Here is a 144,179-nt window from a genome sequence, read left to right as displayed (position 1 = left end):
GAGACTCTCCAGGGAACAGTCATTTCAGGAGATGACCACTCAGTTTTCTTCCAAGGTAAGATGCCTGTGGCATTCCTGGTTAACACTGACTAGCCTGTACTTTAAAATCTTGAAGAAAAAGATCCCATATGCTTTTGAGGCAATCTGAGCAATTTTGCTCTTCTTACTGTCAGAAAGTGTTTCTTATTTATCTCCTGCCAAGTGAGCCTTAGCTCATTGAGCTCATTAGCTCAAAAACCTTAGCTCATTCCTTCTGCTCACATCCTGAATGTTTTTGGAGAACAGATTATTCCCTTTCTCCTTCTGCACGTGAAGGTCATTCCCTTCATAGTCACCTCTCTAGAGCTGTGATAGTGCTGGCTAGTGCCTTCAGCTAGAAAATATTTGGGAGATGGATGAAAGTTTTGACATCATCAGTCCTTTTTTTTCTAGTAGGTTTACTGTCCTTTCCTCAGGTAATGACAAGAGCATGAGCTGATCAAGCCTACAGTGGCATCAGTAGGTATGCTTAAGTGCATGTTTCACCTTACCTCACTGCCTACACCTCATTTCAGTGCTGTGTGTAAGCTACAAACACTGTCAAAGTGGGGGGAGCAGTGTCTTGCATCCCCCTTTGCAACAGTCTCATTCCTCTTTGTGTAACTGCAGCACATACAGACCTTGATAGCTTGGCACATTGCTGCTGAAGAAATAGGTTTGAGATTTGTGATGTAGTGGCACTTTATATGAAGACTTTAAGAACTTTACATAGATCAGCACTATGATATGACCTTGAGAAAAAGGAGGTCTACAAATACTATTTAAAATACCTTCTGTGGGGCCGCATCCAGAGACCCTCCAGAGTGGACTTCTGTTGTGCTAGGGCAGGGTGTGAACAGCAGCTTACAAACAAAAAAGATCCAATGTCCTCCTTCAAAATTTTGCTACTGAAACCAACCTTTGAGGAAATTCACAGTCAAAGTGAGCAGCAGGTAATATTTTTGCAGTTGTGCCAGAGAAACCATTTTCTTGTCTGTTATCCTTTGCTGGAATCTGCAAACTTGGCTTTAAAAGATAGATGTGGCTGTAAATTCAAGCTGACAAGTGCTACAGCATGAAATACATTTCAGAGGGGAAAAATGACAATATCAAAAAGTATGTTTAGGAAATGATATGGCTTCGAAAATGGCTTTAGCCTGTTGAAAATGTTGCTTTACATATTGTGACATCAAGAACGTTTATGTCAAAGTAAAATCCAATAACATTACTGTGTTTTAAAAGCAAACGATGCTTTTATGGTCACCCATTTCTTATGAACAAAGGAATAACAATTTTAAACAGAAACATCAGAATAAATTCCCAAAGAGCTTTAAGATTTTTTTTACTGTGATGAAATATGTGTGATGGTGTTCAGCAAATAGCTGCTAGCACCTGGAAAAAGCATGTACTCAGGTAACACTACTCAAAGTTCTGAATTAGCATGGGCTTATCTTTTAATTGTCTCTCTATAAAATTGGGCCCTTGTGATTTTAGGAAACTAAAGCTTGACACTACGTTTTGTTAAGAAACGTACCTGTTGACTCCAGTGATTGTACGTGTTTCTACTTATCTCATTTTTCCCAATGATCTTGACGTGTCCCAGAAACTAATACTTCTCCAGTACAAAACACTTGAGAGGATTTTTCTATTAACTAGAATGATAAAGGTTGCAGCTCTGCAGTGTCTTGAAGTGTCTCTTGAAGTTAAGAGCCTTTTAGGTAATTCTAGCTTTACTAACGCACTTTTGAGGTTTTAGCAAAAAACCCCTGCCTCTCATGATGTGGCTGCATTTAAGTGAAGAGGCATCCAGAATGTAAACAGGACAAAAACATGCTGGATTTATTTATCACACATTTGTCGTATCAGTCACAGCTAAGGCTGCATGATCTGCCAGCTGGTCTGTTCACAGATGGTAGAAACTGTCCTTTCTGAACTCATAAGGAAAATGAATAGGGAAAGGAGAGAGAAATGGAATAGGAGAAAAAGAGAGACGAAGGTTTGCATAAGCTGATGGAATGCTATTGTCACGGTTCCCATGACCTGGTGGGCTAAAATTGTGTTGGGTGACCCCAACTTGCCTCTCCACCAGTGCTGTGCTGCCAGGTTGAGTTCACAGGTATTTGCTGTAGGCTCCCAAATTAGCCCTGTCCAACCTTTTCCTCCTTCCTGCTCATACTGCTGTGAGATTTTTTTGTTTATTAGTACTTCAGGGCACTGGTGAGTTCACCTGCCTGCTTGATTAGGTCTCCTGTGCTAGGCAGAGAGTGGTTTTCTTGCACCTGTTTCCATTTTCCCTCAGATCAATTCAGCTTTTATAAAGCACCTCAGACCAGCATACTAAAATCACTGGAGCTCTCTCGTCTCTTGCATGTTGGACTCCTGGCATAGCTACTGGGAGTTATGAGATGGACACACTCCTTTTTCATTTTAATAGAAGTGTACATTTTCTTTTTCTTCCTGAAGATTTCCATTAACAGACAACAACACTTGTATAAATTATTTCCCACAGGGTTGTGTCTCTTGGCAGGACTGAATTATTTAATATATTCCTGCTTCAGGCAGCTGCAGGATGCACACAGAAACAAGAAGGTCTTCTCTGCTGAGCCTGCCCCAGGGAACCTAATGAGTGCATGACTCCAGCCAAAGCCTAGACCTGTATATGAAAAACTACTGATGAGCACATGTTAAGTGCTCAGTTTTAGGCCTCAAGATTTTCAGAGCTTCAGAGAAACATGCAGTAAGCATGTGAAACAACACTCTGTGTAGAAGTGACTCGATAGTGAAGGGAGGGTAGAAATGGAGAGGTGGGTGCCCATCCTTGCCCAGGCCAGTGGTATTGGAGCTGCCTCAACTTCCTGATGCCCCTGGGAGCTGCTTGTGGAGCAGGGACAGTGAGTGTGTGATGCAGCACCTTTGGCATAGTGGTACTTGCCCCCAAAAGCACCAGAGCTGCTCTCCTGGTGGGTAAGGTGCTGGAGGAGGAGGAAGAGACATGTGCCTGCCATGAGTGGGACAGCAGCTTGGTCTCCCTAAGACTCTGCCGTCCAGCACATCAATCCAGTCCCAGCAAAACCCAGCCTGTGACTCCTCCCTCTTCCACAAGTCGTCTAAACTCAGGATTTGTTTATTGCTCATTTACTGCCTGGGTTTCATATAATAAACACACAGGGTTTTTACCCACCTAATCCATACAGCAATTTGCACAACTCTATGCTGGTGTTGTTTTCCTTTTCCTTCCAGTATTTTAGTTTTTATTGTGTTTTCTGAGGGAGAGAGCCGCGGCGAGTGAGGCCACCGGGTGGTGCTCTTGGCACAGAAATGGGGGGCGCGGGCGCTGCAGGATGGTGCTCTCCTGTCCTCGAGCATTCGCTCCGCAGAAGGGTTTTGGTTCGGCTGCTGCACTCGTTTGCAGATGAACTCTGACACGAGCAGCTGTTTCTCTCCAGCATGTGCAAAAGTCCCCCGACTTCGAAAGGAGTCCTGAAAAAGCGAGTTAAATGTAGATGTCTTCTCCCAGTGACTCCAGAGGGAAGAAAAACACCAGTTTTAAAACGGGAATCCTCTTGATACCCCCTTGACAGGGAGTGGAGTCCAGAGGATGACTCTAATTATGCCCCTATTTCTGCGTGGGAGAAGACTGGGTGATGCAGACCCCTAGTGTAGTTTTTGGGACACGTACCACAGCTGCTCTGGGCAGTGGGTGTCGAAATGTGGTATTTTTACTCAGAATATCTCCCCAGGGAAAAGCGATGAGTATACACCTTCCCTCTGATTGCCCCCCTAGGAAGACTCTCTGGTTGCAAAGGTAGTCTTGTCTCCCTCTCCCACCATCATCCTTCAAGGTTTCCACATTGGGTAATGCTGCACCCTGTTTTTTCCTGGCATGGTTTCAGTGGTGCAAACTGGTGCCTTGTTTTTTTTACAATTTGGCCACAGGTTTGCCCACATCTCTTGCCTGATTTTGGAGACAAACACTAAGATTTGTGTCCAGTGCAGACATGAGCAGTTGTCAGCAAGCTGTCTTCTGGCACCATCAGGTACCAAGGAAGATCCAGACAGAGTTGAACAGTGCTGGTCTTGAAAGTCATGTCTCTGAGTGATAAATAGATTGAAGGTGGATGGATATGCTGAAGATAAAATATGTTATTTTGTTCTGTATCTTACTAAGCTCTGCTTTCTTTCCTCTGAGTCAGAGCTGAGGGGCTTTATCCCTACACTGTGCTAAGGATGGCCTGTGCCACTGGAGCTTGGACACTGTGGTGCTGGACCAGCCTTTTCTGAGCAGATGAAGCTGCTGGGGTAGACAGGAGGCAGCTGAAAGAGAGATTTTATACCCAGGCAGGGTGTCAGAGGAGGACCTGGGATCTCAACAACCCTAGCCAGACAGGGTGTCCCACTTCCCCCAGCCCACAGCTCGTTTTTCTTTCTGATGTCTTCCTTCCACTAGGAGCAAATGCACTGTTTTAATTGCACTCTGCCTCTCTAAGTTTGTGTGCTCAGCTTGCCCACACAGCCTCCAGCACTGGCACAAGGAGATGAGGCACCAGGCAGAGAAAAGGCCTTTAAGGTTCTGGTGAGCAATTCTCTCCTCTCTGCGGGAGATGGCAGCCCAGTATGGGGCCACTATCTTCAGTTTCTGGCACAGTGCAGGTGCTGTGGTGGTGCTGACCTTTCCATTATGTTACTGCCTGGAAACAGCTGCCCCTTTTTAGAAAACATTGACCACTGGTGCTGCTGTCATAGTGGGTTGCACTAAAAATGAACAAAGCACTAAAAATGAACAAAACACTAAAGTGTCTGTGTGCAGTGATCCTTTAAAGGGTCATCACTGTTCTTAACTGATGTACATCCAGTGTCTCACAGCAGATTTTATTTCTTCCTTTATTTTCAGGCTGTACTCGGGAAGCATCAGGTATTTATATTTCCCTTGCAAAGGCCAGTAAAACAATTGCAGCCACATCTGGTTCCTGCTTCTTTGGGCCATGCCAAGTGTTCTGCTGGGTTTTTTTTTAGCCCAAGTTTTGAAGCCTGATCTCTCAAGTCATGGGTTGAAGCCACCCCACTGCTGTTGCCGTCCATGGCTGTGGCGAGGCAGTGCTGGGGCAGTGCTTGCAGGTCCCTGTCCCACCCTGACCGTGGGGGTGGGTGCTTGAATCTGGGCTTTGAACCTGTAGAAGAAGTGCCCTTGCTGAGCTCAGCAGAGCACATTTTTTCTGTGAGGCTTATTGAATTGCACTGCATAAAAAGCTTCCTGATGGGGAAGGTTGTGGTGACAATGAAGCTGCTCTTAGAGCTGTGGCAGGGTACATGAGCTCTTTGAGCAGTAATATAGACAACTCATCTGATGTTATCATAGCATCCTGTTTACTAAGGGTGCCTGTGTAGAAATCCCTCATGAGAGCCAGATTTACAGCTATATTTACATTCTGTGTCAACCACTTTTACTGTTAGTGTGTAATACGTTAGGTTCTGCAGTCAACCAAATGGAGCCACAGCTCCATAAGATGCAGAAAGACTTTTTGTTTTAGAGAAAATTAGTTTCCATGCATTGTCCTTGGCTTTTTTTTGGTGTCTATTGCTCGTTGCAGTAGTCTTGTTTACCTCTACTGGCTCTGCCTTTCTTATATTCTTACATTCTTCATTCTTTAAGAGCCAAAAAAATATAAAGGATAAATTTTCAGGTGAAAGTGTATATGGATCTAATTTTGAGTCTGTTGAAGTAATTGGAAATTTTTATGGTGGGTGAAAATTTATTACCCTCTTTGGTTTAGACTGACCTTTCTTTAGGGGTTCCTACTGAGCAGGCAGGACAGGGAGGAGGAGGTCCTTTGATGGCATTTCTCTTTGTTATTTGAGAACAAAACATTGGCCAGAGTCTAAACCCTTCTGGGTGTCTGGAAGATGCGAAGGTCCTGCTTCCCCCACCAGAGGTGGGCATGGAGCTGGCAGGAGCATTTGCTCTTGGCTAGCACCACTTTTTCTTCCCCAGTGTGAATCTTGCAGCATCTTCCCTGTCTTCTTGGCACTGTTGGCTGCTTCTTGGTAAAAGAAGCAAGATTTAAGTCTTGGGATTCGTGAACAAGGATTTGGCTGAGAAATCCTTTGGTGGGCATGAAAAGCTGCCTCTGGAGATAGGGTCTACATGTGCACAGGTGAGAGATACATCAGTGTAATACTGGCGTAAGTAAAAGGACATTCAGGTACTGATAAGAATCATAATTGCACTGATTCAGTGGCCTGGAAACTAAATGAGCTGGACTGAGTCATAGGTAAGTAGTTTGCTGTAAAAGAAATTTCCTGTCTATAACATACTTTAAAAAAGAAATTATGTTCTGCTGATGCTCTTGAAAGCTTTACAGGAGCTGGTCACATGCTTAGCTTAAGGAAAAAAAGCTACTTATGAAATATGATTTACTTTGTACACCTTGAGGCGAAAAGTGCTCAGAACTCTACAAAACCATGAAGAAAATATCTGTGATTATGCTGTGGGCATTTGCTACCTGATTTGGTTCAGCTCAAGAGAAGGGAGAGCTTCCTAGACTTTGTGTGAAGATTTTATTTAAAAGCCAGTCACTGCAGCACCCAAAAGTTCATTAGTAGCTGCCAAGTGTGAAACACATCCCTGTGGCAGGTTGAGGTAGCCACCACAAAGGGCAGGGCCTTGACTTTGTATGAAAAATGGGAATGTGTTGAGCATCTGTGTGCACGTATCATCAGTGAGCAGGTAATGTGGTCTATTTCTTTGGTTGACCACTGAAAGGTGGATTTGATAGCCAGCTTTATAGACCACACACAGCACTGAATTGCTTACAAAGAATACGTTTTGGAAGGAAGCCTTTTTGAGAGACACTTTTCTTTATGCAAGTGCATCCAAGACTGAGGCATTTTAGGCATTATACAGTTTTCTTTAGCCTGAGAAAGAACCTTGGGAATAAACAAATTTTGCTGTGGTTACAGCAGCATGGTTACACCCTTGGAAAACAAGCTTTCTAAGACGAGCCAGGGGGCTTAAAGGAAAGTTGGAAAGCGACATTTTGCAAGGGCATGTAGTGATAGAATGAGGGGTAATGGTTTTAAGATGAAAGAAGGTAGGTTTAGATTAGATATTAGGAAGAAATTGTTTTCTGTGAGGGTGGTGAGGAACTTGCACAGGTTGCTTAGAGAAGTTGTGGATGTCCTCTTCTTGGAAGTTTTCAAGGTCCTTTCCAACCCAAACCAATCTACGATTCTAGGATTCTCAGAAGAAAACAGAGACAGCCTCTCTCACTGTCCCTGTGCTACAGGCACTGCTTTGAGCCAGGCTGCTCCTGCAGTTTGTTTCCTACATAGAAAAAAACCCAGATCTTCCTGACTTCCATCATATTTTAAATCTTGCTTGATACAGAGCTGATACACTCGACTATGAGTAGAAATTTCTCTCTTCCTGGGCATTTTTCTTTTTAATGTTAGCTTTATAAAATCCCTGGAAAAAAAACCTAAAACAAACAACACAAAACCAAAACCAACAACAGTAGGTATAAAAAATGTAATAGAAGAAAAAAATCTCAACACATAATTATGAGGGTTGAGATCACTCACAGTTGCAAGTTCAGAAGAATAAAATCTTCAGGATTGGGTCCTTGAATCTGTATATATAAAGCTGTTGTGGGGGAAAATAAAGGTTGTCAAGTGTAACTGTTAGATAATCAGCCAATTGCAAAAGTTCAGAAAAGTCCTGGCTTTTAGCAATCTTTATTATCCAGGCATATCTGGGTTTGGGGCTGCATCTGTCTTGCCTTGAATGAAGCATAAATGGCAATATGGTTTGGCTTGAAGCTACAGAAACCCCTAAGTTTATATAGGCTTTAAATGTTGAGCTCTGAGTTTATCTGTTCCCATTTGAAAAGACACCTGAGTTTAAATATCTCATCTGACTTCTTTCAACTCTTAAAAAAATAATAAACCGAAATGGCTTTGAAAGAGAATCAAATGTAACCTTTAAAACAAATCTTACGGGTGGTTTCTGGTTTTGCTCTGTCTGACTTGCTGGATAAGCACTTCAGCTCTACTGGGGCTGATTAATAAGATAAAGATGTAATGCGTTATCCTGTATATATCTCTGATTATCCTTTATGAGATGGAATGTCACACCTGCCAAAGTGTTGAACATTAGATATTTTTATATGGCATCTTTTATCTCAAAGCACTCCGTGAAGCGTTGAAATGGTGCTATAAACTTTCAGATGATGGGAACCATTACTGCTGGGTGAGTCACGTTTTCAGAGATGAGCAAAGGATTTGGGATTTTGTCCCATAAGCCTGATCCTCCTTTTCTGTTCTCTTCTGCAGTCAGGAAGATTTCTTGTTTGTCACAGGGAAAGACTGACTCATATGGTTTAAATCAATTCAGGATCGAAGAGATTTGTTGATTCATTATGGGCTTCTAATGAACTAACAATCAACTATATATTCAGCATCAGTATTAACAATAGAACAGATAAACCATGGAACAAGATACTTTTAAGATGTTAATTAACACTCATAAATGCCTAGACTCCCTCTTACAACTAACCCTCCTAACTTTCTGGCAGTGCTGGACTGGGATTTACCTGCTGCTGTTACCACTTTTCTACCCATTGCTGCAAATTTTTCATGCGTCTTTCCCACCTGCTTCCAAGTTAATGGCTTTCCTCAAGCCTCTTGGTAATTCCCCAGTCATCTCTGTTTAATCAACCTGATTGTTGTCTTAGGCAAACTTTGTAATTGTAAATTTCCTTCTGGCAGTTTTGGGACAGGCACTCCTTCATGCAGATGTCTCAGGTCTTGGCAAGTGCTGTTGAATCCTTCATCCCTTTCACATCATCTCTTGTTATCCAGGTACAGGTACTCACATGTTGCTGTAAATTCCTTTTCTTCCTAAAATTGGAAGTAAAAAATAGTAAAAAAATCTGTTGATGAAGGATTTTAAAGTATTTTAAAGTACCTGAATGACTTAGATAGGCAAAAGGGCATCATTTTGTGAAACTGGGACTCAAGTTCCCAAGGTTTTATTGAACAAGATGCTCACTGTGATGTTTCTAAAGTCCTTTGCAGCAAAGAGCATATCAAGTGAAAAATGCTGAGAGTTCTTCGACACACACCCAGAGTGTGCAGTTTCAGTTTTTATAGTCTCAGCTGGAGGACAACCCCTCTGTCTTTCCTACACATGGCATCCTACAGCATCCCACAGCAGGGTGTAAAGAGATCTGTTTCCCTCTGAAGACAAGCAGCTGAGCCTGGTCAGAGTGCAGGCACTGCTCTTGCTGCTGCTGTTGCTGAGATCCCGTGTCCAACCCCCCCGACCTGTCCTTTCTAGTTAGTAATTTCCTCCCACTGCCTGAACTTAGGGTGCTTTTGCAGCAGGTTGCCCCTGCAAGTTTGGGCTTAGTGGAGTGTTGTGGGGTCCGTGCGTGTTGTGCGCTGTGGTTGGAGCAGGGAGAGGAGCTGCCTCACTGCAAGCAATGGCTCGTGGAAACCACTCACGTTTTGGGTGGCAGAACAACTGCTTGTGGACACAGGGAGCCTTGGCTCACATCCCAGCAGGGATCAATTCCTCGTGCTGGTGCCCATTTAAGGTTAACTGTTCTTGTATTGACTCTGGTGCAGCTGAGGACGTGTGTGTCAGATGGCATCCTTACAAAATGGCTTGCTCAGGCACTCGGGTGTTACTGAACCCTGAGGAACCATCAGGTGCCCAGGCAGCAATGCTGTTCTCCTTACAGTTTCTTCTTGTGTATTTTCAAGAGAGAAGCCAGTGTTTATGGTTTGTCTGTTCAAGTGTGTGTGTATGCATTTTCATTTTTAAACAGAGTGTAGGAGACTATTTCTGCTCTGGGGTGGAGAAGTCCTGCCAGAGAAAGCACTGAGCTTTTCAACTTTTTGAGAATATGGAAGCAAATTAAATTAGGAGCATAAATCACAGATTTTCTTTCAAATTTGGATAGCAGGGAATGAGTACATCTGATCTGTGTAAGCTTGCCATAGAAGATTGTTTTCTGAGAGTATCCATGGGTCCTCGCAAGAAAGTCTAATATTTCTGCTCTAGAGAACTCATAAGAGATACCCGTTAAATAGATCCAATATTGATAAAGGTCCTTAGATTTCAGTTCAATAAAAAATCAGGTTGTTCTTAAGGGGGTATAGCTTCCATGAATATATATGCCTCAAACTCTAATTCCCGTGGTGCAGGTCCATCCTTTTAAGTTATCTATTTTGCTTGGAGCTGCTTAGATTTTTGTACATGCTTGAGTGAATCTTTCATTGAATTCAATGCCCAAGATGATTATAAGCTTCCTTAATAATCTTTGCAAAGAAACCTAACTAAAATAATCCAGCTACTGTGGTCCAGAGAGCTGTACACCAAGGATATATTTATCCTGCAATGAACTGTTCTGGCAGTACTTGTGGGGTTATGTAGGTGTTATAAGGCCCTCCTAATGATCATTTCTCATAATGTCTATTTATAGCTTGGAGAGAAGCTACAAGCTGAGAAACCTCCCTGGTCTTAACATTTTGTCATCCTGCCTTGGACCTGTGGCCTCTTCTGTGACAGGAACTCCTTGTGCTTTGTCCTCCACCATCTTTTTCCCTTGCAGAGGGAAATGTGCAGCTTCGCTATTTTCTTAGGTAAAATGGCAGCTGAGATTCTAGTGAGTGGAAAAGGGGCTGCTTTCCTCCCCCCATGCCTTGCTCTCCTTCCACTGAAGTGTTTGTGTTGTTCCATCAGTTTGCAAGCCTTCTGAGGTGCATTTTAATCACACTGCTGCAGGCAGGGCTGTCACACGCTGTTAACAATGCTTCTTGGGAAATACACAGAACTTTCTGGCTAATTCTTTTCTAGCAAAATCCCATGAAAAGTGTACATGCATGTGAAGGGAGAATACTGAAACATGTGAGATACAAAATAAAACAAAAAAATAAACCCTAAACCTGAGCTGAGCCCAAACACAGTGCTTGGCAGAGTGGCTGAGCAGTTCAGGTATTTGCTGGGAGAAAACAAAGCCTTTTTGCTGCTGCTAAGTTGCTTTGCAACCCCCAGCCTAAGTTAATAGTAATTAAAGACCTAATCTAAAAGCTGATAGAAATCAATGAACAATTTCTGTGACTAACAGAGATTCCTTCCAGAAGACTGTATTTTTTCAAGTGTCAGTGACCCAGATTATATAGAGGGTGTGTTTGAGCTGCTGTGGGATGGATGCCTGATCTCTGAGGTGCTTGGAAACTTCCGTGAGCACAAGATCCATCTCTGCCCATCTTTCTGCTTTCAGGACTGAAACAAACTTGCCTTGTGACTTTACCCCTTTAATACAAGCTGGGGCATTTTGCAGAGTGGTGATGAGGCACTTTGCCTGCGGCTGAAGTCAGAATGTGCTGTCAGCCCTGGCTCAGTATATCTTTCTGGGGCTCTGAGAGGATTTTAAGCTGACCTGCCTAGAAAGGAAAAACTTTCATTATGTCTCTGCTATAAGATGAAAAAGGAAGTCTGAGAGCAGGCTGAAGTAGATCATTTACTGGCTGTAGTTCCTATTCAAATCATACACTCTGAGTAGAAAGAGTCAGACAGGGGGTTAGGCTACTCCTGTAACTGGTGAGGCTTAGTAACTTCTTTGACTAATTCTTCCTCTCATCAGGACTACTTTTGCAGATGAGTAAAGGCAGTATGATCCCCTTTTCTCACCAGGACATGTGAGCAGAGCTGGGAGTCTTCAGCAAAGGGAGTGGCAGAGATAAAATCCATCAGTTGGACCTGCAGGACCAGATAAGCATCCCTGGTGTGTGAAGCCCCTGTAAATCTATCCATCTCTGTCCCCTAGGAAACTAATCCAACTCTAACACATTGTGAACACTTCTGTCTGCAGGATGAGCAGTTTGCTGTCCATTGACAGAGCAATTTAACTATTAGGGAAATCTGTATTTGATGGGTAGCCTATTTGATCTGTTAAAACGAGTGTTTGCAGCACACACAATGGTTGAATTTTTGACCTTGCTATAAACTGCAGTTTATTACAATGTGCGTTGTGCTTGGGAGCAAATCTGAGCTGGGAATGCTCCTTCACGTTCTCTTCTCCTGGGATACAGGGCTTTTCCACCTGTTCCTTTTGTGGCAGTTGATACTCTATTAAGGGGATGACAAACCTTAGTGACTGTAATTTACCACGGAGTCTGAAGTGAGGTAACCAATTTGCTTACCTAATGATATAATCAATAGGCACAGAAATGACACAGGGGTAGGCCTGTGTTTTTCTGCTTGCTGCTGGCAAGGAAAGCAGTAATGTAGCTGAATGAATTAAGTGAACAGCCTGTTGTGTGACTTGAGAGTCATTAAATGTTGAAAAAAAAACCCCAAACACATCTCTTTTGGGAAAGCCGTCAAAGTGTTTTGGAGGACAGAGCGATGTCTTTAATCAGTTATCATTGGCGAAATACTGTGTTGTATTTCTTATGATATTTTTATAAGATGCATGTGTATCTATCTGTCTGTCTGTCTGTCTGTCTATCTATCTATCTATCTATCTATCTATCTATCTATCTATCTATCTATCTATTTTTCCCTAGCAGTTTTGTTGTCAGTGAGAGATCTGCAGGAAACTCTTCTACCTGAGTTTCTAAATAGCAATAACTTTCCCTATAGTTAGCTAAGCCAACAGTCAGGGCTTTTAGTGCATTTTGGGGTTGTTCCTGTTCATTTGAGTGTGTTTGCAACATTATTCACAAGTAACTACAGAAAAGATTTTAAAAAGCCTTTTAATCTCTTTCTTTTCTAACTTGGCAGGACTAAATGATGCTCCTCCCTGTCCAAACCAAGCTAGTAATACCCATCGTAACTGGGGAGGACCTTGCTCTCCTAATCTGTGAGTGTTAGTATTGCTACTGACAATCCCATAAGCTCATCACCCATTTTATCAAAGTGGTCTTGCCAATTCATTAATGTCAATGCTCCTCTTCAGTGCCACACCTATGCCCAGGGGAGTGGGTAACAGAGTAACTGCAGTTCCTACCACATCACACCGTGATAGCTGCCGTCCTTCTGACCCACACAGAGTAAAAGCCAGCCTTCTTGCCCAAATTAAGCCAATGCTGAGGCAGATGAGCTTTGGAAGGTTCCAGCAAAAGCCCAAGCCTTTGACACAAAGTTACCCTGTCCTCCTATAAAGGAAAACAGTGCCTGGGAGCACAAGGCACTGGTAGCACTTTTGGTATTTCTTTCTTTGTTGCATGCCTGGGAAGGAGGTGAAGTGCTAGTACCTTGCATGGAGGAACTAGGTAATGACCATGTATCAAAGGCACAGCTTATCTTTTATTGTTACATGTCACTGCCATTCCCAGCCCCTCCCACTAGTGAAGAGCACCAGAGCACTGTCAGAGAATAGTTTGGGTTGGAAAAGACCTTAGAAATCATCTGTTTCCAACCACTGCATTGGTAGGGACACCTTCCACAAGACGAGGTTGCTCAAAGCCCCCTCTAACCTGGCCTTGAACACTTCCAAGGATGAGGCATCCACAGCTTCCCTGGGCAACCTGTGCCAGTGTTCTCACCACCCTCACACTAAAGAATTTCTTCCTAAAGTCTAACCTAAATCTACCATTTTCCTGTTTAAAGCCACTACCCCTTGTCCTATCTTCACGTGCCCTTGTAAAAAGGACATTTTCCATTAATCACAGAGATGTCTGGCCTATTGTGCTTCTTCCTTCTTGTGTCCACAGGCAGGACCTGCAGTTTTCTCTGCAGGCTGAGCAGGAAAGCAACCACTCCTCTGCAGAAAGGCTGTGCCTTTCCAACCAGCTGGGGCCTCCTCTGAGGATGGAGGTGTTCTGCAAAACTTGTATTTATGCATTCATTCAGAAGAGCACCCAAATCTGTTCTGAAACTGATGAGGTTTATGCACAGTCTAAATTCAGTGGTGTGTTTATGGCACTTTGTATAACAAGCGTGCATTCCTGAATGGTGATATTTTTCTACTCTTCTGTTAATGAGCTATGGGCCTCTTTCTTGCACAGGGATGCAAGTATGTGAGTAAAGTCATTCAGGTGTTGGCCTTCACTGGAATGTGTGAACTACTTCTTAAAAATGTGAAGGTACAAATTAAAGATCACTATGTCTCAGGATAGTTGAAGGCAAAAGATAGCTCCACAATGTAAGTGCAGAGAGGTGACAGATGCTGACCTGAGTTTTCCCATCCCTGTGGCTGCAGGGAGGTGAAGGCACGTTGGCTGTCTGGTGTGTCTGTGCACAAGAGGTGGTTAGTGTCTAGTTTTAGAGCACTTGGTGGTGGCTTCTGAAGCAGCAGAGTAAGGCTGGCAGGTTGTACCACTCGATGTGTTGAATCCACCTTCTACATGCAAGAATGGTTCTGATGTGCTGGTGCAAAGCCAGGCTGGGCTGCAAAGACCGACACTGAGCGCCTGCACTGTTTTGAAACATCTGCTGAGCAAACTTGAGTTAAACTGAGGCAGCTGTTTATCCTGGGAGTTCTAACAGTGCGATTAACCTGATCTGAGCTGGATTTGGACACTTCGGTGCAGGCACTCAGTGGCAGGTCATGCTTGGGTTTCTCTGTCTTTTGTCTCAGCTCAAAGTGGAAACACATCAGTGAAATGCTGCTCTTGCCTGTCCTTTTAGGGTTGTCACTAGACCTCAGTTAACTTCTTGGAGTCACGGGTTACGATTGCCTTCATCTGACCAGAGATGAAGGTTGACTGTAGCATCAACCATGCTGATACTCCTGACTTTCTAAAGCAAACAGGTATCCAATCAGAAAATCTTCCTGAGGTAACAATCACTGAGTTAGATTTCTCTTGTTGAAAACCAATAGCAGGGAAAGAATAATGTAAAAATGTGTGAGTATTAGTGAGAAGAAGTAGTATTTATTTAGTATTAGATCTTCACAAAAGATGTGGCGAAAGTACTTTGAAAGATTCCTTGTTCTGTTCCTTCCAGACTACCTTGGGGGATTGACAATGAATGGAGTAAAATACTCATCTGGGGTGCAAGTAAGTCACCTGCAGTCTCCTTGGCATCTATTTCTAATCTCCTTTGTGATTCCTTGTTAGCTATTGTGCTAGTGTCACTCCTGCCTGGCTGGTTGAGCCTGCAGCTATTTTTATAACACTCCCTTGAGGTATCCAGTCAGAAGCTGCCTGTTTGCCTTGTGTTAGTGGAAGTCAGACCCAATTATATGCATGTGGGGGATAAGTTGTTTCCTCTTACTCTTAATGAATCCTGACCTTTCCCAGGATCTGGCTTGTCTGTTTATTCAATAACATGCTACCCATCACTCTAAGGGGAGAAATGGAAAAATCCCCAAACCTGCCCAATGGCAGCCATCTGTCTTCTATTTAAGCAACTAAGAATGATAAAACACGTATTAAGAGAGCAGATATGTCTGTCCAAGTGGGTGGGTTTGACCCTTTAGTGGTAAAAGCACTTCAGCCTGAGTATTTGATCAGAGACTGTGAAAGAGAGCTCCCACAATCAGCCTGGAGAAGCAGCTCTGGGCATGGGATGTAAAAGAGCTTTTGTACTGGGCACAGTGGTTTACCTCGCTGGTGATCAGGCTCTGAGGAGAGCCTTGGGGGGGCCATATTGAGGTGCAGGGGCTCATAGAGATAGCTGGTACAGGATGTTTGTGAGTAGGGATGTGCCTTTGTGTGGTGCTGTGGTGCTGGCAGAGGAACTGGATTTCTGCAGAATAGTTTTGCAAGATGAAAACTGTCATAGGAATTCAAAACTTGTGCTTTTGAATAGGATGCGGGTGCATAAATCACACAGGGTCTTTTGAAACTTTTACCCTATAGCCTTTGGCCATGGTAGCTTTAAACCCAATTTTTCTCTTGTTGTTTTAATCCCTCTGTGTGTGTGTGTGCGTGAAGATGAGGCAGCTGCCAGCTGCTAAATTACTGGAACAAAGGCGAGTTTTCTGAAGCGTTTTATGTAACAATTGCTCCCTTTCATTTGATGAATGATTCATTAATGTCTCTGTTTGAGATAATTATAATGAAGCCTGTAACCTTTTTCATTATTTGAAGGAACACAAAACATTACAAAGAAAAACTTTGGAAGGACCTAATTTACGACCAGGAAGAGAGGCGCTGTTCTCAGCAAGTTGCCTACGCACGTGTTAAGCAGCAAAATCATATTTACCTCATGGGATATAGAGCAACAAACTCTCCAAGAATGTTTGTTTAAGAAGCCAATGAATTTCTATCGATCTTCAGAAAAAAATCTCCAGTTACTTTTTCCTTGCTGGTGTTTGTCCAGCCCTGGGTTTTCCTTGGCTGCTCCTGGCTCTGCCAGGCACAAGTCTGAACAAACCAGCACAATTAAACCACTGGGGCAGGTCTGAAGGCTGGTCCAACCTCTGACTGTCAGATCTGTGTTTAGTTTCTGTAATTTCTCCCTACCTTACTCTCCAGTAGTAGAAGTTTGCCCTGTGGAAGGCAGTCATGGTATGTTCCACCCCAAAGCCATGAGTGGGAAGGGGCTAGCACAGCCCTGTGATCTGTGGAGAGGAGTGAAAATCATAGAATCATAGAATAGTTAAGATTGGAAGAGACCTTAAAGATAATTTATTTCCAACCCCCCTGCTATGAGCAGGGACCCCTAGCACTAGACCAGGTTGCACAAAACCTCACCCAACAGAGTCAGAGAATCTCAGAATTGCTGGAATTGGAAGGAACGTCTAGAGATCATCTAGTCCAGCTCTCTCACTGAAGAAGAATAACCTAGAGCTCTTTACACAGGACTATATCCAGGTGGGTTTTGAATATCTCCAGAGATGGAGACTCTGCAACCTCCCTGGGCAGCCTGTTCCAGTGCTCCGTCTCACTGTCAGGAAGTTTCTCCTCATATTTAAATGGAACTTCCTGTGTTCCAACTTGTACCCATTGCCCCTTATTCTGACACTGGGAACTACTGAGAAGAGCCTGTCTCCATCTTCCCTTCACCCACCCTTTAGATATTCTATATCTTCTATATCTTCTGTATATATCTTATATATATATAATTATATATATATTTATATTATATAATCTTATATATATAATCTATATATATATAATGTTATATGTATATATCTTATATATCTCTATGTTATAATAGAGCCTTCAGCCTTCTCATCTTCAGGCTAAAGACTCCCAGCTCTTTCAGCTTTTCCTCATAAGAAAGATGCTCCAATCCACCTATAATCTTCATTTCCCTCCTCTGGACTCTCTAGTAGCTCCCTGTCTCTCTTGAGCAATGGAGCCCAGAAATGGATGCAGTATTCCAGCTGTGGCCTCACCAGGGCAGAGTAGAGGGGGAGAACAACCTCCTTTGACCTACTGGCCACACTCTTCTTTATGGACTGATGATGCACAAAAGATGAGATAAGAGGGGAAAAGTGGGTTGAGCAAGAAGAGTACAGTAGCTCTTATAATTGAGTGTGCTGCAGTTCTCTTTCGCCACCCCAGCGTGGTGCATCCAAAGGTCTTGAGGTGCAAGATTTTTCAGTGGTGCTACACGTGGCCCAAACGGAGTGTGACCACCTGAAGGAGGATGGTTGTCTCTGCTGCTAATATCGACAGGAAAATAATCTCTGCTCTGATAAATTGGAGCTGGGCCTCTTTATTTTTAGTCTTTGTTTTGTCTAATGCCTTCACAGCAATCCGAGGCAGGGCACAGCCACTTGCTTCGAACACAGTGTTCCCTCCAGTGTCCTGAATATTTCCTAACTGTTCAGTTTTAATTTTACTGTGTGTTTTAATGGTTAGAAATGTTTTGAAACATTAGTGCCCTAACCAGTTGGAAAAATGTGAGCTGACGGCATCACTGTTCAAAACCTTAATTGAGAATAATGCTTTCTAATCTGCTGCACAATTTCATTCATTAGATATTTTTCCTCTTGCTTTCCAATGAGTTTCTTAGTTAGTATCAGTTCTGATTCACAGATTAGAAGGCCAGAAGGGCCATTAGATTGTCTTACATAAGCCAAATTCCAAGGAAATATTTATTGAAAATATTATTTTTGAATACTGAAGTCTCAGGGTGGCAGAAACAATTTCCTAAACCCAGAGTTTTTTAATCATAATTTCTAAAATTTTGTTGTTCATCTTGTGCAACCACATTTTCCAGAATTGTCCCATTTAAATCATGTGTCCAATAGGTAGCTGTCATCACTCCATAGAGGACCTTGTGTCAGTAAGTGATCATTTAATAAGGTTGTCAGTTGGTATGAAAGTTAGTAGCTTGATGGGCGGCTTGTAAAATTGCCTTGTGACTGTGCAGTATAACTGATGTTACTGGCATAACATCCCTTTAGAATATTTGCAGGTGATTTTAACAATCTGTGAATGGAAACTTGGAATTAAGTGTAATCTTACTGCATTCTGTATCATGAAAATAGTGGGAAGAGTGGCTGGAAAGCTGCCTCATGGAAAAGGACCTGGGGATATTGTTTGACAGCTGGCTGAATATGAGCCAACAGTGTGCCCAGGTAGCCAAGAAGGCCAACAACATTCTGGCTTATATCAGAAATAGTGCAGCTAGCAGGACTAGGGAAGTGATTGTCCCCCTGTACTCAGCACTGGTGAGGGTGCACCTTGAATGTTGAGTTCAATTTTTGGGCCCCTCACAACAAGAAAGGCATTGAGGTGCTGGAGCGAGTCCAAGAGAAGGGCAGTGAAGCTGGTGAAGTGTCTAGAGCACAAGTCTTATGAGAAGCATCTGAGGGAACTGGGGTTGTTCAGCCTGGAGAAAGGGAGGCTGAGCGGAGACCTTGTTGCTTTCTACAACTGCCTGAAAGGAGCCTGTAGTGAGGTGGAGGTTGGTCCCGTCTCACAACTAACAAGGGATAGGATGAGAGGAATTGGCCTCAAGTTGTGCCAGGGGAGCTTTAGATTGGATATTATGAAAAATTTATTTGCAGAAAGGGTCATCAGGCACTGGAGCAGGCTGTCCAGGGAAGTGGTGTGGTCACCATCTCTAGAGGCATTTAAAAGACATGTAGATGTGGTGTTGATCTTAGAGGTCTTTTCCAACCAAACCAATTCTATAATTCTAAAACTCTGGGGAATAGTATTGTCTCATTTTAGTGGGTGTGCTCATCACTTGGAATGAGCAGCATTACCACAGGAAGCTGGGAGCTTGGTGTTAGGTCTCCTGGGTTTCCATGCCAGTTTTACCATGGATATGTCATATAAATCCTGACAAAGTAATTGCATTGATGTATCAGTGATGATTAAGTTTCACAGCATGTCGTTCACTCTCAAATCACGGTGAATGGTACTCTTGAAGTAAACACATCAGATGCTGTGGGTGGAGGCAGTGGGCTGTGTGGAAGGCAGAGTGGGATGGTGGTACCTGTCCAGCTGCAGTGCAAGGGCACCATCACCCACTGACAGACTCCTTCGGAAAATCTTCACAGGCACGATTAGACTTCCTGGGAATTAACTGTGGGAAGACAGGGTCTTTGCTCAGGCATGGCAGTAGCTCTGAAGGGATCAGGCTCAGGAAAATGTCTTCCTCTTTTACCTTCTTAAGTGTGATATGTGCTACCAGCAGTGGTAGTTTCCTGATGTGACAGGGTACAATGGGGAGGAGGAAGGGTATAATCCACTTTGTGAAAGGGGTCTACAAGGCAGCCCCTTCCTTCCTTCCTTCCTTCCTTCCTTCCTTCCTTCCTTCCTTCCTTCCTTCCTTCCTTCCTTCCTTCCTTCCTTCCTTCCTTCCTTCCTTCCTTCCTTCCTTCCTTCCTTCCTTCCTTCCTTCCTTCCTTCCTTCCTTCCTTCCTTCCTTCCTTCCTTCCTTCCTTCCTTCCTTCCTTCCTTCCTTCCTTCCTTCCTTCCTTCCTTCCTTCCTTCCTTCCTTCCTTCCTTCCTTCCTTCCTTCCTTCCTTCCTTCCTTCCTTCCTTCCTTCCTTCCTTCCTTCCTTCCTTCCTTCCTTCCTTCCTTCCTTCCTTCCTTCCTTCCTTCCTTCCTTCCTTCCTTCCTTCCTTCCTTCCTTCCTTCCTTCCTTCCTTCCTTCCTTCCTTCCTTCCTTCCTTCCTTCCTTCCCTCCTTCCCTCCCTCCCTCCCTCCCTCCCTCCCTCCCTCCCCTTCCTCCCCTTCCTCCCCTTCCTTCCCCTCCTTCCTTCCTCTCCTTCTCTCTCTCTTTCTCTCATAGAAGAGCAGTTGTTGAAAGTACATTATTAAAATTATTGATTTGTGCACATATTTCTTTCTGCTGGACTAAAATGTTCCATGTATATCATGCAGTACCTTTTATTTACTCAGAAAATGGAGCAACTGAAAGTTAAAAATCATGCACATGCACTTTTTTGTTTCCAAACTGAAATGCTTCAGCCTAAACACAAAGTGTTTCTGGAACACCACTCTTCTGCTCCAAACTCCTCTCCAGCACCACAGTTCCCTATTTCCCAAAGCTGCAGTGTCATTACCATGATCCCAAGTCCCTCTGGACCAGCAAGATATACTTAGTGAACCATGGGAGCTGTAGCTTGATCCAGACAGCACAGGCTCTGGGAGAAAATAAGGATGCTAGGCATCAAAAGTACAGCTTCTCCTTGGCATTGTGTAGCATTTCACTTGGTGTTTTTAAAAACCAAAACCAAACCCCACAAACTCCCCACAAGTCTTGACAGTAATCATATAATCAAATCAGAGAATGATTTAGGTTTGAAGGGACCTTCAAGATCATCTAGTTCCAACACACCTGCATGGGCAGGGACACTTCCGACGAGACCAAGTTACTCAAAGTCCCATCCAACCCAGCTCTGAACACTTCCAGAGATAGGGCACACCACAACTTTCCTGGGCAACCTGTTCCAATGTCTCACCACTCCCACACTAAAGAATTTCTTCCTAATGTCTAACCTAAATCTACCCTCTTCCAGTTTAAAGCCGTTAGCCCTTGTCCTATCACTAAATGCCCTTGTAAAAAGTGCTTTTTCACATATTTTTTTTTAGTGGAAACTTGCCCCTTCCACAAAACCCAACACTTTCCAAATCTCTGGTTTGGGATTCCCTGTGTGGGAAGCAGATAAAACTCGCAATTGTGTTGATAACCAAGGATGCTTCAATGCCAAGTTTGAGGAGATCAGCTTGCAGCTGGTGATGTGAAGGGTTAAATTCCAGCCTCTCCTATGACTGGCACTAGTATGGAGGGGAACAGGGCCACCCTCCAGAGTAGTGAGGATTTCTGAGGATGTGCAGCAACTACAGCTGGTGCATGAAAAGGTTACAGGAAATTGAGGCTCCACACTCAATAACCAGGCACGGTGGTTGATCATCTCTGACATTTCACCCAGCATGGGTTTAGGAATTGACACATGTATGGTTTACATACACACCTTGCTTGCAGTCAAGCCTCCTTGGGACTGTGAGGATACAGGAGGTTGTTGCACATTGGACATTTTATTTCCTAGGAGGAAATGCAAATCTTGGAGCTGTGGCAGTCACTTAGCTGTCCCAGGTAGCTTCTGCCCTGGGCTCCCCCATTCTGGCAGCCCTCATGGAGGTTATTTGTCTTCCAGCTGTGTTTTTGTCAACATCACCAGTCAGAACAATGTGTCTTGAAGGTTTTAGTTTGGCTGCTCACTTTACTTTCTTTCCTTTTCGTGGGTTTGCCAGTGGAAGGTACCAAAGGGAGAGAACAAGCTCAGAGATGAGGTGGGGGTGAAATGTATTCAATTAGAGGAACATTTAAAGGATTTGTCTCAGAGGACAATTCCTCTGTGGTTTATCTATAAAAAAAAAACCTCTCAAGGTACTTACTGATGTGAGTTTTTTTGAAGGGCATATATCCTTCGAGCATTTGTCCTATTTAATTAGGCAAAGTTGTACTGCTGACTATTAAATTCAACAATAGAGAGAGACAATTAGTGATGGGTCCCAGCAGGGTGGGAAATGAAATCACACATAAAAGCATAAAGGTTGTAAGTAGGATAACTGAATCTCTAATAGAAATGATAGTTTCCTTAGTATTCTGCAATAATGCCAGAGTTGTGTGAGCTTTGAGATAGACAAAGTATAATTTCTAAGAGCTGTCCACAAAGGGAGGCAGATAATACAACATATTTGCTGTTGACATTTTAATGGGCTTTTTTTTTTTTTTTTTTTTTTTTTTCTCCCCATTTCTTGGTTGATTAGTTTGTTTTGTGCATTTTGGGATTTTGGTTGTTGTTTTGATTTGGTTTTTGTGTAGCTGGTGCGTTTGTTATTTTAACCCAGCACTAAGAATGGGGTTTTGTGTGGAGTTGCTACTGGAGAAACTACCTTGACTGAGTCATAAAAATATACGTGTAGAACTCTGTGTTTGCCAAAGGATGACAAAGATATCAGGATAAAAATGGGCTATGAGTATCTCCCAGCCTGATTCAATATAATTTGCTTCTGGTGAAGGCTCCAGAAAGCTCTACAGAAGGAAGAAGTTCCCCACCCACTTGCCAAAAGGGAAGATTTGGGTGCATCTTAGTGTTTTTGCAGTCTGTACTTTTTTGCATCTGACAGAATTGGATTTTTAATTGGAAAAATAATTAGTCAATCTGTTTTGGAGCAGGTAAACAAAGAAACGTAAGGTTTTTATCTGAAGAACCAGGCATAAAAATGGTATTTTCACATTCAAATATATAATGGAAGGAGAATACATATAAGATATAAACTGCCAGCTGTTTTTTTTTTATTTCTGCTTTCCATGGATAGAAAACTAGCAAATTCTGCCATTGCTAATCCACAAGGTAGGATTAGAAATGGATGAACCACCCATGCCCATACTGAGAACCAATGTGAGTTGAGAATTACGAACTGCATTTTAAAGCTTTCAATTCTTCATTTTAAAAAGAGGAGGTTTAAAAATTTTGACAGTTTTTATTCCCTTCCCTCTCCTTTCTGCATGTATATGTAATATGGGCATGGATAGAAGAAAAATTAGGCAAATATAACAAATATCTTGGACTGAGAGAGTTTCTTCACTGTTTTCAGAGCATGGTTGAGCCTGATGAACTGGAACTATTTCCTTGAGGCTAGACAAAGTAATTTCTATCCTTCCTTCATCTTTTCATGTGAGATGGATAGGAAGGAACAAAGGAATCTTGCAACCTATGCCTTACATGCAGGGAAGGATTAATTTTGATCTGGTGTAATACAGAGTGCTTATATAGAGTTGTTAACCCTTTATTGTTCTCTGGTTAAAAAATATTTCCATGTGGCCCAAGGTAGTGACTGAGAATTGGAATAGTCCAAGTTTGTTCTTAGCTCTTTCAGAAGTGGAAATCAGGCAAGCTCATTCAGTGTTTTCATGCATCTGCAAAATGAGGAAAGCTACATTACTGAGGATGAAAAAAGTGAATTTATTAGATATTGATCAAAAAAAACAGTTTCAGCTCTCTAGACACAAAGTATTGTAGGAAATGTAAGAAATGTAGAAAAGAGGAACTACTATACTTCAGACAAATTTTTATTTCGCCCCATCAATCAAGTTAGTTTGCCCTGAAATGCCAATGAATTATACAGCACTGTAATACTTTTAAGTCTGAGTCAAATTTTTAATTGGGCTAAGTCACTCTTACAACTAGTCTGTGCTCTTAGGAATAAAAAGCAGTCAGTGAGAGATAGTGATATATGGTGTGGACTAATGTGTGCTTGGTGGCCCTGGGGAAAGGAAAGGGTTTTTTAGAATATATTAGAAGTTTTCTGGCTCATTATTTTTTAGTTGGAAAAAGTGGAAGTGACACATTAGTGACAGGACTAATACAGAGCATCCCTGCATGCTGTCAACCAAAAGCACTTCAGCATCCTAGCATTAGTCCTGGTTATTTTTCACAGACTTTGCTAAATACTGGCAGTTCCTGAGATGTGAGGGAAAGCAATAAAAGCCCCATTTCTCATGCTTGCTTGCCACAAATGCTGAATGCAACTCTGTGCCTTGCAGAAGAATGACAGATACAACTCTCTGTAATGGCTCTGTTGGTTCTGGACTGACAAGTGTAATGAGTGTGCATTGATGCTCTCTGCCAACAGCTCAGTAAATCTTCCATGGGACCATCATCAGGGGGTCTGTGAACTGGGTCACTGCTGCTGCAGGAAGCAAGCTGAAGCAGCACGTAGATGGTGCCCTGATTTACAAATGGTTCCTCTGTCTAGGCCAAGGACACCTCTACCTCTATGAGAAGCTGGTTTCTCTTCTGTATAGCATCTCTTGCCAGTCCTTAGCAGTGCTCATTGTTCCTTGCCTGGTGTTCGTTGCTGCCCCTGATACAGGAAACTCTGTGCCTTTTTTCTATATATTCACATCCTGAGCAAAGACAGGGTGCACTGTCACCTTCAGCTCAAGTTACTTCTATATCTGCACATGCTCGCAGTAGTTTCTGCTACTCCTCAGACAGAACTGTCCCAAAGCTAACAGGAGTCAATGTGAAGGTTTCCTTCAATGAAGGGAAACAGTGTTCCTATTTTCTCAGTCTTGTCTTACATAGAAATATATGAGCTAGAGGACCAAACCTGCAAAGTTATGATTTTAAAGGCATAGCCCTACTAGGAGTGGCAGGTCCAATGAAGTCCCAAGATTTACAAAAAATGGTCATTCTTGATGGCATAAACCTGCCTCTCCCCTGTTGCTTATGGCCTACATGAAATACAATTATTTTCCTAATTGGAAGCTGAGATTAATTTTGAATTATTTGTGAGTTCATCTGAGACACAACAAACAGCTTCACCTTTGAGTCTACATTTGCCCCAAACCAAAGTCCACTGCAGGACAGCTGCAATTTGTAATGCTTTCTGTTAGGACTAGTTTCCCATTTTCACACTGCTGCTTATGCTGAATGCAAGGAGGTGATGATACTGCCCTGTAGTCTGGTATATGGGTAGTATTTTTAACCTCAGCTTTGTGCCAGGACATGGAGATAGATACAATCCTATTCCATAAGCAAGGATCTTTAGAAATACGTGTAAACCATTTAACCCTACCTGAAAGTGTAGCTGCATTGAGGATGTGGTGGAGGCTGCTTGTAGAGACAATCAATTATCCTTTTGATGAATTAGACACACAGAAAATCTGCACATGCTTTGATTAAAACTTCACTGGTTTAATTCTGGTGACACAAAAGCTATCTGGAGAAGTAAAATTGTACTGATGATTAAATGATACTGGCTAGACAAATCAGGAAATATAAAATATGTCCTTTTTCTTTTTATATGTTTTCCTGACTATCTCCTGGGGGCACTGTTAGATTCAGGGTGTTATGTTAGCTAGACTTTTGGTCTGACCCAGTATCTTTGTTCTTTTGCTTTTAATAGCTTCAGCATAGTTGTTTGCACCTTTTGTTTGGAGAAGACTTCTAGAGTGTGAGCAATCTCAGGCAAACAAAATGTGTCTGTTGCTCAAGCCACAGTTGTGTTTTTATGTTAAATCAGCTCAAACATGGTTCATGAATTTTTTTCCTCCTTGAAGGTAAAAGGGGGACATCTTTGAAGAGCACTCTGGGATAAATACCTAAAACAGGTAACATGAACTGCTACATAGAGACAACATTCTGTCAGCTATGGAGGGCAACCAGACAACTGCCTTAGCATAACTACCTACATTTTAGATCATAAAAGTTAGAAGAGGTGATACTTTTTTGGTAGTGTCATTTGTTAGCTGCTCTCTTTTAATGGCAGGGGGAAGTGGTTCAAGGTCTAAGCTGTATCAATGCTTACAATAAGTAAACAGTAGGTCACACAAATCCTGGTTATCCTGAGTGTATCTGGGAAGTTTTTATGGTCAGTTCTTGCATTGTGTCAAGTATTGCTTTTGCCCCAAGATCGATATTTTCTGAACCAAAATACTATGTCCTTGGGTACATCTCATCTGTAATGCTATCCAAAGAACACCGGTGAAATGTCAATGTTTATTACACTTTGGAAATTGCTTGGGTTAATTTATGTGGGGAGCTTTGCTAGGTGGGCAAGCACTGCCATCCCATTAGTCTCGGTGTGGAGGGGCAGGATTAAAACACAGTTTCAGCTCCCATGACAAAACTTTTCTCTGACATCTGGGCCATTAAAGTAAATGACAGGTTTTACTGCAGTGTCCATCTCTTGAAGGGACATTGACAATTTGCTGCTTAAAACCCAAGTCACAGCTGAGCACTTATCTGACAACTGAGACCTTGGCATCAGCAGCCAATATTGATAATATACAGCACAAACACCACATGAAGGGTGGAAAACATCACTCAGACATGCCTGGTTGGAGTAGGTCAACAAATAACGCTTTCATCTCTGTTATGCTCCAGGGAGACAACCTTATTGCTCAGTGCACAGTAAAGACAGGAGCTACCAACTTTGATTCTGTTTTTATTTATTCCTGACAAACATGATTTATGAATTAGGACACTTGTTTCATTACAGAAAGGATCTATCTGCTCAGTGCCTTGACACAATGATTTCCTTCTAAGCTTTTCTGCCCGTGCATTTCCTAGCCCCATTTGTAAAATGTCTTGTCAGTTCTATAAATCATTACAGATAAGTAACTCCTCCTCTTAACCTTTTGGGGTGATACTGTTGCTAGTATTTTTCTCAACATATTACTCCTAGCCTTTCTGGTACAGAAAGCACATTGTTTTTGTGTGCAGCACAGTAAAGACAAAAGCATTGGTCTTCCCCATTTTGGTGAAATTGGTAGATTTTTTAACTCTTTGCATTGTTTGTACATGAAGTCTTTTAAATGAGAAGTGCTCCATCAAAGCATTGAAATTACTTTTGAAGTGCACATGTGCATCAACATATTTGAGTATTTTATCACTGAATACAGATATTTAACATTGCACAAAGCTTCTTAGAAATTTCATGAATTGTGAAGAAAAAACCTCCTCTGCATTTTTATAGCCTTTGAACTTCTCTCTCTACTAGAAAAGTAATTTGGTATACAGTGGCATGGGATTCAAATTACTTTAGCTTTATCATAGTTCTTTTGCCATAGTCAAGAAGAGCTTCAGGTCTGCAATATCATTCAGCTAATTTGACTTGGAATAAGAAAGTAAAGACTGGAGGTCAATGGAGATTCTTATGGAAGACATACGGATGCCAAAATGGACTAGAGAAATTGCAGTAGAGATTAAAAACTTTTATATGGAAAAAAAAAATCCAGTCAGAAATGTCATGTTATCTAACTTTTTAACATATCTCCAGTTAAAGTTATTTTTGGGGGCTTCAAAGGATTTTTTTTTTTTCTTATGAAGTGCTAGAATGCACAAATAGCACCATGTTAGAAGGGAACTGATTCCTTAGCTCACTGAAAAGTAGGAACAACTTTCCTCCTCTGTCCAGAAAAGAGAGGACATGTTTTAATTTTGTGACCATTTAGCAAATACGCAAGAGAAGTATCTCTTGCTCACCTTTTACAGTGATGTCTTGCCACCCCTCAGATCCTTCAAAGTCTCATGTCTCCTTTGCTGTCTGTGAGTAGCCAGCTAACAAGCTCTCTGAGACATGGATTTATTAATGGAGACAAAACCAAGTCAGGAATACAAATGTTCCTTTAAGAATTTACTAATTGCATTAGTAAAAAAACAGTCATGAGTGCATCCCTGACAGTAACATGAAGTATGGCCATAGGAATGAGGGTTAGCTCTTCTCTTTTGTCAGGGTTTTTTTGTGGTATCTTTCTAGGATCAGATAGGTCATGTATAGTGTTTTCCATTACAGCAGTAAGATCTTTCCAGTGGAAATTTTTGGGGGCAGGTTGGCTGCACAGCTAAGTAGGGGCCAGATTCTGCTGTGCTTTGAAGGGGCAAGAATTTATGCTGAGTGATTTAATTCATTTCTCCACCTTGCTCCAGTAAAAAGGTACCACTCATTGTGAGCAGAGGTCACCCATAATGAGAGCAGTTCCTATAATTAGTTGTCATCATTCTGAGATGACAAGCACTAAAAAAAGCTCTCCAGGTTGTGGTTTTTTGTGGGGTTTTTTAATTCCTTTTTTTTTGGCTTCACCCTTCAGAATGAATAGGTCCTACCTGAAATCTGTCAAAAGGACTGCTGAGTTATGTTTCACAAGGTAATGCAGCAGTTTTCTGATTGTACTGGACTACGCTACCTTTTCTAGCAGTGAATCTTTCAGCCCAGTGCATTTATTAAGACTGTGACACATCGTCTTCTCTTTTCTCTTTCAATGTACCCTATCCATATTTAAAGTCCCCTGGAGCTTCATCTTTATCTAATTTCCTCTGCATGTCTCAGTCTAAAAAGTTGTCACGTAGTCACCATTCACAGAAGTTTTATTCTATTTCCTGGATTTTCCAATGTTGAGTGTGGTGATTCTTCCATCTAGGAGAAAAAAATTACCCAGCAGTCTGCATAGAGTTTACAGAAATATTGGTTAATATATCCCCATCTAGATTAATTTAATTGGCTAGGGGTGAGTGATGAAGGTAAAATATAAAAAAAATAAAGTGCAGTGGATGTCTGATGTCCCTTTGCATAGGTGTCACTCTGGGGCACGAGGACTGGTAACACGTGGGAGCTGCTCAGGCTGTGATGTTGCTATTGTATCCTGGTCTGTCTACAGGGAAGAAATAAACATTGGTGTTCCAGGCATGCGAAAATTGCTAGCCTCAGATTTGATGCTATGGCTCCTGATTGTCAGATGATGACTAGCTAGAGCAAGGGAGATGTTTGACTATATGACCTGGATCTTCAAGCAGTAAGTATGCATTTAATTTTTCTGGTGGCTGATGAGATGACCATCCATTGAAAATAAAGGCATTTTCTAATCTTAATGAAATTCAGGCTTCTGTTTGGTGCAATTTCAGTGTAAAAAAGTACTCTTTACAAGGAACAGCAATCCATTCTACCCTTAGCCATAGTTGCTGCTTATATTTTTCTTTTTGAAAAGGGAAGATAAAATGAATAACAACAGGATCTGATTTTATAAGCTCTAACTCATGAAGGTGTCTGTGTTGTGTTTGAGCCAAGTTCTTGTGTTGCATTTTACTAAACAAAAAAATCCAAACCTGATAAGGCAGAAGTTAATCTTGAGAAGCATTAAACCAATGTCTTTCTACGATGGTTATTCTTTGCTACCTCTATTGCCCAGGACAAAGAAGAAATGCAGAACTGTTCACTATCTAGGAATGTCAGAAATGCATAAGTTTGCAGTTATGCCATTTGCAGTCCTGGAGATCACTTAGTGATGTAGCAGAGGCATCTGGCAGATGCCAGTAGAGCTGAAGGAAAGAGTAAAGCTCCTCTGTGGAGATAGGTACCAGGAGGTTAGGCAGTAAGTCTTGGATTTTTCTACACAGCTGAAAGGAAAAAGGATGAAAGGATGATCTGGCAAAGCAGACTTTCTGGTGTACAGCATACATGCCTGACACCTGGATGTCTGGGAATGCAGACTATTTAACTGGCTTCTAACCCCTGACCCCATCCCTCCTCTGGATGCAAGGAGGTTAAGATCTGGTTCACACTGTCAAAGACCTGAGTGGGAGAGTGATCTTGACTGGAGAATCTGATACTGGTACCAAGAAAAAGAAAGTTAAAAATAACTGCCGTTTAACTTACAAAGATGTTTTTAGTTGGTATACTGTTTTGATGATGGTATTCTAGCTGTCTATCAAAAAGTAGGATAAATTGCTCTCTAGAAGTAACAAACTCTGAACTACCACGTTTTCTGAATTACATCACTAGTAGCACTCTTGTTACTTACTAACATTACAGTACCTGTTGTATAGCAGCTCATAGGTGCACTGTAATAACTATTATAACTTCTACCACCACAACTCTTGGCACACTGTGCTAGTATCTGAGCTTCTTAATAAGACTAAAGAGTATTCAAGTCATTTGGAGCAGACATTTTGTTCTAGCTGCAGAGGAATTTCTAATGAACTGTTTGCTGATGCGACTTGGAGGCTTCTGACAAACAGAACACGACATTCACACTCTCTGACATAATTTTAAAACACTCCATTTCCCTTTATAAGAATATGTCTTCTGTCATTTAGGCAGTGGAGAGCACTGCTGTGGTAATGCTTGTTTTCTTTACTCCTCTTTTAAGTGAATCTTCTGGTACTTGTCTCCTCTTATTGCAGCTCTTCACTTTTTTTTTTATATATAAATGAAGCAGTCCAGGATAGCCCCAGACAAGGTTCTTTGTTCAAGCACATGGTCTGGCAGTTTTGGTGCCTTTAGCAGTAATATGAACCACCTAGGCTCTCCCACCAACCCATCCTAATTCACTGTTTGACCTACTTAAATCCTTACTTTCCACCCTCTGTTAAGGTTGTCAGTGGGACTCTTCTTTAATATTGTTTATTTTATTCTTATGCTCTGGCAAGAGATTTCTTTCTGTTTTGTAGTGATAGCAAAACCAGCTCAAATGTCTAGGCTGTAGAACCAGAAGAGTACTTGACAACATGCAACAGAGCAGGCAAGACTGGTTTTTGCTGTAACAATGTCTTGGCCTCCTTTTCAGCCTTCCAGCCTGTCTGCATGGTCTTGCATAGCACTTCTGTTTCACTTATTCCTACCAGACACCCAAATTCAGATGTATTTTTCTCTTGCAAAGCACCAAAAACCCTTGAGAGACCAACTTGGAGGACAAATTTGGACACTGAACAAGGAACTTCTTCGAGCCGTTCAGAGGATCCATTAAGTAAATGTGTCCACGACATTCCATAGAGACCAATATCCAGCAAAGGTGGTGAAGAAGGAAGGACTAAAGATTAGTGTCTCATTATTTCTTTTACTGGACCTAACTCAATGTGTTTCTACTTTCTGTTATCCAATTCTGGGTTAAGATACAAGAAGCAGCAGTAATATGTGTGCAGAACAAACTCCATATTTTCTTCTGTTGCAGTGATTGAGTACACAGGCCTGTTTAAGATGAGGTTTTTTCTACATAGCACTTATCATATGCTCCAAAAATGGAGCAAAAGCTGTTGCATTACTGTGTCCTTTGCCTGGATTAAATAGTCCCATCAAGATTAGCTCAGGATCATACCAGTTTAATTTAGAGCTGTAGCACCTTCAGTCTGTAATCTCTCTTCCCTCCCCTGCTGGACTAAAGCTTGGCCCTGATTTAAGCAAGGCAAGGTGATGTCACGAATACAGCTGCCTCTTGATGCTGGTGACATGAGTAGTTTGTTCAGTAGATGGTATTCAGAGTGGCACTGAGCTCTGGTCTGTTTTCAGCATCCCATCCATCAGCTGAGCACTGCATAAGCAATGCTCCAACACTTACCAAATTTAGGGTTGTTGGGATTTTTTTTAGGCAATTTCATTTCTTTTGGTGGCTCACATAAAATGTACTTTTCTTCCTGCCAAGAAAACAACCACTCCATTTTGTTTACTTGCATCTCTTTGGGAGGGGGAAAAGGCAGCACGGGATTCCATTCTTAAGCAGAAATACATAGTTAATATAAGAGAGAGAGAAACCTGCTTGGTGGACCCTATAGTTGTTTGCCAGTCTTAAGGACATAGAGCTGCAGGGGAGACACTTGTAGAAGATGTGAATACTGTGCTGATTTGACTTAAAGATGATAGGGAAGTTTCTAAAAACTGCAGGATGGAAATACTTGGAGCGAGGATTTAGATCTGTAGCTTGCTAAGCAAGACAGGACAGGATCAGAATATGAGACCCTTTCCTGTGACCTGGGAAGGAGTTGAACTGGGTCCTCTGCCTTAGGATCAGGACACCCAAGTTACTCAGTGACTGCTTTGCACTATAGGGGTGCCCATTTTGTGTCAATTATAAGGTGATTTACAAATTGTGGGTAAGCAGCTCTTCGACCTTTCAAGTCATCAGAGATCACTACCAGCAGTTTTGGAATACATAGATGAACCAGGGTGTGTATGAGACTCCTGACAACTGGTACTGCAGAGCAGTCGTGCACTAAATGAGAGATTAATATGGGTTCCCATAATCTGGATCAACACACAAGAATGTAATGCTGGCTTTCTCTTTGAGTGCTTTGTGCATTATGAGCTGTCATTAGTTTCTCCATCTGGCTGAACTACCCTCATGGGATCTGCAGCTCCCCAGCCCTCCTCCCTGCTGTTCCCCTGCTCTCTGTCCAAGCATTGGTTCTCAGGCTGTGCTGTGCAGGATCATGACTACTATGAATTACAAGCACTCAGGCCCAGCATCAGGGTATGAAGGTGAGGAAAGAGGAAGAGAGCAGGGGAAGGAAGTTGTGTTTCTCTCCTGGCACCAGTGGCAGATGCCCTGTTCCTCTGATCCCACGTTTTCTCCCTTGCCTCTCTGGGGAGATGTGATACAGTGAGTGCTCCATGTGCTGGGTCTCTGGGAAGGATGATGGGCCTCAAAGGGTATCCAGCTGGGGCCCAGGACCCAGGAGGAAAGTGAGAGCAGTGGGGAAATTAATGACTCCAGCACTGCTCTGTAGCAGCTCGGAAGCAGAAGGTTCTCCTTGTCACGCAGCTGCAGACACAATGTATCCCTTTCCTTTTGCTAATAGTAAAAAGATCAGAAAAACAAGCATCAGAGATTTTCCTGTTTCCTAGTTCAGCAAAATCCCATTTTCCAGTGGAAGAATATGTAATGCCTAAAATTTTTAGCCAGCTGTGTTGCTGCCTGCTATTTCCACTTTCGTTCCCATGATGTGGTATGCTGCAGTGGTGCACCCTGAAGATGTGCTTTTGTCATCTCCTTAATGTAGTTGAGTACAGCTCACTATAAATTACCCTGGCTTTTTGCAATTTGTCTTTTGGAAAAGATCTGTAGTCTTTTTTTACATGTGGCCCACAGCTGCAAAACCCTCTTAAATCTTTGTCAAATAGGTAATAATGAAGAGGATACATTTCTATGCAGCATGGACATTCTGACCGCAGCACACAGGAATCTCTTACCCTCCAACATTCTCACAGTACATTGAATTGTCAATCATTAAATGACCTGAAGAGAAAAGAGGAGACGAAGAAACTGAAGAAAATTCTGGTACTTGAGTGAAAATAGCTGCATTTAGCCGAAAGAGATTACTGCAAAATGTGCTTAATGGCAAAATAAATTAACAGTATAAGGTTAATTTGGACCTGATAAAACTGGCGTTTATTCAGAAGATAGAACCCTGCATTGAAAAATTCCTATGAAACAGAATTTCCCTTCCAAGCTCTTTATACAGGTGCACCCATGCACCAATACTCTTGTCCATCATACAACCTTAGTGTCCCCTTAACCGTTACAGCTGTTGTGATACTCTAGGACACACATGCTGTGCACATTTGTACAGCAGTCTGGTCACCAAAGCCATGGACTTGCTCTGCCCTTACCTGAAGAAGTTGCAGGTGGAAGAGGCATCAAAGGGAGTGAGTAGAAGAGTAACAGCAATGGGAATATCCATTGGTGTTGACTAGCTGGTGGGTGTTGAGGACTGCAGCCGCCAAAATCAGCTGAGGTCTGCTATGTGTTGGAGGATGTTGGGTCTTTGGCAAAGACATGAAGCAGCCAGAAGATTACAGTGAAATGATGAGAGCCAGAATGGATGTGACTCTTTGTGACAGAGATACTGCAACTGGACTGCATTTCCAAACACTAATTCTACAGATGGCTGTCAAATTTTAACACTGGGCTGTAATTAAATCAATGACAGATGCTCTTTATTAATGCCTCTCCCTTCCCAGAAAGGGAAAGGTATAAGGGATAAAGAATAAGGGAGAGAGACTTATAGGTTGGAAACTAAACTACACAGCTTCAATGAAAACAATAATGATGAAAATAAAAATAAAGAAATTTGAAAAAATATGTACAAAACCACTAGGGTGCTCCCCCCCCCAGTAATGCTCATGTCACCAGGGAGGCTGCAGGGCATCTCTGGGAAAGTCACAGACTGGGCTTCTGGAGTCAGGGGCAGATGGGAACTGGATTCAGGAACACACAGATACAGGAATGCACAGATCAGGATCAAAGGCAGATGAACAGATGCAGTCATCCCAGGACACTGGCCATGGAAGCGAGCTTGACCCTCGTGATCTCTCAGACTTATACCAAGTATGGTGCCTATGGGATGTAATACTTTGGCCAGGTTTGGTCACCTGTTTAGTCCCCTTCTCCTCACAGGAGTGTCGCAGGTGTGACCCCTTTTCCACCCTTATATTTCCAGAGCACAAGAGGTTTAGCAGAACCAAGCAGTGACCTTGTTTCTGCATACCATTCTCCAGAAATAACTATAAGCATTGAGCCTTATCAGTCCTAGGAGCACACACTGACTGAAAAATGTGCTGTTAATTTCAGACAGTGCAGTTACATAGAAGAGACTGAATTGAAAAGTACTATTGCTAGAAAGAAAATTGGTTCTGTCCTGGCTCGAACCAGAACAATGACCTAAGGATAGTCTTCATCTCTGAGCTGTGCCAGAAGGGCTTCTGCAGCACTGGTTTTAACCAAAGAGTGAGGCAAATGTGGAGTATTGAAATATTACAGGATAGATGGCTGGACAGTAGAGGTGTCCTACTGCTAATATGAAGGATCATTCCACGCCTTTTACGTCCTGTTGGGAACTACATTGATGCAGCTGCATTGGTGTGAATCTGAGATGACCACAGATCATTCCAGAACCTGTCTTGTGATGTATGCAGCACTTCCTGAGACTCTGCAGGGGCCAAAGAACCTCTACGTCCCAGGCACAAGTCCTGTATTAGAAGAAATTACCCTCTGTCATCTAAATCATCCTGATGCCCTCTTGGCGGGCTCTGGGTAGAACTTTAAAGTCATGTTGCAGATCTGGCCAACAAAAAGAAAGATTGGTAGCTTCAGTCTCCACATCTGTCAGGAAGGTACGCCAGTGAGACTTCATTTTTCTTTTCTCAAAGTGTAATATAAAATGTTTACTTGCATGTGATATTTCCAGATACATACAAACTCACTGTTTGTACATATGTCAGTAACCCTTTAGATTCCCAAAACTGGAATACATCTTGTTTTGCTGAAAATGTGTGCAATTGTCAGTAACCATATTTTTGTATTGCAGGACACCTCTGAAGGCTTAGGACAGTGGAAAATCTGATTTCTGTGTTAAAATAAGAAACCATTGAAGTAAGTCATGTGAAAGCACACACATTATTACATGGGCATGGAATCAGGGAAGGAAAATATTAGCTCATATTTTGAGTCTTGTAGAGCAGTCTGTCTTTGGTTTCCTTCTCTTTTCTCATGCACCTGACTCATCAGTAACTACAAAGTTAATTACTGTCTTTATATGGACAAGCTTCAGATCAATCTTTTTGTTCCAGACCCATCTGCTTGTGTCCAAATGAAATCTCAGACTGTCTGTCTGGCATTTCCTCTTGATGTGTCATCCCCAGCTTCAGTTCAAGAAAGCTAAAACTCATCTGTTCATCCTTTATCACAACTCTTAGCTGTTAATCAACAATCTTTCCCCCTTTTGGAGCAGCTCTTCTGTTCGGTAGGTTGTCCATTTCTTATATTTTTCCAAATGCTTTTAAGCTGCTACTAGTCCTTTGCTTCTTCACATTCAGGAGATGCTACTTAAGCATTAAAAAAAATAGAAGTGATCCTACATCTTTTGTTGAATGCCTCCAAAAAAAATAGCAAGCACCTCATGAATACCTAAAACATCAAGTGTTTTTACTTGTATTTTTTTCCTGAGCTGAGGCTTAGATTATTCCCTATTTTTTTCTGAAATGTGCTTGTATCACTATTTGAGTGAGAAACTGGCACTTGTAAAAGGAGTGTGATTTGTAATGGAGAACAGTCCCTTGATTTTCACTGTAAATTCATCTACTGTTAGAATAACAATAGATTTAATTCTCCCCACAAAAGGGCTCTCCTTGCAAAGATGTAACGGCAAAAAAGCACAAAAAATTAGTGGAGGGAACACCAGGCTCCCAAATGAAATCAGTCCTTCAGATCTCTGCATATGGCTGGGATTTGACACCTTTCTCTGGCTAGGCAAAGGAGCTGTGCAGTTGTATCAGATCTGTGTCACGTGCCTCTCAATGTGGATGTTTTTTTTCCTTGTATGGGGCTTTGTGGCTACAGCTACAATTTGCAAAGATCAGTGTTTTCTAATTCATTAATTTGCTTGTTGCTGTTGCCATGGTGCTTTTATTTGGCAGGAAGGGAAGACCTAACAAATGTGCTGAAGTCAAGCTGGAATTAATTTCTGCTTTCTCTCTGTTTCTTTTTCTTGCCCTTCCAGTGGGGAGGTGTGGAAGGAGCCAGCCAGGAGTATTTCTTCCAGTGTGGAGGGAAGTTATTGAAGCAGCAAAAGGACCACATGCCTGAATACCTGCTGTCATCAAGCATCCCTTCCCCTGTCCCACAGCCAGCATTTCCTGGGACAAGGAGGAGGATGAGCCTCCTCGCAGCAACCTGATCCTGAGGACCTGAGGGAAGGCAAAGCAGAAGTGGCAAGAACCATGCCTGTGAGGCATGGCAGAAAAGTGTGAGGCTGATGTGTAAAGAGGAGAGGTGCCCCAGTGAGTGCTGACCCGGGGTGGGAGAAAGACTCAAGTCCCTATCACTACCATGTGCCTGTGTGGCTTTTCACAAAATCACAGAATTGTCAGAGTTGGAAGGGACCTCTTAGAGATCATCTAGTCCAACTCCCCCACTAAAAGAGGATCACCTAGAGCAATTACTCAGGACTGCATCCAGGCAGGTTTTGAATATCTCCAGAGAAGGGGACTTCACCACCTCCCTGGGCAGCCTGTTCCAGTGCTTTGTCACCCTCACGGTAAATAAGTTTTTTTTTTTCATAATTAAGTGGAACTTCTTATTTTCCAGCTTTTGGATCTGGGTTGGTTCCCTCTGAGTCTATGGAAAGGTAATTAGCCAACATGGCTAATGAACCTGTTTTCCTGCCACTGCCAACACCAAAGCATTTACCCTTTCCAAAGGTTGTTCTACTGAAGTGTATTCTAAAATCCTTTAATGTACATGTATCCTGTTTTTTCCAATTACAGAACTAAATATAATGCTGTCATTCTAGCTGAGCTGAAATACCCACTGGTAAGCGTACTGAAACAGGTCTAAATCCTGCACCAGATGTTTGTCAATTGTGTATGCTGTGCCCAGGAGCTGTGAATTTCAGATGTGACAGTTGTTTATTGGGTTTCAGTCTAATTACAGCTGCCACAGAGCACATGTGAGTGGGTGAGGTCTCTAGAGCCCATCTGCTTGTGTGTGTGTGAGTGAGCTGTGTGTGGGGTTTCAACACCTGGTCACAGTGTGTCTGTGGTTTCTCTGACTCCTGCGAGCAGGCAGGAATCAGAGTTGACTTCAACATGGCCACAACAGGTTCAAACTGTGCTGTGAACCCTGGGGCCTTGGTCCCCAGAAGCACAGAAGCATTGGGGTTGTGAGGGGGCAAACCCAACTGCTCTCTAAATACATGAAGCAGGCAATGGCACAAATTCAGCAGGATCAGAGAAACCTTCTTGGTAGAATCACCGCTGCAGAGGGTAGGTCTGCACAGTGGCACCCCTTCTCTATGGCCTAGGTGGAGGTACAGTCTAAACATGTAAGGAGTGGGACCTCTCTGCCCAGGGGAGACTCAGAAGTTTGGTTCAGTGGGGCTGAAGTTGGAGCAAGGACCTCTCCCTGCACACCTTGAGCTTCCTGCCTCCTTTGAGGGCCGGCTGCCAGCTGCTGTTTTCATTGGTCCAATGAGCCATTAAGCTCGCTGGATTGTCAGGCCCAAAAGTGGCCATTCCTACCTTTTGCCCTCTGTAATCCTGTGTGGTGAATGATTCATGTGCTTCATCCTGACCAATATGTGTAGTTCCTGTGAAGTAATATTTACTACCTTTCCTCATCAACCTTTCGCCCTTTCTAAATCAGCAGTTGCCATTCAGTTTTCTCAATCAGTCTTTTAAATTTACTTCTGTGGTACCTTGCCACGGTATCCAAGCTCCCAAAACCTCAGATCTGGGCAGAACCAGACCTTACACTTAATCTCTCAGCTTTGTGTTGCTGCTTGCTATCATCACTCTGAATTCATAGCTGGTTGATTAAATTTCTGTCCAGGTTAGTGCTCACAGCCAAAGCAATTTAAACTAACATTGTTAATAAGATTTTGCAACATTGTGTTAGATACTTTGCAAAATCTTTGTATATCATAGTTGCCATCTCTTGCCACCATCCATCCGATTTTTTATATTCCCTTATATCTAGTCTCCTCAGTGTCCCATTCATCTGTTCTCTTTCTTCCTTTCCTTCTTTCAGTTTTTCTGAGATCTGCCTTGTGGTTATTGTAACTGTGGGATTTTTCACCCCTCCCTTCTGCCTCCCTTGTAAGGCAGTGAAATAACAGTGATTATGCTACACCTCAAGATATTGACTTGGTTAATAGATATGTTAATAGAATTTATTAAATACACAGAACACATTGCTAAGTCAGCTCCACATCTTGTAGCACAACCCTTAATTATGTAAACAATCACCCCACAAACATTCCCATTAGGTTCAACAGTGGTACATGGACAAGGGAGGATTTCTTATTAAGCATTCAAAATTGGGCCCAATGCACAACATAATGAGTCAGTGTTACAGTAACGATGCCTACCAAGGTAAAAATAGGAAAGATAGATGGTCTAGGAAAGAAAAACACTGAGTATTTATGTCATTAACAGTTTGAACCAGTTTGAGTCTTAAAATGAGGACAGGCAGCAGCAGCCTTGTACATCCTTTTCCTTGGGGAATCAGCTTCAGGTTTCCTTGGCTGTTTTTTCAAATAGCAGCAGTTATCTCTGCTTCTATTATGGATAATGCTACATGAATACATGCTGTACGGACTCCTATTTTCTGTTTAGGTCCTAGGATCAGATCTCTAGTACAAATCCACATATTTATTGCTCAAAAAAATCACACCAAAAGAGCAGTGTATATAATTGAAGCCTCACATTAAGCAACTACCAGTATGGCACTTTCTCTTACAAATTCTGTAACACCCTTCCTGGGCAAAATTATTTTGGGGGGTGAATATGGACTAGAGAATGACAACTCTGGAAAGAGTTTCCACTTTAACATCTAGTGGAAATGGAGATTGTGAAGTACGTGATCCTCAGTTATTTTGCTAGGTTTGCCAGTGTTACTCTGTGAGCAATGTGGTCTGTCATCTAGCCAAGGTAATTAGTGCTATTTGTGCAGGGAACAAAGACGAAACTTTGAAATCCAAGCTCTAAGCGGAAAGCAGGATCAGTGTGAAAAGGAGCACTGGGGATATATTATTTCAGTGGACTGTATTACTTCAAACAGCATTCAACAAATTGACTGATTATGCAACTTAAAATGGGGCAGCCTCATGGTATCCAGAGCTCAGATGGGGCAGGGCAAGTGTGCCCTATTTTCTTTCATATCATCATGACCACTCACATGCTTGGCTCTTCTTCAGGTGAAATTCTGGTATCCCGTTTAAAGTGAGCCTTCTCCAACCCTGTGGTTGTTAAAATAATGCATTGCCTTATGCTGCAAAACAGGGAAGGTCTGCTCTCTCCTGCTTTCTGCCCACTATTCCTGAAGGTGAGTTCTTCCCTTCCAGCAGGCCAAATGACTGCACTGTGGCAGAAGATAACTCACAGCCCCAGGCAGAGGAACTTTCCTTGGACTTGCTTGGCTTCCACTATAGAGTTTGCTCAAAGTCCAGCAGGTGCAAGACATGCTAAACTGAGGATATACGATGCAGTGGTTTAAATCCAACAAGCCATGATGCTTGAGAAGAGCCAATGTGAAAGCTTTACCAGGATTTTATCTGAGCTGAAGAATGTGAAATTGAAAGAGAGGACAGTTAGTAAGTATTAGGAGTACTACAATAATAATTAGAATTATTAGAAGCCCCCTAGAAAAGAAATTAATTCACACTATATCAAAGACTGCTTTTAATCAAAATGGTTTTGAGTAATGATAAAAAAAAAAATCATAAAGCAGAAGTTGTGACTCTGATCATTGTGTAAGTACCTTATATACCTTTCAGTTATTGGAAGCTGCCAAGTTTCCTTAAGATTCAAGTGTTCACAGGTTATTTCAGGTAAATAAGGGTTTCCGAATTTTTTTTTTGTCCCTTGCTCTGAAAGCCAGATTTTCTTCTCATTTATGCAGATGCAGGTCAACTGCAGTCAGAAAGACTCCATTTCATTCAAAAGTATGTAATAAAACAGTTATATTAAATATACTTGATAATAAATGAAAGCTTCTACCATGCCCAGTCTGTTTGCATTAGCTTACAGTCCTCTCTATGGTGAAATAGTTTATTGAACGCATATACATAGGTTCTAAATATCTAATATGTTCTGCACTCATTTATGTTTTTAGTGATCTCGTGTCCCAGAAGCACTTTAGGGAAAGCAAGAATGCAATTTGACCTACAGTTTGATTGACTGAATGACTTAAAGTAATCAAAATCTAAATTACCAAATGTTTGTGCAAAGGCAGCAGCCAATCAGCTCTAAAATGGTCCTTCCTTGAGATCTTGCATTTCAAGATTAATCTTAGATCAAATATTCAAATATTTATTTGTCCCTTGTGGTTTTGAACAACATGTGCTTTCTCTGAAGGAGAAGTGGCCATTAATGTTGTGCTCCACAGCAAGGTATGAGGTTTGGCTCCCTGGAAGAGTCCAGGAAACTAGAGACTTGGAAACTTCAAGGTGAGTTGTTGGTCTTTAAATTTTTTTTCAGTGTCTCTGTCAGTTAGTACATCTCTTTGTCTCCCTTGCCTTTTTTAATTTCCTCTGGTCTCTCCCTCTTTCTCTTACATAAAAGCAAAGGAAAACGGTCACAAAGGGTCACAGCTCAGGTTTTCCATGAGGTGGGTTGAATTAACAGGAGAAATGAAAGAGCTCTGTGCCTTGTTCATCCTCTTTGTAAACAGCTGAAAATTAAATCACACATATTTTTGGTTTTCAATAGCCAAACCTGAAATTAAAGACTTCCATCATGCTTGGTTTGTTTACTGGTGTACAGACCACAATGAGTGGAGGTCATGTTGCAAACAGACCTTTCCTTCAAACAGATGCATATCACACACTTGTTACTTCTTTACAATGGAGAGATGGAAGACCAGCATGTGAATTGAAGAATGTCTTGTATTTCACATAACCCTACGCTACAGGGAAGGTTCTTTGTTGTATTTCAGCAGGCTGTGGGTCTGATTATTATTGCTGGAGGCTGCCAAGACAGTTGAGTGTTTGTGGACGTGTGCCTGCTTGTCAGAATGAAAGAAGAGGACCGTGTTTGGCTTCCAATATTTTAGCTCTGTGCTATGGCTCACAGTGATAGGGATGTGACTGTGATATTTGGAAGAATAAAGTCAAAAGTTGTTAGCAACAAGTCACTGGAGATGGAAGGTTGTGCTGCTGAGAGGTCTTATGAATAAATTCAAGAAAATATTAAGATTTGATGAGAGATGTAAAGGTCCCTGTATGACCAGAAGCGTGAACTGAGCACATAAAGAACAATCTTATAGTTAAGATCCTAAATTCAGTGTTTACCTACTACATGCCAGCATGCAAAATGTTTATTAGTTATTTGTGTGCAAACATATGAGAGAATACACTGGTGAAAGCCCATATGGTACGGTCCAATTGGTGTTAGTCCAAAGTGTTTCCGAGTCCTGTGAGTAAACAGGCTAACTTAGCTTTTGTTGTTGTTGCCCCATGAAATAACCTCTAATAGCTAGTGAGCTAATTTGTGCTGTATCCTATAATGGAAAATGAAGTGTATTTATGGGCAGAAAAACAATCATAGTCTGACTTCCCTTCTGTGGGGTCAGCAAGGCTTGTCATGGTTTGCAGTGTTCATTACTCCTTCCTTGCAGGACTGAAGAACAAAGTGCTGAACAGTGGTTCCTTGCTGCTTATGTCATAGTTGACGATGGTAATATCTGCAGACCAGCAAGGCAATATTTTTGCTCCATTTGAACAAATCAGACTACTAATGAAAGGCAAGTTAATTCTGTTTTTTGTTTTGTTTTGTTTTTTTTTTAATACATATTTAGAAACATCTCCATGAAGATACACATCAGCGCAGATATTGCACTGCTAAGCTAACATGATAAGGGAGATACAGGATATGATAAGCATGGTAACTCATAGTCATATATTTTCAGTCATGTTTCAAAGAGTTCTGTCACTATGAACCTGAAAGGAAACATCCATAATTTCAAAGGCTTTGGATAAAGGTCTGGTCATGATGTCAGAAATGTGTGGGTGTTTCAGGGAACCAACGTGACTCGAAGGACAGACATCAAAGCACATTTCTAACTATGTGGGACCTGCTTCCCCACTCCCATATGTTTAGTAGATCAATATTAGCTCCTCTACAGTCAATAGAGCTCACTGATGTAAAACTGCTGTGTGCATGTTCTTAATGATTCATAGTTTTGAAGCCTGGCCAGTTCTATAATTCAGCCCTCGCAAAGGCAAACAACCTCCTGCCAATCTGCCCTTTCTTCTCTCATCCTGTTATGTGTTAGGCGTCTGTAGCCCATTAGCTGGCTTACTATGGTATTAATATGTGGTATAATTATTCATAGCCAGATCTGCCGATAAGAAATCCAATGCTCTGGTAAACAACTGACTGCTTTTTTTCCATGACATCAACAACAAAGTCAAGTGGGGTACTGGAAAAAGGATAATTCCCAGGATCATTTAAAAAGATTACATAGTTACATAGAGGAGACGAAAAGCTGGTTTCAAAGTACTGATCAGGAGCGTTCTCTGTCATTTCCAGCAGATACATGCCAGCATGTCTTCTGCTCACACCAGGGACATACAAACTCATATGGCTTATCACTACATGCCAGGTCTGTCCACCTGTAAGAAATGGATCACAAGTTACACTGTAGTTCTTCAAAATTATTCTTTCCAGCCCTCCCCCTTCCAGACAGGCTGAGAGAGCTGGGATTGTTCAGCCTGGAGAAGAGAAGACTTTGCCAGGGAGACTTTATAGTGGCCTTCCAGTACATGAAGGAGACCTACAGGAAAGCTGGGGAGGGACTTTTTATAAGGGCTTTTAGAAATAGGACAAGGGGTAATGGCTTTAAACTGGAAGAGGGTGGATTTAAATTAGCTATTAGGAAGAAATTCTATAGTGTGAGGGTGGTGAGACACTTGCACAGATCGGTCAGAGAAGCTGTGGATGACACATCCCTAGAGAGTTCAAGGTCAGGTTGGATGGGGTTTTGAGCAACTCAATCTAGTGGGAAGTATCCCTGCCCCTGGCAGGGGGTTTGGAACTAGATGATTTTTAAGATCCCTTCCAACCCAAACCATTCTGTGGTTCTAGGATTCCTTTCCATGGTACTTTTTCAAGTGCTTGCTGCCACCTAGGAGAGTGGGTTTTGGGGAAGCTCTTTGAATTACAGGACTGGCTGAGCAGGTGTCTGTCTGCACACAGAGCAGCTTCTTAGTGATGTTTGCTCATGTGGCTGTCACAGTGACATGGGTGTAATCCCCAGAGTGAGAATATGTGTGTTTGACATTACTGTGATTCTTCAGGCTTTGTTAGGGTTGCTTGGCATTGACACCTCTGTGCCACCAAAACCTTCCTCTCCTCCCTTCCCTTTCCCACTTGCTTGCTGACTAAAACAGGCTTCAAGGTTGAGATTAACTCTGATTAGGTAATCGAAAATTCTGACTAATGTTGCAAACACTTGGGCAACACTTATTGAAAAAGCAAGAGCCATCCTTAAGGCTTAAAATAATTTCTACTCTGTATTCCTGGATAACACAATTGCTCCTTTTTATTTCTTTGAAGCACACTCAATAATTTAGTGCATGGATACGTATACTGAAAGGCCTCTCAATGACTTTCAGTGATTCATTACCATTTTATGTTTCAGGTTAAGAGCAATGATTTTCAACCGCGGTTCAAAGAAGTAAAGCTCATGCACAACCCTTACACTGTCTCCCATATTTCTTGGGTTATTCCTGGTCTTGCAGGATTACTGTTCTCTGGAGGGTAGTAGCTTCATTGCAGGCTGAAAATTATTTTCTAAGTCATCTCTTCCTCAGACTGAAACTCTGCAATTCTTCTGGTGTCCTGTCCAACTGGTCAGTCACCCTTGCTCTTCAAAACCTGGGCTTTATTTCTGATCTTAATGTTGTCTCATTCATTGTTGGGTCCTTGGTGCTTCTTTATGTCTTTCTTGGATGAAAGTATTTGTCATTGGCCTTGGTCTTGCAGTCTGGAAGTAATAAAATCTGGTGAGTGAATTACTCAGAAACCATCTTTTTGATAAACTTCTCAATACCTACCTGGCTGGAAGTAATTTTTTTATGTGCCTGGCACCATTTTTTATGTCTTTTCCAGCACCAAGTTTTTCAGCACTTAAATTGCTACTAGTTTTGTAGCTGGTGCTCACGTTATCTGTCTTGCCTTCAAAGGTAACACAACCTTCCTTACAGTAGGCCAGATATTTCTTTTTTAAATGTATCTTAGGATAATTTAAAGAAATCTCTACAGCATCCTGCTGAAACTTCTTTTGTGCTAGGTGGGAAACCTGTAGAGCTTATATCCTTTTCAGTAAGTTTCAGGATGTGACTGGTCTGATTTGAAGGTCTGTGTTTTTGCTGTCTTAGAGAAAAAGTGTGTTTATCTGTCTGGGAGAGATCTTGTGTTGGTGGGTGCCAGCACACAGCGTGTTTCAATGACTTGGCTTGCAAGCAACTCACTTCCTTGTGAGTACCTGTTGCCATGACTTCCCAAAAATATTGGAGTTGTATTTGTCTAGGGCTGAGCTGAAACTTCACCATCAACACTTGCAGTTCTTAATATAACTTCCCTTGTACCGAATATGCACTGGAAATTCCTCTCTCCCAGTCCTGACAGTCATAGATATTTCCCTGGTAACTTCAGCATATACTCCATGTTTCAATGTTAGAATGTAAAAAAGGAAAATTAAAGACACTAAGGGATAATCTAGACTAATTTTTTATGTGTTGTAATTACTTCCATATAAATTTATATTGGTTTATAATTTTCTTTCTAGTTTTTAGTATCAGCAATTACATCCTTTATCAGAGAACCAGAGAGGGAGTTTAACAAAGGACTGTTTCCACATCGTTCCTCCACAGAGAAAGACAGGGATTTGATGGAGTATTTGGGCTAGCATTCTTTTGTCCAGAATGTCTTGCTTCACATAGAAGTAACTTGGAAACTCATTCTCCTTTACTGACAGTCTGTACAGCATCACCCTCACCCCGGCTGTAACATCTCCTTCAGTGGATATATATGAACTTCACTGGATCCAGTATGTTTTTCTTTAAGGAATATATATGTAAACATCCAGCTTAAACCTTCTATTTATTACTGATAATATTTCATTCATGAATCTTCTGTTGTCTTAAAATTTTAGGGTTTCTCCCAAATGTATCAGCCTCTGGCCCCTCTCTCTATCTCTTCCATTACATTTTAAAAAAATTAAATAATTCTTAATCCATCTTGTTTAACCTATGTTTAATTTTTTCAACACTGAACCACAAGCACAGAGAGAGATCAGATAATATTCTCCATAGGAGTCCTTCAGCTGACTTCAATGGAAGCAGGATCAGGACCTGTTTAGCCTCACATCCATTCCACTTTGAGCTCTTGGCAGTTAAACCTTTTTGCCCACACAGAACCTCTCTGAGATGACTGGGGCTCAGCTCACTGGGAATGAAGCCCATCATTTAAAAGCAAGGATGGAGCGTAGATATTCAATTTACTCCTCCGAGATTCCATGGCTTTCTTCAGGAAAATACAGGCTAAGTACAACAAACAGTGCTTGAGTTGCATGGATTTAGTTTGCAATGTTGCGGCAATCTGACATGAAAGCTTATTGGCTCTTACAGTAACATCAGATTATTTGTTGCTGGAAGGATGCTTATGTTCTGGAAAAGCCATTATGAAATTATTGTCTTATTTTAATTTAATTTAAAACCATCCACCCTTTCATAATACCAGCCTGTGCATCTTACTACTGAAAGATAGTAATTTTGGAGGAAAAAAAAAGGCCTGATAATTAATTTACGTGTGTGTGTTTATCTACAGAGCCAGAACAGTAGGTTTTAGAGGACTGTTGCTTCTCTTTGCTCTCTGATATAATTCTGTCCCCTTGTTGTTTTCCTTCCAGTTGTCAAACTTGCCATCCTTCTCTGTTTCCAAAAGGAAGCAGCAGAAGTGTAAATTGTGACCTGCACCGCTCATGCACTGTGCTCTGCACTTGTATTTGTAGGTATGGAGGAGTATGAGATACTGGAAGGAATGGGTAGTCTTTTCCTTAAACCAAAGTGAAGTTTGCAAAGATATTTACTAGTTGTAAGCAGTGCTTGAAATCATGTGGTGCCATAAAATACCACTTGACAAATATGAAATTCATGGGAAGAATTGCAAGACAAATTTTCAAGTCAGATTCTTGTTAAAAAAAAAAAAAAAAGGAAATAGAAAATTGGTAGGAGTGCAGTAGGTAGTTAGACTTGTACCACTAATGTCTCTACAGAAGGGGCAAAACGAGACTATAGCTTTTCTCCCATGGGAAGGTGTGTGGCTGTGCTCGGATGCACCGCACCCAGGGCAGAGCTACAGAAATAGAGAGAGAGGTCTGAGAGGCTGGAATGGGACAGGGTGCTGAGTCCTGAGTGCCAGGGGAGCTGCTGCACGTGTCTGTCCTTGCAGGCTGTAGATGAGCAGAGCTGGCTGGTGGCCAGGTGCTGTTAATCAAAGGACTGAAAACAAGGGGATGCTGAAAAATACACAAGTCTCTGACCCTCAAGTCCCAGCAGAAATGGACTTGGGAGCTGAAGGCCTCACGCTTCACTGTTTTTAACTATCTTACCCTTCACTTAGGATGCTAGGGAGAGAAAGCATGTCCACAGCCCACTACCAGGGGCCAGGTGACAGGCCCAAACTTATTCTGAGCTATCTCATTTGTATGCTTCAGCCCTATCTGTCTACTGTATTATTTATTCCAGTGGCTTTTCCCCTTTAATCTCACTTTTCAGGATCTCAATTTTCTCCAGCTATCACTCCGTCTTGTGATGCATCATGAGTCATGCCCCATATACTGAGCAGTAATAGGGCGTGCAAAGAGAATTTTACCAGCCAGCACATCTGAAGAAAACAGAATTTTTGGAAAGCTGAATCTGCCCTGTTGCAGCAGAGCTAGTTTCAAGTTCCCAGTCTTAATGAAGTTGCTACCTGAATTTCTTTTTTTAATTTTTTTTAATTTTTTATTTATTTATTCTCAATTTTTTGAGATTTATTTTGAATACATGTTATTACAACAGCCTTGGTATCTTAAAAGACAGCAGAATAATTCTCTGAAGCCAGCAGGACTGTAATTATTATAATGCCCACTAAATGATAGCCCACTGTGTGAACTTTAATCACAGCTGCTCTGGGTGTTATTGGTCTTCCAGGACTTAGACTGAACCAAGTCCTACAGAAACGGTATTAATCTTGCATTGCAAATATGACTTAAAGCTTATTATGAACTTCTCCAATTTCCTCAAGATTGATGCTTTAGATCAACCTGGCTCTGCATGCTTCAGCTAGCAGCTGAGCAGGATATTTATGCAAAAAAACCATAATATTGCACCAAATATTGAACTTTGATTACAAGGCATAAAAGATTTATTAAAATTGGCCTTTTATTCAGCAGGAATCAAAAAGTCATAACTGGATGCTTCACACGTGGCACAGGGATCAGTTGTCAGCTCCAGAGGATGAATGCTTTTCTATTTTGCCAGCTATCAGTGTGAATGGTACCCCTTGAAAAGTGTGGGGTGGTTTGTTTTTTTTTGTTTTTTTTTTTTGTTTTAATGAAGGTGAAAGGGAGGATGATGACTGAGAGGCTGCTAATTTTTCCAGGACAAAAGTCTGCTCCAGAGTGTAACTTCCAAGAGGCCTTAACCTTTGGTGGTTGGATGTCATGATTCACTTGGAGACGGGCATTCTTGGCATACAGAAACTGAAAACAGTCCTAGTTGCCTTCATCCTGATTTAAAGACTATGAGTTGTTAAATAACAGCCACGAGAGAAATTTTGAGTTCTGAATTACTGTCTCTCAAATGCAATGTCTGTCCCATTTCTTCCTTTCTTCTAGAGAGTAACAATTCATAGCCAGCTGATGATACCAGTGAATTTAATTATTTTTTTCTCCTGGAAACCTTTCTCTTCCTCAGGTTTCTTCTGAGATAAAAGATTCATTTATTTTTTAACAGCTGCTTCAATGGCAAACTGGGATTCTGCCAGCTCTCTGCAGTGTTTGTACCATGTTGCATCCGACCTCAGCTGAAAACCTAAGTAGGCTCAACAGTGAAGCCTGGCAGACCCTGCCAACAGATACCACAACACTCTGTCACCTTGCTGCATCTTTACAGCATCTAAGTATATAAGAAGCAACACCTGTTACCATGTTACAATTTTTCTAATGCCTTTTTTCTTGTAGAAATGGTGATTTATAAGAACTGGAGCATTTGATTCAAAATTTGATTTATCTTGATGAAATTCCAACTCTGAATATGCCATCGGGGAATTTTTTCTTTAGTAGAGAATGGATTTAGCTTAAAAAAGAGGTAGAAGTAACCCGTGTGGCAGCTGATTGTAGTTAAAAGATGGTATGTTGGTCAAATAATATCTCCCAGAGACTTTTGTGACTGCAGGCTTTTTACTGCCCAAGATAGTAAAAAGCATTTCAACTCCAGTTGTTCTGGCATTAAGACTTTTCAAAGGAAAGGCCTTATGAATCTTTTAGGTATTTTTAGGTCCTGGGCAGGTTTTATGGTGTTGTGCTGGCTCTTTGAAGCAGACTATTTCCTCGGCTTTTGGCACCTCCTTTGGAAGGGAGATAGAAGCAGGAGGTGTTTCTGTGGTGTTGTCTGCCCCTGGAAAAAAAAACACAGCAAATCTGGGAGAGCTGAACAGTCAGCAACAGCTTCCTGAGGGGTCCTTCACACAGAGGAAGGCTTGTGTGAGGAGGAAGATGGTGGAATTGGGTGCAGCTGTGCCAAAAGCACTGGATGCATAAAACCAGCAAAAGATATAAAGATAGCTTATACAGTTGCAGATACAACATTCCAGGATATGTATCTCCCATGTCCCCAGAGTCTAAATGGGAGAGAAAACTTTGTCACAGCGATGCATAATGTAATCACTGCCTGGAACATCCTTCTTCTGGAGCCTCAAAGGTGGCTGATGTTTGGCTCCCACTGCTTTGTCTGTGTAGTACTGACATGGCTAACACAATTAGGAGGAAAGGCAGTCAGAGGTTTCCAGCTGAATAATTTAAAACAATAAATAAAGAGGGATTATTTCTATAAAGCTTTTTTTTCCATTCATTTACTGCTTTTTCTTTTTACCTTATAACTAGCTTTCTACTTTTCATCTTTGTCAGCTAGGATTCCACACTCACTTTTCTTAATACCAGTCCAAATCTGTTGCCTATCACCTGCTACTTACTTTAGAATAAAGAGTCTGTCCCCGTTTTACTCGTTTCAATGAAATACCTGCTTCTAAGATCTTGTCCAAGCCTCTCTAACCCTGAGGCAACTCTTATCTGCCGTCTTGGTAGGTGATCGATACACTTTCCATTCCTGGAGCCAATGTGAAAGAAAAAAGAGAAATAAGACAACCCAGAAAAGACTCTCTTCTAACCTTTCTTTCACCTCAATCGTTTCCGGAAGGAAGAAGAGAAGGGTAGTAAATGTTTCATTCTTCTTCAAGGAACTTCAGCTCAGTTGGTCCTCAGCTTTAATCACCTGAAAAATACTTAAATGAGTGAACACAACTGGGAAAGAGTAAGTCCTTTTCTCTTGTCAAGTTGGGCTTGTGACAAAAATAGGTTTCTTCTGTGGCTGCTGACACTCTGAACACCCTCTTCCTTAGCATAAGCTCTTACGTTGGTTCCTGCAATCCAGCCAAGCGTAAGAACAAGAGCAACGTATTTTGTGACTGTGATTTTAAAGCCATACATTTGTGTCCTTAGAGTTAATCTAATTCAGTCTACAGTGATTTACAGAGCACCAGTTGCTGCCAGATCTCTGTGTTGTGGTGACACTTTGGGCTCCAGTGCTACAAGATTATAATTCACTTACCTTGTCCCATGTTTAATCGATTTTTATCGCCTTTGTCCACTTGTTCTCAGCCCTCAGTAGCACAGATGACGATGGATCCAAGCATCACATGGAATACAGTTGTTATTATGCCATTGCACTCAGGCTGCAGAGGTTTAAATTGATCCACAAGGTCAGCCTATGTCCCTTCAACTCCCCTAGGGCAAAAACCAGGTTCCCAAACACATCCTGCCCGTTTGTGTGAGGATCTGTCATGTCAGACCTTATTGCAGGTGCTTGGCTTTGACTTTACACACAACTGTGGTTTTTACATACCCCAAAGCTCCCTGTGCCATTCCCATTCTGGTGGGAATTACCTCCATTCCTCAGCGACTATTTAATCTGATAGGGTGAGCATCAGCTGGACCTTCCCTTACAATAATCTCAAGCCCATGGTTAACTAGGTTGTTTCTCAGCCTGTAGAGTCACTGTTCCTCTGCATCTCTGTGCAAAGCTGATGATCCCATTTCGGGGAGAAGTGACTTGTGGTCATGTACAAGTTTGGAGACAGATTCTCAGGAGGCAGGAATGGCATATTTACTTTATTTTAGAGTAAGTTGTGGCCCCATTTTCAATTCCTGCTGGGACTCCCACTATTTAAGGGCAGCCTTGAGTATTATGGCTTTGATATCACCCGGAGTGTTTTGGTTTTACTCAACAGTTAATTTTACTTTAGGCTGCATCTGGTATGGCTAGGGGAGTATCATGTAAGCTGGTTAGTAAGTGTGGCTAATAAAGCAGTGAACCCTGAAATAAACATCTGTCTCATCCTACTCAGGCTCTCAGATGATAATTGCATCACCTGTTCTGTCTCTCATTAGCACTGACAGATCTTCCTTCCCTTGCTCCCAAGACAGTGTGGGGGGAAGGCATTTACCCCATCTGTGTTTGGATTTCCAGTAAGCAGGCTCTGAATCTTCATCTTCTGTGGAGAGACTCAGAGTCTATGACATTATGTCAGATGCTATAAGGTCTTTCTCTCACTGGTCTGAGATTAAAGCTACAGTGATGCTGCTTAAGAGAGGTCAAGAGGTATCCCCTGAGTTTTTAAGTTAAGGCATGCAAAGAGCACTACCTGATGCATCTCACAGAGATGATAATGCAGGCAAGAGGCTTCTTTGATGCCCCTGGCCTGCTGCAGATTGTTTCATTAACTTCTAGCATTAAATGTGATTAGGGTGCTAAATCTATGAGGGGGTTAACTGGGGTACTGAAGCAGGAAGACTTCTTAAAGAGCTTTTAAAGTTCAATAAATTATGGTGCTTCCTTCTCAGTTAGCAGTTCTTGTGTAACTGAAGTCTGAGGAGTAAGTACAGTGCTGCCAGATGAAGGAGATGTGCCTGCTCTAGTACCTGATCTCTCAGTCAATGTGTTATGGTGATTTGGGGTGTGGGAAGGAGGCACTATACAGCAAAGCAGACTGTATTTTTGCAACCCTTGTTAATGTCACACAAGCCAACATAATGGCCACTGGGATTTTGGAGAACCCAAGCTAGTGCATTAGGATCTGTGAAAACAATATGACCAACACTGGGCAGACACTGCCTTGACATTGGCTGGGATGTGAAGCTTTCTGCACAACAAACATTCTGCCCTTGCACCAGCAGAGCTGCAAAGCAGCTAAGACCTAGCCTACAACCAAGGCTTCATTCTGCCTGTATGGAGCACACTGTAGATACAGATGTGCCCAGCATGCCACCTTTCTGCCACCCTCCAAACACAAGTAAGTGCGCAGGATACTAAGATCGTTTCAGTTCATGTTGTATTCAGGCTTGAGTGTCCCATTTCACTCCTGGTATTCAGGTAGAAGGTGAACATAGCTTCTTTGTGATATCTCTGAGGTCTTTAAAGAGCAGAGCCTTGCAAGTAATGTGGAGGATAGTAATGGTCTTGGTGCTGTAGTCTTCAAGAAGAAATCTGTCTCTTCGAGTTTGAGCATGTGGGACCCTTTGCCTGTCTAAGGGAGACTATAGGAAATGTCTTTTACTTTCCAATGAAGACATATGTACAGGAATAGAACTGATTTTCTCTTCCTTCCATAAAGCACCTGTGAGTTAGTTTCAGGATGTCAGTAAAGCAGATCTGCCTGCCATTTGTACTAATAATTTGTGTTACAGTAGCTGCCAGAGGCCACAGGACTGTACGCATCTCTACAGAAAAAGTTCAGCAGATGGCTTAAAAGCTGCATGTGTAAGATGATGGCTAAGAGCAATCTAATAATTTTGTCTTGGGCTATTTTGGGTATTTACCATTTTATTTACATAGTAAAATACTTCAAAGTGTATAAATACAGGAAAAAATGTATCTGCTCCAGTGTGCTTTCCTAGACTGTCTCACCATGGTATTAACTGCCATTTTAGCTCCGGTACCATTAGATTAATTACCTTGTCTATGGTTAAGCAAGAAACTGAACCCATGGCATCTAGGTACTATTTTTTTCTGGGGTAACCTTCTCTTTACACTATAATGTCCTGGAGTTACTTCTTCCCTGTCCAGCTGATATGTCATTCCTGACAGGACTGAACTTCAAACAGCTTAGTCAATTCAGCCAATACTTAGTAACGTGGATAGCTGTGCTTAGGTAATACATACCACAGCTACTGTCAGCTTAGTCTCCCTAGTGCCTATTGGTGTAGGATGATGTACTTTAGTGCTACCTGAGAGCATGAAAGAGAGGCGAGTCTGCTGTGGGTGATTAGGAGTCTGATCACACTCAATCCCTCTAATAAAATAATTCACCTTTCCAATACCTATTTGGAATCTAATGCCTTCTGGTTAAGTGGTCTACTATGGTTTCGAAAAAACAAGCATGAAACTACAGCTCCTTGCAGCAGGAATGTCTTGCAAACCAGACTTCTGTGCTGGCCAACTTCAGACCTGACTGTTGCATTAAATCTACTCACTGGGGCTAGATGCTGCCCAGGCGAGATCAGGTGTTTTACATTCAAGTCACTTCAGGCCCCACCCAAAATGCAAAAATGCTAGTGAAGGTCATTACCTTCCCCCTCTTCTTGGGCATTGATGTCCACAGCATGATCAAGGGTGTCTACAGGGAACAGATATTTACCAGGGAGCACTATCAACATAGAAAAGCCTGGTCCTACCACCCTGCAGGGGGGAATTTCTCACTTTACCTTGATTAATACCCACAGGAAGCATTGCCTTTAGCAGGAGTAGAACAGCCAGGGAGTGGAGATCTTTGCAAGAGTGAGCACAAAGACACAGGCAGCAGCTGTTTAGAATGTGGAGTGAGTGAAAGAGAGAGCAGGAGAGAGTTGCCTTCACGTTTCTTGAGCCAAAATATTGAGAGACAGAGTAATAAATAATGTGAATGGGCTGAAAACAGAAATTGTTTCCCCATGTTTAGTGTGACTCGCACAATACTCCGGCTTTAGAGATCCAGACTTCTTCTAAAGGGTTAAAATCACGTACTGTCTTTTTTCCCCCTGTAATTCTTGATCTCATGGGAGTGGACTCTGTGAATGAGGGTCTCCAACCAGTTTGTAGAAGATGCCCATGTGGGAAGGCTGCTGAGCCAGGGCCAACGCCAGCCTTGCCCTTTTTGGGGTGCTTGCTTAACAGCAAGCATTTAACAGAGCAGATGCACTAGGCCCAAAAGGTTTTTTTCTGACAGGACACAGTGGGTGTAAAGTGAGGCTGGCTTGTGCATTGGTGAGAGAGTTGCTGCAGCCTGCCCAGGCTGAAAAGGACCATGAGGAGCAGAGGGGAGCAACACTGTGCAGGGAGGCACAAAGCGCAACCAGTTTCTGCAGCGTAGTTTGCAACACTACAGGGGTGTGCAGGAAGGCCAGACTGAGGTTTTGTGGACTGCTGCCGCACTGGATTGCTTTATTTGACTTCTGTTTGCTTGAGATAATTTTGGTTATTTTTCTCCTAACAGACACAAGGACAAGCCATGGCCAGCCAGCAACAGAAGTGGCATGATCCCTGGATGGAAGAGCAGCTATAAAGAGGAAGAGCCTGGAGGTGTGCTCTGTGATAGCACTGGTGCACCTGCTGCCCTGCCTTCTGGTGGGAGCTGCTGCCATGGCCACCTGGACCCGCCCTGCCAGGGAGAGAGGCTCCATGGAAAAGCCAAGAAGGGATTGCTCCAGTACCACTACTCAAGTACTTTGAAAAGTTGGGTTTTCCCCACAGCTACCCCTCATTTTTTCCTGTTTGGGATGCAAAGCTGCAACAGCTCTTACAGTCTTCCAGTTTTGTGCAGTCAGCTCCTGACCCTATCAGCTAGCAACCCTTTGGTAGCATAGTAATTACTCAAGATGTTGATTTACATCATTCTAATTACAGTAAATTTATGTGCCCTTGTGATGGTGAGTATGGAGGACTGGCTAGCACTTAAAAAAAAATTGTATTTTAAGCCCATAGGAATGCTCTCTGGCTTCCTCTCCTTCAGCCCTCCAAGGAGAAGTTATTCTTTATTTTCAATTATGGTGAGGCAGCCTGGTCAAAGAAGCATGGTTTACATTTTTTTCTGACAACATTTAAGGCTGCCAATTGATATGTGACATGCAATTCTGACTTTGCCTGATGAGTGACACACACTTCAAAGCATCAAGTGTCTTGACTGTGCTCAATGCATTGCATATTGGCAGTTTAACTGCCTGTAACTCTAGGTTTGTTTGTTATGTGCTTTGTCTAACATAGACAAGATTTGTCAAGGCTGGATTTCTCTCAGTATTTGTTGGGCACCACCCTAAGCAGGTGCTGAGCACAATCAGATAAGGAAAAAAGTCACTCAGGACAGACTTTTAAGGGCATGTGCTCTTGCCATTGGGTTGATTATAATGAATGTAAAATATATATCTATACATGTTTATATGCTGCTGGTATGTATCCAGATAAAATTTAATTTATTTGATTTCTTTGATTGAACAAATTACATTAAAAGTGTGTGTTATATAGAGTTTCTTGAGTGACTCGGGAAATGGACATACATGCTGACCTGAAGAAGCTGTTTTATAGGTTTTCTGGGCCTCTTTTGTGGAGACCTTGCCAAGTGATCATTCCCCAGGCACATAACAATTTTCTATATAAAGAACGGTTTTAAAAATAACTCTCATGTACCTCTTAGATTCAGATGTTCTTTTAAGCCATAGAGAACTCAATGTTGTGATGACATATATTCCCAGTGGGGAAAATATTTCTTCTCCTTGTTTTACAAAATGTGTTGTCCACGATCTGAATGATAATTTGGGACTACATTTTTTTGAAATATCTGACACATGAATTTAAACACTTGTGTTGGTCTGATGCTATTTGTAATAGAGCAAAATACAGAGGGAGTATGCATGGGAATAGCATTCACATTCCTTCCTCCTTATATTTTAAACAGAACCTGATATAGTTTGTACTTGTTCACTTTCTTTTGTGTTTATTTTCCTTACTATATAAGATATTAGAGAAGGGCATCACCAGTGAACAGAAAATACATATCTGCATTTTGCTTTTTGTTGTGTATAAATGAACACAGCAATGCCCACTCTGGCCTGATTGCCCAGGCCAATGCTTTTCACTCTGGCTGTTCATAGCATCTCAGAATGTTGCCCAGCAGAAACACTGTGAAGTGTTAATAGAAAAGGAACCACACACAAATCTACCTTCCTAGACGTGGTAAACGTGCTTTTGTTGCTCTTGGAACTTGTGGTCAGGCAGGAGTCTTGCAGGCCAGCATAGGGCCATGCTAATATTCTTCATGTTCAGTATTTTAAATTAAAATGTCCTTGATAGGATCGCTTCTGTAGGGTATTAAAGTTATGTTTGTATTTAAATGCAAAAAGTTCCATTTAGGAAGCCACCCTGATCCACCAGCCAGGAAAAGAAATTCTTCAAAATGAAAACGGGAAAAAAATGCACCTTTTTTCTCATTTCTAATAATAACTGTGACACAAATATTCAGAAGCATTGTAAAAAGTACCAAAGAGACAAATAGTAGTCAGATGTATGTGTCAAAGAGATATATATGTTACACCTACACATCCAGAAATTAGGGCTGGGAATTCTTTTGCCCTGATGTTACACCTGCAGAGGTCTAAGTTTGACCTGGCTATCCAATGTTCTCTTGACTGTAGACTGGTAGAAGCAGGCACTTGTAAGGCACAATCTAGGTCATGCAAAAGCAGATGTCTTCAGTCAGTCAGGTGAAGTGCACATTACTCTCTTATCTGGGGAAGGGGGAAAATAAATTGATTTACTAGCTTAGTTGTAGACATTTATGGTTAGATCAAACAAACTGCATCATGGAATTTTGGGATAGTTGTAACATTGTCTAGCCTTTTCCAAGAGAATAGCTAAACTCCAATCCCTATGGCATCCAAAGATTCTTTTTACTGTGGACTCAAATGAGACAAGATTGATATGGTTTGCTGCATTTATTCAGTGTCCTTTAGAGAAAAAACAATGTAATTTAAGTGCTCAATAAATCAGACTTGTCTGCACATATTTAAATTAATGAGTTGGGTTCATTTTCTGAAGACATATGTCTAGTGCCATTTGAGACAACCTACATGGTCTCCTGTGACTTCTTTAGATGGTCATGGCTCTTTCAAATCTCCAATGTCCCTGCCTGCTGGCCCTGTGCAGATTCCTCTGATGGCACTGGGTGCTATATTTGGTTGAATCAATGTCAACAAATAACGACCAAAAAAAACCGAACACACACAAAAAAACCCCTAGGCCTGTAAGCAGTGCTAAAGATACACAGTATTTGTAGGACTAAGTGTCTTTGTTCCCTTCAGGCAATGAGTTCACAGCCGAGTGTGCACTGCAGCAGCATCTGTCTCTGAAGAAAGTCACTGAGTCAAAATGGCCAAGTGTAGAGAAAGATGATAATAAACTGAGATACTATGTTACTTAGAGATGGAATCATGATTCAGGCAGCTTGTCCACAGCTCATGTTTAGCTGTTCCTAGCACTTATGAAAATACTCTGCTCTATGCTGTGATGAGACGTTGAATGACTTAAAATAGAATCATAGAATGTCTTGGGTTGGAAGGGACTTCTAAAGGTCATCTAGTCCCTCCCCCTTACAATAAGCAGGGACATCTCACACTGTCCAGGCTCAGAGCCCCATCAAGCCTGACCTTGAATGTCTCCAGGGATGGGGCTTCCACCACTTCTCTAAGCAACCTGTTCCAGTGATCCACTACCTTCATATTAAAGAACTTTTTCCTAATGTTCAACATAAATCTACCCTTCTCTAGCTTAAAAACATTACTCCTTGTCCTATCGTTACATGCCCTTGTGAACAGGTCTTCCCCAGCCTCCTCATAGGCTCCTTTCAGGTATTGGAAGGTCACTGTAAGGTCCCCCTGAAGTCTTTTCTTCAGGCTGAACAACCCCAACTTCCTCAGCCTGTCTTTATAAGAGAGGTGCTCCAACCCTCTGACCCTTTTCGTTGCCCTCCCCTGGACATGCTCCAACAGGTCCACATCCTTCTTGTAATAAATACACCCTGATCTGCCAGAAACAAATATTCAGACTAGCCCTATCACAAAACTTCACTCTGAGTCAACACATGCCACGTACATTGAAAAAGAAGTACTTCAGAAATGGTTTGCTAAACATGGCAAATGCAAATGCTGCAGATTTCAAATGAGAATGCTCAATAATACCCCTTGCTGATGAGTTTAGTGAAAGTTCTTGAAGGTGAATAACTGAAAATGATACAGTCTGATGCAAAGAAGCCAAGAAACATACACTTCTCTTCTTCTTGCAACCAACTCATAGTCTTTATTAAGTAGAATATTAAATTAAATGTGAACAGCATTTATCTTTTAAAATTATTAATTTTTTTAATCATATGTCAGATAAAGTCCATTCCATCTTCTGTCTGACTTCTGACTGCTTGCTAATGCAGTATATATTGTGAACTGCATATGGTAGGAAAAAAAATATGGGATACCCCTCTGGATTCAGAGTAAGGCATACAAAATAAAATTGAGGAAATTTACCTTAATTCAGCAAAGCACTTCAGGGTTAAGCATGCAAATAGCCAATGAATTACATGCTTAAAATAAGACTCATGTATGTGCTTCTTGCTCAGTTAGGCATAAATTACATCTCCATATCAAATGGCAGCAAAAGCCCAGTAAAAAGACAAAAAAAAACCCCAACAAACAACACAAAGAAAGGATAACCATGAAAGCTTTGGTTTAGAAGCAAAGTTTTCTCAGATGTAATACAGTCCACATAAGGTCTGTTTTGTTTTTACTCAGTCACTTTATTATTTATTGCTCAGTATCAAAAGGAATCAAACTGACATTGATTAAAGGCCATTGTGAGTTGTAAGTAATATTAATATAATTCTTTGAATAGTATGATGCACATTGTAGAGATAAATAGAAATCATAGAAGACTGAAATAGGAATCACAGTATGATGCAATCATGTAAACAACAGCACAAATGTATCGATTGAAACCAATTTCCTTTGCCAACTTGAAAAGTCTGATCAAAAGTAGCAAGTATTTTAATTCTAATGAACATATGAGTTTTTCCTTTGAATGGGTGAATATAAAAAAAAATAAAAATCTTACAGAGCAGAGTGGATTAATACATCTCAACTGCTTTTCTTCTTGATCTTTAAGGCTTATGAGAATCTTCTTCCTCCCACTGAGTTTACTGGTTACTTAGGAAAATGAGCTGAGCAAATGTCCATTGTTTGAACTGAAAAAACCCACCCCATTTATAAATTGCTGATATTCCCACAGAAGATATGAAATCGGATACTTTTGATCAGCAACGAGGACATTAGTAATTGGTATAGACCACTCTACATTATGAAGGACCACGTTTCAGCAGCTGACAACCCTACAACTTCCTCCCCTATAATTGAGTGATACTAAATACAAGATACACGAGCTGCAAAATGCCTCTCTGAGAGGTTGAAGATTGATCTGCTCTGTGAACTTCTGGTCATGTGTAGAGTGGCACTGGGTTTCATAAGGCTTTGTATAAGATCAGCTATTCAAATAGGGCAGCCCTGCAGCATGTGAATTTCTTTTTGCAGTATGAAGATTTAGGACATCAATTTGTGGTTAATTGCTTTAAAGACTAGCATTCAGTCTCAAGATGGTCCAATAAGGCATGAATTCAGCAGGGAGCTTTAGGATAGGACTTAATCTCTGCATTGTAATACATGCTAAGCTGTTTAAATGTATTTGGTGCAATTACATCCAATTAAATACTTGGAAATTAGGTTCCCTGTCTTTAAACAGGGCCTCATAAGGCCCTTGCTCTACAGCAGGATTGGCACTGGCTGACATGTACAACTTGGACAAGAACCACAGTTCCCACAGACTGCTCTCCAGGTACCAAAAGATTCACATGTCCAAGACATCTTTGAAGATGAAGGATTACATGGACAAACCAGGCCTGGTGTGCACAGTGTCACTGGGGTGGAGATGTTTTACAGGATACTCAGGTGGTTTATGCCAAGGAGGAATCAATGGCAGTGTATTTACTGCTGAATCTGCAAAACATCTATCTAGCAAATGAAGAAGACGCCTTTGGTGTGTGAACACAATGCTAAGACACTCAGTGCTTTTCTGTCACAAGTTCTGGATTTTGATAACTAGAGACTTCATTTCTGTGTGCAGTCTGTCCTTTCCTAGCACTTTCAGACTTCCAGGGGGTTAGTTAACTGTTTTATTTTTTTATAAATAGGATTAATATATAAAATATTGTAAGTGCAATAAACACAAAAAAAATATAAAACGTTTCAAGCCTGTGGCTCTCTCTCAGCACTTCACCCACTGCCTGTATCACCAGGCAAAGGTGCAGAAACACAGAAGGGTGCCTCCAAACAGGCTTGTGAATAGCTGGAGGACCAGCTGTTTTTGAGCAATGAGAGCAGCCATCACACCCGACACATGCTGAGAGCTTTTGTTCATGTACAGAGACAACAAAGGACACAAAAATTTTGCTACTCTTTCATATGGGAAGATTGCACAGAAAGAGAAAGCTGCCGACTTCCAGGGCACAGTGCGTTTCTTGGGCTGACGTTCACATGGTGTCTCCAAACTGCTTTCTTATGAGACTACACACCAGGATTACGTGCTCAAACTGAGCGGTTGATACCAGGGACAAAACTGTAGAACCACAGCCACACTTGACTACAAGCATTGGACTGTAGTACAGGGACAGTTTGAATGGTATTTTACCCCCTCCCCCCTAAATACACACTTCAAACAAGAAAGCAGTCCAACAGTTTTGTAAGACACAAGAACAGGACACGAGTTTAGTCCTTCAGAACAAGCTGTCTGTCTCCATCAGGGTTGTAACAGCCGTCTTGCACTAGAAATCAGCCCAGATTTTATTTTTTCTTTATCTTATTCCTGTGAGTATCCAAGGACCTCTCGTTTCCCTAGTGGTTTCTGACTATATTTTCTTTCAAACATTCCACTTTTCTAATTTCTTAATGTTGCTGTGGCAGTCTAAATGTCTTTTTCTTCTTGTAGTTGCAGTTTTCTCACTGTTTCCCTGAACATCTGCAAGACAGCCTGACTGGGTTGACACAGTGTGAGATGAGGCAGACAGGCATTGCCAACAAAGGGCTCCTACTGCAGCAAGCAGGCTGTTGAAATCAGATGTTTTCTAAGATGTCTATGGGGACAAAGCCTTTTTTCTTCCCGCTGTATACTTTGATAAAGCCGTCGTGTTCCTTTTCAGAAGTGACACAAATCTGAAAGCAAAGAAAGTAAGAAAATAATGAACTCTTTGCCATAATCAAGCATCAAATTATTCCAGGCTATGAATCAGGTGGGTTAGATATCCTGCTAGTTGCTTCTATAAGCAGAACAATGTCTTTTAGTCTTTCTCTGCTTTGATAAGAAATTCAAGCTCATATACTTGGTTACCTTTCCCCACTGCCTCTCTTAAGTGCCACATACACACGAGAGACATTAAAGGTGTCAAGAACTTTATGGCAGATAAAGGGCTTGGAAGCTTGAATTATTACTTCAGCCTACTGTCATGATTGTGATTTAGTTGTCTATGTATGAGAGGATTGGGTATTTCACACCGTGAACTAGCTGGTTCCCTCAACATTTGGTGGCAAAAGGTAATCATGGTGCCAAGCTGAGTTACTTGTAACAGCTGATCTGAATGCAAGCATATTCTCTTTTGCATGTTTAAGGAGCCCAAGTACTTCCTAGATGGGCAGTCGGTCATGTTATTTACTCAGCTATTGCACCTACAGGTGCCTGTGCCTGTTGTGGATAACACAGTATTTTATCTGAATCCAGCTCTTTGAGTATGTTTCTGTAACACCTACTTCAAATGGAGGCAATTATGGTGAAACCATGTGGTCTTTACAATAGTGCGAAACAAAGGTAAAGGTTTGCATTTCCTGAAGGATTTTGTGATCTCAGGTATTTCCATTTTAGGGGCCCATCCTGAGACACTTTTGGTAATGGCTGAGCCATTTTGGAATTCTAGTGACATAGCTACTTTTTACTTGGCAGCTGAGCTCAGAGCCACACAAAATAATTGTTTTCAAACACCAGTACCAAGGAACTATGTGTGTCCTAAAAAACAGCCATAAAATTGATGGTACTATTGAGACTGACTCACTAATTTCTCATGATGTCAGTGCCAGGTCTTTAAAGCTGTCTGGACTTACGCTCACAAAAGCTGTATCTGACAAGTGCTAACAGCATTTAATGACAATAATTCAGAGGGTATGAAATGAACAAAAATGGCTCAAAAATGTTACTGGTGAAATGCATTTCAGTATGACTGTTATGGATTGTATGGTGACACATCAATTCCACATCTGAATGCTGGGACAGCTTGTCCTCCTGTTATTAAATACATAACATTTACTAACAACACTGGTGCTGCCAGAGGGAAGTGAAAGGTCATAAGATGGAGGTGAAGCTGCTTCATATTTGCTACCTACAGTATTTGGAAATGGTCAGGTGCATCTCTGCACCTGCAAACAAAGGTTTGGAAAGCAAAAGGACTAATGAATTGTCTTCCTTAAGCTACACAGTCAATACTAACTGAAATGGATCCCTGGGGCAGGATGACTGAGAACAGCAACAGAGCTGATTAAAAAAAAGAATGTATTGTTTCTTGGGCCAAATCACACAGAAAGTATGGCAGAGGCATGGAATTAATGCTGATTAATTTAGGTACTGTTTCAAAAGAGACAAGCTCATCATGTCATGAATCCCTAGCACAGCAGCTGCTCCCTCTCCAGTCTCATCACCATTGGAAGCAGAGAAGTGTGAAGCACATGTCCACAGAAAGGAGTTTCTGACTGCTGCCAGATGTTGGAGTGTGTCTCTGAGGAAGATTATGAAAACTTTAACAATGGGAGAAAAAGCCTACAAAGAAGCACCATACTCAGGATGGCTGAGCGTGGTAAAGTATCCAAGAGTGGTTAAGAGCATCTTGGCTAAAAGATGCCCCTCCTCGGTTATCCCTGCTGCTGCATGGGAAAAAGAGCCCTTGCAGCTTTTCCATAATCAGATCTGGCTGATTAAAATGAGTGCTTGACTCCATCACTGTACTTTCCTCCTAACTAAAGATGTCTGCAAGACCTCCAGATTTTTGCATGGACCAAAAAAACCCACCCAAAGAAGTCAGACCTTCAGAAGCAACCTCCAGCAGCTCTGCACTGCTCAGTAGCCATGCTGCATTTCTTGCTTAACCTCTGGTGCTGTGAGGAACATATTGTGAAAACACAGTGCTTTTCCCTTATGCCTTCTACTGTCAGCAGAATGATTTGCAGACAAAAGAAATATACTGAACTTTCTGAACACTGATTTTCTTCACCTTTGGAGTGAAAAAGGATGGCAGATTTGGTCTTTTTTAGAGGTGTTTTTTTTTTTTTTTTTTTTTCCCTGTTGCTGGTTTGAGTGATCCTTCATATCAGTGGGACTGCTCTGCTATAGGGATAGCTTTAGATCTTCACTAGGCATGAGGAATAGAAGGCCGAGGAAGGGGATATGTTGGGGTAAGAGGCAGCTCAGCCACAGTATGCCATACTTTCCTGATCCTGTGTGACTCAGAAAGTCCCCTGGTTCTGTGGCAGCTGCTGGAGCTTTGAAAAGCCCTGGATCTGCTCCAAATTCTGCAGTTGCAGAAAAGAGGGAACACACCACCATCTTTGACCACTTTCATCCTCATCCTCTTTTGTGAGTGCTACCAAGGATTTCCCCCACAAATGGGATTTGCCTCTTGACATTCTTAGGTGGGTTTAGATCAGTAACCCCCAGATAAGTGTATGGTAGCGTCCAGAGTTTTGGTCTCCACCTGATGAATCAGCTATCACTGAGGACTAGTCCTTGTGACAGATAGCAAATGTGACAGTTTTGAAGGCACAAGATGCCACAGCTAACACCAGGCAATCACAGTTCTCTGGATCAAATTTTAAACAGCTTAAAACGGCAACTACTCAAGCTGGCATGTATTTGTGGGAAAGCTGCTGGCTTGACACGATAAGTGAGCCACTGAGCAGCCATCTCCAGCAACGCAAATGGATACAAACCATTGATGTTTTTTTTTTTTCCCCTGTACTCTGCCTCAAGAGGTTAGTAGTGGAGTAAGCCACCAGGTAAGAAAGCTGATCTCAGGCCATTTCTCAGTTATCAAGAGATCTTCAGAAATAGCTGAAAGTGACATCTAATATTATAAAGGCATTTTCCCATTATTTCATCTCATTTTCTTAAAAAAAAAACCCAAAACACTAAAAACAAAACAACTGTTCAGATCATCACTGTTGTCTGAACTTGTCAACATCTGCCCTGAGGATTTTTTACATGCCAGTCAGCAGACGGGAGAGATGAGCGATTAGGAAAGGATCCTTTAAGCTGCATAGTCAGTAATGCTCTTCTGTGCTTCTAAGTCCTGTGCTTTGAATTTGGGCAAATTCTCTTTGTCCAGGAGCAATTTCGAACTCGCTCTAATTTTCTGCAGCTGTCTTGCTTATCTTCTCTGTCCTGTATATTTAACCCATCTGTCAGCCACAGATTGGTTCTGATGAAATAGGAATTTAGTTATGAGGACAGTAGAACATCAAGAGCTGTCCAGGAGCCTGCAACAGTACCAGGTCAAGAGGTCTGAAAGCTGAAGTCTTCTGCTTCTCTGTAAGAATGACAGCACAGGGACACTGTGAGTTTCTATATCTTCTGTTGCCCGTGCACTAAAGTTTTTGCCTATGTGAGCTTTTTGAATGGAAATGATAAGTAATTCTGTATTCAAACTTACTCAGCCATAGTGCAAATTATGATGACAGGTTTTATATCAGCTAATTCATTAGCTTTTGGACCGAGGACACCACCTTGTTTTACCTACAGCATTATTTAGGGTTTTAAAGACAACCTGGACTAAACTGGATGCATACTGGGCTGTGCTCATGTTTTGGACTCTTGCAAATCTTGTGTCCCATTCCATACCTCTGAACGAATGGGGACACCCCTCTCTGTTCAGCAAGATTGACTTCAATGAGTATCAGAGATAGCTGGGAAAAGACCTTTTTCCCCTTAAGCCTAGCTGTGAAGTGCAGCATTTATTGCTGGAGAGGACACAAAAAAATGCAAAATCACTTTTAGCACTCAGTTTGTTTTAAGTGACTCAGTCTGAATGCATAAGGTACCATGATGCAATTGATTTTCACAGGCAGCTGACTCATGCTCTTGGAAGTTCAGCTCCTTTTAGAGTATCCCAGGATGAAAAGTGTGGTTACATAAAGTAATTCCTAGGCAGTCAGGTGAAAAACCTGAGATTGCAACAAAGCATCCAGATTAATCAGAAGACCCAAGACAGGTGCATCCCCTGGGGCTGGAGACCCGGTTTGCAATCCTGCCTTGTTGAGCATAACCTGGTGAATGTGTTTAAATCCAGTCCCAGGCTCTCTTGGAGTGCCTCAATCAGGCTTGCACATGGCTGCTAATGTACATGTAGTTAAAATCCACTCTTTTTGAAATCTGTGTGTCCGGGTGTTGCAGTAAGAGCAAAGTTTGCCCCTGAGATGTGGTGCCAAGGGGACAGCCAGGCTGACAGTTCTGGTTTGGAGGTTGTGGTCATCACAACAAACAATGGCCTATTGGCAGTCACTGCAGAAGCTGGCTGGGAGATGTGTTTTGTAACAGGGCTAGTTTACATCAGTGATATTTATAAAACACATTCATTGCAAAATGGATCTGTTGCACTGACCTTTACGTAAACTCACAGTCCACATTTGGATGAGGCAGACAGTTTCTGATTGCCATTCTTGTTACAAATGTTGTGGTTTGGGGTAATTTCTGTTGCACAAGATCACTGGTGCAATTTAAAATCAATTGTTTCATTTAATCACAAAAAGCCCAACTCTAAATTAGGCTGTATTAGTGTGACTGCACATATCAGAGAGGCTGCCAATGAAGGATGTGAGCAGGCTATTTCAAAAGAGGATATTTCCTTTATTTAAGTAGGACGTTATAAGGGGAGTAAAAACATACATCCAAACAATATATTATTATGACTTCTTTGAAAATCAGGACCAAAAATGTTAGAGGCAGTTGAAGAGATAATTTTCCAAACACTGATGATATATTACATATATCTTTTCAAAACAGTGTTTTTTTCTTTTGTAAAAAGAGGTCAAATCAAAGCCAGTAGTCATGTGAAGAAGTATTTGTAGAATGTGTGGTAATGAATTTGGGTAGGCTAGAGCAGAAGTTATGGGCTGTAGAAGACAGAACTGTACATATCCAAGTGAGGGTAAAATCAGAGTAGGAAATCATGCAGCAAGAACTGTGTGTGAGACAGCTTAAAAAAGTGGAAGGCTACAGAAATTGGTTGGGTTTGGTTTCCTTGTTAGTAACCTTGCTTTATTGATGTCAGGGGCTAAGTCTGCGCCTGTCCCAGACTCCTGACTGAGCCCTGTGGTGCCCAGTTAACTGGCTATTAGACACTATTACAATACAAAAATAAATCTTATAATAAAATTGCAGTGAACAGCACCTGTCTGTGTTCAACTTGCAGAACCTACTCTCCAGTCATTGGCCAGAATGTTTGATGCTCAAATCTGGTTGGGATCTGGCACAGGAACTGGGGAATTTACCTGGTTCTCTTTCAGAGTTATCTGTCCCTGTTCCTTGCAGCCAATGAATGTCCTGATACACCTGTAAATCTTCTCATCGTGTTGTACTCTTTGAACGAAGTTTGCAGGAAAAAATCCAGTTCTGTCATCAATTCTCCCCTGTGGAGAAAACATATTGATAGAAGAAGGTAATTAACATCAGTAGCTTTAACACAAATTCAGTATTGAAAAGAACATATTTTTCCTTTGGAAAGAAAACAGATAGATAAAATATAATTAGCGCATACCTTCCACCAGTCTTCATTGGAGTCTTCCAGAAGAGTGATCATATCTCCTGGCCTGTAATTAGAAGGGGAAAAGAAGATTAAGATTACTCTTAATTATTATGCTGCATCAGCTCCCACAGTTACCTTCTAATAAGAAGGTGGTCCTTCCTTGGTCATTTTGTTTGAGCATTCACCTCAGGTAGACTCAATCAGGCAGCAAGGATTTCTTAAATCATACAAGGTGATATAGAAAGAGAGTCTCCATATACTGGGACTAGATCTTTATTTTGAGACAACTATGAACTGGATTTTTTACTTCCTGTCTGATAACAAACTGGTTTAAATACTGTCCTTAATTGTTACAGGCATTATGTTGGTACTTCAAGACATTTCACATTGTTGGGACACACTACTTTATCATCTGTGTTTTCAAGCTGTGATTGCAGAAGGAAGGCAGCAGGAAAATAGTTCTATTTAACTGACAAAGGCAATTAGTCAGCAGGGATATAATTCTGCCCAGGAATGTCTTTTTTATTTGAATGGGACATATTTACCTTTATAATGTGTGGTGCAGTATTGTAATTGCTAAGTATCAGCATCCAGCTGACTAGTTCCAAAGCAGAGCTAGAAGAATAATTTGGCTGGAAATGCTAATAGCAATTTGTGCTGAGCTGATTTTATGCAGGTAGTTGAACAGTTATTTGACCTCCTTCCCCCCATTGGTGGCATTTAATCAACATTATTATACAATTACAATAGCACTGCACTTGTAGAACGTAGGCGGCAGCCCATTTCCAAATGGATTAAGCTCAGAAAGCTCTGTCTGCTTGATAAGAGGCATTTCCTTGATCTTAGTGAAAATAATGGTTGGCCCCTAATTATTGAGCTTTCCTTGTATATCATGTTAGGCTCACTGTATTGTCAAGGTATCAGCACAAGAGCTTGCAAACACATCTGGAGTATGATAATGGGTCAATTTAATGGGCTCTGTCAGAGCATCCCCTGAAGCTGTGGGCCTGCCTAGGATGCAGCTGGAGGTGGGAGTGATCCACTTGCCCAGTGTTTATAATTTTTGCTGAATACTGGAGAAACAGGCATTTAGTCTTATAACACTCCTTCATCTGAACTAGAGTTTTCCAGCTTTCACAGAAAGGCAGCTTCAATAAGGCAACAGGATAGGATTTTCCTCAAGTCTTCCTCAGGTAGCTGTTCCAGTGAGTTTGGATTACATGTCACTGAGGTGAGAAAGGAAGCTAGAGAAAAGGGACAACTTGGTATCCTAGTGGTGAAAGATTTCTCCCATGGGAAAGGACATCTGTGTCCCTTAGTCCAGTAAATACTTAATATAAAACACTTAGAGAGGTTTTGAGGGACCCCATCTTGTCACTTCAAAGTGATTAGCCTGTCATACCACTGGAGTTCTTACAATGCATGCAAGAACACTTTCAACAAGAAGGATGTAGAAAGTCCCATCCTCCAAATATTCTTCAGCTTGGTTGTTAGAAAAACAACTTAGAAAATACAAATCTATTTGGATGTCAGAGAAAGATGGCAACTGAACCTAAAATGTCTCTACTTCTGTAGTCTGAGCACTGAGATTTTTAGATGCAAGACCTGCAGATTTTACTTTCTGATGTCTCTGACCTCCAAAAAGCATTCAAAATAGAAGTCTCAGCTATTACTCTTGATTCCTAGACTTAGGCTGCTAATCCCTGAAAGGGGATTGTAGTTTACTTGCTTGTAGTTTACTGCTGGTTGGAATAACTCTCACATCTCATCTTTTTAATCTGTAAATCATAACCCTGGATACTCTTCATCACTGCTTTAGATTTCAGTAGGTGGCAAGACAGGTGTTTCATCAGCCCTGAAGAGAGCAGGCAAGCACAGATGATGGTTGAAGTCCCCTTCCAAATATTCTCTTCTCATTTCTCTCTTCTCCCTTCTCTCTTTATCTTCTCCCTTCTCCCTTCTCTCTCCTCTTCTTTGCAGTGTCTGAAACCTGGGGTTGCCTGTCTCCAGGACTCTCTACTTACTGTAAAATAAGGCAATACCTGAGACTAAGTGTATTACTGGAATGTCCCACTTTACTTATGACAGAGCTTTGGAAAACCTTACTGGCTGCTCCTGCTGTTGAGGAAGAAATCAAGGTTGTGGCAAGCACTACATGCTGCTGCAATCAGATCCCTCTCCACTGCAGTACTATGCCACCCATTGAATCTCCTCAGAGGTGAGCTAAGATCTCCAGGTATCTTTCTTAACTCTTCTACTTTGCTAAGCTCCTTCCCCTGCTACTTGCCTTCATTATATTAGGGCTGATAAGTGTCTGGCTGTTCCATGACTTGGGTTCCCTGGACAATGCTTGTCAGTCTTGATAGCATTGCTATGCTGAACCCACCTCCAGCAACTCATTAAATGAAATTCAACTGAGCTGAATCCTGCCTGGCACTGCAGTGAGCAAACAACATTAGTAGCTATTTGGCATCCCTTATGAAACAATGTTAACACATATACCACTGAATTTCTGGCGAACGCTGCTGTAGCTCAGTAACTGTAGTCTAAAAGCTGGCTGGTATCTCTGGAAAGAGCCTGTTAGTCATGACAGTCCATGTTGCAGACCACAGGTTGTTTTTTCCCTTAATATGAGGGACAGGAGAATTTTGGAGAAAGGTGTGTTTTCTGGATTGCTATGAGTTGGTGAGAATGGTAGTCCAGTGCAGACTCATCTGAGTGGTGCTCCTCTTCATGGAACAAACATGCAAGCTGGAATGTACTCCTGAGGTTATTTTGCAAAGATCAGAATGCATCTTTCTTAGGTGAAAACATTGCCATCCAGGAGCTGGACATTGTTCTCTTTTCTAAGATATAATCTGAATATGAGGGAAAATCAAATAAGACCTGTAAAACATTCAGCATTAGCATGAGAGCTGGTGAGGAATTCCTAGTTGAAAAATCCTGGTTGAAAAAACAAAGCAACTGAAGACTGAATAGTTTCTATCTGAAAGCTATCTTGGTCCTAAAGTAACATAAGTGGTTTTGAAACTTTAAATTTGTTGTGTCCTTGCTGAAAATGTTGCCCACCAGCATTTTTTTCCGTGAGAATATCTTTTTATCTACAAGTGGTTACATCTATAAAAAATGCTCAGTGCAAATGTCAGAATGAACTCTCCATTCCTTGAAGTCATATACAGTCATATGAGCATAAGTTTGCACAGGTCAAAGCAAATAATAAATATTTTGAAGCTTTACCTCATCTCCAAATCTTCATTTTCTTGTGGTACAAATTTGTACAAGGCAACATAGGTGTTCATTTGTAACGTGCTTTTATAAAATGGTCCCTTTAAATAAAAAAAAAAAAAAGAGAGAGAGAAAGAGAAAATGTAAATAATTGTTCTGTACAGATACTTGGTTCTCTTTATTAGAATCTGAAGAACCAGGGCTTGACCTTCCAAGAAATGAGACAGAATCATCTCATTGCTTTCAGACCTTGGAGAAGTATGGCTAACATACACTGTAAGCCACTAAGGCAGTAACTATCTTCATTTAGAAATAAGATTCTTTGAACCCCAAGATCAAAATCCAATCTTTGAAAGAACACAAGCAAAAAATCTGCAGAAATTGGTCTTTTGGGTGATATCCTAAAAATTATTGTGCCTTTCGATTGCTCTTAATGTATGACTCTTAAGAGCCCAGGAATATACTACTGGCATTATAGAAGATGTCTAGTCTTTGTTATGGATGAAGCTAGAGCTGTACAGTGCACAGGTTCAAAAAACAGAGTGGGAAAATAACTTCCTTAAGCAGACAGCTGCTTAGACTAGGCTTCCCACAAACAAGACTGGCTACTCACTCCCTTCCCTTTCTCCACTGGTAACCTGGAGAGAAAAAAAACCCCACACCTAAAAAAACCTCAAATAATTTTCCAAATTTGTAATGACATGGCCTCCCCACTGGATCTTTTGTGTTCATAATATCAATTTGTAATAAACAGAATGTAAAAGGGATACTAATGTGTAAACCAAGGAGCCATCCAGTCCTGTATATTGCTTCCAGATGTGTCCAGTGCCTCAGAAATGGTGTAAAAATGACAGTCAGATATTGATGCTTCTCCAGAATAGTGCCCCAGCAGACCTACTGAAGGTCCTCAACTATCCATAAAAGCAAGCCTTTTATATTACTTCCCATTCCCATTGCATTCTCACAAAATTTATGTCCATACCGGGGAATTTATACTTTTTGGTTCTTCTCCAAAGTGGTCTGTGCCATTTTCAGAGTATGTAAACACTGAAAAAAAGAAAACAGATGATATTTTAGGACTAATATTATTATTATTAATAGTAATAATAATAATAATGGATATTTAAGACTCTTGACTTCAACAAGATCACCTTTATTTTGTTAATCTCTTTCTTTCCCCCCTTACTTTATTTGATCCCTTGTGCTCATCTCTGACCCTTTCTCCACTCACAACAAATCTATGTTTAGGACTGGCACATGGTACAAACCAACCTCTGTCCTGAAGAATTTACAATCTAATAAATAACCATTTTGATTAGGTGAATATTACACAAGTAGAGCTCTGGGAATAGAACTTAGGTCTCCTAATTACATTACTATTTAAAGTCCAGCAGCCTTTTCCTCACACTGAATGCTGTGTTTAGGATGAGCAGTATTTCTGTTTAAAAGCACCTGCAAAACCTGATGACCGTATATGAGCCATGTTCCAAGAAGTTTGTGTGAAATCCCCCTCTTCCCCTTCTCTGACTCTCTCTCTGTAAATGTTTGCTGGCTTTCTTCAAGCTCTCTCTCCAGCAGTCCCTGCCTGGGGGATACTGGATTCACTGCTTCTCTCTCTGATTTTATATGAGATACCTGAACCGCTTTCCAATTGGGATGGATTATCTGAGGCACAGGCATATACGTGTAAAAATTTGCTTCTAAGTTACTACATCAGAAACTGACAGAATAAGACAGTGGTCACAGCACCTAACACACCTGATATCTAATCAGTTACCCTCTATTGTTATTGCTTCATGAGCTGTATGATTCCTGTCCTTGGTTTTCTCCTTACAAAAAAACGCAGTGGCTTTTTTATATTGACTGAATCTCCCCATTACTTTTTTATGAACTGCCCACTGCTTCTTGCTTCTGGATAAAGTCTGAACAGGATTTTAATAGCTGGACTCTTTAAGAAGCTAAAAACATCAGCATCTTCTCCCACCATTTACCTCTGCAGGTGTTTTGAGCAGAAGCTGCATTTTGTAGTCTCTAATAATTTGGAAATCTCCAACATTGTAATAAGTAGCTGGTTGATTGAGTGCATTTTCTTTTAGTTTCTCTGTGATACAGTAACATGTGTTCAGGGAAAAGAAAGTTCTAGGGCACCAAACTGCTGAATTTCTTTCCCTCTCTGCTCTTTCGCTTGCTCACCCTTTCTTCCATTAACACATATTTCTGTGGCTACTCTACATTCTAAATGACAATCAAACACTCTTTGTAGAAGATTTGTGTGTGAAGTAGTAAGGTTCCTTAATAGCAGAGAGTTGTACTTAGACCCTGAAAACATGTACTGTTCTTGTAACAGAGGAAAGATGGCTAGAACGGCAGTTAAAACATGCACAGGAAAGGTTCTGTACAAAGTGACATGCGTCCACAAGCACACACAAGCACACGTTCTCTGATGAAAGGCAAGACAATATTGTAGTCATAAAGTCCAATATATGTATCTGAAGACAGCATGTGAGCTCATGCCCACAGCATTTAATCTGAAAATGCCCCAAACTGTGTCCAGGTGTTCTGACTGCAGCTGACCTGTGGGCCTCACTGCGCTCCTCACCAAATCCTGTTGTAGAGGGTCTTTGACCCTGAAAACTGTCACAAGTACCAGAGGGAAAAAAATCTTAAAATAAAATCAATTTCCTGTATCTTCTGGTATAGAGGTAATGTATATCTGACATTTGTATAAAGGGAGGTAAAATGTTGCCCTTACAACCTGGCAGTGTTTAAATCCTACTCAAATTACTATGCTTTGGTTTTTGTGTTGAGAGGAAAAGGAATTAGGGAGGCAAATAGAAAAAGTTCTGGTGAATAATGAGTTGGGTAACCAGAAACATTCTGTACTTGCAGAGGGTCATTCAGCAGACAAAGTGGAAGCAGTTTAGCAGCAACTTTGGAGTAATTTCTGCTTGGTGACAGAAAATAAAGCTGACTTACTAAGATACAGCTCGTGAACTGTGGAGCTGACCCAAGAAGTGTCAGAGTGGGGAGGGGGTAAGATTGACTGGATGCTTATGCTTGCTGGGAAGTGCTCACCAGACCTGGCTTTGCAGGGAGGACATCACATATTTGACTTGAGGGGAAAGTGCTCACGTCCCTGTTGATAGCAGGCTCGTATGTGTCACTCAGTGCACATTTAGGCTTGTGGGGCTTCTAATACAGATGACAATTCACAGCAATGAAGGAGTATAATTGGCTTAGAGGAGGCTAAAAGGCTAGAAATTAGGTATGCTAGCTGTAAACTAGGAAATAGTATGTGTACCAGGGCATGAATGAAGGCATCTTCCCTTGAAGTTGTTGTCATAGGAGTCTACAGGAGCAATTACATTGCCACACGTGCTGAATTCTTTCTCCCTTCTGCAGGCTGTCTCTTTTCTGCCGTTTCCCTTTGAGCAAAGACTCTCAAATGTACATTTTCCTAAAATCTGTTTTGCAGAAGACAAGAGGCAGTGGACAACTGAGGAAAAAGGAGGGGTTAATCACACTGTAACAACATTTTGAATTTACTTTGTTGAATTTTGAAATTCTGTTTAGGTCTTGGTCTCTGGATATTTTTAGGAGGCACTTGAAGCTAAAGGCCATAGAAGTATGTAGTTCATGTCTTTGCACAACAGAAATTCTTCAATTTTTACATTTGTTTGCCCTAGCAGCAGCAGACACACACACACACACACAAGCAGGGATTTTTACAGTCTGAAAAGGATTTTACCATTTTCATAGCTTGTACAAACAGTGTGGAAACAGTGCGGGCAGTTTATTAAAAATCTACCAAGGGGAAATTTTTTGAGTGACTGATGCATAATTTATAGCCTGAGCCTCTGAAGGGTGGATTGTAAAAAAGCCAGTGCTGATCAAAGGAATCATTAATGTGCCACAGAAGTTCTTTGGAGGTTTGACACATACTGAGTTTTTAAACTAATCTCTTTGAGTAAGTTTCTTGAATGCCTCTTAGTGCATTCAGTGAATGCAGAACTCAGAAAAAAAAGTTTCTTTGGGTTTCAGAAATGATGGACAATGAAACAAAATTTTATCTAAAAACCAAAACAGGGCCAAATTTATCTCAGGTAGGCACAATTAAACAACGTGAAGCAGACTGAATTGTTTATCTTTCACCAGGTCAGATCAACTTGCACTTGCAAAGCAGGAAAACCTAAAAAGTTGTCGGGAGAAAGCAGTTAACACAGGTGGGATGCTCACAAAATGAGAGGAAGGAAATGACTGAGCACAGTGAGGAGAACTGATAAGACCATGAAAGGAGGAAAGGAAGAAGGAGGTAGCACAAAATGGGAATGGACAGCTGAAGCTGGCGTTTCACTTACTGGAATTGCTAGCAGCATGTAAGGAGCACTGGGGGACTAGCAGAAGAAAGCCATGCTCACTGCAAATTATTTTTGTAGTGCACATCTGTATTGGGTCTGTGTGGCAAGGTTTCTGTAGCAGGGGGGCTACAGTGCTGGCTTCTGCAAGAAGCTGCTGGAAGCTTCCTCTGTGTCTGACAAAGCTAACACCTGCCAGCTCCAAGATGGACCCACCGCTGGCCAAGCCCAAGCCCAAGGCCAAACCCAAGTCCACCAGCAATGAATATTGATGAACCGACTGCAACCCCCATTTCCCATCCCCCTTTACTGCTGGAAAGGAAGAGGTAGAGAATTCAGAAGTGAAGTAGCCCTGATTATCCTACTCTAATTTGATTGGTAATACACTAAATTAATATTTCCCAAGTCCAGTCTGTTGCACCTGACAGTAACTGGTGAGTGATCTCTCCCTGTCCTTATCTCAACCAATGAGTCTTTCATTGTATTTTCTCTCCCCTGTCCAGTTGAGGAGGGGAGTGACTGAACTGCTTTGGTGGGCAACTGGTACTCATCAGAAAATCAGAACATCAGAGAAAACTTCTTTACTGTGAGAGTGACAGAGCACTGGAACAGGCTGCCCAGAGAGGTTGTGGAGTCTCCTTCACTGGACACATTCAAAACCCTCTGGACATGTTCCTATGTGATGTGCTCTAGGTGATCCTGCTCTGGCAGGGGGGTTGGACTGGGTGATCTTTCGAGGTCCCTTCCAACCCCTAAGATTCTGTGATTCTAAGATCCAGCCAGGGTCAACATACCACAACATCTCCAGTGAGACTGAGGAAAGCAGCCTTCAGGTGCCGTTAGAGAAGTTGCTCAGGTGGTTTGGGCCTGAAGTTTTGCTTAGTGCTCCAAACTTTGCACTTTAGTGCTTCCCTCATTATGAATGATTTCAAGAACAGGGTCACAAACACCATTCCTCAGTGGCTGAGATTTCATTACTAAGCTCTCAGTTGGTCTCGAAATCCCATCACACTGATACTGTAAAAACATTACTCTTGCACCACAAAGCAGATAAAGGAATTGAGCTCTTAATATTACTGGGCACATTCTGTAGTTCTACTGAGAAGCTGCAATTATAACCAGGATTGATCATGTTGGGTATTCTACAGACACATGGATATTGTATGATTCATTTCCTGTCCTGAAGAGGATGGCTATATAGAGACATAGACAAGTTAAACATATGGAAGAGTAGTATTATTTTTGCTCCACTTTCCCAATGTGGATCTGAAGTATGTTAAGGGATTAGTCTACAGCCATGTTCATAAAGCATAGGACATAGGGAATGGACCTGAACTTTGTACAGTCTGGACACAACAAATTAAAAAACTGGTGGCTTGGATTTCATCTGAATGGCAAAAAGCACTCCCCAGATTCTTGTATCAACATGTGCCCCACTTACCTCCCACTCTGAAAATCAGAATAATGTTAAAACATGGACATGTCATAAAAAAACCCCAAAAAACATCTGAAACAGGTTGTACACAGGCACATACATCTGAAGATGCTATCCTGGCCTAACACTCACCACTGTTGCTGCGTTTCCTGCTTGTGTCAAGGGTGCCTGCAGAGCTATCACCTTCCTCAGGAACTTCTGCCAGGTCCGCTGTCTGCAGAGACAGAAAGAACAAATGAGATGGGATAAGCCAGAAAAAGTGAGCAGTGAGGTAAAATAAGACCATACAAGAGCTTTTGAGGAATGTAGTACTTGTGTTCTACTAGAATAGAGCAAGTCAGCATAATGGGATTACAGAAAACATTGTATCTGGTGATGCACAACAAATACCTGCTTCACAAGGAGCAGTGGAAGCCCAGAGAGAACTCCAGACCAATTTTCCAGTCTGGACTACAAAAGATTTCTGCAGTATAAAGTAAAGTGAAGTGAAAGTTAAGGACCAAAGGATTACATTAATGTGGTTCTCTGTATAAAACAGAAAGGGGTTGGGGGAAATCGTACATCCTGCAGGTATACTAAATAGCTGTCTACCAAGGAGACTGGACATTAATTGAAACTATTGACTATTATTTATTAACCCTGAATACATTACTCAGTAAAATAACTGTAAAGTAAGGGTGATTTTAATTCTGTTAACACACTGTGAAAGAAGAAGCTGGAGTTTGATGGAGTTGGTGAAGTCAGTCTTTAAATATCTGCCCTCTCTTTTTAAACAGTCATCTGGCTGGCACAGTTCGGAAATACCGTTGTTAGAACCACTATAATTTCTTATTTGTAACATTTTAATGTCAATCATTATTAGGGACCCATTGTTTTAGGGTGTAGGAAAATGTGGGATGACATAATTCCAAGGCTCAGAAGTATACTGTGCATAAAGCACCAGATTCCTTGGTTGGATAGTTGACTTCCCATGTATAGCCTGACAGGAGCCAGGAGCTGCTCCAAACAACTCTGTCTGAATCTGAACTCCCCACATGTGACTTCTTTTGAGTAAAATGTCTTTGATAACCATAAAACCCACAAACATTGAACTTGTGTCAGGTGGTCTCTCTAATCTGAAAAGCTCTAAATCCTTATATGCTCCTAAGCTTTATTTATTTCTAGTTAACAGGATTTTAAGACACTTGAGAGGACTTCATTATTCCATGACAGCCTATAATTATAATGTGCACATAGCTCTGTCCATTGCTTTACAGACCTTTGTCTGCATTGCAGGAAGAATAGCCAAATGAGGAACGTTCACTGCTTTTGTTCAGGCATCACAAAATCTGAATTGCTTTTTAGATTTTTATACATTTTTTCCTGCTTTTACTAGTGCTGATAACAAAGCTTTTTTTATCTAATACTTTCCTAGCTACTCCTCCATCTAAAGATACTAATGAACAAAGAGGTTAAAAGTAGATTTATGCTACAGATATCTTGTGGTTATCTTGTTTCCCTTGTTGTTTGAAGAGCCTTCTACTTTACTGCTCTGTTATGCCTTGTTTTTAGACTCAGCCTTTTGCAGCAGGTCATGCTTGTCTGGCATCTTGCACAAGTGGGTCACCTCTGGGTGACAAGGCACTGCAATAACAATTCTAGCACGGGGGCGGTGTAGCGCGCGTCTAAGGATTTCTAGTTGCTGGATGGAGAAGGGGAAGACTGATTTTGCTGCAATGGTAACTCCCAGTTATTTTTCAGCTCATGGCTACAGCATGTTCTTCAGTCTTCATAGACCAGCTTCATACTTCATACGGGTGTGCAGTGTCTTTTTCTTCAGTATATACCTCATCCAAAACCTCCTGAAGTAACCTCAGTTACCTTTAATGATTTTTCAGTCAAGAGCTGTATGACAAATGGTCTAATAGAAATGACAGAGAGACAAAGCTGCTTTTGAGAAGATCTGATCCCTGAAAAACTAACAAAAACTGGAATCACATTTACTCACCTCAAGTGACTTTTTGTATAAATGTGGGTTGCAAAAGCACATTCTTGAAGAAAGCAGTAGGTAGTAAATCTGGAGCATATGGCCACTTTCTTTTATGGGAAATGCAGAATCCAAGATGAGAAATCACAGTGGGTGTGTCCACACTGCTCACTCATGTTAAAAATACTTTGGCTAGAGCAAGACAGTTACCTCTACTCTCCACAAACACATGAACCTCAGTCCTGAAAGCTTCATGGCTGTAGAGGCATGGCTTGTAGGCTAATCACCTTTTTAATAATAACTTCATCAGGAGCAGCTAAGCTACTCTGACCCAAGGCTAGTCCTTTGACAGCTTGGACACCACCTGCGAAGTGAAGCAGGATGCCAGGTGTTGCCATGACCCTGGTATGCCTGGTTTGGTGACTTGGCAGAACCTTGAAGCACTCCCCAGCTCCCAGGGCTGGGGCATAGACCAGCTGCAAAGCCCCAGTGACACTGTCAGCTTCACAGCTTGCATTGCTGCTTCTGCTTGGAGAGGAGCAGAGCAGCACAGAAGCGAGAACCACTGACGAAAGATATTTGTCCGTGTTTGTTATTACCTGCACATGTGCTGCCAGCTCAAATGCTCTGGTGCATTTTTACCTGGACTCTAAGGGCTCTGTGTCATATCCCTGCTCTGGTCAGTGCCTGCTTCTGAGTTACACATCAGGGTAGGCCTGGGTTAGATCAGGGTTGTTTGTGCTGCCCCTGGCTTTAATCCTTGTTTTGATCCACAGGCTTGCCTGGATAGAAATTATGGTTTTACATCTGTTTATCTAGTTCTCTAATGTCTTCTGTTTTCTGTATACTGACATGTGTTATATGCTCTCTCAGCCTCAATACCGTGGAGAAATTCCCATAATGAACTTGTGCTCCTCATTCTACACCCACTCCCTACTTAGTTATGATCAGCTCCCTAGAGCAAGCTGACACAGCATTTGTGATTTCTATGCTTGAGTTGTCATTTATAATTCAGCATAATGCCTTATTGATTTAGAATGCAATAATTACATTTGTAGAACTTCTGTTTCAAAGTAAATTAAATAATTGAAAGAAAGAATTGTAATTACAGTGACAGGTGGTAGAGTCACTTTGGATTTAAAAAAATAATGGAAATTACCAAATTCCTCTTAAGGCATGAACAAGGGTGGATAGAGGACATGTCCTTTAATAACTTCCTTGCAAGTTTCACTTAGTTCTTTTTTAAATTTGTCTGGCTTCTTTCCCATCTGACACAAATACACATCTGTTTAGAGGCCACCTATACCACCTGAGGTTACAGTTCAGCCATATGAGTGAGCATACATTTAAGTGCCAGGGAAATGCTGTACCAAACACAATCAGATTTTAGCACAACTTTAAATTAAACATTTAAGTGCCTGTTTTAAGGCCTGGGGAGCAAATCTCATCACGCCTCTATGCCTGGTTATTTTTATTCTGAGGTGAGTGCAGGAGAGAATGTCAGATAATGTGAGTCTGATTTTTAGACACAACAATAAGCTTTAGCCTCCAGTGCATTTACTGGAGTGTGTACAGGTTGTTTTTTGTTTTATTTGTTTGCTGTATTTTTGTTTGTTTGTTTGCTTGTTGTTTTTTGTTTGTTTGTGGTTGGGTTTTTTTAGTGGTTTTTTTTAGTGGTTTGTTTTTTTTTTGGCAAAGGGAGGGAAGTTGGGAAGATCTCTTGGGAAAAAAGAGAGCCCCAAGCACAGGGTTCAGTGCCTGTTTTTGAGAAGTGAGAGGGTATGAAATGTTCCCTCAAGACCCTGAATGAGCTCCTCACCTCACAGGTCCCAATACTGTTGAAATAATAATTTCTGTAAGGAAGATGTTGGTGTTATTGTTGAACTAGGTATGGATTTAGCAAAGGCAAGGCTAAAGGAACTATCGTTTCCCTTGTCCTTCTTCTCTAGCTCTTCTGCCTTAGTCCTGAAGAGGGTGACTTTTATTATAGGGGAGAGTGGGTACAACAAGCTGAGCACACCTGCCTGCATTTAGGTCTCGGAGAGAGGAGCCCAAATCTGTGATGCCTCTCTCCCTAGTCTTAGCTGGGCACAGGCGGAGATGACAGTCCACTGTCTAATTGCAGCAGAAGTGACTTAATTTTGGCTGAGCTTGTACTGTGGAGCTTGTACTTTTAAATCTAGCCTCTGAGGATTCCAACCCACTGCCATCACTTGTTTGAAGGGTAAAAGCTCACCACTACCAGCAGGCAGGACACGTCTCCTCCAGCATGACTGTTAAAAATCTCTGTTCCACTTTTACACAGATATGCAAAATCAAAATAATGTAATTTCCTTTTCCAATCTGATAAAAGATTATTTATTTAACTTGTATTTTTCTCTTTTTCTCAAGAGTTTCCTAAAAGATTCTTAAACCCCAAGTTTGCAAAAATAACGTAATTTCTTATTTTGGAAGCTGGAAGGGAGATTTTTTTTTACAGTTCGAAACATAATTTTGTGGACTCTGATACAAACTCCCGTGAATTAATATTTGCTGCTCTCCCTCAAAGAAAATGAAAGAAAAATGTGGGATACTTACAGAGTTCCTGTTGGGAGACTCAGACCCACTTCCAGAACTGCCTTTTTTGGTTTTCTGAGCTAGGGAAGTCCCAAAGCGGAGAGTTTCATACACAGGGTCGACCTTATTTCCACAGGCTGCAACAGAGGGAGCAAAAGCTTCATCAGTCCCTTGAAGATATTTCTGGTCATGTTCCTGGTCCACTTGGAGAAACACCTGCCTCTACCAACATTTTCAAGTGTCTGTTTAGAAATACAAGTTGAGAGACTTATTCTGATAAAAAGTCTTTTATTAACTTAGTGGAATTGGCTTTTGCTATCTTTCAGCTAATTTTCTGCTGCCTCTCTGCTCCCACAAAGACCATCTTCCCCTTATGCAGGCACTTCAGGTCCCTGCCATTACCTTGTCTATCTTCACCTGCTGTCCTCCTTCTCTACTCACCGCTGATGCTTCCTACACTGAGGTAAGGAAGACAAAGTAGCAGGAAGATTTAATCCATGTTTGCTGCCTGTTCCTACTACTGACCTTTTGGATTGCTCTCAAAAGTAGATGCTTGAAAGGAAAACCCCTGAGGATCTTTGTGGTATGGGTGGGCTATCACCTTTATCCATATACCCTCACAGTGCTACTACTTGGCTACTTTGGATAAACAGGATGGCCTGGATTTTCCTTGAAAGGTACTGACATCCCCCTCTGGGGCCATATGGGGTCAGGAGGCAAGTGTGAGTAGGTACCTCCTGTTGGGAATGTGTTCCATGTTGCTCAGCTCAGCCTAGGAGTAGCCAGAAGGCCACCACCCCATTGGCACATGTTGGTTCAATTCTCACTCCCTCTCTCTCTCATAGCTGGCCCCAAAGTCACCTCCCATGGTACAGAAACGGATGTCTCCAATTGGCATGAGCAAATCTGGTTCAAATCCTCTTCTACATGCCTCCTTATTATAACTCAGCCTTCCTTGACATACAAGGCACTAGACACATAGAATACAGTACATCTGTAGAAATTTGTGGAAGGAGAAAAATTATGGCCAAAGTACTGAGAAAATACATGGGATTTTGAATTTTGATGAGAGAAAAACACACCTCATTTTTTAGCCAGTTTGTTAAAAATGTTTCTATTACTTCTGACAAAAAACGACAGATGATTTTTAGAAAGAAACTTAGATTACAGTTATTTTTGTTCTTTTTTTAGCTGCTGAAAACAACAAAGTGAATGTACTCAGACCAGACATTTTAAACCGACTACCTAGTTTTGGCTTCTTCACTTTTTGTACTGCTGGGCTTGCCAGATCAGAATATTGGTGGGGAGAAATATTTTTCAGAATGAACTCTACTTCTCTACTTCAAAATGTTTCTTTTCAGGAGTTTGGTATTACAGAGAGCAAAATTTGGTCTTTTCAATACCTGGACAATATGTAGACATGGTCAATTAGGAAAAATATGTGGAAAGAAATGTGGTTGAAAAATGACAGGAACCTAGTCCCTTAAAATCCAGACCAGTGGTTTGAATGTCTCAAGCTTGTTTTGTCCTTTATCTCGTTCTTCCCAGCTCAGACATTCACTTCAGTATTCCAGTATTTCCTCTCTATTTAGTTCCTACCTTGAGCTCAGGTACTTATTACTATAAACAGGGTGATCACTGACAGTTGTATGTATGGGGTTTTGAGTGAAACGCACAATAAACACACCCTCTCCTCTTCCAGCTTTGTATCTTTGAAGTGGTCCTTTCCTGCGGTGGCAGAAGGACATCCAGTCACTGAAAGGAGCTGGAAGGCTGCTGAGGGCAAATACCAGGGCTGGAAGTCTGCCGCTGCTGTTGCAGAGCACTGCCAAAGGGAGACTGAACTGAAAAGCAATCAAAACCTACCAATAGGCATCACTTCTTTGATGCAGCCAAACTGTTCATGAATGAGTAGTGGTGAGCTGTAGTACCGTCGAAATCCCTTTGGCTGGAGGGAGAGAAAGCAAAAACAAATGAAGTGCATTTGCTGCCATGACTGGTGGAGTAGAAATAACCTCAGCTCTTCTGCTAGTTGTGCAACTGGGCAGTGAGGCTGGAAATTTGCCTCCTGTTCTTGAGTCACTGTGGGGTTTATAGATCAGGGCTTTGTTTTGACTTTTCTCCTGGAAAAAAACAATTTCCTGTATTTATGTGGAAGGAGGAGGGACTAATTTTCAGGCTCTCTTTTTCTTCTGTCTTACACAAAAGCAGTGATAATTAATTGCAGCAGAAGTGTTGAATCATTCAAGGTTCTGGGAAGTTTCCTTCTCCCTTTCTTCTTATGTAATGTGAAATTGCATTGTTTTGCATTTGCTAAACATGAATCTATTCTTCCCCACCATAACTCCAAATATCTCCATAACTCCAAATATCTCCATAACTCCAAATCCTCAGGTTCCCATGTATGCACTTGTGAAACTCAAGGAATTTAGAGCCTTTCTATAGGTTTTTCTAAGTTTTGCTGCTGACTGACTGCGGCTTCCACTGTTTTGTTTTTGGTTTTTTTTTTACCTTATAAGGTCAAAAAACTCCCTAAGTTGTCACCAGATGAGTACCAAAAATGAATGTGCTAACATCTAAGACTTTGGAAATGCCCTTCAAGGTATTGGAAAGTCACAAAAGGTCTCTCAGATTTCTAATTTTTGTGGGCTATGAGAACTTTCAGTCACAGTGAGAAGTGGAAAAGCCTCATGGGGATGTGCATATTTTCTGTGTCTTATGTTCAGTATATATAAAAAAAATGATAGACAACTTGTTCTTTTGCTCATGAGTTGCAGTATGGATTCAGAAGGAATGAGGGGACTGAAAAATTTGGTTTCTCAGAGGAACAAATTCCAGATTCCCCAGCCTCAGTTTGTCTCCAAACAAAACAGATTCAGACACGTGAGCTCGTAAGACTCCCATGACTTTGCTAGACAATTTCCTGCTTTAGGTTTGGGCTCAACTTTTCTGCTTTTGTATATTAGTAATCACAAGAGCTGAGGCTGGAATACAGAAATGCGTGAAACAATTCACATGATTTAATATTTGGCTTGTGCAAGGCTGGCAATGAGGTCATTCAGCTCTTAACAGACCAACTTCCTATACCAGAATGCCTCACTATGGGCTATGATTGTGGTTCAAATGCATAAAGATTTGTCACAGGTGTTTAAACAGCAGTAACGTTCACTGAATACTCTTGGAGGGAAAAGATCTTTCCACAGAGAGGTGGGTTCTCTAGCCCTTTTGAAGCCAATGCTTGATTTTTTTCATCATTTAACACTGGTTTTAGCTCATATTTGTCTCAAGTGACTTGAGACTGCAATAAATTTAGCTCATATTTGTCTCAAGTGACTTGAGACTGCAATAAATACAAGAACATATGAAACATGAAGATATGTATTCGGTTTTCATATTTCAAATGGTCATTTTTCCAAGTTCTTTTTCCACAAGTAACCATAATGAGAATTTGCTGCTCAGAATGTGACCTGGGCACTGAGGTTCTGTGTCCATACAGAAGCAGGTCTCCTCTCAGTCACTCCTATGAAGACATTGCTTCAAACTCTGTAGTGCCCCATTTATGAAATATGCTTTGGTTTTATTTTTTAAGATGAATTACGGGTTTGCATCAAGCCCTAACAATTAAAAAAAACCAATAAAACATAATTTGAAGGATTTTTCATTTGTTAAAATCCACCGCAGTATTTTGATTAATTTATAGAGTTCCTTGAGAGATTTGCACTACAGCAAGCATTGTTTAGATCAAGGGAATGAATTCTGATACTTAGTTCAATTTTGATTATATGACTCATTTCATACCCACAAAGCAGACCAGATTTGTGTTCCATTTTTGTTCAGGTTTTTGAGTAGCAGCAACTGCCCAAACTGGTATGAGGGCACCACCTGGCTTCACTTTTCTCACTTCAGTAAAGTGACCTGGTGTGAGGTCTGTCAGTGTACCAACTATGTGCCTGCCAGGGGATCAGGCACACAGAGCAAGTGGCTACAGCACAAGCATGTGCCTCCCACCACGCTTGCTGCCCTGAGCTGCTCACTTACCAGCTTGCCCATGCAGCGCTGCTGTCCAATACTGTCTGCACACTTGTGGTGGATGCTCATCTTACAAGCCTTGCAGCGTAGTCCGTGCTTAGCGTTGGTCCCTGTGAAACGCACAACAGTTATTTAATTAGACAAAATCAATAGTTTCCATGCATTTAACAAATGACCTGAAAGAACCGATGGGGAAGTCAGTTGCAGTGGAGTATTTATTGACATTGCTCTTTGCCCTGCCTACGTGGTTTTTTATATACATTTGTACATGCATTTTATGTAAAGAAAGCTACTCCATTTTGACATTTCTCCCCCAGGTTCTTCCTTAGGCTATTGCTGACTTTAAACATATATTGGATTATGCTCTGTTGTGCGATAGTCTTATGGGTGATCTTTCTGTCTCACGAACATCAAGCAAAAATCCCATTGCTATTTGGAAAGGCCTTGGCATGAGAGCTGTGCATGACTGAAGGAGCCACTGAAGGAGCACCTAGGCTCTGGAGCTACCCTGGGGAGCCAGACCAGGAGTGGAGGGCCAGGTTTTATGGGTGAGGGGTAGTTTCAGAGGTGTGTGAAAGTTCTAAGCCTGCTCTCTTACCATTGCCCAGCCATTTGCCCAGGGAGTGCTGCTCTCACCTCCATGGGCCAGTGCTCAGAGGGCACAGGAAGAACTCCTTGCCTGTCCCTGAATGGGGCAGTGAGGATGGGATGGGTCTGACCTTGGTCTCCTTCACTGGCAGTGGAAAAGTTCAGCACCTCAGGTAGGGGAGCTCCAGGAGGAATTCTGCCTTACAGAAGCAGACTTCTCTCACTTGAGCAGCAGTAGTTCTGCATCATCTTCAATGTGGACCTACTTCTTAATGACAGAGCTGAGTCTGTTTGCTTCCAGGCAGGAAAAGTCACTCTTATTCATACATCCCTAAGACTTCCTAAACTATGCAGAAGCAGTTAAGCTGCAGCAACTCTTTTACCCCCATGGGACTGTATAAACGGAAAGAGTAAACAACATGTCAGTTCATTATCATCTACTGTGAGATTGAGTAAGAAACAAGGTAGTAAAAAAACCCAAAAAACCTCTTGACATTTTAACCAGCCCTCATTAGTCAGACATGACAGGAATATTAGTCAGAGGATTCTGCATCTGAAAGTACTCATGTAGCTTGTGGTTATTTGATAAGTTAAAGCCATGTACACACTGCTGACTTCATTCAGTGAAATGCTATATCTGAAAGAAACACTTCAGGGAAGGTTTCATCAATCCATGACAAAACCTGAGCCTTGACAGGACTGCTTTCAGGGGAAGAGGTCCATGAAGTGGCCAATTTCAAGCCAGACAGAGGCAGACAGGAGGAGCTGGGAGCAATTGCAGTGAGCCAGGCTCAGACATTTCACTTGTGCGTTTCTTGTAGGACAGAGAACTGACGTCATCCCTGCCTTCCTACTGAGACTGTTGGAGAGATGGGCAGTGAATGAGGCTGAGTGGGGGTGCTGGGGACTCCCATGGAGTGGGGTCAGTGCCTGTTTCCTGCTTGTTGCCTGCCTGGCCCCCCTCTGCTGAGCCAATGTATTTTGATACCTCACTGCTTGGGCAAGTGCACGTCTAGCCTCATTCCTGGGGTCTTTTTTTCCCAGTAATCACAGGATTTACTAGAAAATCACATCACTGTAGGTTTTTTTTTAATTTGTTTGTTTCGTGTTTTTCTTTCCCTGCACAGCTGCACTTGGATTTCTGTGCTGGGAGGATTTTTTCACTTAAGGTTTATTTTCAATAAGACATGCTCAAAACAATATTGACTTCAGCGGTTTTGTATTTTTATTACTGAAGATGGAATGCTGAATCACCCTTCCTGATGGTCAACAACTGGCACAGTGAGAAAACAGGACTTCCTTCACATTTTTTTAAATTATATTTCTAGATCAGAATGAAAAAAAAGGAAAATGACATCATACTTTGCCTATACAACATGCATTTAGTGTCAGTGTCTACACTGGATCTAATTCTCTCATGTTGGTCTGTACTGGCATAACTCCTACCTGCTTTACCAAATTAGCTGTGAGATTCAGCTGAGAAGGCAGTCAGTCCCACAGTCCTTTCTGCTGGCTATTACAGTCTTCCACACATTTTAGTGTTAACATTACAAGGTGGATATTGGTCCTTACGTGCTATAATCATGTGATCACAGAAGAGCCACATTTGTTAATATAACTACACATTCAAATGATGTGCAAAATGAATGCAAAATATCTGTGCTAATTTCAAAAATCAAAGCTCAGCTTCTTCAGAAAAGTGTTCTGTGGTCATGCAAAATGAGTAAGACACTAAATTATAAAAAAGCAACACTATGTTTCTATTGCTGAATGCCACTTGTTGCCTGTGGGTGAGTAAGTGGTGGGTCCAAAAGGGAGGAGAAGTATTTAGGTAACACACTTGAGTCTACAAGAAGTCTTTGTAAATCAAAATGAAATTCCTTATAACTCCCAAAAAGTTTCAATCTTTAATTCATTGTCACTTCTAACCACTTGGTTTACTGTGGGACTATGTAGCTTGGAAATAATTTGTATCTACCTCCCTGCCTCCCACTGAGGAATAACTAAAGGGCTTAAAGAAGAAGCATTTATTCTGCATTTACATTTAACTACCACATCTCAAGCTCTGAAAATGGCATTTTTACAAGAAACATTTTCTTTTTTCCCCAGGATAATTCTTTCCTCTTCAGTTTCCAATCTCTATCACACTAAATCAAACCTCTTCAGAAAACTGTGGCTAAGCTATTTCAAAACTGCATGCCAGAGGTTAGACAACTACATATTGGCAATGTGTCTGACCCAAAAGCTCCTGAGATTCAGAACTAAGGCAAAGCCACAATTCACATTATGGAGAAGAATGGATCTACATTTGTGGAGGTGTAAATGAGACCAAGGTTTGACTTGCTGCATCAATTTTTGGCCTCCCAATTAAGCAAGATCGTTGACTTTGCAGCTGCCTGAATGGGACTGGTTTTGGAAGGCATCTTGGTAGTTTAAAATGGGAAAAAAAACAGGCAGAACACTAGTCTTGCAAACAAGTTATGTGAAGCTGAGTGAATATGGCGAGAGTCATTCAGTCATGCTGGTATTAGAGAGGTAATGAGGTAATGATTATGCCTAAAGCAGTGGCATTAGATACGTGTGGAAACATTGTTGCCATTAAATTCTCCCAGAGAGCATGAGAAAGCTAGGAATTTGGTCTGAATATACATTGAATAGTAGAAAATAAGTGCCATCAATGACTAAAAGTAAAAAATTACAATTATGACAATAATAAATACAATAATAATGATCCTTGAGATCCCTTCCAACCTGGCATTCTATGATTCTATGATGATAACAGCAACACTACAAAGGGGCAGACTGAGGGAAATTTTTATCATTTCACTTATCTGTCATAGGATAACAAGGCTTGTTTGAAGTTAAACGCCTGTCTGTTGCATGTTTATTCCATCTGGATTATAGGATCATAGAAGGCATTGGGTCGGAAGGTCATTTAGGCCAACTGCCCTACTATGAGCAGGGACATCTCCAACTAGAAAAAATTGCTCAGAGTCCCATCAAGCCTGACCTTGAATGTCTCCAGAGATGGAGACTCCACCACTTCTCTAGGTAACCTGTTCCAGTGATCCACCACCTTCATATTAAAGAACTTTTTCCTAATGTCCAACCTAAATCTACCCTTCTCTAGCTTAAAACCATTACCTCTTCTGTCGTTACGTGCCTTTGTGAACAGGTTTCTCCCAGCCTTCTCATAGGGCCCTTACAGGTATGGGAAGGTCGCTATAAGGTACCCCTGGAGTCTTCTCTTCTTCAGGCTGAGTGACCCCAACTCCCTCAGCCTGCCTACATAAGCGAGGTGCTCCAGCTCTCTCATAATTTTCATTGCCCTCCTCTGGACACGCTCCAACAGGTCCACATCTTTCTTCTGCTGGGGGCATCAGAGCTGGATGCAGTACTCCAGGTGAGGTCTCACCAGGGCAGAGTAGAGGGGCAGAGTCACCTCTCTCAATCTGCTGGCCACACTTCTTCTGATACAGCCCAGGATGGAGCTGGCTTTCTGGGCTGCAACCGCACATTGGTGATTCATGTCCAGCTTTTTCATCCACTGGTACCCCCAACCCTTTTCTCCACAGGGCTGCTCTCCAGCATGTCTTTCCCCAGCCTGTATTTGTCTCTGGTTGCCCCAGCCCAGGTGCAGGACCCTGCACTTGGCCTTATTGAACCTCATGAGGTTCACCTGGGCCCACTACTCCAGCTTGTCCAGGTCCCTCTGGATGTTAATCTTCCTGTCAACTGCAGTATGGGACAGGGGAAGAGGAAGGAGTGAGTTCACATTCGAGATGGCTGTAGCAGTGTCTGGACGGGGCAGGGCAGTGTTCCTGCAGAAGCAGTGATGTCTGGGATACTACAATGTTCTTCTCCTCAGGGGCTTCTGCTGAACATGCTCTGATGACCTGTAAGCCTGACCATCACTCTCTTGCTTGTTTCCTGTCCCCCTAAAGTACTGACAGCCTGATTGCATCCTACCATTTATTGCCATTAACAGATATTCTCCTATGCTAACCTTAAAGCACAGCTGGAAGCTGCTGGTACAAAGCACTCACCGAAATGTCCTAGCTTACCTGGAATCTTTTCAATTTTTGGTGGATCGGAAACAGAGGCTAAAGTCTTGGCAATTAAGATAAATATGGAGTACACTAGCTACTTTTTTCTCTGGTTTTCATTCAAAGTGGGGGTAGACTAACAGCTTTGATGGATTCTTTGTTATTACTTTCAAAAAGTAACTATCCCTCCCACCCTCTTCTCCAAAGACCCTCACAAAGGTTACTTAATAAAATTGTTAAATGCTCAGCATGCCAGAACAAAGGTTCTGTTCAGTCATTTTTGATTGCAATCTAGGGATGTGATTGTCACTGTTTTCAAGGCTGGCTGCTTCATTCACTGAGCAGGTTGGGTAGTGTTGAACGAATGGGCAGCTCTATTCAATACTTTTTTACTTTCACCAGTCAGTGTGTGTCCTTAAGCATCACCTCTTGAGTACCAAATAAAGTTACCTCCATACACAAGGTGATTAATAGCCCCACGGACTTGCCTCTGAGCTGACTGTCTTTGTCTCTTTATGCCTTGAATTATGAGCACTTTTGCCAAAACTTGGGTGGGACTATTTTAGGGATGAATGGATAAAACTCTCAGAGCAACATTTGGCCCAAAACTAATATGGCAACAATGGCCCAGACACGGGTGTTAAAGTTGTAAAAATTGCAAGCTGCTAAAATGGAGGGTTTAGAATAGAAAATACTGGACATATTTAGCTGACTCATAGTGCCCATATACATACCTGTCAATGTAATAATTCAATTCATATAGGTAAAAACCACTCACACACGTTTGCACATATGTCCTTTGTGTCCTAGATATGAATGTATCTATTAATTATCTCACAGTCTGTAAAGGCTGGTATTCGTTTTGCAAATGAAAAAGCTGAAGCTGAAAAAAGAGACAGCATCTCACTGGAAGGAAATGAGGAAAATTCATGTCAGGATATCTGGGTAGCTCTTAAATAAACTTACAAATGAGGTTCTGCCACACTTATTGTCTTCAGATACCAGCTAATTCATCCAGACACCCACGGCTGGAAGGACGCATTGTTTTGAGAAGCAGGTCACGTTTAATAATGCCTTGCTAGAAATACTCCACAACTGGGTCAGGTCCCATTTGAATATCTAAACCAGTGGCTAGGTTTTCCAGAACAGCCATGGAAAATTGAATCTTAAACCATTCTGACAATCTGACCCTACTACTAAAAGGACACTCCACATCACTTTTGTAAATCTAAGTCTTTTTTGGAGGAAACCTAAATTGAAGCAGAACACCTCAATATAGGTGAATGGAAAGATTTGGAGACAGAAGAGACAGGGCAGAATTTAATTCCAAATCTTTATGTCTGTCTCTCCTATAATTTAGTAACTCCATTTCAGGAAAGTGACATTTATCTTAGGGAATGCAAATGAAAATTATGTTTGTCACACACATGCAAAGGGAACTTTTTGCATCTTCTTGCCCAGTCCAGTTATGGCCACAGCACTGCTGGCTGATGCTTTTTGCCTGTTGTTTCAAGGCTCAACGCAAGATTACTAGCTAAAGAAGGAGAACAAGACCTACAGCCTGGAGAAATGCAAAAGAAAATTGCAAATGCTGGTAACATGATGTTATGTTGATTGTGAGTGGGGAAAAAAAAAAAAAAAAAAGAATAAAAAGGAGAGGATAAACAGATTCAGGTCTATAAATGAGAACAAGGGAAAGAAACACAGAAGACTCTTACCTCCAACTAACCCAGCTATGACCCAACCACTGTTTTTTATCGTTCCAGCTGAGAGGAACGTGCCAGTCAGAAATTGTTTTGATTTAGAGCTTTCATAGACAAATACATTTAAAATTACAAATTTTCCATAGAACTTCAACTTCTGCTGTGGGAGGCTGATAAATATTATGACTGCCTTGCCCCTTTCTCCCCGAGCACATTTGCAGTTTTCACCAGAAAGCTGTCTCTATGACAGAATTTGTGGGAAATGGAGAATTTTAAGCAAGCTGGACCAGTATGGTAGATGTGAAGGGTTTAGGATGTCACCTTAGAAGGAGAAAGAAAAGTCCCTGGAATGGCACTGGTGCCCCTGCAGTCATCTCTAAGTCTTAGCACAACCTCGTCTCCCATCCCCTTCTTAATTTTTAATTGTTTCTGTGTAAAAGCTCTGATGCTGAAAGGGAGACTATTTTAAAAAAATTCCTCCATGGCTACTTCCCACTTCAGCAGCTGGCTGCTTCTGGACAAGCACTTGCCTCCCTCCTTCCCCTGCTCTGCCTCAGATGAGACCTGTGGGTAGAAAGAGTGGCGACTTCTGCACAGGACATCCACACCTTCAAAGAAAACAATCTTGAGCCTAATACTCCCAAATCTTTAAGTTGGTAAGGATGAGCTGGACATCTCTTTGCTTGCCCTTCAGCTTCCTTGGGTGCTTCCTGCCACCTTGGGAACTGCCTTCTTTCTCTGCCCTAATACCTGGCAGCCTCCTGCTTCTTTTTCTTGACTGATGCTGGGACCCCATTGCCTGTCTTAGCTGACATTGTGGAGAGGATGAAGGTGTAGGTCCTCAGCTGGTCATCATGTAAGCTATAGATCAGTCATCCTAGATGGCCAACAGCTGGAAGTCATTGCCAGCTGTTGCCTGACTGAAAATTCAGCTTTATGGATGCACAGTTGCCAGGTGTGTTGACTGATACACAAATATTCACTCACCTAAAATTACTGATATAACTAACAATTCTCCCATTGTACTTTCCATTGCTAAATACAAGACTGAATGGATTTTTCAAAACAGTAATAAAATGAACACACAATAATTTTGTGGTCTGCTGTGTATTGTTCCCAACAGGAGATGAAATTGCACTTGAAGGTTACCCTTCTCTTTTGACCTAACTAGATAATCGACACTCATTTGAACATGGTGACAAAGGCACTCTATGCATGAATAGCAGACATGTAGGATGAAAAAGTTCAAAACACACAGAGAAAATGAGGCAAAAATCTTACTTAGGCAATTTTTCATGAATAATGGCAGCATGGGATTGACTTAAAAGGTTTTACTCTTTAGTAAGGGCTTTTTTATGTGGTTGTTTCTTGGTTTTTTTTTTGTTTTGTTGTGTTGGTTTTTTTTCCAGTTAAATCTGCCAATCCAAAATGTGCAGAATTGTGGAGAGGATGAATCAGTAGTTCCTTAGGACAGGGGTACACTGTACAGGGATGTCCAACAACACATGGGAACTAGAGGAGGAACCCCTCCATTTGGGACCAAGCTGCCATGTCTGGACCTAACTCCTTGACTGGCTGGAGTGTCCTATTCCCCTGAGTCCACCTTCAGTCTGTCTAAATGAAACTGTGTGTTGGGAGAAGCTGAGACTTGTGTATTTATGTTCTGTAGAATAGGACTTGATATTCAGCTATGGTACCTGTCTTGACAAATTAAAAAATTTTAGATTCCTTGTCAGTGAGAGTTTGTTTGAATGACTATCCCACCCAATTTCCCCATAAAAATATCCAATGCTTAAATAGAAGAAAAGTTGCCTTGTATGTAAACAGGCTACAAAACAGTGCATAAAATTAGAACTGACTTCCTAGTGACATAGTTTTCTTTCAGGAACAACATACTGAGGAAAAACTGATGCAGGTTTTTCTTCAAGACTGTTACAAATAAGAAAAACATCCCTGCTTTCTAACTTCATGGTTTTAAAACTGTACATATAAGCAAGAAGAAACACCTTTATTCCTCTTGCAAATCAAGTCTGCAACTCCTTGACTTCCAGTGCTGCAAGACCTTTAATTCTGTGGTTCAGGAACAATGAGATTTAAAAAGCAAATACGCATTTCCTGTCCTTTGGTATGAAAGTAATTCTTATTCTTGATGTCTGCTGGTCAGAAGAGAATGAAACTCATTGCTCTCTGCTGAAAAATGTAGCCACAAGAGGTTTTCTTGCAATACACTTTTCACATACTCAGCAGCTTTGCTATAAATGTCTGTCCCTGAAAGGAAATATCCACCTCCATACTTCTTAAAATATCATTTCAGGTTTTGTATCATCTAAATGCTAATTAAGATGCTGGAACACCATGATAAATAAACTAACAGCTATCACTGAAATAAAAAATCCCAGCCCTCTAAAAACCAAACACAATAAATAATATCTAATGTTCTTTGCTCTAAACAAATAGACACTGCTGTCTCAATACTAATGTCTCAATAATGTCTACTTTTCTAGACAATTTTCTAAACTGCTGAGACTGTGCTTGTAGATATTTGCACTAGGTTGCTTTGTTGAGAAGGAAAATAGCTGAAAGAAGATAGGCATAGACTTGTCTATGGGAGCTCACTCTGAACTCCTCCAAAGATGACGATAGTATCAAAGCTGAACAGGACCAGGGAACACAGAGAAATTAAATCTGGTGTGGTGTTCCAAAGGAGGACAAGCAGACATCAATGGCTGATCTCGGTCCCAGTAATATAAGTAAACATAGTGTATGAGACGATAATGTGAAAGTCAGATTTCAAACAAGACATTCATGTTGGCAGGCTCAGGCTATTTGTACCCGTGTTCTAATGTGTTGAAATGATAAGCTACCCAGTTCCAGCCTTTTCTGTGTGTTTTGAGATATTATGAAAACCAGTTGAATTTTTGGGGCCACTTATATGTGCCGAGACCTTGATCTTTCAAGGGCCTTGTAACATTATATAGGCGTTGGAAAACAGTAAAAAAAAAAATATTTGAATGAACACTATACTCCAGAATGAAATGCAGGGTTCTGGGCTTGCTGAAAATGTGGGAAACCAGTTACAGAAAAAAAGAATGGTCTGCTCTCAGAAAAGGGATTTAACATCCTCTCTGCTTAATGGATTTTTAACATTGCCTGCTGCTTACAGAGCTCCATCATCAATGGGCTTGAAATGAGAGGCTGTTATGTGCCAGAAGATTAGGACAATCAGTGAGGACTGTAAGAGGTTTAGTTAAAAAAACCTCCAGGATACGTAAATCGCCAGTTGCTGTCTGGCCTTCTGCTGATTCAAACTTACTGAGGTTTTTGGTTCATTCCTTCTGTAGCAAAAACTCTCTCAGCAGCACAAGCTCTCAGCCTTCTTCCTGGTCTTTGTTAGCACAGCCTGACTGGCAGCACCTGCAGCAATTGGCTTCTCACAGGAAACACTGACATGTGACTCACCGTGGCCACAATTCATCTCCCTCCCTCTTCTGCCCATTTCACAGTAGCTAGTGATGGAGCTGGAAAGTGGAACAGAAGGTAACTACATGTGTCACCACCTAAAATTTAGTGCATGGTCAGAATAGGGGCACACACAGGCTTCTGCTCCAAAGCCATTTTTTCCCTTGGATCACACAAAGCTGAGGAGGATTTCCTCAGAAGCTATAGGTGTAAGAGACAGTATGATTTACTCAGACTAGAGATGATTCAGGGCATCACCATAATTAGATGTGTAGTTATACCATTTTGGTCAGTTCAGATTTAAGGGAAATTATTTTTACAGATAGTCACAAAGTGCTGCTTCTTTACAGAACTTCAGAGTCACATTTTATAACAAAATGTTTCAACAGTTTTGAAAACAAAAATGTGGAAAAACATTCAAATTAAACCTTTCAACCCAAGTACAAGTTGTTGGGTTTTTTTTTAATATATCTTTTTCTTCCAGAAAAAATTACTGAAATTCCTTTACTACTGTTGTTTGCTGAAAGGGGTAATCTCAGCCTTCACTGTTACAACCTGAGAGAATTTAGTAACTGACACATAGCAGTGCTGGCTTAAAGCACACTTCCAAGTACACTTCCATCTGGCATCAATTATTGTTTAAATGAATAAGAAAAACATCTGTCAAATGATGGTACAGAAGTTTCTGCAGCTCAGCAATGCAAAAAGAGTATTACCTGCCTGTGGGTTAATCTGGGGAGTGAAAAGATAGAGATATTAAGCTGAAATTTTACTTTATTTCTAAATATCTAAATCATTGAACCAAAAATACCAACAATCTGCTTTCTAAGATTTTTTCTATCAACCAGAATAATTCAATGCATCACTTATAAACTGTCCATGGTTAGAAGAAGTTTGTATTGTCTGAATTCATCATGGATTCAAGCAGGAAAAAAGCAAGGAAACTCAAACCACAGGTAGATTTCATTTAGCCACATTCTCATCTATGCATGTAGCTTGCACAAGCAGGATTACATGGTTTGTTGGCCAAATTAAAATATTAGCCATAATTGCGTTACCACTATTAGAGATAAGGAAACCCATAGGCGTAACAACAGGCTTGGTAGCTACAGCTGTCTGGCTTCTACAGTGACAAAGCTTATAAAAAAAGTCTGGCCAAATCTATCAGATAACCTTGTTTTTGGCAAGACGATTTCCACTGGAGCAGGAGTTATTGATAGGAAGTCACTGAAGGCATGATTTGGGGGCAATGGGGGAAAAGGGAGTAGAAAAAGAAAGCAACTCAGTGTGTTAGAAAGCACTGGCACATAGCTGAATCTCACAAACAAAGCTGGCTCTGTGTACATATTTAGACTTAGAAGCTGTAATGGGTAAAAATAGCTGAAATTTTGAACACAGGCAGCAGATAACTGTGTATATGCATGGGTGAATGTCCAAAATTGAACTCCTGAACACTCAGAAAGGAGCCTGCTGTTTGCTATCTGAAACCAGTATGGCCTGCTTGGGAAGTCTGGTAACAACAAACTAAACTCCCATATCCTCCAATCAATAAAGAGAGAGGAGACTGACCCACTAGTTAACAGGCTGATGGTGCCCTGGTCTTACGCACATACACTATTTAGACTGGAGGAACTGGGAGCTTGGTTTCCAGGAAGAAGAGCTGATGCCAAGAAATGGATTTCTGAAAGGAAGAAGTGGTCTTGGAAAGAAGAAGAGGGCCCAGAAAGAAGAAGGTGAAGATTCTGGCCAGGGAGAGGTCTGGAAAATGGGGGAAGGTCCTGGGGATGAGGAAGCCATGGACATTAATGCCAGAGTATGCCAAGGACCCTGGCCAGTGGGGGTCTAGGACAACTCTCTGTGGGGTCATCTCTCTGCCAGGATCATCTCTCTGTGGATCAGCAGATGACACAGGGCTGTGCTGGTGTCCCAGCGCAGAGATGTCCTGGTGCAGAGATGTCCCTTCCCTGGCTAGTAGTGCTTGAGACAGGTAACTGTAAGCAGTATCACAGCAGGAACTAACACAACTTTCTGCCCAACCTTCCCAGGCCAAGAGCGACCTTCACACAGGGAAGGGAAGACCTAGGGAATGAAATGCTACCAGGGAGGGAAGGAGCAAATGTGGGAAAGAGTAAGTAGGGTAAAAGCTGAAAGGTCACTGATTCTTCAAAAAATCCTGGTATCTGGATCCTCTCCACATTGGCCTTTTTGCTGTCTCACCCTTGACAGGAGCTCAGTATCACTCTTGCTTCTTTGGTTAAGGAACAGCCTAAATATTCTGATGGGTCTTTTTGAAAGACCCTCTGTGAGAGAAGCACCCAAACCCCATCAACAGCTCAAGTCCTGAATTTTCTGTTGCTCTTCAGAAGAATCTCTGTTTCAGCTAACAAAGAGTTTGTTGCCCTTGGAGAACACCACTAAGCAGCTCAGTCTGCCAGAGCATATCACCAGCTTGTTACAGAAAACAACTGCTCATCAGAGGCTACTGCTCATCTGCTGCTCTCCCAGAGAAACCATCCTATGTCTTCCCTTCTGGTGACATTTGAGAATTTGAGATCTGTCGTACTCAGTGGCTGTTTATCCCATCCAGATGTTATTAATGGAAAATGAACTCCCATGCTCAGCTGTGTTGAGCAACTAGATCTAGCAAAGCTGTTCAAGCACCTTGGTGTGACCTTGGTGCAGATCTGTACAAACACTGCAAGGCAGGTAACATCTCACCTTGGGTCTGTACACAGATGATGTCACTATTCTGTGCCTGGGCTTAAAGAGCAAGGCAAAGTGGGGCAACAAAACGAGCTCACACGTAACAGCTTCTCACTTCAACCCCATTGATGATGGAGCTCTGTAAGCAACCAGAAATGTTAAAAATCCATCCCCATGCTTTCCCAAAAAAGAAATGGGCCAGCACAAATTCTGTCTGGCAGGTTTCATCTGCAGCAGATCTTGAGACAAAAGAGATTCCTGTGCTTCTGAGAATGCAGCTAGAAAAACGGGCCATAGTGGCACTGCAAATGTAAGTTCCCTCATCAACACACCCAGCCCTCATTTGGAGGGCTCTTCATGTGCATGACGTCTGCAGCCTTTCTTTTGTAATTGCCAAGGAAGCCAAACAGATCCATACTGACTCTTACTTTGTAGTTCACACTGGCTCAAGGAATATACCAGCCACATCCCATTTCCTTTCTTGGCTGGGGAAGGTGAAATTGCTACAGGGAGTGAGAGAAAGGCAAAGCCACCTTTTTTTTTTTAATTTTTTACATTTCTTCCTTGTTTTCAACCCTTCTATTAAGCAGAAAATAATCTGGTGGTCAAAACAAAATACTTCATGATTTTCAAAATCACTGCCTGCAAGTTATAAACTACACTGTAATCACAATTTTCAACTGCAGAGTATCTCTGCAGAATTAAAAGTCAGGGAGGGGATCCATGCGTATGCAGCATCCTTTAGCGTGTAAGATAAACTTGTGTCAAAGAGGAAAAAATAATAGATTGTGTATATCGGGAAAACTAAAATTTAGGGAGACTAGAGCAGATAATTGCTCAAGTTGCTTTTCCTTGCATTCATGTTACCAAAGCAGAAACTGCATGCATTGCTCCCTGTGAGCCACAAGGACAACTGCTCTCAGAGACATCCTTCTACATCAAGGACAGCAACAAGCAACCATAGGCAGGCATTTTACTCTCCATGATGTCAATGTTCTCTTTCTTGCAAAAGCATTTCTGGTAATTGCCTCATTTTATGGCTTTTGTAACTTGCAGTAAGGTGAAGATACTAGTAATTCCCCTTCCAGATCAGTGAACCTCTGGTAGGCAAAGACTCTAAGTAGAAAAATAATGTTTTTACTAGAAGGTCAGCTTCAAAGAAGATGCATTTAATTTGCTTATCTGAAAACACCTGGTGTCCCATATGAGCTCAGGAAAAGTACATGGCAGGTCATAAAAAAAAGAAATTTTGTGTTCTTCTTCATCCTTAGGTCTTTAACAAAACTTACCATTACATTTTTCACTAGAGCTGATCTCCAGAGCAATGGCCACTGCTGAGTAGGGTGTTTGATTATTTTCAATATAGTTTTTGGTTAAAAAATACTGACTGCAGATGCAGTGGAAAATTGTATTGTTTTCCATTTAGTTATGCAGAAAATGCTGGTCAACATCTTTTAAGTCTCTTTTCACTGAGGATTAACTGCAGTTTCATCTCAATAGCAATTCCCCCAAAATTACAGTGAGCTTGAAAATGACCTAATAACAAATGTGAAACATGCTTGATGCTGTTCAAGGACAAATTAGAATTTTAAATATATTTCCACCCTCTTTTCTCTGCTAAGCAGTTCCTGATTATCCAATTTACTGATAACATTCTTGTCTCATCTCAGAGGAGGAAGCCCTCCCACAGGATAAACATACTAAATATTTGTTTTTCAATACTTGCTTTAAGGAATGTTTAACTCTTTATTATCAAGTAAAAATATTAATTTAATGCAGGGATAATATGTGGCCCTTTGTAGCTACTTTACAAATGTAGAGCTGTATTAATTGGGTACTTTTTGTCATGCTTATTAAAAATAGGAGACACACTGGTGGAGCACATCTATACTACATATACCATATGTATTTCTACCTCTTTCCATCTTTTCATCCCCTCTTTATGTATCTTAATAGACAAACTATCCACTTTCTGGAAATTTTGCAGAGTCCAAATGACTAGTCTATAACTGTTAACTGCATACTGTACAGTTTGATTAATATAGTACTTAATTTTGACTTTCCAGGTAGCTTTTGTTTAGCTCTTCTTACAGCTCTCCTCTCAAATATGAGGTCTATGCTTGTGGACATTTATTAGCTCAACAAAGAAATAATAGGAGAAGTCAGGTTCCATTTCAAGCTAATAGATACATTAAAATTATTACTTTGCATCAATTTTTTTTGTAGATGTATTACACATGTGTAGATGTGTGTTACAGAATACACTGGTTTTGTTTTCTCTAAACCTTAGCACAGCAGGTCAGAGAGGACTGAAGTAATTCTCACTCACACCAATTCTTGTAAGCCCTAGAAGATGCAGGTGCCCAGAGACAATCAGCATCAACTGGAGTGAGAACCTGACTCCTGCATCCAAGAGTGGATTTACTGGAGGGAAGGAGGAGGGAGAGATGGAGACTTCATTACATATGGGATGGCACCACATAGCAGGCACTAACAAGGTTACACAACTGCTCCTTTCCATCACAATCTAAACCAAAGGAGGCTGGATTCAGCTACTTTCAAAAGCTTCTTCCAGCAGTGAAACTCTTTGCCCTTTTGCATTAATAATAAACAACATTCTCACACATACACACTCTATATTATACTGTAATAGTCTACCACCTGGGAAGGCTCACCTGTGACTACAGAAGCCCATTGGAGAGGTGGACACAAAGTGTCCTCCACAAGCTGCTACATGGGCATCTCCTCCTCACTGGCAGTTCACCGCCTTTCTCCCCAGGGCATAACTCCCATGTTGACGCAGTGGCAACCTGACTCTCTTCCCCAAAGGTTATCTGGCCTGAGAGACACCAGAAAGACTGGGACAAGTAGGAGGCAGGGTGAATGAATAACATTATTTTTTCCTTTAGCTTTTTTGTTTGTTTGTTTGTTTTTAAGAGCTCTGGGGAGGTTTTCGAAACTGCCATAGCCATAGCTTCAGTTACAGTCATGCTTCCCAGAAGTAATTCTATTTTGTCTGGCTGCCAAGCAGTGGTGATCACCCTGTGACTGTTTACTACCTCCTTGTCTACCTGGATAATACTGAATAAAGGTAGGATTGGATCAAACAGGAATGCCTCCTCAATGGAGCGAGGCAGTGAGCTTAAAAAAAAAATCAAGAATATTCTTTATGAGGGAGTTGATCAGACTGGAGGCAGAAAACACTGTGTCATAGTTTCTGTGATTTTGCTGTATTTAATAAACATCCACATAAATTACAGTTATATAAACACTTTCTCTGACTATGGAGTTTTTCCATTACTTATTGGTGGTGTGTACTGATAGTCTAAAAGAAGCAGTTCAGTTGCAATGACTACAAAAATAACGCACTATAGCTCCAATTCAGATTTCTGTCTTACTTTCTTTCCTTCATTTGAAATGCTGGGCCAATTTATCAACTTTGAGCCCAGCTTTATGGAGGATGCTGTTTTACAGCTTTGGGGATAAAAGTGGTTGAAAGTTCTAGTAGCCACAGCAGCACAGTAAAACAAATAAATACAGACTGCTTTTAAAGTAATTACTCATGGCATTTTGCTGGTCAAAACACCAGAATAACTGGCTAAAGCAGAACAGACGATGATAGGAGTAGGTCAATACTGAAGGGATGGCATCATTTTAATGCTTCAGCCTGGCTGATTAGTAGACTGGAAGTAAACTGTGCTAAGTGTTTAGTATTGGTTTTATGTTTTTGCTTGCTGTTTGTTTTCTACAGGTTTCTCTGATTGAAACCTAGTTAGTTCCCTGAGAAGGCAGGTGCTGAGTTATCTACCTCCAGAGTTGCCAAAGGTTTAGAGAATCTGCATCCAAACCAGAAACTCAATTACCTTGAGATCAACTATAAATGGATGTATCACAGGTACCTAAGCCATTGATGTAATGACACAGAAGGACATTTTTTTACTACTATTGGACACAGCAGACCACAATTTAGTTTGGCCTTTCTGAAAGTTTGTGGTCCTCTAACATGTCTTTCCAGGCAAAGATACAGCAACATGTATGCCAATACCACAGGTGGTTGGTAAATTCTTGTGTCTGCGTTAAGGTTAAGCATGGAATGAAAATGCTAAGTACATCTTTGAAGTACAAAGAAGCACACAACCTTGTTGTTATAAATCAGAAGTTATGTCCCTAAAACACAGCTTTAAGGGACTGACTTTAAAGTCAACTATTTTTAAAAGTGAAGTGGCTTATTTTTTTGCTACACTACTTATATTTGACTTACATGGGAATATATTAATTGCATGTAATATGCTTGGAATGTGTGGAAAATAACATTTTTTCCATGTGAGTCAGCACAGGAAATGAACTGCAAATGAGTAAAATGTTGAGAAGTCTACAGATGGAGGTTTTTTTTAAAATACACAATGTTTTTCAAGAGTAGAGTACCGACATCATGTTTTCTTCAAGAGTAAAGTATTACAGAGATGACTGATGACACACCAGGGACTGAAGAAGAGAAAGAACTTGTTTCTGATCAGCATAGTTTAAGACTCTAATCTGATCCAACATTAATTTAATAATTTCTAACTTTTCTGGTGCCAGGCAGTTTTGCCTTCGCTTCTTGGACATTGCCAATGCTTACCACATTCTTGCTAAACACAGAAAACGGGAGATAACACTAAAACTCAGAGGTCTTCTGACTTGATTTTCTTTTCACAGTGATAAAAAAAAAAAAAAAAAAAAAGACCAAACCAGTGTCTTTTAAATAATAATCTAGTGATACATTCCAGAAGATATTTTGATTTTCGAAATTTTCCCTTGTCAGGGCTATATATTAAAATAGTGATAAATGTTATCAGTAAGAACAGCAAATGAATGGGTTTCTAGAAGTCTTACTGTGAGTGGATATTCAGAGGTGCATATATCTAGGAAAATATGTAACCCACCATGGAACTGAATCTTCAGTCCTAAACTAACCGACTCTTGGAGCTCACACTGCCAGAACAGTGAGCAGTAGAAGGGATTAGAGAGTCTGCTCCAACATACTATTGCTCTGAAATTACACAAATTATTACTGTTGACTTCAGTATTAGAACTGTCAATTCTATTGGAGTATTTGATGCTGCAAGAAGGCCCCACAAATGTAAAATGGATCCTCAGAGCTTCCTTGAACCCAAAATATTCTCCCCTATTTAATTTGGTTGAAAACCACCACTTCAAAATAAAATTTTCCTTCTGTTTACTGAGGTGGAACGTTATCCCCAGTCCAGTACAGTTACTAGGAACACTTTGACTCCTGACTTCAGTTTGAGGTCTGAAGCACACGGTTAACACTGTTTGTGCTTTTTTGAAATCAAACCAATAAACAGAATTTCTGATTATGTTGCGTTGCACTCTGGGATGCATGGAAAGCATTTGAAAGAGTCAGTTTCCATTATATCCTAGTAAACATCTTCCTCTGAATGCTGAAACCAATTACATGTCTTTGGCTTTTATCTCATGACTGTACTTTTGTCAAATGAACAAAGAGGCACACGTGCCGAATCCAAAGGCAACATTTGGCTCCCAGTGCCTAACAATCAAGGAGAGATGATGCACATATTTTTTGTAGGCAGATAATATTTCATGCTCCTTTGCTTTAGTTTTGCTGTGAAAAGAGCAGCACAGGGAGTCTGCTGCCTCTGCTCCAGTGTCCTGTTGATTCTGAGGCTACAGACAGATTCTGCAATGCTAGTGAGACTGAAGTGCGTTCTGCACATTCATGCTATGCACAGTTCATCATGCTGCCCTGTACCAAACAGAGCTGCTTAGTTCATAGATCAGACAGCCATTTAAGGTGAACCTGGAATCATTCTTGGTGGCAAAATTGAAGCCATCTAAAGTCAAGCCGGGATTTTCCTGGACTCTTTCCCCCAGTCTTCAAAACACGTATCTGTGTTTGCCTTTACTCTCATCAATAAGGAATTTAAAGCCATAGACTCATTACTCTCAAATGTCACTGCCCATGAAAAATGCAAATAGAGAGAACGAAAAGGCTCCATGTTGCAAGTGTAAATTCAGAGTTCCTGCACAGAAGTTACTTTTTTTTTTTTTTTTAAGTTCTGCCTTTGAGAGCAGGCTTGACATTATTTGCTGAAAATCTGCCTGTTTTGCCTCACCGTCCCCACAACCAACAGTTGCACAATTTATACAGTTTAATTGAGCTACAAACAGTTACATCCAGCTCTCCCATGCTGCTTAAAATACATTACAGCAAACCCAGGAATGACTGCAGTAAGGATCAAAGACAGAGGATTACAGGAACAGAGCAGACATCTGCCTAGGAGAATCAGGGCATCTAGACTCTAGGGCATTATAAGGTAAAACTCTTAACATCTTTTCTGCCATATCTCCAAGCAAAGATGAGCTGAAGAAGGTCAGAGCAATTCACCTGACTCAGCCTGCTACCAGACAAAATAGGTTGCATTAGCTTCTTCAGCACTTATAAAAGGTTTCTTCATCTAATGAAGTGGCTAAGATACAGAAAAGGGAAGCTCTCAGAGGAGAGAAAAGAACAGAAAAATTTCAGAAGGCAGGTGGGGTGAAAGATAATGTTTTGAAGCTTATAGCTATTCTTCAGAACTTTTCTATCCCAGGCAGGACACAGATTGCCCAGCAAAGGACAAGAGCTTGGGTGTTTATGAACTGGATTTATTCCCTGCAAAGTTTGCTGCCAGTAATAATTCATCTTGAGCAGCAGTGTTTTGAAACAGTACTGCTGAGTTGTGCAGATTTGTGATGATACTCATCTCCATACAACTTCAAGAGAAGCTGCCAGAAATGCAAAGGATTTATATTTGCAGTACATATTTGTGAAACTAAGCTTTGATAGAATGAAATTCACATTAGGGAAGGATACAAGTTCTGGGCCTGCTTCCATCTATATAGTTATTTCAAGTAACTCTCTATCTTCCAGACTTACTTTCAATCTCTGAACTATGAACTTCCCTGAGATTGATGTTTTGCATTTTCTCCTTATGACCTGTCCTATCACTTAAAGTAGAATAAAACCTTAAAAGACTGGAAAATAACACAAAAAATCTGGGATCTAAACTCCTGTTTCCCTGGATTCAATGAAGCTGTGGTGCAGAGAGGGTGAAATCAGGCCTCACGTGTTTAATCCTTTAATTTATAGAGGCAGGATTGTCTCATGTCCGATTTAATGTTCTGTGGACAGATGCTTTTTCCAAAGAACAAGAGTTCCCCACACAAGTGGGGGAAACTGAACATCCTCATATTGAAAAGGAGGTAGTTTGTATTTGGACAACTACATTACTTCCACATGAAGATAAACCAGTGTTTTACTCCTTGTCTTGCCTAAAAATCTGGAAATTGTGTCACTCACTTTCACTCTAGTACATGGCCACTGATGTACTGTGCTGGGACAACTAGAAGGTAAGTAGTAAGAAGACCAAATCCTGTGCATAAAAAGTTAGCTGCAAAGACATGATCTTCTAGGATCAGACTTCTGAATAGCAACTCCTGCAGCTCTACACAGTTGTGACCATGCATGTTCTATTCTTCCAGCCACCTACCACCACTTCTTTCCTGACCTCTCTTAGCACAGTCCCATTGATAATCTTCAGCATGAAGGCTGGCTTCTCAGGCCTTCACACTGCACTGAAAATGACCTTACAAGCAGGGCTTGGTATGCAGTTGTTCTCCGCACACTAAAGAGAAGAATAAATTATGATCTCTGTCCTCTATGTTTGTCTGTCAGTCAGCCCCTGACAGTAAGTTATATACCCATGGACAGTGTCAGAGAGAAGACAGGGCAATATTCCAAAGGTATAAAGCTCATCTGAGGTTTTGTGAGTAGCAGGGATCAGGTAGAAGAATCCCAAGAAAGTCTGCAGTGTGACTTCAGCTGTTATTTGTTCTGTTAAGCCAAAACGTGTGTCCTAGACAGCCAACACACACGTACAAGCAACTCAGAGTCTACCACCCAGCAGATGCTGCTTCTTGCCTAATTGCCACTTAAGAGAGATGTGAGGCAGCTGGAGGAGGCAGGCATGGTCACCACAGTGAATAGGAACTGGAGGCACTATAGAGTGTCGGGGCAGACACAAGGAACAAGAGAGTTGGAATTACTACTGTGGAAAAGAGTAAGGATAGGAGACACAAATTTGCAAGACAGAGTTCTGCAGTTTCTAGTGTAACATATAACAGAGTTTGTGCTTGGTGCCTCGTATAACCTGAATGAGAGAGGAATTAGACTCTAGCTGAAACGCTCACCTGTGATTTGCATGAACAGTATGTGTCTACGAAGCAAGAGATATGTCAACAAAAATAGAACTTGTATTAGCCTAGGGCAGATGTGACATAAGTCCAGATCCTTTTCTGCATTAATATTCGCAAGTAGACATCTGGGCTCACAAAAGTTATGGAAAGGTCATCCTGCAGGTTCTAGCATGGACACCCACACAGATTTAAAAATCATTTCTTACCAACAATCATGTGGTTGCAGACATCACAGAAGGTGGGTTTTTTGAAGATGTGCTCCTGGAAGATGTGAGACTTGTTGTTTTCTGGCAGCTGCTGGGCTCTGGTAGGGGAGGACGCTTGGCTCTCTGAGCTGGGGAGCTGCCCAGTGCTTGTGCTCACCTCAGGCATCAAGTCTACTTGCAGTTTCACATCACTATTAGTCCTCTGGAAGAAATTGTCTGCACTTTTACTCCGCAAGCTTTTGGTCTTGAAGGAGAGTGATCGTTTCAGTTTCTGCAGCTGCAACAAATAAACCAAGTTACAATTACTGCCTTTCCCTCTTCAACAGCAAGGCAAGACTCCTGATCTTGGGGCATGCTGTTGACAAGCCAACTTGAGAGCCACTGGCAGATGGTGAATGACCTGAACAATAAAATTTGCTGTAGAATTTAACCAGCAATTTCAGAGCAAAGAAAACGGATCCCAATCAGAAAATAAACTACATATGCTTTCTGATAGGCGCTTGAAACTAAACTTGATAGCTCTAAGTAATGTTTCTATTTTTTTTCTTCCAGGTATGACAGCAAAGAGGTACTGCAGAGAGCAGTACACATTGGAGAATACATCCTTTGTATTAAAGCATCAGAGGACTTAGAGTATTATTCAGCCTTGAACAGTCCTTAAGCAGCCTGGAAAGCCATTTCAGGAACACCTGTTACATGGCAGTACAAGAAGAGTGAATTCAGTAAACATACTTAATATACTTAAATTTCTTGCATTTGGCAGAAACAGATTTTATGCAGTTTTGACTGAGAAATTATTGTTTTGGTTTTTTAAAGAAAAGAAGGCTAAGGAGCAGTAACAGTATAATTAACCAGCCAATTGATAGTTAATGCGTTAATTAATACTAGTTAACACACATTCACATATATTCTTGTATATTGTATTGTGTATTGACTGTCAGAATACTGAACACCACAACAAGGATTAATAATTTGAATTTGTAAACTCCAACTCTTTACCTGTAAACTGTCTTGTACCTTATCAGAGTTCCTCTCGTCCTCTCCCCCTCAAATTTATATAAAGCTGAGAAAGATGCTAGGTGAGGTACAGAAGCTATCATGATAGCAGCTACACAAATTTACAGGTTTGTCAACTTCAGTGGCCCACAGGTAGGTCCCAGGTAAATGGAAAGCCAGCTTTGCATCCACTTCATGCTTGCCATCTCTGAAGTGTAATACCTCTGTATCACTTTTCACTCAGTGTTATTCCAACCACTGCAAAATCATTTTAATCACTGCTGCAATTCTCTGGGCAAACATGATGTAACAACTGAAATTTTCCATGCCGCTCAGGCTGTCTGTGGTAACCAGCAGGAATGGTTTATATTAGAAACTGTTTATATTAGAAGCAATGATGTTTGGGAATCATAATTCACACTAATATAAAAGGAAGCAGTTCACATACTTTCCCAAAAAAGCATGGCACTGGTTGTCACACTGACTTAGTGGCCTCAGAACACTTGCTCTCCCTAGATGCTATTCCTGATCCATCCATTTTCTTTATGATGCAGCTGAAAGCACACTGTTGGAGAGCAGCCTCAAGGCACCCTGTGGGGAAGCCTCTCTCCCACCTTCAAACACAAGTTAGCTTGTTTTTGGAAAAGGGAGACACTCTAGCTCTCTTCCTTATGTTTCACAAAACACACCCAGTGTGTTGCCCAGTAAACAGGCAAAGAGCTGCCATTGCCTCCAGTTAACAGAGTATGGTTTTACTATATGAAAGCAAACTGCATCCTACTCCCTGAGCTGTTTCTCCACAGTGGCTTTGGGAGTAGGGAGGCATCAGAGCCAGGGCCCATCCCAGGTGCACAAATCTCACCCATGACTCTCTCTGGCTTCATGGGATGAGTCCTGAATCCAAATGAAGGAAATACCTGTTTACAAGAAACTCTTGGTCTCTGGGGAAATGTATAAATAAGAGCAATTAAATAATTATATGCCAACTTCAAGGTTAGAGCAGTTTCTGAAGCTCTTTCAGCTGAAGCTGAAGTCATGGATTAGCTGAGCCCAAAACTTGCAGGATAGCTGCACCAAAAAATGTGAGCTCTTCCCTCTTCTTCTTGGATATTAAGTCCCTGGCTCTTGAAATCTCTGAGGTTACTCAGTACTGAGATTACTTCATCTCCCCAGTGACAGCCAGGAACTCAGCAATAATTCACCCCCTTGCTGCTGAAATACTCCTCACTGGAGTCAGACCTAATTAGTGTAGCAAAACACAGAGAATTACAACACCACAAGGTGACTGAAATGGCATCCATTATTGATTTGCAATCCATTTCTACAGTGCCCCATGAAGTTAATTAAATTTTGAAATGCTGCTTCTGCCACAGAAAGAAAACTAAGCTGTGCAATATAGTATTTGTTTTATCATGAAACAACTGTCTTGCTAGTTTGGATATCATGTGTCATATATTTTAAAGAGCTCTGCATTTACTCTCCTTACCCTGTTCTCCTCTGCTTGGTAATTTGTCAGTTAAGAGATGTACCAGCAGCCTTTCTTCACCCAGGCAGAAAGTCAACAGTTTTCCAAAGGAGGGTAGTCCAGCATTCAGGCAATGCATGTGTAAACACATGCATCAACAATAAGGTGAGCACGCAACTGGAGATGCACAGAATGTGCTTCTCCAACCACAATGTTCAGAGCAGGACACATATTCAAGAACGAGTTGACCAAGTTACATTCACAGACTTGGCAGGCATCTTGGCACAAGCTAATAGTCCTCTCCGGGATTGCCTGAGCACTGTCCAGTGCTAATGTGGTTAAATAATTTCCAGGCAAGGTGGACATCCTTTTCATTACCCAAATGCATATTTCAAACTCATTTGTATTTCAGCCTGGAAGATACCTACATTTTTGGTTTGCAGTCCATACCTAAAACGCCAATGAAAATCTGGAGCTATTATATCCCAAATAAATTCTATGTATACAGAAGTGACTATGAACAAATGGAGAACACAGGCAATGTTCAGCATTTAGTGAAGCTAATTATACACTTTGCTCAGTATTGTTAAAAAGTACCACTCAGATCAGTGTTTTACACCCATCTTGCGCTGGCATCAGATTTCAAATTCAATCCAACATTTCTTTCTCATACTAGGCCCACAGGACAATTTGAAATATTTACTGGTATGTGATTATTTACTCAGGAGAAGCTTTCCCAAGCAAGGGCAGTTTATTGCACAGATAGTATATATTGTAACTCTATAAAAGCCTAAGTGGTTATTACGCTGCTGTCAAGTGTGCATCACTTCCGTTACCTAAATACCACCATCTCCTCATTTTGAAGTTTGCTGTGGTCTAGACCTCTGCTTTCATTGGAGGATTTAAAGTGTAATTAAATGCATGCATGTAATACATGGCTGATTTTGATCTGCTGTAAACTGATTTAATGCATTTGTGATGCCACTGGCTCCTAATAGAACTGCTCTAGAATTCACCTGAAGCAGGAACCAGATCTTTTAATAGAAAGTATGTAAATTGTACTATTTATAGTTTCTTTCTTATCGAATAAATAAATAAATAAATGTTCAAACTGGAAAAACCTGTGACCAGGCTTGTTTTGCACTTAATACTTATTTCAGCACTTCAGTGAAAAATCATGTATTGGGATTGAAAAAAAACAAACAACCTAAGTCAAGCACACAAAGGGTTTAAGAAACATATTTTAGATAATTCTCCTAAGCCTTTCACGTTTTCTCCTCTGCAAAGAAGGCTACAAATTAGCTTTCATTTAAATAAAAAGAAAATTCCCACAAGGACAAGAGTTTTCCCAAGCTTGTGATGGCATCATGAGATGTCACAACATTGACACTTATATAAGCCTGTGATATCACATTCAGAATGTTTCTGTGGTTTGAAATTGAAGTTGGGGAAAAAAGTTTGTCACTAGTTAAAAGCATTTTATCAGTCACACAGACTCTCAGTGACTGCACACACTAACCCTGCAGGCAAGGTAGCGATAAGTGCAATAGCTCAACCTCAGAGCTTGAGTAACCTTTTTTTTTCAGTATCTTCCAGTGCAATCTCCACCTCCCTCCAAGTTACTGAATGTTTAAGCTTCAAGGGATCAGCAAGCTCTGATGAACCAGGGCTTCCTAATGCCCCTATTCTACCCTTTAGCTGCTATCACCAGAAAACAGGAGGCAGCAAAAGGACAGCTATTGAAATTAATTCTTAGTTTTAAGTGGGTGTCACTGCTTTTGAAGTGAATATGGGAATTGCACCTGCCCTCACTAAGACTTTATTTGTCTTAAGCATTGGAAGCACGAAACTCTTTTCCACAATTTTGGTTTAAGAATTTCCCACTTAAGTTGGGAAGATATCAGTGATTTGAGCTATTTTATAATCTCTAGCATTACAATTACAAAAGATAATTGTCCATCATGCAAAGAGAAATTTATTCAGGCTCCTAACTGCTCCCCTATATCTAGATCTCTTTTCCCCTTGTCTCTCCAGCTTGTCTACAGTAACATTCAGTGTGGCTCAGTAGGAGCAGATTTGAAGAATGAAACAAGGGCTGTTGAGGACCCATCATTTATACATGTACACATTTAAGGGCAAAGAGTATTCTGAACCAGACCTGTTAGTCCTGACATGTATTATGTCCCCACCTGGAGCACAAGCAAACCTCCAAGTGATGCTCTGTGCTCTGTGCACAACAAGGAATTTTGCTTTGAAACCACACTCTCAAATCCAACTAAAATGATAGGTGTCACCTATGTCATCACCATTTCTCTAGCACAATTTCTTCATCACACTTTCTCATGATTCAATGAAATCCTCATTCCTCTGCATCCTGCACATAAATGCTTCATTCCCTTTCCTGAAGCTCCTCCCTTAGTGATTGTAGAGTGACTGGTGGTCACTAGGAGGACAAAACTGAGTTATGTTGTATTAGTTTTTTTGGCCATCAGCTTTGGCAGACAGAGGACCCTCATGGAGTCTGCCCACATCAGCTTATTTCCCAACATGCCTGATCTTATTCCCTGCTCAGCCACTCCTAACCATCCTTGCCAGTAGCAGAGGCTCCTGTGCAGTATGGGACCAACAAGGAGATTATTTTTATACATTTCCACTCTTAACTATCTTCCAGTAGAAATGAATAAATGAACCAGGCTTATCAATTGTACTTTAGTAACAGACCATATAACCAACTCCTCGTATTCAGACATCAGCTGTATGCTGTCCTGCTACTGTACTAGCAATTAAAAATAAATAATAATAATAATAAAGCAGCTATTGTTTGCTCTTCTCTATCTCTTTCTTTACACTTTTGTTAACAATATAATTAGATGGATTACAGGTAATACAGGGTATTAACATAGTTGGAATGTGCCATCACACCAGTTTGATTCCTGGAATTCTTATAAAATGTAGCTATTACGTTTAGGTTGGCAGACTAAATATGCTCTGTTGGCAGATTTCACTCTGATGTGAAATAAACATGCTTCTTCTGTAAGTAACCACTTCTTCCTTTTGGCTTCTAAGAGCAAGTTTCCAAATTGTTTGACTCTCACATTTTTATAAAAGAAGGACTTAAACGCTCAAGGCCCGGATCATGTTGTATAGATTCACTAGAGAGCATATGAGGTACATGAGATATTACCAAAAGGGACTCAGACCAAAAGCCTTTCAAATAAGGGAAAGAACAAAAGTCTTGATGGAGGTCATCCACTGAGTACAGTCCATTTTCTGGGTCAAGGAGCATTCAATTTATATTAGCAACCCTCAGAACATACTTCAGATGTTAACTAGATTTGCTGAAGAACTGGATGTTACCAAGGTGTAAGGTAGCCTGGCAGCATTGCTGGGGATCAGCTGCCTATGCTGATTAAGACCAAACAGAGAACCAGCTAAAGCAGAAGTGCTTGCTTTTTGTGAGCATGAAGGCTAGTGATTTTCTTCTTAAAACTGAGGGCTACAAAAGTAAGTGATTTTTGATTACAGACAAGGTGTTTTTTTCCTAGATTTGACTTGAAAATGCACTGCCTTGGCATTTTAATGAGCAAAAATACGATTATGACATGCCGAAAGCCAGTATGCAATTCCATAAATAATGTGTGTTTGCCTGCAGATCAGAGAAGTATAATGTCTTATAGCATCAACAAGATAAAAGGATATTTCAAACACATAAGGGATTGGGTATTGTTTACTGGCAAAGCATTAATGATAACATTTGTGAGCAAAGCAGATTAATTTTCTACCTTTTTCTTTCTAAATAATAAATAGTACAAATACTTTACTAGTACAAATTGAATTAGCTAAACTGACTTCAGTTGTAGTTGATTTATACAGCATGAGAATCTGGCCCTATGATGTGCTTGTGTCTGCCCTCGCTGGTTTTTTTGGAAGCTATATCCTTTTAATCCCCTTCAGACAAAGAGAGAATGTTTGTTATTGCAGAATCTGCTATGTATTCTGTTTGGTATTTTCCCAAACAGATTGCATAGCTGGCATCAGAACAAATATGTTTGTTATTGTTGTAAAAAGTAAATAAACAAAACTGTCTGCTTGAATACTATATTGGACTAGTCGAAGGTGATACATTTTCCGTAATACCTAATTATAATATTATTAGTGATTTATTGGGTGCCTTCAACTACTCTCACTGTTCTGATCATCCTCAGATTCTCCTCCCTACCCTATACTTTTTTTAAAATTCACTCACTGATCCTTAGACCTCTTTAGGATATAAATCTTTCCAGGCAGGGCTCTCCCTGTGATTTTGTTTCACACTTAGGGTCCTAACTACAATGAAATGCTGTGACTGGCAAGCCAGAGTGTAACAGCAACAATTCCTGAAAGAGCCCCAGGGTTTGAAAGCATGAAAACTGAAGGGATGCTCAGTTGCCACTGCTCCCACAAATGTCACTGTGATTCACACATTCTCAGCCCACTCCTGATGTACTACAACACTGGCAGCTGTGCATTTGAATCTCCAATTGGCAAACCTCTAAATTATCATGAGGTACGGTCGGCACATGTAGCCAAAGAGTGTGTTTGCTTAACAGACCTGTTCATTCTGTACTATTTTCTGGCTTGGTTTAAACCAAGCTAAAAATTTCATCTATTTCTCAACACTTGCCCCTGCAGTTCATTTCAAATGATCCCACAGTGTATTATATGTCTTCTTCTAATATTGCAAGGAACAAGGTTAAGCAAATATGTGAGACAAATATGAAATAAAGTGCTGAATATTTTAAGGCCTAAAAATATGAAAAAGTCTCCCTGATGCTCCAGGTTCTGCTATATGTCGTCAAAATTCAGCATAAGATGTGACAGGACAAAGTAATGCAGTCCAGGGAGTGACAGATTTGAAGAAACACAACAATTTGTTAACTATAACAACTGCCATCAGATCTCACGGAAAACCTTTTTTCTCTGCATTATGTTCAGAACTGTCAATTTAGTCTTAAGGCATAAAAGGAGTAAACTCTGTGTTTGATACTCTGCAAGTGTGACTTACCCTGAGCTCATATTACCTTTCCTGTCTGCGTATTTTTATCTCTACTTCAAAAGAGTCATTTAAACAGGTTAAAACAGTTTGTAAAAAACGAGGAAACATAACTAAAATAAATGTAATTATACTTCTATGCATGTCAAATCCAGGAAATGTTAAGGCTTTTTAATAAAAAAATAAGTAAAATTTCCCCCTCAACCTATTTAAAGATTTGTTTAGTCAGCCAAAATTCTCAAATTTTGTATCCAAAACCATCTTTGGTGTTGTGTTTCTGAACAGCCCTATTTCAGCATATTCCTATTTTCTTTTAATCAAGATATATTAGAAAGACTAATCTAGAAAGAAAAGAATGCATACTACACTTATCTTCCTGAGAGATTTGTTCTTTGTTATTTTTTCTTCAAAATTCCTAACAGGTTTGATTCAAGTTTAGCTTAAGGAAAATGCAAGATCACTCAACCAATGTTTTGTGCTCAGTCTGCATCCAGCAGAGAGGAAAACCAGTGAATCTCTCTCAAATTTGCAGCATTTCTAGATAATAACTCACAGGATTTTTCACAGAAGATTTTTCTGTAGACACTTCCAAAGTTTATCATCTAATTAATGAAATGAGATTAACAGTCCCAAAGTAAGAACTGTTGTATTCATTCTGTTGAGTTAAATGATCATCAGTTCTTCCTCCTTTGTGAACATGTGCATAAATCAAAACATGCTACAAATCCAACTAAGAAACACTTCAGCTATGATCAAAGCCTTTTGCTTGTTTTATATCAGGATTAGAAAATGGTATGTCTCTTTGATCTCCTCTCTTGCCTCATCTAGCAAAAGAAGAGCTGCTCCTCTCAGGAGCAGAGGGAAAGACTACAAATGCTGTATTTATAACCAGGATTATACTTTCCCTGTTGCTAAACAGGTGTTCCAACATGGGTGGTGCCAGCTGCAGGAGATCTTTTGTAATTCAGGTTATGAAAGGTGGTAGAATAATCAGCTTCAAACCTCTGTGTGGCTCCTGTCTCTCTTTCATGGTCTGGGCAATCTAATTATCTCCAATCTTTCCTCCAGAAAATGACAGGAAACCTCATGAAGAAAACAAGAGATGGTTATGAACATTCCTTCCATATATATATTTTTAATTCACCTATACTTTCAAGATGGGTACATGTTTACAACATCTTGTTTTCTACTTTGGATTTCACCTTAGGCATCTGATTACTTAGCAACTGATCATTTCCATATCTTGTTCCCATTAGGATGAGGCACACATGTGGTTACTTCTTGCCTCTTGCCATAGAAAGAATTTGGACCATTATCTCTGAGGTCCCTTCTGAGAACGCCATGTTTTGCTGCCCTGTTTGCATATCTCTTTTCCATTTCAGCTTCTAAATGGAAGAGTGATTTATTTCCCTTTTGTAACTTCCATTAATCTTTGTGGCAGTGGAAGTAGCACAATGAAATTTGGAGATTAAAAGGCTGGATTTCAGAGTAATGTAAATTCAGGCAGCCATGCTGAGGAAAAGGAAGCTACGCTGGTATCTACCTGCTGATAGTCTTCAAGAATGATAATAAAAATAGGGCCTGAGTTTTGCTTCTTTTCCTTCTCATTATTAATCTGCAGTGAATGTGATTGTGAATGCAGTATTAATCATCCTTGATTTTATCTCTTACCTGTCCATCTATAAAGCATGCATCACAATTTTCCACTATTGATCTTATGAGAAATTACAGCTCAAGACGACACCCTTGGACCTTTAAAAAAAAATGTGTCACTAAAAACCATTGGTTTACCTATAGCAATAGTTTCCACTAATTTATTTTGCCCATGTGTGTTTCCTCTTTTTTTTTTTTTTTTTTTTTTTAATAACAGGGCTGTTTTATAATACTCTAAATGGTAGTATGTCTCTTGAAGCAAATATGGAAATACATCTGGAAGGGAGGCTGATACTAACCAAGGACAAATTACTATCAGCACCAGATCCCACACACTGTATAATCACAGTTGTACCATCCAAAAACAGAAAGGAAAATTGAGATCTACCAGGAGTTGTTAATATTCTGTCAGTGGTTCTACTCCTACTTCTGGGGTTCCGAATTTATGCTGTTGAAGTTACTTTGCAATGAAAACGTGTAGGTGCTCAGCCCTACCATAAAGGTACTGTCACTGCGCCAAATTCTAAGGCCTTTTCTTACTGCTAACTCTCACTGATTTCAGTGAACATGATGCCTGAGCAAAGGTTTGGGGTTTGGCTGGGTTGTTGGGCTTTTTTGTTGTTGTTTTGAAATTAAACTTTTTTTTACTGTTTTAAACTGGGCATTAAAAAAACAGGCTTTCTGCATGCAGCATGAAAAAACACCTGGCCACATTTGGCCTCCTGTTATCTGGCTCAATTCCCTCCTCATTTTTAAAACCATCTCTGTCAACCTCTGCTCCTCTACAACCAAATATAGACCGAGGGGGACACCTGTTCTTCTTGCTTCTTTTGTCTTTCCTAGACACTCATGCTTTTTGTGAATTAATTCTGCCCAAACTTCTCGCTTAACAACTGTGCTTTAACTCTGAGATGACATTACCTCATTTTCTGATCAAAGAAAAAACAGAAGCACAATGCCAGAATTTGGGTGCTATATGGCCTATTGGCTTAAAAAATGCCTCCAAGCATAGATATTTTGGCTTATTTGATCCCACAGATTTCTGCACTACCTTCTGTGCTACCTATTCACAAACAGAGATTCAGATGAAAATTTCACAACTTGTTTCTACCTTTCTATTTCAAACTCTTCTCAGTAAGGAGATGAGGTAGGAACTTATGCCTTAAGAATATTAGTAGTGTTTGTTAGTTTAGCTCCAATTTTTCTTTTTCACATTTCACTTCCCCTTCTTGTGCATATTTTTGCAATCTGGCAGCAAGTTTGCTGCCTTCCATCTTATTATCCCTCCCAAAGTCTGAAACTGTCCCACCCTGTGAACGCTGCTTCTTGCCAGGTGCTCTGGAGGCCAGGGTGTGCTGCCATCCTGCAACTGCCTGTTCTGACACCGCAAGTCCATCAGGAAACATATGGTCCCAGTGCAGAACCATGTTGCTGCCCTGGCACCACTCTGGTTAAAACCCTAACTGTGGGGGAAGAGCTGACAACACAGGTTGAGCAAAACCAGTTCACTCCTCTGGGCTTCTCCATACTTCACATAGGTACTCACTGAACTTTTTTCATCTCGTATTTCCAGTTCAAAAGTCCTACAGCAGCTACCAGATACATAATAAATGTTGTGCCAAGTAAAATATTTTCCTAGCCAATAACATTTTACTTGTTAGTTCTGCATCCAGTTATCTTACTGTCCATTGTGGCAGAGAGCTGCTTATTTCCAGATCCAGTCCAGATCTGGCACATTTTCTATTAAAGTTCTTCTCAAAGTGCAGCTTCTGGCATGCATTTATCCCTATCAACACATCTACTCTAGTAGTTTTCTAATTTTCAAAAAGTATTTCCAAATAATCCTTGGGAAAATTATGTCTGTAGTACCAGTTTCCAAAGAACCTGTTATTAGTTCAGAAAGTTTCCCTCTCTGTCTGTCTTTTGTTCTTACACATTAGTCATGCCCAGCAAAAACTGCATTCAGTGTGCCACATAAAGATTAAGCCAACTCTCCACATGAAGTATTAGTTTAACTTGATGATGATATTGTAATACATATGACACACAGCTGCTTCGCACTTTATGGAGGTGTTTGAAAGCCTAAACACTGCTTCAAGAAGTTGACAATGTAAATACACATATTTGGAGATGTCAATTGGCAAGAGTTGTTATGCATGAGATACACAGTACATCTTTGACTCCTTTTGCCTCACGCTAATCCATTTCTTTTATGTTTTTTCCTAAACCTCCAAGCTGCTGAACATCTTTAGCCAGCTATTGTTTCAAGATCAACCCTGCAAAACAAAAACATTTTATTTTTACCCTCACTAGCTGCACAACTTTCCTCCTCAAATTACCTCTATCTAAGTTTCAAGATTAAATTGACTGCCTGAACTGCAAAAATGTGTTTTTATACTGAGATAGCTAGCTTTGTGTGAAAAGATACACACATAGAATAGCACAAACAGAAAGGTGGAAAATTTAAGATTCTTTCTTAACATTCTTTTTCTGAATGTTAAAAGATTTTTTTTTAGTCCTTCAGAGTCCTCTGAAGTCAAACTGTTGCTAAGGCAAGCCTGCACACAAACAGCTAATAATAATGAGGAAAAAAAGCAAAAAAGCTTGTCACAATGCTTTGAGGTTGTGCTCACCTAATAAATGAAGCATATCCAAACTTCGTATTTTTGGTGTTGAGAGAGTAAAGAGCTGTTGGTGTTGACATAAATTACCAACAAATTTAATAGGAGTTACTTAGTTGATAGGAAAGTGAGGAATCTTGAACCAGTAAAACTGTGAAGCCTTGTCCCACAAAAATAGCTCCATTAGGGATTCAGACAGGCAGGAGAACTGAGGAACAGAAGAAGGAAGAGGAAAGGACAGTGAGGGTTTTGAAGAATATTGATATGGATCTTGTGTAAAAGGGGGAATTTCAATTAAATGCTTCACTTTGTCTAGTCTACTGTAGAGTAAGTACAACTCTTAGTATCAGCAGAGTGGCACTGACTTATCCAGAGTATGGCATATTACAGCACAGATCAAAGCTACTGACCACTGCTACACGGAAGAACAAGCGCAGTGCTAACTTCTGGGATTTATATCCATTTTCTCCAGTCAGTTGTTTGGTTTTTGTGGTTTGTTTGTTGTTTTTATTATATATGCAGTAGTGGAGATGAGTATGACTGTACTGGAGAGGTGATAACTCATGGAAAGGAGATTTTTTTTTTAATAGATCTCAGCAGCTGGTAGTAAAGACCAAATTATGTTACTTCTACTGCTACTTCAGGAATATTGTATTTTTTACAGTGTGTTCCCTACAGTGCCAGAAAAAATAGGTTGTTGCTCTCATCTTGTTCAAAAAGGTCTGATATTTTTAACCAGACTGAGTGGCTACTTCTTATGGCCAGCATCTAGTCATAACTGAGTTCTCCTCAGCTGCAAATCATGCTGTTAAGATTTTTGTTCTAAGGCTTGCCTGTCATTTTTTGAGCCCTTGTGAAATGCTTTTAATTTATCTACATTCTAGTAGGATTCAAGCAGGTCTGCTACAACTGCTGGCATTCATTTTAGCTTTGATAATCTCTAAGGAATCTTTTGTCCAGAGCATTTTTCTTGGATACCAAGCAGGAACTGCTAGAAAAGCCAGTGCAGACAAAGTGCAGGATTACAATCCAGGGAAGTCTGTAGGAGCCTTAAGTGCTGGGGAGGCAGGAGCTCTAAAGCCCTCCACTGACAGTGCAGTTGAAAAGGGATCTCCTGAGTTGCATTGGTCTTCAACTGCCTGCCAGAAAGGAGGAGAGTAATGCAACAGAGGAGACTAAGAAGAGGGCTTCATTTCTTCTGAATAAGGGAAGTTTTCTATCACCTCATAGCCTTGGTTTTAAATTTATGCATAGTTTCCCACATACAGATACAAAGAAATCATGAAGTAACATGGAGAGATAAATAGGCATCCACCCACAAGGAACAGAGCACGTAATACTAGACAATGTAAGGACACCAAAATGCAACTTAAGCCTCTTCTTTGTGAGTAAAGCACAGCTTGGGTATACGTGAAAGGGAAAGTGCAAACTGTAGAATTTGCTTTGTTCCAAGTGTCCTTATGGCTTGAGTGCCAGCACCCTCACAGCGTTTATAAATGATCCCTACCCTTAACAGAAGAGCCACCATCCATTTTCTTCACAGGAATCTTTAAACTTGGCTAAGCTTGGAAACCTGGAAGTTTTTCCTGTAAAGAAAGACCTTGCATTGGCTCTGTATCATAGAGCCTGGTGCTGGATTAAAGCATTTGGGTGAGAATAGGAACAGAGAGGACAGACAGAGAGTAACATTGAAAGTCAGAGACTGAGCAGGGGAGCTAGCAAAACAAGTTAACTGTTCACCTGGATCTTTAATGGCCCGGAAGATGAACTCCATTTCTCATTATGACTAACTACAGGAAATAGATCTTACTGCTGTGAACCTGCCAAAGACTCCCGTGTACCCAGACTTGATGAAACTGGTATGTGATTCATCTCGTGGCTACAGTTTAATAACAGTACTTCACATTTTGAAGTCTGGACAGGCTCATATTTTTCTCTCTTTTTATCATAGGTGTACAACATCCTATTACAGGGCTTGGCTGGAAAACAGCAGTTCCACTCAGCAAAAATTTTCAGTTTGAACGATTTTGTTCCACACGGACATAAAGAACAACTGCAGTCTTTCAAAATGTCTTTGTGAGAGCTGTGGGTAGAAAAGGGGAAATTCAGCCAGATTAACCTTCCAGTGGAACAGATGACTGATGAGTTTTGTAGGCAAGGTTCAAGACCATGCTCTGACAGTTTCACAGTGGTGTTCACCCTATTTAAATTCAGGCTTTTAACTCAGCTGTAGCTGGTTACCACAGTCAATGGGAAAAGATTTCCCCTCAGAGAGGCTAATCCAGAGCACATAAGGCAGGGTTTTCCTCTAAATCACTTTTGATAAAATAATTTCAGTCTGTGTTCCACTTATAAAATAGGGAGACTGAACTACCAACTCAACTGCCTAAAGATGGTTTCTAATTACAGGTGAGGCTGTACAATTTAATCCAAGATGTAATTTTCTCCTCTTTTGACTGGAAATGTTGCCTGCAGCCAGGGAAAGCTTTCTGAAAAAAGTTTACACAATCAAGAAAACTGAACATTTCCTCAAAAACACAAGGTCTGACATAGTAAAAAAAAAACAAAAAAAACACCACAACACTTGACAAACACACTTTTCACTGGAATGTTCATTACTAGAAATAGTTGGCAAATCATTACAAATCACCTTATCTTTATTTGTAAATAATTCCTAAATTAGATAATTTGAATTAAAAGAGGATGTGTGAACATAAGTGAGACATTAGCTACACACACTTATAAGTAATATAAATGTGTACACTAAGAGGTGGAACAAAAAATAGCATATTCTGGATCCTTGAGTTGATTGATACTGTTTGATAACTTAACAGTAGGTGCATTTTAAAAACGCATATGGACCTGAATGTCTTAACAACTGGATCCTCAATTTAGCTGCACAGAAGTCAGTGGCACTCTGCCAAGTTTACTATGTTGAGTTTTGTCTAGAATATTTTTTTCCCTTGTGAGGACAGAAATGCCCAATCCAAGGCCATTTCTCACCCTCTGTATGTGCAGAGGCACATGAGGCTGAATCAAGGTTTTCAGCCTCTCAGTCCAATCCAAAGATATTTTGGTCTTGAGAATCATTACTACAGCATTTACACTGGTAGGGAAAATCTTGCAAATCAATAATGGACAGTACACCTATATAGGGGATGTTTGAGGAGGCAACCTGTATGCATTGTATCAGAAATCTGACTCTTGGCCAACAAAAGGTGATGCTTCCCTTCAATATGTGTGAGGAATTTTTGTGAAAACCAAATGAAGTTAAATATTGAGGTAATGGAGACGCAAGTCTGTTTCTAAGATAATATTGAACAGCATGTGCTATAACAACCTGTTGGTTTTACTTTGCTCTCTCACCTGAGCTGTGCCTCCATAGCGTACATTTCTTTGTCCTGCTTTGATGAATAAGCTATTAAAAATATTTATAAATGCTGATTTTAATAGCTTTTTTTAATACCAGTTTATAGTATTTTGCTTCTTTCTGAATTAAACCTAATTAGCAGTTACTATAGGTCAGCTGCATTATGCTTTTCTGCTCAGAAAAGCAGACTAGACTGCTAAATGATCTTTATTAATAAAGCAGTGCATGTGTGGCATTTTAATAAAGCTTTTAAATGGCAGCAGAAATGGAGCACATTACATCTACAGAAAAGAAAAGCATTCAGGTTGTCCCTGTTACTTGCCTAAAGGACTCTGTCTGCAATTCCATATTGAACTTGCAACCTTCTGTGGCTGGGAAACACCTCTCTCACAATTATTCACACTATGGCATTTTAAAGTTTCATCACTGCAACCCCTAAATTGTAATATTTCCATTTGTCAGTGCTTAGCAAACTACCCTCATCAGTTAAAAACAGGTCAGCCAAGAACTGCTGACCTGTCAACAGGAAAACTTCTATGGGACTCTAGCACATTTATGCTAGACTACAGATATGAGAGACATTTTTCTTAAAATAAATATGCAAGCCAGTTGTCATATTTAACTGCTGATGTCAAAGACACAAGAAGTCTGCTTTCAGACATCCATTGTAAATATGTTTTGCAGGGTTTTTAAATCGAATTCCCTGACAAAGAGTGCATATTGCATCAGCTGGTCTACTGAATCAGGGGGGTTTCCCTGAGCAGAGGTGTATGTCAAAAGAAAACAATGTGAAGTTATTTCAGTCATTCACACATAGATTTCTCATTTTTCACAGCTGGTCCTCTTTGCTAAAGACCATGCAAAGTTTACTTATGCTTCAGCTAGAATATAGACATTCACTTGTCTGGAATAGGCAGTGCTTGTATAACACTGAATGACTAGTTACCGATGCAACTGGAAGTTGTGCAGGACTGAAAACTCTGTGAAGAATATTCAACATCAGAAAGATTAGTGCTCTGCTTGACAAACATGAGCAAAAAATCAACAAATATAAAATCTTCTACCTATTAAGAGCATGCATCAAGGACTCAGGCAGGCAGTAAGGTAAATGCTCGTAATACAAGGAGTAATAGTTGTCTATCAGGTGATTATGATTTACTTCAAGTTAGATAAAGTGTAAGGGAAAATGCAGCTCTAATCCGTATTTTGGATTTCAAGAGGATAACCTTTGATGTCCTGTGTTCCCTTGAAGAAATCCCTATCCTTCAGCAATCTCAGCTCCCTATGGATATATTTTAGACCACACTTCACTTTGGAATGTGACACAAAAGGACCTCAGCGAGTATTTGTCTGAAGGTAGAAAGGTCTTACCAGTGGTCTGGAAAGCAGCACAGCTGTATAAGCAAGTCACTTTGTCTGCTAAGTGCTGATTCTTAGCAAGCACTGAATGGTGTTGAACCCAGATGAGAACAGGGTGTAGAACAGCCTTGCTCTTTGCTAGCCTTGAGCTACCAGGTTAGACACATGCGTCATTGATAGAGATGACTGATCAGAAACAGTCAGATGCGTGGATGTGATTGGATGTGCAAGAGGCATAGAATTTCTTAAAAACAATTCTCTTAATACTATTGGAATATTAAATAAAATAAAATAAAATAAATAAATAAAAAAATCTGTGACTCTGTGCTCCTGGTAAATTGCATGAAAATAATGATAACAAAAGGAAATCCAGAATAAACAAAGAGTGGTGGGCAGGAGAACAAGAGAAAAACAGTAAGCAAAAATAGTGGGGAGGGGAACAGGAGAAAGAAAACAAAAACAAACCAACACTGGTGTACAAATAAAACAGGAGCTTTCAAGCAGGGATCCTTAGGTCTAAGAATATTATTTGTCAAGAAAAGCTGAGTTCTTCCAAAAGGTATTTAAGGAAATATCAAAGGATTGATTCAGGTCAGTGAAAGAAAAAGAATAAACAAACTGTGGTACAGTAAGGATGGGATAAAAGGCTGGTTCAGACTTTCAACAAACACTTCATCTTACTTTCTTCCCAGAACAATGACCCTGGGGCAAAATAATAGGAATAATTGAAAGAGGCTACAGAAATTAATGGTATGACATTAAAAAAGCAGTTCAATGTGTCTGCTGAGGTGAAAGGGAGAAAAGAAACCAGTTAACCTCTGTTACGAAATTTTACTTTGGAAGTCTAGGAACAAGTTTTCCTAACAAGATTTATCAAGCCAGAAATGACACAAAGTAAAATAGAAGTTCATTTTAAGAAACAGGAAAAGCAGACCCCAGTAAATACAGATCTGTAGATCTGAAAAAAAAAAAAAGAAAAAAAAGAAAAAAAAGAAAAAAAAAGCGTAAATAATCTTGGACCATTTTTCTTGGATAAGATGAAAAATTTTCTAGAATAGGAAAATAAGTTAGGTCAAAGGTAGATTATGTCTATTTGGATTTTATTAAAATTATTGAGTATGCTACCAACAGGGAATCTATTAGCCAACATTGAAAAGAAGGGAAGTAGTGAAGAAACTTTTAAGGAAAGTTCAAGGGGAGATGGTTGCTGTTGAAAGAAGAAATACTAGATTGAAGGAAGGTCATTGCTGGAGCTCCTCAAAGAACACCGGCCTTGTGTTGGGGTCAGTGTTGCTCCCTGTATTTTTATTACTGAATCTGATGCAAAGATTAAGCACATCACAAAGCAGTTTCCCTTTGAAATGAGGTTGGAGGTATTGTCAAAGCTGAGGAGGCCTGGGGTATGAGGGATGGAGTCATGAAAGTATGATGAAGCTCAGCTGTGGAAATGCAAGCTTGTGAACCTGAGACATGATCCAAACCACTCTAGATGAGGACACACAAACATATCCTGGATCCACTGGAAATTGCAGAGAAATAGAATGGGGACCTCTGGTTGACCAAAGGGTGACTAGGAGCCACAAACATCAGAACCATGGTTTCTGGGAAAGTTATTGAAACTTTAGTGATACTGTAAAAGATCTCATGTAGAATACCATGCACAAATTCAGTTACAAATTCTTTTCAAGGAAGATTATTCAAACCTGAAACAGGTGTATGGATCTGCTTCTAGGATGAGATAAAGAATGGAGAGTTTGTCTTATGTCAGCCTGGGTTGTTTACTGTAGAAAATAAAAGGCTGGCTAAAGATAAAAAAGTATACGCTTACATGATGGAGACATGCGCCAAGAATCTTGCTAAAGCAACATTATCCAAATTACAATGCAACACAAGCTGGCTAGAAATAAACTTAGACTGGAATTAGAAGGGGGAGAGGGGCAAAGGGCATTCCTTATCTATTAGAACATTCCAGGTGTTGGGAGAGCCTTTTAAAAGTAGTGATAAAACCTGAATTCAACAGGATTACTTTATGAAAAAGAATACAGCATAAGAGACTGAGACAGTAGGACTGGACTGCCTTCCAGCTTTGAAAACAACTTGTTTTCTTTCAGTGAAAATGTTATATATTAGTAAATAATTTTTTCACCACACAAGATTTCAATCAAGTCATCTTTAGTTGTTGAAAGGTAATAGACATTTTCTTCATTTTGGCAACATAAAAAATGTAGATAGAAGAGAATGACTGATGATCTGTTTTGCCTTAGTTATCTCAATACGTCTAGGAACTGATCTGACATATATATCAAAGTGAAAACAATACCAGCATGTTTTAATCAGAAAGAGAGTATGAAAGAGAAAAAAGTAAAAATAAATGTAAATATAAGAAAAAGTATCCTCAAAGAATTATTGAAAGGGTAGGGCACTACTTTCCTGCTCTTAATGAAATCTTCCCATACACAATTTCTTCTAACACTTCATCAACACACGTAAAACATATTAAGCTCATTTCTTTCCTTTAGCCTTACCTTCACTGTATGTACTCACCATTTTACCCAGAGGCATGGGGGTAAGATTAGGAATAAGTGTTTTTTTCTTCCCCTTTCTCAGGATTTTTTTTAAGCTGTTTGGTGTTCCTTTGAAGGCTACCACATACTGGTTCACATACTGGATATTTATCACTGGTGTGGAGGGTGAAACACTAACTGTACATCATACTCCTTGCCCTTTTAAAATATTAATTGCTGAATAACCATCTATGGAGCCTCATAAAGTATTAACTCTTTAAGTGGGGGAGATCTCTGCTTAACAGCGTATCACAAATCCTACATGACTGAAATCTTATGCAATGCTATTAAAATCCAAGAAGTTTTATGCTGTTTACCTTAGTTCAGTATCTAATATTAACACCTGGTTTTGAAACATTGCATAAGCAATATTGATCTATTGGACGAGCAGGACAAGGGAAAGTAAATTCAACCTTCTTGACTGATATGGAGGTATACATAAATGAAGTCTACATCTTGAACTTCAATGCTTCATCCTTTTCTTGCCTTGCTGCTTTTCAGCAACTTCCATTTTACATACCACATATGAGGGTAGCTACTGCTTGAACAACTGTGCTGTGTCTCCCTGAGTTGCCCTACCTGAATTTGAAGAGAACAGTCTGCATTTCCCTGAATACTAGCCATTAGACTGTCAGTGTATGGAAGTGTCAGACTGAGACAGAATAATTCATTTTGTGAAATACATAGTCCAGATGCCGCTCTATTGATTTGGATGTCTAAGGGTTTTTCTGCTTTTTGGTGTGGGCTTTTTTTATTGGTTGGATGGTTGTTTGCTGTTTATTTCTTTGTTTGGTCTTTTTCATTTTTCAGCTCTTCAACTACTTACCTAACTATCCTGATTGTAAGCAATTTGTTAGGCCCATGACTTTGTGGTTCAGGAGAAAAATTTAAAGCTATCACACCAAAGACGTGTGAGATGATACATCACAATTATAGCTGGACTTTACAAAAAGTAATGTGAATGGGCAAAACTGTGGAAAAAAAAATTAAAATTGGTCTTCACACATATGCACTGATATCTACAAATAAGCAACTTTTACATGACAGATTGCCTGCAACGGCAGGGACAGGGCTTGATGCCCCTTCTGGGGTGTATGAGAGAGCCTGAACAACGTTTATCATACTTGAAATGAAACACTGATAGCCTGAAGTTCAGCCACACTGATCAACTCTGCTGGTACTAGCTCAAATATCATAGATTCTCAGCCCCTCGCCCCCCCAACTAAAAAGTGGTAAGGGAATTGTCAAAGATATAGTCTATTGACTAAGAATGCACCCAGCCATTGTTCACAATACAGCAATATTGACTTGACTCACACCTAAAGAAATCAGCAGATGGGCTCTTTCCTCTTAATCTAGAAATGCCAGTTAAATATAAGAAGGATAAAGCTAACAGAGCTGCAAGCCAACTATGCTAAAACATAAATAAATATTGCCAGGTGTAAGAATCTTTTATTTAAGCACATATTCCTTCAAATTTTAGTTTTCTTTACTCAATTCCAAGTTATCTTTACAGAAAAGACACCAGAAATATACTGTGTATTTAGAGGGCCAACTGCATCCAGGGCTGCATCAATAGAAGTGCAGCCAGCAGGGCCAGGGAGGTGATTCTGCCCTTCTGCTCTGCTCTGGTGAGGCCACACCTAGAATACTATGTACAGCTCTGGAGCCCTCATCACAGGAAAGACATGGAACTGTTGGAGAGGGTCCAGAGAAGGGCCATGAAGATGATCAAAGGGCTGGAGCATCTCTGCTGGGAAGACAGGCCGAGGGAGTTAGGGCTGTTCAGCCTGGAAAAGAGAGAGCTCCAGGGAGACCTTATAGCAGCCTTCCAGTACCTGAAGGAGCTACAGGAAAGCTGGGGAGGGTCTTTTCACCAGAGAGGGCAGTGATAGGACAAGGGGTAATGGTTTTAAAATGAGAGAGGGCAGATTTAGGTTAGACATCAGGAAGAAATTCTTCATGAGGGTAGTAAGGCACTGGAATAGGTTGCCCAGGGAGGTTGTGGAAGACCCCTCACTGGAGGTGTTTAAGGCCATGCTGGACAAGACCTTGTGCAGCCTGGTCTAGTGTGAGGTGTCCCTGCTCTTAGCAGGGGGTTTGGAATCTGATGATCTTTAAGGTCCCTTCCAACCTTAACCATTCTATGATTCTATGAGTATGATCTGTGATTGCTGATACTGGATTTCTGCTTACATTGCTAAGTTAGTGATTGTATAAGTGTGCAGTGTGCCTTTTATTGCTACAACCAGGAGGAAATTTTCCCTTAAGATTCATCAGCTAATGACTGCCCCATTGAGCTGTAAATCTACGAAAGCTTTTGGCAAACTCATAATTTGCCTTCTTGGAAACCAGATGTGAAGATCCCAAACAGGTGGGAGCCATAACTACAAACACATGAATGTAATATAATTAGCAATTCCATGCATTTGTATGGCACCATCATAAAGTTTTTCTTCTAGTAAACCTTAAGTATCCACTCAAGTCATACTTCGGTGTGAAGTAAATGTTTTCAATTAATTAATTATCGGTTTTGCAAACATCTTTAACCATTCAAGCTCTAGGGATTTTAGCACAGCAGGAGTATAGAGAGTGCTACAGGATGGCTCTATGATAGCATGTTTGCTACCCTTCAGACACCTGGTTGAAGTTGTATTAATGAGAGAGTATACTGAAGGTACTATGTGTAAAGTACTTGAGGACACATAATCCAGACTGCACATTCATATTCTACAGCAATATATATACCATGTCATAAGGCAAATATGTACTTAGAACATGTAAATGAGTTTGCTCTTAGGGCCCAGGAAATGCAGTGAGTTGAAAGTGTATTTGAATTTCCTCTTTCGGAGCACTTGTACTGAAGCCCAGGTGTTAAGGTGCTCATGGTGAGGAAGACATGCATGGCAGCCCAGTCTTTCAGCTTTCAGCATCTGGGTGTGCTCATCTGTAAATATGCTCCTAATCCATAGGAAAGGGTGGTGGGAGGCTTCTGCATTTATTAAAGAGAGCTGCTTTCCTGTGAAAGGGGTATGTGACTAACACAAGAGTAATTCTTCCAAATTTCAGCTACTTGGTAGCAGCCTGAAGTTCTGCCTCTCAAATTCATGTTCTCTCAAGAATTGCAATGTCTCCTCTGGGTCATCTTCTGAGTACAGCCTGAAGTGTGCTAGATAAAACTCTTTTCCTGGACTTTGTTACTAGAAGGGAGTATGTGTCACAGTTGTCTATGGTTACACAGGAGTGGCAGCAAGCTTGCTACACTATTTTTATATTAGTTTTTCAAAATTGTTTTTCTGCTGAAATGTTTTCAAATGCATTTTGGAGGTTGCTATTATCCATGTTGTTTCTGTTCCTATATTTGGAGTCATAATAGTGTTTTGCAACAGAAACAAGTCATTGTGAGGTAATTAGATACTGCACAAACAGTTCTCCAGTAGCTGCAGCAGACATGAACTTGTTAACCTATGCAACTGAAGTACCTGAAGAAAGCTTAGCCCTCTGTGAATGACAGGATAGCTCCTCAGCAGGGGACACTGTGAGATAAAAGCTTGCACACAGGCCTTTAGCACGCACTGACTTATGCCTTTATAAAGGTCCTTAGCTTTTGAAGTACATCAGTTCTCTTAGAAAAAAACCAACAACAAACACACACACAAAAAACCCCAAACAAAACAAACCTCAAAAGCAAACAAGAACAAACAACATTTTTCAGTTTTTCAATCCTGCTGTTTACTAGGACCAAAATAAAGAAATCTTATCCCATCACTGGAGAGTTCAGACGATTCTTATGACTCTATCTATGAAAATTACAATACAGAATGCTTTCTGATCATATTTGCAGTTCAAAAATGTAAACACGTAGATTATATGTTTACTAAAAATATCTGTATGCAAGTAACAGCATCAGCTGCAAGGTCATAGCTTTTGCCAATTCCAGTGTATTGCTTCAAATACTCACAAGGCTGGAAAAACTGATGTTAATAATGTTTGATTAGATACCAGTTTCTAGCCTGTTTGCTCTCTAGCCTTGCATGCACATGGATGCACAAACAGTAGGAAGGAACCCTACACACAGCGCATCACTTTCTGTTTAGGATTCATGTTGGATCAGTTTGTCTTGGGCACAGCACTCTGTGACCCAGTGGGCAAGTCTCCTGAGCACCATTGTAATGAAGTGCCTGGCAATGTGAGTGGCACCTTGAGCTTCATAACCATTTGCCTGGCACTAAGTGAGGACAATAGTTGGGAGCACAGAGCCCGCCAGACCCTGTGCACAGCCCAGCACACATGAGGAGCTGGTGCTGGCAATACCGTGAAGGCTTTTGGTCACTTTTGGGACCTGACTCCAGGGCTTGAGGTTTCCACTGGCCAAATAACATTTCAGCAATTCCAAAGAAGTGGTCTTGGGTGGGGTGGGGGTGGGGATGGGGGAGGAGGAGATTTATGTACCAATCAGCTAGACCCTTTTAGAGCATGTGGTTAAACCTATAACCCATTTAATTTTCATTTCCCACTAACCAGGAAGACTGCAGCAGTGTCCCAGTAGTGCTGAACTGGTATAGTGTCTAGTATATGTCACAGCTGCTGGGAGAGCTCTTTTCTTTTAAAGAGGCTGTTTTAAATAGGGAATACCTTAGCTCTCCTCTTTGGAGTATAGCGTCTAATAAAACAAATAAAAATCCCAAAGCCCACATCAGAACTCTACCCACACAGACAGATAATTTGGACTCCCTCTCCAGTAACCTACCTATAACTGTGGAATAACATAGCTGTTTGCTTACATTAGAGCCAGGCAGCCACTGTCTTTCAACTCGGGCGAGCACAAACCTTCCCTGTCAAGCAGCTGCTTTGCTCACACAGTACCTCCTAAGGCTCTACCCAGTTGTAAGCTCTTGGGGTTAAGGACCTCCCTATTTTTACATGTTTACATAGCACATAGCATCACTATGAAGTTCACAGGAAGATCTGCCAGGTGCTATAATGATACCAAATCATAAGTAAGAAATAGAAGATCAGTAAAGGCACATTAACCAGGTAGACTGCAAAGAACATAATTATGTAAGGCTACTACTTTTTCCCTTTACCTCTCTGTCTTCCAAGTAGCATACTGGCAGGCAGAAAAACTTTTCATATGCAAGGCAATTAAAAACTCAGAGGCTGTGCCATTTGAACAGGAATCTGGTTTTCAGTAAGGTAAATTGAACCACATTTAAAAAATAATCAAGAGATAAAAGGCTGTAAAACTCCCCCCACCTTTTCTGGATGGTGTTCATAAGGCTTATTGTGTCAAAGCTGTCACTTATATCCTGTTTCAACTGCTGGCTCATTAAACAATGAAAGTTCACTGATAGGTCTGCCAGAGAAGGTGATGTGAGTGAAACACTCCAAGCCCTCAGGTAAAATTATCTTATCTGATCCTGTGAGAAAAATAATTCTTTCCAACCACGAACAAAACCTTTTAAATGATCTGATGCTTGGCGTGAAAATATCTAACCAAATCTATTGGTGTTGATCCCCTCTCTGAGCCCCACCACTCCCCCTGACTTTAATAAGGGAGAGAAAACACAAGCAAAAATTCCCAAACCCAACCATCTCAAAAACCAGGTATTTTCCCAGTTCAGATTCCTAAGCTAACCAGGTGACACAGAGAATTCAGAAGTAGGAGTGTCAGAGCAGGCACTGCAATAAGAGGTGGCTCATAGCACTCTACCACTGCTCCTGGCACAGGGCTCCAAATAAAAATCAAAGCCATGCATCTCTTTTCAAAGCAAAGAAAGAGTAAAAAAAAAAATAATAAAAAAAATTAAAAATATATAAAATTAATCCAATTATCGGAGTACCTTTGATTCCTGGCTGGTAGTTGATGCTGGAGAAGGGGGCTGCTCTGTGCTGTCCACTTCATTCTCTTTCTCCACGCTGTCCACGCTGACTTCGGTCGTGCTGCTCGGAGGAATCATTTTACCTCTAAAACACCGCTACTATCAGGGAAAAAAAAAAAAAGGCTACAGACCTCTCTCGCTTTTTTTCATTAATATCCTCTTTCTTCTCTGCTCTTCTGGAGCAAACGAACTCCAACCGCTCGATTTCACTACATTTGCAAGACTAGAATTCTCTGGATTTTCTTTTTCCCCTTCTCCTCTTCCTCCTCCCCCCCCTTCTTCTCTCCGTCCTTCCTCCCTCCCCTCCCCTGTGCAATACCGCTGCGAGGGGAGCAAGTTATGGATGGGTCTGTAGGTCACTTGTGTGCCTGCTTCTGTGATTTCCCTAATCCGCCTCTCCTCCCTGTGCAGCCGGGAGGTGTGGAGCAGAGTCGTGCCCGTCAGCTCCGCGATCAGAGGGGAGTGAGCCGAAGCAGAACGCCTGAACCACGCACATCCACACACACACGGGGCACCGGAGGGAGGAGTTGTATTTCTAATGCTGTGAATAGCTTTGGAGGAGCATGTGTGGTCATCGTAGTGAAAGAAAGTAATGCGGGCATTCTCACGCACACAGAGGCAGGCAGTGGCTATGAGGTCGGGAAGCATTTTACATTTTCACAGGTAGTGGAGGCAGAGTTGGAAGGGCAGCTTTCTATTCTTGCAAGTCTTTTCATGAAGATGGACTCTAGAAACAGAGGAGAAAAATGAGTCTTCCCTCACCTTACCCTAGAGAAGATTATTTAAAATCCCAGCTCCCCAGTGTCTCTAAAGACCCCCACCTTGCCTTACACTTCAGACTTGCCAGCAAGTGACAGGATGGAGTAAGGATAGAGTCACCTGTGGATCCACGTGTTCTGTGCTCCCCTCCTGGGCAGGGAAGCAGGGAAGCCGGGAAGCCCAGCTCTGAGCCATGCACATGCAATCAGGGCCAGCTGGAGCTCCCACTACGGCACACATCCTGCACCTGTAGGTTGTCATAGTGATAACACTCCATCCTCCACAGGGCAGTGACAGAGAAGAAGCAGCCTTCAGGAAGGGCCTGCCGGCTTCCCCCGCTGCTGTCGTGCCCAAGGATGCGGCACCCAAAGTCATGCTTGAGGCTGTGGTAGTAGCAGCAGAAGGTCAGCATGACTTTGCTGGCTGGCTCAGATTGCTTTATAGTACTCGAGTTTTTGCCTCTGATTTAAATCTGCTGCAAAGGTGCCTGTCAGCTCTCTTCCCTGCTGAATTAAGTTCGGTATTGTGAAAGGCTGAATGGATGTGCTTACCACCAGATAGATGCTTTGCAGAGCGGAAGCCACTCCATATGGCTGGTGGAGATGTCTCATTTAAAGAAAACGGGAAAAAACCCCAACCCAAATATGTTTCCAATAAGCAATAATTAATCCTGGAAAGTGAGAAGGAAAAAAATTGTCACTTAGTTGATCTATACTGGACGTACAGGTATTTGGATGTGATTTGCTGGGGTGTGAGTGAGAGAGTAGCTTCAGTACCTTTTAGCTCTAGGAGAGGGTACCAGATTCCCTCCCAGCCCCACCTCTTAAAAACACACTGCTAGCTGGAGCTGCCCGCCAGGCACCCTCCACCTCAAATAACCCATGGGTGAAAGTGAAGGCAAGTTTTCAAACGCTAAGGGTTATGAAGATGAAACACAGAGCAAAAATTGCCCTGCAGCCTCTGTATTCTCAGAAACTATGAAGAAGCCAGGGGAAAAAAAAAAAAAATCAGCTTTTCTTTGAATCCATGGTGAATTTTCAAGAGTGGCATTTAGATGGGGGAAAAAAAAGCTTTATTTCTTTGAAGCAGAATATATAAGATGCTGAAATCTTTAGCAGACAATGAACATGAAATGCTGCAATGCTATTTGCACAGCTACTTCAGAGCAGAAGTGCATCTTAGGAGTCTTCCAGAAGAAAATATTATTTGGCCTGAAGTTGCTAACACCATTACAGAGGTCAAAAAGAGAACACTAGTTGCTATTGAGGCAGTGTCAGTGACAACTGAGATTGAAGCAAGGAAATATAGAGTTCAGAGGGGCAGATTTGGCAGGAAAGTAAAATAACTTATTTTAAAGGGTTTGATTTCTAAAATACAGCAGCGTCTTACGCTGTTCTCTTTAGAGCAGGAGGAATTCTCCAGATGCAAAGGTTGTTTCTTTCACTCAGCAAGTAAGATTTGGGCTTTGCTGTAAAATCACCCACTTAACAATGGGCTGGGACTGGGAAGAGTCACAGTGTAGGAGAATTAGGGCAGATGTGGGCAACAGAAATCTTGGCAGGGTGGCAGCAATTGAATGCTCCAGTTCTGGCAATGGTATCCTTCCCTGATTGTCCAGCCTAGCAAAGCCAAGCCAGGACCCGGGCATGGTGTCCTCTGTTCTGTGAGCCCAGCAATGCAACAGGTAAGAATCATAACATTAATTTTTGTCCAGAACCCCGCAATGTTGTGAACCAGTCTTCCTTGTTAAGACGCTCAAAACCAGTTTCTTGTGGTGAACCTGTTAAGTTAGTTTTGAAACGGTCATGGAGTGGCTCATTGATAGTTAACGTTCTAAGTGTTGTAAAATCCTGCACACATTTTGTATGAAAAGCTTGTAACGTCATGACTGTGTAAGTGACTATCACACCACTCTCTACGCTCTCTCATTTTTTGTAATTTTTTTTTTTACCAAATTAGTACTAACACCTGCTGCACTCCCTCTCTTCTCCCAATTACTCACTTATCAACCATGACTGATGTGTCAGTTTCTTGACAATTAGCCTAAGAAAGATGAGTCAAACCTAAAATCTTACCAAAAAAGCAAAAAGGAAGTTGGATTTCTTATATTTTTATTTCTTTCCACAGGCGCTGGCTGTTGAAAATCAAATATTTGATACAACAGAGCAGACTGATCAAATTAGATGAACCTACATCTCTCTCTCTCCCTCCCTCTCTCTCCCTCTCTCCCACGCTTCACTCCTGTGAAGTAGGATTTGTGATTACCGCCGATCAGTCTCTAAGTGAAGGTACTTGTTGGAAATGTGAGCACTGCAGCACGGTGCTAAACAAGAGAAAATTGAGCAGATTCTCTAGTGAAGAGATGAGTGTACATGTCTGGAGTGGGGAAAGGCAATTTGGATGACTAAAATATGAGAGCCAATTTTCAACCCTCAGCTGAAGTTGCTGCACCATGTAAAAGCGTTTGAATGTTGCCTGAAGTTCCCACCAAGCACTGCTCTGCTGGGTGATCTGAGGCTAATTGCATGGGTGCTATGCCTGGTCTGGCCTCTCACATGCTCTCTGGCTGTGCAGCTACAGGTGACAGGGTGTGATGCAGAGCACACCGCTGCACTGGGGCTCCAGCAGTTCCTCCTAAGCTCTGGCTGCAGCCAGCATGATAAGAGTGTCCCAGAGGCTCTCAACACCAGGAATATATACACACTGCTGTACTGCCAAGTCCTACCTGCTGTAGAGGGCCATGGTGGCAAGATTAATCTGATGTAGGGGTTTTGGCCCATGCCACGTTCTTTTGCATTCTTTTTCTGGTACAGGCATTTATCTGACATATTTGAGCACATTTCTGCAAAAGAAGTACAGGAGTAGAGTTGATTTCACCAAAGGAAATATATGAAATTAATACTTATCAAAAATATGATTCCTGTTTAGAATCCCACGTGTTTACTAGAGAAAAATAGGAAGTAAAAAGGAGACAGAGAGCTATAGGTTATTCACTGCCAGGTGCCTAAACTGTCTTGTACTCCCGAGCAAGGAAGGTAAATGGAGCATGTGGGGACAATACTATTGCTAAATGACACTGTTTTAATCTATTATGCACCTCTCTCTAGAAATGTACAAAGCAGTGAGGAATCAGGACAGCTGCCACCAGAGCAGAGCCTTCAAAGGAAAGAGGAATTAAGATTACAGAGTCCAACTTCCAAAAAAGATGCAGTCTTGAGCACCACAGAAAACTACTAGAGCCAGAAAAAAGGTTGTCATTCTGGCAGTTGCAGTGAAACTTGATCAGCCTCTCCCCAAGACCCTCAGTTCAATCTGTGAGTGTTCCAAGTGAGAAATAGCTTCATTTCTTAGTCAATTCAATTTTGCCTTTGTGGAAACTGCCAACAGGCACTACCCTTCTAGTGCCATTTGTGATGGGAATTCTACTTTGGCATGGCACGTTTGGCCAGATGTAGTGGTGAATGTCTTCAACTAGGCTCACCTGTCAAATATCCCCTATCACCCACAGCTGGCTACTAGACTGCAAAGATCAGACCATTGCTCTAGTGGAGTATTTGCATGTGTTTCCAAGTAAAAGATTTGTGGGCACTTCTCACCAGCATTCATTGTACCCACAGAGGAAACAGTATTAAAATAGTATGAAGTGGCTGGGGTTTTTTTTGTTTATAGTTACACACTCCTTGTTTGCTTTCAGTACAAACTCGGCAGTTCATCAAGCAGTGAACATACTAACAACCCCCTCAGATTCTGCTTATCAAAATACCATCTAAGGGTTAAAATCAGCAGCTCATAAATCTGGAAGCACAATGCTCTGAAAGCATTTCCAAAACTAATGAGATACTGGTGGTTTGCATTTTGACTAAAATGATTTCAAAGTAGTTTTTAGAGTTAAAATATTAAGCCTCCCCCTGCTCGAGGGAGAGATTATGCTGTAGCAAATGGGTAACAGTGGGAGAAGCCAAACTAACAGATTTGTGCTTGTACTTAAGCAGGGACAAAAATGGAACCTCTGCCTGAGTACTAATTTCAAAACCTTCTTTCTCTCTATCCACAGCAATGCCACAGGGAGTGATGTAGACATCACACTGCAACTTGGGCAACTTGAATCTGTCTTTCAGAGAGATTATGATGTGATTGAAACACTGCTACCCAGACATCTAGACTAGGAGAAAGAAGAATGCTGCATCCTCTTGTGACAGCAAGAAATATTTGAGGAGAGAAGAGGATGTAATTATAAAAGATGGAATTTAGCCAAGATACAGCATGTAATATGTTCAGTCTTACAAAATGTGTTGCAATACCTTTAAATAACCAGCAACAGTCCCGACCTGATTTTACATCTCTGCTGGCAATATGATTCCTTCTCACTTTTTATAGGAATGTGATATAAAAAGAAGAGGCCCCTGGAATCAGTAGCACCATTTCCTGCAACTCACAGATGCTCCTAGAAATTACTGCCATTTAATAACCATTCCCTGGACTCAGTCCAATGTGACTGTAGCAGGATTGCCCTGAACCAGTTCAGTGGGTTGCTGCAGTGGTGATTTAGCCATGTACTAAATCCTTTCAGGGTATATATGCTCCAATATTTAAAGAGATAACAAAGATATTATAACAAACATAATTCCCTCCCATTCTTTCTGGAGTCTGCTTTAACCTCGCTTCTGTTTCCTCAGCAAGTCATTAATGTTCTTCCCGATGGCTCTCAGTACCACTCAGAGGGGTCTCATATATCATCTCCTACCTCTTTTCCTCAGCCTTTTCCCAGGTGGGGTAGGAGGAATATCCCACAGGGTCACCACTGTGGATTTTGGAATTTTTTTATTATTTTTTTCTGAAAGGCTTTCAGTAGGAGTGAACTTTTAGTTGCCTCTTTCCTTCCTAGACCTTACTTTACCTGAATTGTCCCTTAAATTCTTTTGTCTGCTTGTCTGCCTTTCCAGGCAGGAGCTGGCTATTATAGCTGACAGGGCTATACAGGATTTGTCTCAGGTTCCTGTTTTCTCCATTCACTCTGGTATTGAATACTGTCATCATGAGCTATTTCTTAACTAATGTCAGTGAAAATGCATTCAGAGCAACGTTTTGCTTAGACTGTAAATAGAATCCAAAACAGGATCTGGCAAACATTTCCAGCATAGATGGTGGTGAACACAAGGATATGTATATGCAATTTTTTTTTTCCATACAGATACCTTATGGCCATGTACCAGTTTTTAAAAGGCTGTTCACGCACAGTATTTCCCATCTAAGGGAGTTACAGTGTGCCTGTCACTGTAATACTTAGGCACAAACATGCATGCTGAATGCAAAATGAACCTCATTGTCAACTGCAAACCCACAACAGTTGTGCTATCATGTTCTGCTTTGGAAGAAGAAAAGGATTTCTCAGTGTGCCAATGACCTTTGTCAAGAAAGTGGTACAGGGTGTGGTCGAACTCAGTTAGGCACAGCAAATCTTCTCAAGGCTTTCAGACCCTAGAGGATGAAGAGCTTTGTAGAAATATCACAAATTATCATTAGCAAGATTAACATTCCACTCTTTCAGACTAGTACGTGTGCCAACCGGAATAGGAGGGTGTATGATGAGGGTTGCCCGCAATTACGTAACATATGATAATGATCTATTACAGCTCTCAAACAGGAATAAAGAAAATGTTAATAACAGTAAGTCTACAAGCAGTGATAAAAGCACTAAGCATTTGAGCTGAGAACCTTTCCAACCAGATTTCTTCATAGAAACAACGTTCATTTTCTAAAGTGCTCTAGAGCATCCCATTTTTATGTTTTCTTGCTTACAGCAATAGGAAAGAATATGAACACTCGGTTCCATTTGAAATCTCAACACAGAGCATTCTGGACTCACTGCTTCTTTTAATAAGTATGTATCACTGCCTCTTATTATTCAAAGGGGCCGAGCTCAGCTGCAAGAACAAATATTTCACTGGCAAATATAATAAAAATTTTTAGAAGTACAAACATCAGAAAATAAGAGAAATAAAAGAAAAATAAGCAGGATATTGTTCAAAGTGCCTTTACCTTCCCCATTCATAACTATTCCTATTCTTCACTGGATTTAAGAAAAAAATCACTTAAGGTTTCATTATGTTTGTTAGTCATACCACCTGCAATAATACCATTCTATAATTGTCATTCTGATGCCTCAGTGTCTGAAGTGTTCAGGCAGAAAAGGATTGCACACCAGACCCAGTAAGAGCTGGACCTGCTGTTCCCATGGAATAGGTTATCTCAAGTTCAAACACCTAATAACTAAGCTCTATGGTTTCAGGCTTTGAGTAAGTGGGATGCTGAAATATGTTGTAAATTTATCTGTATAATCAGTCATGTTGATTTTTATAAGATAACTGAGACACAAAGTTACATGAATGATGATTTAGCATATGTATTTCTCTATGATTTTCATATTCTATTTTTGTTTTGTAGTCCTTAATACTTCTGTGTGTTTAATTAGTCTCTTTTACTGGATCATGAGGAAAGAAAAGACTACTGAGCAATGAGCACCTGGATGGCTGAGAACTGGAGGAAAAGCAAGTTGTTCAAAATTCCAAGGGAGGGATAATATTTGGGATGCTTTAATTTAGCCAGAAACATAACTGACAGGACTGAGCACAGATGGTTGGGTACATATAAATTCAGGAGACTGACAATTATAGGAAGCAGCAGTTTATGGCAAAAGAGGTGGCCATCATCTCATAATGTCAGGGATTGCTTTAATCTGGGGCATTCTTCTGGGATCCCAGATACAAGGAAATCCAGCAGATTTGATGGTGCACATGATCAGAACATTCAAGAGATGCAGACATTAGGAAAATATAACTTCAATCAGAAAAAATCTTTGGTTCATAAGAAAATATGAAAAGGAAAGTACTAGTAATGAAGGTGGAATACAACAGAGGAGATTTTCTTTCCAAAGGGACAGGGCCAGCACTCACATATGAACTGCAAACCCAGAAATTTGGTATCCAAGCTGTGAGCTCTTTAGGCTAGGTATTGTCCTCCCATTTTGAGTTTGTACAGCATCTAGTGGCTAGTTTTGCTTTCTGTCTGATCTTAGGTACTACAGTAAAACAAACATTAAAAAAGTGGATGTGTGCCTACACAATCCCAGTGCAAATCTAACTTGTGCAAGATTTGGCTGTGTGCAAAGATTTTATCACCAAAATTCTCCCTTTGCTTTCCCCTCTGCTTCTCCCTGCCATTCCATTCTGTTATCATAAGCAAAATTCTGCTTTTCTGCACAGGTTATTCAAAACTGGAGGAGGAAGTATAAAAACACCTATTAAAAAAAAGAATAAAAACACAACCCGCAATGGTATTTTCAAGACTGAAAGCTTAAATAAAGACACAGAAATAAAGAAGTAGAAGCTAACCAGTTATATTATACAGACAGGAACCTTAAAGATCTAGTTCCAGCCCTCCTGCATAGGCAGGGACACCTCCCACTAGACCAGGTTGCTCAAAGCTCCACCCAGCCTGGCCTTGAACACTTCCAGGGAGGGGGCATCCACAGGTGCTCTGGGCAACCTGTTTCAGTGTCTCACCACCTTCATAGTGAAGAATTTCTTCCTGATTTCAAACTTAAATCTACCCTCTTCTGTTTAAAACAAATAACCCTTGTCCTACTGCTACAGGCCCTTATGAAAAGTCAAAAGTAGTAGTGTAGACAATGTTCTGATATAGAATAAAATTTCTGCTGTGTATTTGTGTGACTCCCTAATGTGAGCTTTGTGTAGGAAATCTATTTTTATCTTCCACACAGAAAAGTAAAGAATGTGGAGAGCTGTGTGTGATATGCCTTAACTGCAGATAGTTGGTAAAGATTTTAACTTCTTTGGGATATTATTTTAATCCCACTGCAGTCAGTGGAGATATGAGGCTGTTTGCAATATGCCTCAAAAGACATTTCTCAGTGAACACAAACACAATGTGCTCACATTATCATGGGACTTAAAAAAAATGCTTCACAGACCTTTCTCTTCTTCCACAGAGGTGAAAGCTGCCTTTTGACCTAGACAGAAAAGGTGAACCATAATCAAGCACTTAGCTGAAAATCCTAACACTTAAGTTTGAAACAGTTTAGGTTTATTTTCCTTGTTGTTGTTGTTGTTGTTATTATTATTATTTTATTATTAAACACCTAAAAATTATTCCTGCATCCTATGATCCCATGAAAATTAAAAGTAATCTGGTATCGGCTTGAGTTGCCTCATGTCCCTCTATTTACTTTTTAAAAAGTCAGAATTGAAAGTTTTATTCCACTGAACTAAGACTTTATATGATCTAAATACAAAAGTTGTAAGTACCATAAAATACATTGTAATAAGCAGCTGCAACAATTTTTTTTTCAGTCCTTCATTGCTCAGCACCTGGTAAACAGGCTACTTAAAAAGACTTGGGGACAATTTTCCAAAAGACATGAATGACACCAGAGTTCTGAACTTTGTTTAACAAAAGACAGATAAAGCTAATTTTTAGTTTAAAGAGAACACACGTCCCTCCTACCTGGAGAGAAACATTTTGAAAGTCGCAGTAAAAGCTTCTCTGCCAATTCTATAAAACATCTTCCCTGAGCAACACAGTTTTGCACATGAAGTTTCAGTTCTATTAGTTTGTTGGCAAGGGGGAGTCATTCACAATCAGCTTTCAAGAGAATAAATATTTTGGAAGAGAATTATCTTAAAGGGAAATTTTGAGGATGCATACAAAATCCTGGAACCACTGAAACCATCCCTGCAAAAAAGTTCAGGTGGTTCCAGTTAGGCATGTCTGCTACTATCTGTGGGAATAAAATGCTTCTGAAAAACCAGGCCGTAACAGTTACTGGCAAACAGATCAGACAGTGCTATTATAGTCAGCATGCAAACCATTTTCCCTGTTAATTATGTGTCTAATGTCAGAGATCTAATTACCCAAGAACAAATTAAAATTCCAAAAAGAGCACAGAAATGAAAAAATGGAAAACAGGCCAACTTCCCTGAAGTTTTCACTCATGATAATGATAGCCTGAGAGATCAGCATCAATTTTCATTATGTTTTAACTGTGTTTCTTGTTTATTTATTTGTTTTACAAATGGCATGAAAAAAAGGAAAAAATAATTCTGGCATATATTACTTTCAAACACTTACCTCTTTTCAGGGCTTCTTGTACCATCTGACTGTACCAAATTACCCTGGTCATTATTTATTTCAGGCACTGTGAGTGAAGCATCCATGGAAAGATATAAAACTACTTTTTGAAATACAGTTTTACACCAGTATTAATTTCACCTCTGAGAAGACTATTCACACATTCCTAGGGCCATGAAGAATATCAATAACTTCTCTGTTAACTATTTAATCTCCTCAATCGTGATTAACATATAAAACAGAAATTACAGTTTAGGTGAAATTCCTTCCTTAAAACATAAGTTTTCTCTGTATACGTGTTCACCTCGTTTCAAGCTTCTGATGACCAGTATTACTAGGCTCCTGTCTATCTTCTGCCTAGAGTTTCCTTGTCTGAGGACCAGCTATTTCTCCAAGCCTCTTGAGAAGCATTATCAAAGTCAAGAGCAGATTAGCATTTAGCAACTTTGTCCCCAGTTTCCTGCTGAAATACCTTGTCAAGATGCTATGGGACGGTGCTTTTTAGAAGCATGAAGTGGCATTGGAAAGCAGGTGAACCAGTACCTAAGTTGCATCTGAAGACACATGTGGGAGTTTTTAATAATTTTTTCTAGATCAAGCCTAAAGTCTCCATTCTCAACTTTCAACTTCTCTACAACCAGAGGGTATAATATGAGCTAAGGGCAAATTTGTAGAAGAATGTACCAAAAGGAGGAATAAGTATTAACTTGATATTACAGAAACCAGATTAACTACATCACCTGGGACCCCAAAAGAGTCACAAATTAATGGAATCATCGCTCTCATTTTGTAAGAGTCTACCCATGAGGGAGCAACTTGACAAAATATCAGTTACTATTTTAAATGACAAAGCCAAACTAATTTGTCTTAGCTGTCAGACACTCCTACTCAGAAAGGACAATCCCTGTTTTTAGCACACATGTTCCTATTTTCTGTATTTGTCTGTATAATCTGTACCTCCCAAAGAAGTGTAACTATTCCAATGCATTTCAGCACAGTTTAAAAGCCATGTCCCTGTTTCACCCTCAGGGGTTCCTATTAATTCCCTTCAAATGTTAGTTCAGGAAACTAGGATTTTCTGCTTTAATTAGTCACCTTACTTATCACTCCATATTCCACTACCAGTCCTGGACACTGAAGTGATTTTTGTATTTCCCATAAAGCTAGTTTTGGTATTGGGAGCTTTATCTAACAAAGTTTGTTAGGACTCTCCAACAAATTCAAACCACTACTTTTATTTTTTTTTTTTACTTAGAGACTGACACTAAGCTATATTCTCTATTGGGATTTATTGGGAGATGTAGAAAAGCGTGGCTGTCAGATTAGGCAGTGTTGTAACCATTTGGATAGGTTTTCCCAGTGTGGAGGAGGCAAACTGCTGCTCAGTGGGAGCACTGCTGGTGCCTTGGCCTTTAGTGAAGACCCATCATAGACCCAGTAGAGAGCTGTCCACAATAAGGCTTCTTGGGAGACAGGTTCTGAATGTATGTAAGTCCCTTTGAGCTGTGGCAAGAGGATCTTCCCTTCTTCCCTAGGTGGGGAAGGAAAGAGAATGGAGTTAGGGAGTGATGTGTCTACACAAAACCTGTGTTCATACCATGTCGACTCAGAAATGGATTGCAGGCAGGTTTCAGAACATGTTTAGGAGAAAGCTAGGGTTTGGTCACTGAAGAGCTGCCTTCTTGGATGGAGGTGAGAAGAATAATTGCTTCCTGTTTATTAGAAATTAACGCCTGTTCACCGTAGACTTACTGGCCGTTTTGGCTTGATGCTAGCATGAAGTTCTGCCATTTAAACTGAAGAAAAACTGGTGATATTTTTACTCCTTGATATTCTAAATCAACAATGTAAAGTATTCTGTCAATGACTTTTGAGCCTTTCCTAAGCCTAGCTTTTCAGTTGTAATTCCTCAGTCATGTCAGCATGAAGACATTAGCTGATACAGTCTGAAGGCTAATAACTGTACCTACTTACTGGATCACCAAACATACGTCCTAATTCCTTCACTCTGTCCCACCTATGCTCTGCCATGATCTTTGATTGGAATACTTGTGTATAATTTCTGCAGTCTTTCAGACAAATCTATGCAGTGCTTATAATTTACGATGTGGACAAAACCTGTCAAATTCATAAGTCAGTAGAGCTTGATCAAGCCATGTGAGCTCATGAAAGCAGGAAAGAGTGTGCTTCTGGAAATGCTTTAGTTTCTTATCTGTTGCATGCCTGAAGTAAGCCTTTTTCTAGGCGACTGCTCATGAGCAATGGTCTTTCTATAAAAGGATGGAATGCACTGGCTGTACTGTGTTCAAATGAGCTTTTAATTCTGAATGTAAATTTCTTCTTGAATGTCAGCTATACATACTGGTGCATATTAGAAATGGAAGATGGATCAAATGTTGCACAGTGCTGCAGCTGTATCAGCTTCCTTGTCTTCTAACATGGAAAACAAAATTAAGAATAAATACAGAGAAAAGAGCAGAATATTAAGAACTCAGGTCTTGAAAAAGAATTTAGGGTTTGGCTTTAGTTTTGCTGGGTCAGATGGTGAAATTCACTGCAGTGCTTTCAAAAGCTAATGGCAGCAATCTAGATTTGCACAGCAAAATATCAGATTATAAAACATTCACATGCACGCAAATGAAACTGCAAAATGTGTCTCTGACTTTGATGTAAGTTTGTCAAGTGGTTCATCTATTTTAGAGGAACGTGATTTCTGCAAATTTTGCTGCACTTAACATTAACTGCAACATAACTGTAACACAACTTGAACCCTGTACAGCACCTGATAGTTTTCGGTTTCCAGACACTTAGGGCCATTTTCCCTATGAGGGTCAAGAAAAAAGAACATCTGCCTGTACTAAATTTAATGTTATTAAAGCATTCCTGGGATTGCTTGTCAAAGTCAATGGATAATTCAAAGGCTGTAATGTAAGAGCTACATTTTCTTTTTGAGTAGGGCAATCACGCATTTAGGAGACAGTTAAAAATCTAAGTATATATATATATTTATATGAATGCTGCACATTATTTTTCGGGCATGGTGTGCTGTGCTAATTGTTTTGATTACAAGAACCACAGCCAACAGAGAACTAGCTCCTGGGCCACCACCACAGAATGAATAAATCTCATGAATCTGAACATCTCATAGTTTGGGATTTAAAAGAGAAACCAACATCTGAATTCTGTTTCACACCATGCAGCCTCCTCTTCTCCCCCACTTCCCTCTGGATTTTGCAGCCCAGAAGTCAGACAGCTCATTCCAGTCACAACCCCATCCCATCCTTTTCACTGCTCCAGCGTAACTTAACAAGCGTACCCCCCTCACACGTTTTCATGCTGCTGCTGCTACAAAATCTATTTCTTAGGCAACACTAGAAGCAGCATTTCTGATGTTAATGGCCCTAAGCATATGTCTCAGTCCCTGGAGAACTGAATAGGATCACTGAATCCTAGAATCATATAACGGTTTGGGTGGGAAGGGACCTAGAAGATCATCTCGTTCCAACCCCTCCCTGCACAGGCAACTACTAGACCAGGTTGCTCAAAGCCCTGTCCAACCTGGCCTTGAACACCTTCAGGGAGGGGGCAGCCACACCTTTCCTTATGAAAGGGCTGCAAGAACTGGGGCCCAAAAGTACATCTGCTGTAGCCTCACAGCCTCTGAAACACGCAGAGTCTTCTCAGGTCTTTAGTTTATACTTTCTACAATGCAGACTTAAGGCAATTTGGGATGGTCAAACTACCTTTAAAGGGCAAACCAGATCAGTCAACCTGCACGAATCTGTGCATGTGCAGATCACTGTTATGTGAAGGTCTTTCAAATTCCTTAAGCTGCAAACTCTCCAGTCATTTTTTCTTTCGAAGCAGCCACATACTAAAACTGAGACATCGGTGTATATTTGGAATAGGTTACCCACAGCATATCAGCAGGCCAGGTTTTATTTCTTTGGTATTACGTTGGTTGTGCATCTTTACTTCTAGCTAGAAGAGTGGCTCACAAAGAGCCTCCATAAAGGTTCATTTAACACAACATGAAAGCAGTTAGAAATAAGGACACTGAGCCAAGCACACCTCTCAATCAAGTTGATTCAGCAGTGTGAACTGATCAGCCTAATTAGACAGACATGATGAGGAGCTACTGTCCTCTCTAGAAATAACCAAGTAAATATAGAGCTGCAAGAGCAATCAGCCCTTTATCAGAGGCGACTCTGCAAGAAGCAAAACATCAGCACTGCAATTACGACAAAATGGCAGCCAGGTGCAGAACCTTATGTATCTGTGTGTGTGGCACTGGGGGATTTTTAGGTTTCTGTGAAACTGTGCTCCAGTGTCTAAGCTTACCAAGAAAGGCAAAAGAGAAGAATGAAATATGGATTTAAGTTCTAGTGGAGTTCATTGAAAACTGTCAGAACTGTG

The 144,179-nt window shown here is 40.9% G+C and overlaps 1 protein-coding gene across 1 annotated transcript; it reads right to left on the bottom strand.

Moving 5' to 3' along the window:
* Positions 1-57,784: 57,784 nt before the first annotated feature.
* On the bottom strand, positions 57,785-130,106 carry STAC (SH3 and cysteine rich domain). The gene is made up of 11 exons (XM_051612400.1): positions 129,819-130,106; positions 104,916-105,192; positions 83,961-84,061; positions 81,789-81,870; positions 79,944-80,059; positions 75,533-75,614; positions 70,593-70,657; positions 69,623-69,711; positions 66,398-66,449; positions 66,132-66,269; positions 57,785-60,761 (listed from the first exon to the last, which is right to left on the bottom strand). The coding sequence occupies exons 1-11, from the start codon at positions 129,933-129,935 to the stop codon at positions 60,663-60,665; spliced, it is 1,218 nt and encodes a 405-aa protein (XP_051468360.1). The 5' UTR covers positions 129,936-130,106; the 3' UTR covers positions 57,785-60,662.
* Between the last annotated feature and the right edge of the window lie 14,073 nt (positions 130,107-144,179).

The sequence above is a fragment of the Apus apus genome, chromosome 2 (assembly GCF_020740795.1).
Source record: "Apus apus isolate bApuApu2 chromosome 2, bApuApu2.pri.cur, whole genome shotgun sequence".
NCBI classification, from domain to species: Eukaryota; Metazoa; Chordata; class Aves; order Apodiformes; family Apodidae; genus Apus; species Apus apus.
The sequence above is the reverse complement of the archived record's forward strand: the minus strand, read 5'-3'. Positions and strand labels throughout refer to the sequence as shown.

Bases quoted from the DNA above. Each gene is read 5' to 3' on its own strand.
- STAC (XM_051612400.1), bottom strand. From the start codon at position 129,935: ATGATTCCTCCGAGCAGCACGACCGAAGTCAGCGTGGACAGCGTGGAG. The intron at 75,615-79,943 runs GTAAGTATCCCA...CTGTCTCTGCAG, and splicing joins AGTCTCCCAACAGGAACTCT to ACAGCGGACCTGGCAGAAGT. The intron at 66,450-69,622 runs GTAAAGCTTCAA...TTCTAATTACAG, and splicing joins AATGAAGATTTGGAGATGAG to GCCAGGAGATATGATCACTC.